Here is a 144,179-nt window from a genome sequence, read left to right as displayed (position 1 = left end):
AACATGATGCCAAAGTATTGTATAAATATCATACCCAGAACTGAATTGTTCCTGTTCTATGAAATAAAGAAATAAACCAATCTGATTACTTCTAGTTTTATAGAAAAGAGCTTACTAAAACTAATTTTAATTAGAAGAATTGGCATTTAATGCTAAGTTATTCTTTTTAATAGTTCTCTGCTATAACTATCTATGTGGTCATCCATCCAACAGATCTCAAGAAGAGGTCAAATCTATGTCATGTCCGGGAGAAAAGAAATCACTTAATTGTTTTTTTAGGTAATTGATTTTTAGGAAATAGATTCTATCATTCATTAATCAAAAAAATAGCAAGCCTATATAAGGATAGTTCAATATCAGATAAACTGTCCACATAGTAACAATATCTAATTTTTAAATGAAAAAAATATCACGTTAAAATTATTTTTGACAAAATTTAACATTATTCACAATCTGACTCACCATTATTCACATTCACAGTGAAAACAGTAAGAGAATAAGATTGTTTTTCTTCAACACAAAAACTATATATATGCAGGTAAGAGCTAATATAACACTGAAGGGAGAACCATTATAAATATTCTCACTAGAAACAGCTAAAAAAAGGGGGATCTGTTTATCATGTTGGTTCTTTTTGCTAATTCTAACACTTACAACAAGACAAGAAAAAATATGAGCAAGAATAAGACTGAAAATGAAGTGATCAAAACATTATTTTCAAATGACATGATATTATATTTTTAAAAATCGAACTGTCTCAACCAAAAAATTAATGAAGTTAAATGAGGTTTATGAGGTTGCAGGATTAACTCATCCAAATCACTGACATTCTTACCAGCATCAGATGGAAAAAAATCCTATTTACAATAACAGAAAATGATCAAATATTTGAGAATTAACCCACCTAAAAATACCCCAGAAATACAGAAAACCTATGTATATATAAGGACCTATATGAAACTATAATGACTACAGTAAAGAAAACCAAAAACATTAGAGCAACATTCACTGGCCGTGAGTGGGGTTGAATTAATGTTGTAAAAATAATTTCCAAAATTAATTTGCATGCTATCACAATAGCAGTCAATATACAAAGAGGCCTCATCATAGAACTAAATAAAATCATAAAAAATTTTATATGGACAACCATCAGGCAATATCAAGAGGCAAATTGACAAAAAGAAAAAAAACTGAGAAAAGTGGTCTTTCACTCTCAACCTTTAAAACATATTACAAAATGGTTATCATGAAGAAATAGAATAAGATATTTATCTCAATTGTGGTGGGAAGATTGTTGTTTTAATTAAGTAGATGTCATTATTAAAGACAAGTGTGCATGTTACTTTGACATTTCAATACTACAAAAAAATAACATTGGCAAAAAATGTGAAAGACAAATTGTTTTTGTAATTTGCAAGATAAAACAACATCTACAATAGATAAACGACTGTTAAAATTTATAAAGGTAATTCCCAGGTCACAATGGGAAAATGATCAGAATGGACAATTTTCAAAAGATTGAACACCAATGGTTAACAATAACTTGAAAAAATGTTCAACCTCATCTAAAGAGATTCAAATTAAAATAATTTCAAGGCACCATCTCACATCCATCAAACTGGCAAAAATAATTAAAAGCAATGAAATCGAATACTGGTAGGGCTGTGGTTACAGAGATGCATTCATTCATCACAAGTGGAGGTCTCTTTGGTAAGCAATCTGGCAATATACAATAAAAGTTACATAAATAATCATATCCTTTTACCTAATATGCCCATATCTGGCAATAAGCTCAAAGAACTTTATCCCAAATAACCAAAGAAGTGTTCAAAGATTACAAAACAGCACTATTTGTTGAGGCATAATGGTGCTGTGGACCAAGAGGTGGCCTTAAAGCCAGGAAGACCTGGGTATAAGGCTTACCTTTGACACACACTGGCTGTGCGCTTAACCTCTTAATGCTCTAGGAAATTCTATAAGACTTTAAATTGCCAAGAAAGCACTGATAGGAGTTTGCTAAGCTGACAGCTCTTTATATCAATGAAATCTCTTATTCTCTATTCCATTATTTGTAACTGCAAGAAAATTAAATGTCTAAAATAAGTGAATGATTATATAAAATATTTGGTAACTCATAAAAGAACACTACCAATGATGTAGCATTTGTAAAGCACTTAGTACAAGTGCCTGGCACATATCAGACACTTAATAAATGCTTATTTCCTTCCTACAATCCAATTATGATGTACAAGTATGAGAAATATAAAGCAATCGGAAAGAACCTTTATGGAATAACAAAGTGAAAAAAGCCAAGCCAGGAGAACAGAATACCCACTAACCACAATTATACAAGAGAAAAAGTGAATGGGAACTAATAGACAAAGAATCCTGATGGAGATATAAAAAGATTGAAAAATTGTGACCTTTTTATAAACAGAAATTAATTTATTTAAATGTAAATCACAGCAAAGAATGTATTTGATTGCATTGGTAATTAATGCTCAACAGGCAGTGAGACATTATAAAAGAAAATGAGATAGAACAGTAAGCCTGAATCTCTAACTCCGGAATAGGAATACGGGGAAAGAAATTTTCTTCCCAATGGACTCAAGTGGAGTGTTGTTATCCAGAGGTACCTAATTCACAAGACCCTGTGAAGGAGGTTGGGTAGGGTTATATGTCATTACCCCATCTTTCCTTAGTGGCACAGGGTCAGTTTATTAACCCTTACTTTTTTTTTTTTTTGCTTATCTGGACCATATTTAAAGCTCCTTAGAAAAGCATCAGCACCAGTGGCCAGAAGGGCCACCAGCTGCAAGACATTAATTTTTTTTTATTTTAAGAGCACTGAAGTACTCAAATGAAAACTCCAGGTGCCGAGGGGACCTCTTTGTTGGCTGTGGCTTCAGAGGGCAGGATACTGCATGATCCAGAGGCAAGTAAGAACCACAGCACTCATACCTTGGATGCTTTGAGAATGGAAAGGTTGCCCACCACCTAAGATAACCCGCTTTCTTAATCAATGTTGTGAAGCTCACTTGACTAGAACCTTAGAGAATCCCAATCTGTCCAATCCATATTAAAGAAAAGTAAAAGCTTCCTTTTAAAAGAAGCCTAATCCTGGTAGGTCAAATAACTTTGAAGGCAAAACTTCTTTTTAGACATTTCTTAAGCAAACAAAATTTTGGGGAATTAGCTAAGGAAGAATGCAAACCACAGTCAACAAGTTTACAATATAAAGGGCTTGGCATAAAATATTCAAAAACATCTCATCATAACTTCATGGTTTTAAAATGGTCCCACAGTTAAGAACTTCATCCCATTTATTAGAGAATATGAAATATTCTGCTTGCCAGATACAGCTCACTGCCTCTCCTTAACCTGGCATTCAAAGCCCTTCACAATTTGCTCCCAAACTATACTACCTGCTCTATTCCCTTTTGCACACTTTTTGCTGCTGCCAACCTGGGGCAACTCACTGTTCCTTAAATATGCCATATATTTTCCTGCCTCCATGTTTTAGAACACAGTGCTTCCTCACCTAAAATGCCCTTGGTCACCAGCTCCACATATCCACTTCCGGCTCATCCCTCAGGATACAGTTTCTCCAAGCTTCTTCCATAAAAAGTAACCTTTTCTTCCTCTGGATTCCCACAGCACTTTGTAGCTCTCACTGCACTTTCAAATAATACAATGTATAGTTATGTGAGCAGCATCTCCCTGGCTAGACTGTAAATTGTTTCCAAGGGATTGTGTCATATTCTTCTTCCCTGTATCTCTCAGGGAAATAAATGTTTGTTAATGAATGCTGAATAAGTGAAATGAGTAGCATTTAATTAATTAGCTAGCAGCCATCAAGTTGTTTACTATGTGCTCAGCACTGTGCAAGATATGGTCTAATTGGGAAAGTGGCTAATAATTATGAAATAATTAGTAAAGAGAAGAATTTTTTTCTGATCATCCTGCAATTTCATCAGAGTGAAGGAATACCTGGTGTGGCTTGATGGGAATTGATGGAAATGATCAAGATTTAAGTGACTCTCCTCTGATGCCACATATAAGATTTGAACCCAAATGTCTGGGTCCAAGGTCAAGCTCTTTATCCATTATACCCCAATGCTTCTCAAGAGCACCAGAAAGTATATATAGTAAGTGCTAAATTCTGTGAAGACCAAAAGTATTCTAAGAGTTTAGTGAAGAAGATAACTGATGAAGGCCAAAGTATTCAGGGAAGGTTTAATGAAGGGATTGTAACTTGAGCTAAGTTTTAAAGGATGAATAGGATTCAGAAGGCCCGTGGAAATCCAAGAAGGCATTCCAGGTGAGGGGCACAAAGTGGAAACACTGGTCTTGGAATCAAAAGTTCTAACTCTGACACTTACTAGCTGTATGATCCGGATGAATAACTTATCCTCTCTGAGCTTCTGGATTCCATTTTTTGGCTCTGCTACAAACTAGTAATGGGGGGTCAGACGTTGGTCCAAGACATTAAATCTTCCTGGGCCTCCTCATCTGTTATTATAGAGTAAATTTTCTCTAAGATCCTTTTTTGGCTCTAAAACTCTTTAAAAAATTTAAAGCAATGTAGCAAAAAATATCCTTTTAAGGTGTAAAACATAAATGCAACTAATTTTAAGAGATGATTCTGTGAGGTATATTCTCTACCTTAAGACCTGATCCATGAATCTGGGCTTTATCACCCTATAGGATACTCTGATGGAGCCCTGGGAAATAATTTGATTACTGCTGCCAACCATGTTGTTTTCTGTCATGTGACTGAGGAAGTTTCTTTTATGTACTGATTTTCAGTGAATAAATAACTTGGTTCCAGGAATTTTTTAAATTGAGGAGGAGGGAGGAACAGTGAGGGCAGGGAATGCTACATCCTGGCTCTATTTTGGTCTAAGAAACAAAGGAGTGAGTGAGTGGATAAAGGACACAGCCAAGCTGGAAAGGGAGTGGCTGGGTAAGGAAATACTTGCCCCATAAATACCAATGTGAAAAGTCCTAAAGAAGGGATCTTTTTATGGAAAAGGATAGTCATGTTAAAAGTTTCATATTTATAGTTCACCTCTAATTCCACAGATACTAAATCACTGAAATACTACTAAAATTGTAGAGTTCTTATTTAAATGGTTAAGGAAAAAAATAAGACTTCCTATCTACATTGCTTTCTTGCTATGTATGGCTACTGTAAAGACATGTTCCCATGCTAGGGAAATGTATTAGTATGAAAAAATACAAACTGAGAAAAAGACCTATTTGAAAGCGCCAATTCTCACTTTCAAATAATTTTTCACTTTATGGATTGATTTACTATAGGATTTCTTTAACAAACCATATATATAAGATGTGATTCAATTTTTATAATGTTCAATTTGCATATGACTTTTGACAGACCACCACTAAACACAATTCTCTTGAAGATAATATCTACTTATGAATTATATAGACAAATTCCCTTGCAATTATCTCATAGATAATGTCTCATCACAAGTGAATATACAAATGTTATACTTTCTGTTCAATTTTTTTCCACATACTTTTTCATACAGCACTTTTTCATGCAGCAAAACTACTGCAGAACTATAAAATCCTAAAATTAATTTCTTGGAGATCACAAATTGATGAGACTCTAAAGAGAAGGTATTCAATGAAGAAAATGTACAAAAAATAGTCTTGTAAATCAAATAGCTAATAATTTCTCTCTGGATAAGTTGGAAACAATATTATTCTGTAGGAAATTTTCAGGAGTTGTTGAAGTTCCTCACTGTTGGAGGAATCAAAGATCCCAAAGACCTTTTTGAGGGGATATGACAGGATGCTGTAGAAACTACAATTTGGTTAAGTTACATCCTTCCTGGAGAGCAATGTAACAGGGTGGCTAGGACCTTGGACCTTTAGTCAAGAAAACATAGGTTCATACCTAGTCTCTAGCACTTACTAGCAGTGTGATTGTGGTCAAATTATTTAAGTTCTCAGCATCAGGCAACTATCTATCTAAGACTAGAGGTTATAAGTAAGGTTGTAATCTGCCTCAGTGAAATGAATTCTCACACCATGTCGATCAAAAGTCCTTGACAAGATGTCCTAAAGACATTCTGCATGTTCAGAAATATTCTGATGCTGCCACTTGGATATAGTAACTAATGTCCATAACAAAGTTATATACATTCTACCAATAATCACTACTTTGGAAACTTACTTTCTGATCCACATCTGTTTTGGAGCACTGTTGACCACCTCTTTTCCAAGAATATCTATATTTTAGTAGTGGGTAAATAACAAAGACCAATTTGGCAAGAAGCAGCAAGATGGCCCCAGGAAGCACTAATGAGAAGGTATTTTCTCTTCGTGGTGTCTTCATGACACTTGTTGCAAGTCAGGACACTGATGAAAATGGTGAAGCTCTGAGTTAACCTCTGTGCTTCCATAAACTCAGCTGGGGCTGTGGTGATAAATGATAATAGAACAGACCTGAGGAAGTTCAAGTTAACCCCAAGGGGATTAATCTGGGACCCAGCTGTGGGTCCTTTGGGCAAGAAAGATATAAAAATAATTTTAGGATTTTCATGGAGAAACGCTTAGAACCGAGGGAACTTCCTTTTTGACTGCTTTTAACTTTCTTTCAGGCCACTTTTACCTGCCTTTCCCTTCCTGGTCTACTTTTAGCTGCCCCGTGGATCATTTTGATCTGAGGGTTGTTAGATATGTTTTCATTAACAGAATTAATTATCTGAACCACCAAGCTCTGAGTGGTCTATTGAGGCAGAGGTGGAAAACCATGACCTGTGTAACACTAATCTCTCCTAGTTCTCCTCCAACCTGTCGGACCATTGTTTCTGTTTCTTTTACTAGCTCATAATCTGTATCACATCCCCTGACTTTGAGAATAATCCCAGTACTCTGTACCAGGCCCACCTCTTTCTCTACTCTCACTTGGTGATATCATTAGCTCCCATGGGTCATCAGCTCCATGCAGATGACTCACAGATCTGTATCTCCAGATGCAGTCTCTCCCCTGAGTTTCAGTCAAACATCACTAACTGACTGAGACATTTCAAATCAGATATCCTAAAGGCATCTCAAACAGAACTCATTACCTTTCCTCACAAACACCCTTATCTTTAAACTTTCCTATTTCTGTCAAAGGCACCACCATAATTCCAGTCTTACAACTTCAGCATTATCTTTACGTCCTCACTCTTCTTCAAACGAACAAGATGAAATCACAATAAAGCCAAAAGCAATTTTTAAAAAATTATCAAACCCTACTATACACAGATATGGGGTACCAGAACTGAAATTACAAATGGAAAAGAGAAATACCTCCAAAAAATAAAATCTTAACTCCTAACCTGGGAAAGACAAAGCACAGGAGGAAAACTACAGATGAATATCATTAATGAATATCAAATTCAAAAATTTAACTGGTGGGAGAACTGGAAAGCAGTCTGTCAGAAATTATACTTAAGTTAACATCTTTCACCCTATTCCACAATACATTTCAAATGGCTATGTGGCCATATTAAAGATCATACCATAAAGAAATTGAAAAAGAAGCAGATCCTATACCTTTCACAACTATGGGTAGGAGATATATTCTTAACTGAACAAGAGACAGAGGCAATTACAAAAGATAAAATAGATAACTTTGATTACAGGATACTGTCAATCTTCTGTACAAAATTAATTCACCTAAGATAAGAAAGGAAATGATCAAATGGGAAAAATTCTTTGCAACAAAACTCTCTGGTAAAGGTTTGGTATGCGAGATATATAAACAATAGCTATAAATGTATCATATATACATATTATGTATAATTATATAATGTATCACATACACATGTTATATATAATTAATATATGTATTAATACACATATATTAATGCAAATATATGTATATACACATGTATAATCCATTCCCCAACAGATAAGTGGTTAAAAGATATGAACAAAGAGTTGGTTCTCAAATGAATAACTGCAAACTATTAACAACTATATGAAAGGACACTCCAAATCACTAAACATAAGAGAAATGCAAATAAAAAACAACTTTATAAGGTTTCACCTCACACCCTACAAAATGGCAAAGATGACCAAAGATGGAAATAGTCAATGTTGGAGGTGTTGTGGGAAGACAGGAACACTAATATGTCGTTGGTGCACCTGCGAATCAGTACAACCATTTTGGAAAGCAATTTGGAACTAAACAAATAAAGTAACTAAAACATCCACACCATTTGACCCAAGAAATTCCTAATTAGACTTATACTCCAAGGAGTCCATTGATAAGAAGAAAGTCCCTATCTACACCAAAATATTTATAGTGGCACTTTTTGTGATAGAAAATTAAGGAGGAGGGGACAAACCCATGAAATGGTGAATGGCTAAACAAATTGTGGCACATTAATATAAAATATTATTGTGTTATCAAAAATGATGAGTATGATGAATCAAGAGAAGCATAGAAAGATCTGCATGAACTGATGTAGTGTGAAGTAAGCAGTGCCAAGAAAACAATATACAAAGTGGCTACAATAATATAAACAGAAAAACCACAAAATGATCAAAAGTGAATGCTGCAAAATTACCAAAATCAAGATTGGCTTCAGAGAAGAAATATGAGGAAAACACCACTACCCCATCCCTTCGCAGAAGTACAGGTCTATAGGTATAACTCACGTACTTTCAGATTTTTTTCTATCAGTTTTATGAATTTTCTTTTTTTTCTTTAAAAATAGTATTTGTAATGTAGAATGGCACTCTGGAACAGGGGATGGGGAGAGAAATTGGGAAAAGTTTTTGATAATGTTTAAATAAAGATATCAATAAAAATTTATTCTAAAAAAATGATGTTGTTCAAGCAACATCTTATGTACAAAGTCCTTCTTGAGTCCTCCAATTCCTAGTGCCCTTGCTCCCAAACTACTTTGTATCTATTTTGCGTTTATTCTGTATGTATATTTTTGGCGTATGCTATTTATACGTTCACGTTTACTTCCCCAATAGAATGGGAGATCCTTGAGAGCAGGTGTTGCCTGCCACAGTGACTGACACATGCTTAGTAGGCACATCATCAATTCCCCTTGATTGACTGAACTAGTTTGTGTTTATGGGAAGAAGTAAGGAAGCTGACAATAGGAAAAAAAAAACTGGGGATGGTACAGGGAGGGAATATACATATGCACACTTTTAAAGCATGTCTGAGGGCCTTCTCCCTCCAGAAACCAGGTATTTCACTATGGACAAAAACAACTCTGTGACCACAGTTTATAAAACTGAAGCACAATGGAGAACAAAGGGAAGATTAGGGCCCACTGTATAATGTATAATTATAAAAGTTTTTTACAGAGCAGTTCAGGACAGAAAATAAGGCATGCTGTAATACTGAGTCAGGATAAGTAATTACAAATACATCTGTATCTGGCATATAGTAGCTACTCAATAACTCTTTGTTGAAAGATTATTACCTCAAGTCTGTCCCTACTCCAGTCCATCATCCCCATTCAGCTATCAAAATGATCTTCCTAAAACACAGTCTAATCATGTGACCCACACCACACCCTATTCAATAAACTCCAGTGGATCCCTATGGCTCCCTATCACCTCCAAGAACAAATATAAAATCCTTTGGCATTTAAAGCCCTTCATAAATTGCCTCCTACCTCTACCTAGTCTTCTTACATTTTACTCCCAACCACTAGTATGTGACCCAGTGACACTGACCTCCTTGCTGTTCCTCAGTTTCCCAATTCTGGCTTTTCCTCATGTCTGGAATGTTCCCCCTCCTCATCCCTACTTTTTGGGGGTCTTCCTTCAAGTCCCTGATAAAATTCTGCTTTCTACAAGAAGCCTTAATGCTACTGCCTTCCTTCTATTAATTATCTCTAATTTAACCTGTAATTTAACCTGTACAGAGTTGTTTTCATGTTGTCTCCCCTATCATACTGTGAGCTTCTTGAGAGCAGGGACTGTTTTTTGCCCTTCTTTGTATCCCGAGCACTTAGCACAGTGCCTGACACATTTTTCTTAATAAGTGCTTACTAACTGTGTAAATGGGAGGGTGTCTAGTAAAACAACCAATACCCTTGATATAAAATATGAGTCCGACAACAATATCTTGCAAATATATCGCCTAAAGACTGAATCAGTCTATGTCCTAGGCATTGTGCCATTACATATCAACTAATCATTTAATACACAAAGTCCTGAAGACCATCAAAGATAAGCTCACAGATCAGAGAACCTGAGTCAGATGGGATCTCAGACTAACGTCTGCATCTAGTCACATGTCTAGTTCAGACACATAGAATGCTCCCCACTGAGACTTCAACTGAGTAGGAAAAATTGACAGGAAAATCAACATGATAATTTTCATCCAATGAACATATCTAGTATGTGGCACTGTAAAAAATGAATGACCTACAAACTGAACAGATCCTAAAGAAATTAATATAGGATCTTTGGAGGCTTAGTCACTTCAAGTGCTACCCCACTACCCCCAAGAGAGGAACAAAAGTCACCCATCTGAATTGAAATAGGTTTCTATCAGTAGCACAGGGTATGTGGTTATTACATATACCACCTTGCATTTAGGTAGTACCTTTAATTTATATCATTCTCATAATCCTGTGAAGCTGGTAAGAACGGTATTATTCTCATGTGACGGCTGAGAATACTGAGGTACAGTGGCTGAAGAACTCGCCCAAAGTCACATTACGAGTTAAAAGTTACAACCATCTTCTGCATCTCAGCACCAGGTTTTTTCTTCTCAACTACCATAAATCAGTTCAATGTCCAAATGCAAAATAAACCCAGGGTATTTGTCCATAAAGAACAAGTAATCCAAAGCCTGAATGCTTTGTAAGGCTTATATTAAATGACAGGGCACTTTTTGTCTTTTCATAGTTTTTTTTTTTAAACCATTTAAAACCACCACTGATGTAGACAACTCTATATACGACATACAGTGGAGAGAAAAGAAATTATAAAACACTAATGGAAAAGGAAGTTAAATATTTATATAAAAAGTAGGCTAATGGTAAATATGTTGCAGGAGTCGAGAGTAAGGATAAATGCAGAACTGGATGGAGGTAGAAGGTAACAGTCTGAACTAGTAAAGGCTTCCAGTCACTGGGAATAGTGAGTGAGGAATAGGGGAGAGAGGAATGATGATGACGGATGACAGAGAGACTGAAGAACTATTCAACTTGTACAATTATTTTGTAGCTATTTGTCCTCCCAAGGAGGAGGATTTTCACAGTGGGAAGAGGTTTTGTTTTTTGTTTTTTTAAGTGCTAACAAAACCCAAGGTGAGGAGACTTTGAGGATACCTAGATGCCCTCAATAAGTTTGTTACCAACCCTGGATGGACTCCATTTCATTGTGTCAAAACAACTTGCCGTGACCACTGAAGTAGTGCTGCTCGTTTTTGAGCAATTATGGAAAAATGACATAGGACTGAAAAGAGATGCGTTTTGTTATGAACTTGAAAGACAAAAAAAAAAGGTAGGTTCTTTTTCAAACTACAAGACAGTAAGTCTGACTTCAATTCCTAGAAAAATTCTACCACATATTATATAAAATCGCAGTTTGTTTCTTCGTTTCAGGATCCCTTGTACTTTTAAAAATTACTGGTCTCCAAAGACTTTTTTGTTTATGTGAATTTTATTTATCAATCTTTACAATACTAGAAATTAAAAATTCTTAGTATTATCATAAAAATAGTTTTGATCTTAAGGTCCCCTGAAAAGGTCTCAGAGATCCCAAGGGACCTTAGACCTTTAACTGCTGATTTAAAATATGGTTTGTAATGATCACTGTGTTTTAGCATGGTTAAAGCAAAAATAAACTATGTCAGACCAATCTCATTTCCTTTTCTAATAGAGTTAGCGTACTAGACAGGCTGATGAGGAAAGGTCATAGACATAGTTTGCCTGTATGTTAGGAAGGTGTTTGGTAAAGTTCTCACATCTTTTTTTTTTTTGCAGGGGGGGAAGGCAGGGCAATTGGGGTTAAGTGACTTGCCCAAGGTCACACAGCTAGTAAGTGTGTCAAGTGTCTGAGGCTAGATTTGAACTCAGGTTCTCCTGACTTCAGGGCCAGTGCTCTATCCACTGCACCACCTAGCTGCCCCACCTAGCTGCCCCAAGTTCTCACACCTTTATGAACAACATGAAAAATGTATACTGAAAATATAGTACAGTGAATTTGGATGTGGTTAAATGGTAGAATTGTCAAAATAGTAATTAATGGATCCATAACAACCTGTAGAGAGATTTCTTTTCTCTTCTCTCCTCTTCTCTTGAGTCTTAAGTCTCACTATCTCATCTAGGCTGGGAGTACAGAGCTGATCCCACTCTCATTTCTGACCTAGGCACCTCCTCACGCCTTAGACAACCTGGTACCCTGCCCCGCCCCACTCCTGCCACTCCCCAGGGCTTACCATATTAATATCAACCTTAGCAAGAACACCAGACTGGCCTAGCCCACTGCAGCTCAAAACTCCATTTGCCTCAGTCTCCCCAGTAGTAAGGATTACAGGCATGCACTACCAGACCCATCTTTGAAGGAGACTCAGATTTATTTCGTTCTGTCCACTATTTTCATCAATGACCTGAGGCACAGATGTTTATTAGGCATCGTATCAAGGCATATTTATCAAATATTCAGATGACACAAAGCTAGGAAGTTTTAATTAACACACTGGATAGCAGAAATAAAATCTCCAAAGCTCTCAATAGCTAGTATGCTTGGTCAAATTTAATAAGAGGTTTAAAAAAGTCAACTGCCCAAGTACAGGATGGAAGAGGGTATCTAAATATTAGTTTATGTGAATTAAAACTTGACTTGTGGCATATTATGGCATACACCTATTTCCCTTGCTACTATAGAGACTGAGGCTGGTGGATAACTTGAACTAGGGAACTCTGAGTTGCAGTGGGTTATGCTGATGAGGTTTCTCACTATCTGGCACCAATATGGTAAGACCCTAGGAGGAGGGATAGGGGAAGGACTGGACTGCTTAAGGAAGGGCAAGTAGCTCGGGTCAGAAAAACAGAGTAGGTCAAATCTTCTGTGCTGATTAGCAATGGGACTGGCACCATGAGTAGCCCTGCATTTCCAGCCTGGGTGAGATGGGGAGATCCAGTCTCAAAGAAGAAAAAGAAAAAAAAACTGGGGGAGGGGGTTGAGTGGACTGAGTGCAAGTTTAATGAGTCAGTAATGTAAAGTAGAAGCCAAAAAAGACAACCGAAAAAAACCCCCAAAACAAAACACTACCAACTAATGAGATTTTGGGATGCATTGATAGAAAGTGTCCAGAACAAGGGAGGTTGTACTCCTACTGTACTCAGCTCTTGTCAGAACACATCTGTGTTCAATTCTTGGAGCCAGATTTTAGGTAGGACATTGACAAGCTGGAGTATATTCAAAGGAGGATGATTCAGACAGTGAAATAATTGGGAGGGAAATGCCATACAAGGATTAGTTCAAGGAACTGGGAGCATCTGAGCTGAAAAAGAAGACATAGGAGGATGTGGAAGTTGTTTTCAAGTGTCTGAATGACTGTCTTGTGGAAGATAGATTAGACTACTTTTACTTGAATCTAGAGTGCTGGTTCTCCTCCCTCCTGTCCAACCACTCCCTCTTGGTCTCCTCTGATGAATGATTATCATCTATGGTCTGCCCTCTATCTCTGGGTACACCCCAGAGCTCTGTCCTGAACCCTCGCCATTCCTCAACTATACCCTCACCGTTAGTGATCTCATCAGCTCCCATGGATTCAATGACCATTTATGTGCATGTGACTCCCAGGTCCAAATAAGCAGCCCCACTATCTCTACTGAGCTCTAATTCTATATGAAACAATTGCCTATTTAATATTTCCAGCTTGAGGACACATAAGCATCTCAATTTCAACATGTCCAAAACAGAACTCATTATCTTCCCACCCAACCAGGACTTACTCCTTCTTTAACTTCTCAGTTTCTATTGAAGATATCCTTCTAGTCAACCAAGTCCACAACCTCAGAGCCATCCTCAACTTTTCACTCCATTATCTTTTATATCTAATCAGTTGCTAAGTCTCATCAATTCTGCCTCCACACTGTCTCTTCCACTTGTCCCCATATCTCAACTCTCACAGGATCACTACCCTGGTTCAGACCTTCAGCACCTCCAGTCTGGTCTATTGCAACAGCTTCCCAATTGGACTCGCAGATTCCAATCTCCCCCCAAATCCTCCTTCAATCTACCTTCCAAAATAATGTTTCTAAAGCATAAGCCTAACTACTTCACTCAACTGCTCAAAAATCCTCAGTGGCTCCCTATTATCTCTAGATTAAGATGCCAACTGCTCAGTTGAGCATTTAAAACTCTTCACAATTCAGCAGCAGACTACCTTTCTCTGGGCTTATTGAACATTAGTCCTTTTCATACGCTCTACATTCCAGCCAAACTAGCTTGCCCACTGTTTCCTGAAGTCAGCATGCCACCTTCTAGTACTGTACCTGTGCATGCCTGGAATGCACTCCCTATTCACTTCCATTTCAGAATTCTTAACTTCTTTCAAGGCCAAGCTGTGGTACCCCTTTTATCCGTTAGTGCCTGTTCGCGCCTCTTCAAATGATCACGTATAGACTTCTCTGTTCATATGTTGCACCTTCCCAATAAATTTGAAAGGTAGTCACTAAATAAATTCTTTTGGGATTCAATTGGAACAATGTGTAGTTCATGAAAAAGCTCAACAATTCAAGCTACCTGAAATAAGAACAGACTACCTGGGGAGACAGTAAGTTGTCCAGCATAGCAGGTTTTCAAACAAAAGCAGGATGACATCGTGTCAAGAACTTTTTTTTTGAGGGGGAAAGGCAGGGCAATTGGGGTTAACTGACTTGCCCAAGGTCACACTGCTAGTACATGTGTCATGTGCCTGAGGCTGCATTTGAACTCAGGTCCTCCTGACTCCAGGGCCGGTGCTCTACTCACTGCACCACCTAGCTGCCCCACCATGTCAAGAATATTGTAGAGGGGATTCCTACTTAGTCCTATATTGACCGTCTAAGGTCTCTTCCATCTCTGTGATTCTCTGAGAATATGTCATGATTGGAAAGGTGCTGCAAATGCCATGGAATCTCTGTTTTAGGAAATATGTAAGCCAAAACACAACCAAGTGTGTTTTGGCCATTTATTATTTGTTAATCTTACATGAATATTGTTTAGTCCTCAACTCTTCATTAGGAAATGAACATAGTGTTTTGTTTTTTACTAAAATAAAAAACAGTTGTATATAGAAGCAGCTAGGTTGCGCAGTGGATAAGGTGCTCTGCCTAGAGTCAGGAAGATCTAAATTCAAATCCAACCTTAGATTCTTACTAACTGTAATCTTAGACAAGTCACTTAACTTCTGCCTCAGTTTCCTTATCTGCAAAGTAGAGATAATAACAGCACCTGCCTCCTAGGGTTCCTGTTGGAGTATCAAATGAGATACTTGTAAATCCTGACATTTGTTGTTTTTTGGTCATGTCCAACTCTTCGAGATCCCATGGACCATATTGTTCATGGGTTTTTTTTGGCAAAGATACTGGAGTGGTTTGCCATTTCCTTCTCCAGAGGACTGAGCTAAACAGAGGTTAAGTGACTTGCCCAGCTTCACACAGCTAGTAAGTGTCTAAGGCATAATTTGAATGAGGTCTCCCTGACTGCAGTCTCAGAGCTCTATCCCCTGAGCAACCTAGCTGCCTTATATAGTAAGAGCTTAATAAATGCTTGTTCTCTTCTCTCATATCTTTTTTTTGCCTAACCTTCCACCTTCAATTTTTTTACATGTTTTTTAAAGGAGAGAAAAGATGCACTACTTTTCCAGATTTAAAAAAAAATTAAAGGTGGTTGCTTACGTTTATCATACACATAAAAAGAAACAACTAATTTGAAACAATCTTTTGGAAAATTCTGTTCATCCTTCACCACTGTGGTAAGTTCCCCTCTTTTGTATCCATATTCCTTTGTGAAGTCCAGTTTTATACCACTTAAGCAATGAAACATTCAATACTTATTTTAAAAAATACTCAATATACTTGATTTAAAAAACTGTGCTACAAATACTCAATTTATGTGTTTAGTCAGTTCATTGCATTCACCTACATTCCTCTTAACAAACTCTACTGATGTATTCTAGTAGTTAATATTATTCATAATATTGACACATTTTTATCAATCTTTCTTCTTCCTCATACCCTTATGATCTCAATAAGAAATTATCACAGGGATTTGTCTAAATATTACTCAAAATGACTAAATAATATTTTTGTTTTATAGAATCACAGGGATTTATTCTAAAGATAATTTCTCCCCTGGTCTTGGATACTTCTATAGTTACTTTAAACATTTTATGGATTCTATAACTTTTTCATGGAGAAAAAGGTAATCATGCCTTACTAATTTTTCGCTAATCAACAGAAATTCTTCCAAGGTGGATAATAACACCTAGCAATTAGCGCTTTACATATGTACTTATGACTGAGAGACTTTGGACAAGTCATTTAACCTCTATAGCCCTCAGTTTCTTCATTTGTAAAATGAGGAGGGCAGGGTAGATAACTCTAGTGTCCCCTTCAGTATTAAATTTTATGATTCTGTAAATATTTTTGCAATCCTTTTGTCCACAACATATATACATATTTGACTAGATGCCTACTTTCACTCTTGGTATTCTTCTTAAACTATTTAAGTCACAGAATCATCATAGAGCTGAAAGAGACCTTAAAGACTGTCTACTCCTAACCCTCAATTTAAAGATGAAAAAATTAGAGCCCAGAAGGATACTTACTCAAGATCGTGACCAGGTAGTAGGTAGCAAAAACCAGTCTAGAACCCAGTTCTCCTAATTCCCAGTCTGGCAAATAGACTAAATGTCCAAAGCCTTATTTTCAGAACCATATTTTAAACATTATATATTGCTAACAGTGTTCAGCATATCTCTTCTCCAATGTCTTAAAATGTGCCTTCTGCTGGGTGATATAAATTACATTTCTTAACCTCTAATTCGTGAGACTTCAAATGCCCCCTCGAAAAAAGGAAACCAAAATAAACAAATCCTTCACATTTTTTCTTTCTAAAGTGCACAATTACCCAATATCCTTAATTAAAGCATCTAGTTAAGCCACTATGAAGCCTATATAGTAGGCAAATAATAAATATTCATAAGATACAGACAATGCTGAGCTGAGCACTTAGATTTGATTCCAGGTTAAATACTAACCTACTGAAAAGGAAAAGCAGTGAGGAAGAACAAGGAAAGGTTAATTACATTTCTGTCTTTCTACTGAAAAACTGTTCTACTAATATTCAATGTGGAAACATTTTGTACCTTTCCATCTCTTGCTCTGGGGACAGTAACCCATTCAACTTCCCTATGACTCTCCTAACCAAAATTCCCCCTGGCCACTACTTCACTACATGTGTTGTCTCAGTCTGTTAGAATGTAGTAAACTCTTTGAAGGCAGGGACTTTCTAGTTTTTGTATTTTTATCACCCAGGGCTTAGCTCTGTGTTTGGAACATAGTAAGTGCTTAATAAATACTTTTTCATTCATTCATTCCTTCATTCATTCATTGTAAAGGACAACTCTCAACACTTACATAAGGCCATATTACAATTTGGAGTTGATATCTATGAGTTGTAACAGTCTCCCTCCTCATTTTTGTATCTGATACAACAGTTAAAAATAAACAAACAAAAAACCCCCTGTGTTCTTCCGTGGGTGGTACCATGGTACAGGGGGGAAGGGTCCTAGCTCTGAAGTCAGAGAACCTACGTTCCAAACCCAGTAAGTTCACACTTACTTGACTGTATCATCTTGGACAAACTGCTTGATTTTCTCTACCTCTGCTCTAAATCTATGATTGTATATACATGTATGTATTTTTCCAATGGGAAAAGGTGGGTAGCATTTAACCATTGCTGAATGTTTTAAGTCCAAAACTGAATGTCTAAATTTTAAAATGCATGCATTCAAAAAACAAATTTCTAGAGGAATCACAGACAAGAAAAGCCAGGAGAGAGGGCCATGGTCAGCCATGCAATAGCATATAAAGACCAATGGAACCCAAAAGATTTTTTGATGCCAAACTGTTCTCTATGTAAAAAAAAAGTTAAAGGGTAGGTATTTGCTTCTCTTCCCACTTAGAAAAACAGCAGAAGTTTATCTTCGTGATTTATCTCTTTGCCTCTGGAAGAAAAAAAAAACACAAAACCTCTGAACCCCATAAAACCAAAAGCAGGGAATTAAGTAAAAGAAATGGTTTTAATCAAGTAGTTTCCCAAGAATCCATGGCCTGAGATGGAGGCGGCTGCTCAAGGAGCCGGTCGCCTTTGGGCACATCATTGGATTCTGTTCAGCAGCAAAACCTCACGCACTGGAAGAATATGGGTATATTTTTTTTTAACGGAGCTTAAAAGACAGGGTGCGAGGCTGCGATTCATTCTTTCAACCGCCCCCCGTCCCGTCCCACGCCCGCACCCCAGATGTAAACTGAACCAGCCCATTATCCCCATCTTAGGTCGGTTCCAGCTAGTGTCACTTCTCAAAATCTGTGTCACAGCCGGCTGTCAACATGGTCCCTTTGTGTCTCACTCATACAGCTAATGGTCTACAACCTCTCACGCAAAATGGAAACTCTAGTGGGGACAGACAGCGCATATATGCTTTTGGGCAACGCAAAGACATTTAACATGGAGTTGAGAAAAAACAAACAAATGGTAGGTTATGCATGGACGCACTCCAACCCTGACCCCTACTCTCCCAGCCTCAACTTCAACAGAATCTCTCACCCGGTCTCCAACTCCTCCTCCTCATCCTTCTCCTCCCCGCATCTAATGCAGGGCTCCCTCTTTGCTCTACCTGTGATTGACCTCCAAGCTGCGCCCAGGCTCAGGGTCAGTCCGCTTTCTCTCCCTCCCCACGCTGCAGCTCCAGAGGTCCGGAGGACAAGTCTCAGGTGGAGCCCAGCCACCCTTACATTTCCTTTGCAAGTCCCCCTGCTACTCCTCTAGGGTCAGCTCCCCAGCCACCCCTACATTTCCTTTGCAAGTTCCCCCGCTACTCCTCTAGGGTCAGCTCCCCGCGACCGGCCTCCCGCCCAGCTCGGCGCCGGGAGAGGGGCAAAGCCTGGAGCGCACTGAGGGTGGGCGGTGTCCGCCTTGAGCTCCCACTGGCCCCCGGGGTCCAGCGCCAAGCTCACAAAGGCAGTTCGATCCCAGGATCCCAGAGCGCGTTCCAGGGACCCCAGCTGACAGGCCCTGGCCTCTGGGGATGGGCAGAGGCGGGCTCCCCTTGGGGGGGGAAGTTTTTGCAAAAGGGGAGTGCATTCATTGAGGGGGCACCTTCTCGGAGGAGGGAGAGTGGGAGACAGGGCTGCGTTTAAGTCAGGGAAGATAGGGAGTCAGAGGCTTACACACTTACACACACACACACACACACACACACGTCTGCTACCTTTGTACGACCGAAAGACACACGCAGGAACCGGAGCCTGTGCGACCGAAAGACACACGCAGGAACCGGAGCCTGGGGGGTGGCCACAGCTAGCTAGTCCGATGGGCTGGCTCGGATCAGGGAGGTCCTGGGCTCACCCCGCTCCTCCCTCCTCTGCTCTTGTCCCCCTCCCCACGGTCCTCCTCCCCCCGCGCTCCATCCCAGAACCTTGGTACCCTCTTACCTTGCGTGGCAGGCTGGCGAGGCGGAGAGGACAAGGGACTGGCCCTTTTCCCCGACCCGGGCTGGTCTCCCCACCCCACCCCCAATCCTTGTCCTCTAGCTCCAGCTGCCTCCGCTCCTCCACTTTTTTTTTTTTTCCTGTGCTAGCGCCGCCCGCGGCTAGCTCTTCTCTGGCCGACTGGCTCCCACACTCTGTCCCCCTGGGGCGGAGCGAGGCGGCTGCCGAGGCAGCATGGGGGCGGATTCCGCAGGTGCCGCCCCTCCCGTTTTGACAGACCTGGAACCCCAGCCTGCCCGCCCGCCCCCTGCCCTCACGTTGCTCTGGCTCCCTAGTGCACTATGGCCCCAGCGACCCTGTGGGTGGCCTACGCAGCCCCACTCTGCCCGCTTGAAGACATGGTGGCTCCCATTTGCACCCCCCCCCCATAAATATCCAGGAGTGCTCCTCCCCCACCCCCAAGGAGTACCCTATTCTGCTTGAACCTCCAAATAAATTTAATTTTCCACGGCAAGAATAAGCCCGCAGGAAGGCACACCCACACCCAGCTCCGCAACCACCGGAGTAGCACCTCGTGCAAAAGAACAGAAATAGCCTCTCTTAGCCCGACCCCGAACGCACATCAACTCCCGCCACACATAGCGATTTCATTCACTGGGGAGCGGCTAGAGCGCGCTGAGCATGAACTCGGCCTGGGCCACAGGGAGGCCAAGGGTGGCCGGCCTTTGGGGGAGCACGGGTCGATGGAAAGAAGAGGACCAAAAAAAAAAGTCACACACACCAACGGGAGAGACATCCCACCCGGAGTTGCGGCTTGCTCCCAGTCCCTCCCCCTATTAGCACGCCCACCCTCCCGCCAGCCTGTCCTGGTCACAGCCACTGCCTTTTTGCCAAAGCTTCCCCTGCGCCCTGCAAAGGGTAAAGGCGCAGCTCCGCCTGCAAAGCAGCCATGTCGGGGGGGGGGGGGGGCGGGGGGGGCAGGGAGACGCGAGCTGCCGAGAGAAAAGTTTTCTTGAGATGCCATTGCTACACATACTTAGAGTTCAGCAGGATTTGGGGGGCCGGATGGTGAAACACGGACACTCTTGGCTGTAGTTCTTTCCTTAATTATTTAAGTTGTGTAGAGAAATCCGCAGACGTTTCTGGAATCCCTGTCTTCCCGCTATGTGCCTTCGAGGAAATGAATGGCCCGGCTCCCAGAGCCCTTAGCAGGGCAGAGTGGTGGAGGAGTCTGAAGCTAGGAAAGTTGTTCTATTTTTAGTGCCCTTGGGGCAAATACAGTTCCGTGCCCTCTGTCACCGCGTTCTGGTCAAAGAAACCGCGGCAATGCTGGCGCCTGGTGCACTCTCAGGGTTTCAGTGAACTTTCACAGCCCCATTTGCTGTTAATTATAATGCAAACACCGGCGTGAATTGGACGATTCACAGATACTAAATTCTGTTGTGGTTTTTTTTAAAGAAGGAATGCATTCGTCCCATAGCTCTCTCTTCTCTACCCACTGCACTTTCCTTTTCCTTGCCTCCTTTCTCTCTCTTCCATCTCTCTCTGTCTCTGTCTCTCTCTCTCTCTCTCTGATGGATCTAGCTTTATATCTCTAGCTCTTTTTCTGTATTTGTGTCTCTGTTTCTCAGCCCCCTTCCCCACACCCATCTTCTTTATCCTATGCATAGAAGAAGGGTATTTGTCCAGGAGCTCTTTGGCTGCCCTGTGAAACCTATGGAACTCTTCTCAGAATAAGGCTTTTAAATACAGTTTCTGTAAGGACTAATTTTTCCCCCATCCATGTTCATCGGACCCCCTGAAGTCTAAACTATTGAAGGGGTTGGTGGACTCCAGGGTAAGAACCTCCTCCCAGGGAGGAAATAAATAGGAAATAAAGGTAGAAAAGGTAAGGCAGGTGTAGCTAGTATGTATAGCCAGAATAAGTCATATGCCTCTGATTTTTATGCTCTGAAACCTCTTCTCTAGATTTAAACCTACAGTCAGATGCCATCAAACAAATAGTTCTTCAGTTTGTTGTGGGAATTAGGAGCTGAGGTCTGAAATGTTTTATAACTAGATCTGAAATTGTAAGGTCACTGTCTGGCCTTTAAAAACATAAAAGATATGTCCTATAAACCAAATGATGTAAATTATCTACAGAATAGCCAAAACTATTGAGTACAAGGTTATATTTGGGGCGGGGGGGGGGGGGGACAAAATTGTTTTAAAAATTGAAGGCATGTGAAAAGGCAAATGGTCAAAACTTAGGAGCACTTCTACAAATTTGTAAATATAAGCTAGGCTACCAAGGGACTAAATTGTTTATCAGCCTTTAAATATAAAATCAGTCTTTCATAGCTTTCATACAGGTAAAAATTGAAAAGAGATCTTACATTTTACCTATTTTTACACTTAAACAGCTAGGAAAATTGTATATAAACTACAATGTCTTTTTTAAAATATTCATTCAAAACAACTACACTGGAATAAGACTTCTGTTCTCACCAAGTAATCTCATTCCCTAACTTCTACATGATATCAATCTTTTAAGTATTTATTGAGGGCCAGTATTGTGCCATGTCTTAACTCCCAACTACATTGGAAACTCCTTGAGATCAGAGATTTCATCTTATACTTCTCTGGATTCACATAGTCTCTGGATTTCCATATATGCTCATTCAATTAATAAATCAATAAGAATTTGTCATTGCTGTGTGATAGGCACTGACCAAAACACTGGCAATATACAGAGAGGTAAAAACAGTCCCTGTACTTAAGAAGGTTATATTTTAATGAGAGAGACATATATAAAAGTAGGGGTACAAGATATGCACAAATTAGATGGAAGATAACCTTTGAGGGGAAGGCTTTAGAAGTTGGGGGAAGTGGGAAGGAATAAGTTGATGCTTGAGCTGAATATTAAAGGAAGTTATGGATTCTAAGAGAAATAGTGAAGAATTCAAGATGGCACCTAGTTTGTGAGCCTGGGGGATTGAGAGGATGGTGGTGCCCTCTATAGCAATAGGCAAGTTTCAAAGTGGGGAGGATTTGGGGGAAAAGATGACTTCAGTTTTGAAGTTTGAAGTGGAGTTTAAGATGTCTACAAGCATACAGTTCCAGATATCTAATAGGCACCTGGAGACACTGGAGATCAGGAAGGACATTAAGGCTGGATAAGCAGATTTAAGAATCAACAACACAGAAATGATAGTTGAATCCATGGGAGAAGATGTCAGCAAGTGAAATACTATAGAGGGAAAAGAGAAGAGGTCCCAGGACAGAGCATTCTGGGATGTCTATGGTTAGTAGTTGTGACCTGGATAAAGATCTAGCAAAGGAACTTGAGAAAGAGTGGTTAATAGGTAGAAGGAAAATCAGGAGAGATTAATGTCCCAAAAGCCTAGAAAGAGTATTGAGAATAAGAGGGTGATCAGAGTATCAAAGGCTGCAGAGAAGTAAAAAAGGATAAGGATTGAAAAAAGACTATTGTATTTGGCAATTAAGAGATCATCGATACCTTTGGAGAGAAGCAGTTTTGGTGGAATGATGAGGTTGGAAGACTTAAGAAGAGACTGTTGGAAGAGAGTTAAGAAGAAAGCAGAGGCAGCTAAGGTAGGCAGCCTTCTAAAGGAGTTTAGCCACAAGGGACAGAAAAGATATGGTATAGTAGTGAGGATAGATAATCAACTGAGGGTTTTTTGAGGATGGGGGAGATATGGTAGCCAGGGAAAAAAGAGAGGTAAAGACATTTTCCTTAAAAAGGGGTTGCTCTTCTTGGCTTATCTTCTTTGACTTTTTCTTCCTTGATAGTCCCTTCCTTCCCCCGCTCTTCAAAGGAATCAGGGAAAAAATCAGAAGTCTCTGGTCATATATGTCTACTAGTAAGGGGTCAGAGCATGGGCTCCTTTCCATCTCCTGGCTTGAGGTGGCCTCTATAATTCTAGAGGGCAAGTCCTTCAGCATTGAGCCAGAGCACATACGACCCACCAAAAGGGGTCAGGGCACAAACCCATCCTCACACATGTTCCAAGGAAGAGCTCCTATAGGCCCATCCCTATATATACTATGTGGCATGACTCCCAAGGGCCTCAGAACAGTAAAATCAGAGAGCTCCTCTTACTATCCTTGTTATATGTATATAATCTTTCCACAACAGAATGCAAACTCCTTGACGATGAACACCATTTAATTTTTGTCTTTGTGTCTTCAATACATGCTACAATGCCTAACACATACTAGGTATTTAATAAATGCTTGTTGATTATTTGATTGACTCATGTTGGACTGGATGACCTCTGAAGTTTCTTCTAACGCTGAGATTCTATGAGTCACAGAATAACAGAATTTGAGAACTGGAAAGGACCATTGCCCATCTATCTAGTCCAATCCATATATGAAAAGAATTCACACTATAACATACCCAACAATTGTTATCTTATTTTAAAATAATTTTTTCATCTAAAAATAAAACATCAAGAAAAATAAATAATAAAATTAACATAAAAGTAAGGGACAAGCTCATATCTAAAACTTTGCATATGTTATCTTTAACATTTCAACAAAGCAGAACCAAACAAATTAGAAAACAAGAATACAAAAAAGGTACTTACTCTGTGTCACTTTCCAATGCCACCTGAAATTCCATTACTTTTGACTTTGTTTTGTCTTTTATATTAGTTGTAGTTAATGTGTATGCTTTTTTGGATTCTACTTATTTTATTTTGCACTCCATCATATAGCTCCTTCCATTTTTCTTTGGAATCTTCATATTTGTCTTTTATGGTGACATAAAATTCCATTCCATTAATTTATAATAATTTATTCTGCCATTTACATAACACATATGTGTTCAACCATCAAGCATATAGAAGAGCATAGATTTAGAAATGGAAGAAATGTGAGAGAACATAAATCAATGAGCATTTATTAAGTTCCTACCATGTAACACATGCTGTGCTTGGTATTGGGGATGTAAACATAAGATGTAAACAGATCTTGCCCTCAGGAAGCTTCTAGTACAGTCTATGGTGTTGGGGACAGAGGAGAGTATGGACATTTTTTACATGTATCCTATCCACTACAGCAGCTATTCCAAACTTTTATTACTCTCTTGTAACACTTCCTAGTCAGAAGATGATCTTGACTTTACATATATTAAAGCCATGTAATTTAAGGTTCTTTTTTTCGTTTGTTTGTTTTTTGAGAGGGGAAGGCAGGGCAATTGGGGTTAAGTGACTTGCCCAGCTAGTGTGTCAAGTGTCTGAGGCTGGATTTGAACTCAGGTCCTCCTGACTCCAGGGCTCACTGCACCACCTAGCTGCCCCTTAAGGTTCTTTTAAATCCCTTCTTCCACGTGCCAAAATTTGTCTTTACCTTTGCTCACTTTCTATTCCTTCCTTCTTGCCACAGAGGATATGTCTTTCCTTGCCAATCCATTAACCTTTGATCCTACAACTATGATATTATGATTCTTCCAACTCTAAATTTATGATCTTACCATTTTCTGTTGAATGTTTATGATAAGTCAAACTCAAGAATTGAGTGAAATTGAACTTATATCTTTATCCTAAAGTCTATACATGTCTCCTTCTGACTTTTTTACTCTGCAGAGTGGATCTTCCAAACATTTTCATCCCTCTTCAAACCTCTCATGCCTCCCTCTCCCCCTACTCGCTCAGGTAAGAACTTTGCCTTATATTTCACACAAAAAATTGAAGTCATTCATTGTGAACTCTTTCTCCCCTCTTCCTCGTCTCTTATAACTTTCAGCTACTTTTCCCTCCTGTCTCATATGATGAAGTGACCTTACCAAGACTAATCCTTTTATTTGTTTAAGTGATCCCATTCCATCTTGTCTCCTTCAACAGATTGCCTCCTCTGTTATCCCCACTCTTTCACTTATTTTCAGTCTCTACTGGTTCATTTTCCACTGCCTACAAACATGCCCATGTCGCCCTTATCCTGAAAAAAAAAAATCCTTACTTAATCCTTCCATTCCTGCTAAGTATTGTCCTCTATCTCTTCTGCCCTTTGTAGCTAGCTAAACTCCTTGAAAAGACTGACCACAATGAGTGCCTCCACTTTCCCTACACTCATTCTCTTCTTAACCCCTTAAAATCTGGCTTCCTACTCTATTATTCCATTGAATCTTGTAACAACAACGTGGCTAGCAGCTGCTGTTGAGGTGTAAGACCCATCAAGACCAGCAACAAGAGCTGCTGGTGTAGGTTCTTTGATCTGCTTTTCTAAGGAACACAACTTTAAGGGGTTAACAATCTCACTTTAATCACACATACAAATATCATTCACTTAGTTCGGGGGAAAGCTAGCACCCTGAACTCCAGAGAAATACAAATAGAAATTACAAACAGAAAATACAACAGCTCAAATGACCATATTCAACAGACAGGCTTCTTATCTGTCTGACCAAATCACAATAGTTACCAGAAAAGTATCAACTTCTAGGTTAAGCCGGGGAGCTCAACAACAGCTACCCAGAGTCTCCACAACAACACTCTTCCAGTGAGTGAGAGCTCCAAAGGCAAAACACCAACTTCTGAGTTTATATACCCTGTTCGGGGGAAAGGGCATCACAATATGTGACTTGAACCCATGTAAACTAAGCTTTCCTTTGAGGTAAGCAGGTCATCCTGATTTAATCAAAGAAACAAATGCCAGTCTCATCAAGGGCACTTGATTAAATAAGTACTCCAAAAGAGAAAACAGTAAAAAGTCCCACCTTAATTACTGATACAAATCTGCTTCCTCCAAAGTTACTAATGATCTCCTAGTTGCCAGATCCAATGGTGTTTTCTCAGTCCTCATTCCCCTTGACCTCTCTGTAGCCTGTAACATGTTAATTAGTCTCTCCTCTTTTATCTTCTCTTCTCTCTAAGCTTTCAAAACACCATTTTCTTCTGGTTCTCCTCTCTGACTGCTCCTTCTAAGTGTTCCTTTGCTGGATCCTTCTCTAGGTCTCTAATTGTAGGGTAGTCGAACCTTAGGATTTGGTCCCTGGCCCTCTTCTCTTCTCTCTCTATACTACTTTATTTGGTGATCTCATCAGCTCCTGTGGATTTAATTACTGTCTCTAATTTGATGATTCTCAAATCTACCTTTCCTGCTCCAATCTCACATCTCCAACTGCTTTTCAGATATCTGGAATTAGGTGTCCCACAGATATCTTACACTCAATATGTCCAAAACTGAACCCATTATCTTTCCCCCTAAACCCTCCCCTGCTTCTACCTTCCATATTACTGTAGAGGACAACACCATCCTTCCAGTCCCTCAGGCTCACAACAATCCGTTCATCCTGGATTCCTCACTATCTCTTACCTGTATATCCAAGCTATTACCAAGGCCTACTGATTTGGCCTTTGTAATAACTCTTGAATACTCCCTCTTCTCTCCTCTGACACTGCCATCACTATAAAGCAGGCCCTTCTCATCACCTCATGCCTTAATTACTGCCATAACCTGATGATGGGTCTGTCTGCCTCATGCTTCTCCTCGCTCCAATCCATCCTTTATTCAACCACTAAAATGACTTTCCTAAAGCACAGGTCTGATCGTGTCAACTGCCTTCTCATAAATTCCAATGGCTTCCTATTGCCTCCAGGAGCAAATACAAAATGCTCTGTTTGGAATTCAGAGCCCTTCATGACCTAGCCCCCTCCTACTTTTTCAGTCTTCTAACACCTTTACTCCCCAACATGTACTCTTCAATCCAGTGACACTAGCCTCCTGATTATGCCATGAACAAAACACTCTATCTTTTGGCTCCGGGTGTTATCTCTGGTCTAATCCCGGTCCTGGAACACTCTACCTCCTCAACTCAACTCTTGACCCCCCTGGCTTCCTTTAAGTACTAACTTCTATAGGAGGCCTTTTCCCAACTACTGTCAATTCTAGTGCTTTCCCTCTTTTAATTATTATATATATATATGCATATGTATATATAGTTTACTTTGTATTTATTTGTCTGTGTGTTGTCTCCCCCTGTAGATTGTAAACTCTTTGAGACCAGGGACTGTCTTTTGCCTCTTTTTATATGTATAGCTTTTAGCACAGTACCTAGCACATAGTAGGTGCTTAATAAATGTTTGTAATTGATTGATTGATTCCTTTTTCAGTTAACATCACTCTCATTTTCCCAGGCACCCAGGATAGGGAACTTGGTATCACCCTTTATTTTTTTTCCTCTCTGTCATAACCCATTAGTTATCAAGTCCATTCTAGAGTACAAGTATTGGTTTTATATTGATTGAGGGAAGAATAGGAAAGAGGACAAAAGATTGACTCCTCCATACTACTGCCAATTGTAGCCCACATTCACTTGAACCCATTGTCACGGGTTTTTATTCACTTGGGAAATGTTTTCAGGCAGTTTTCTAAGATAACGCAGATATAAAGAGAAACATTAAGAAAAATGCATATTGAGGAAGAAAATTGTTGCATATGTGAGGATGCCAAATTGAAGTATTAGTGTAAAAAGAGGGCCTCAAACCCTTGCTGATGTTGTTTCTTTTTGTCACTCTTTGGAAATAATCTGAAGGGAAATACTAAGACACATAGAAAAAGGCTGTATCTTTATAAGACTTTGAAGTCATGTTGCTTTTGGAAAAGATGCACCTGAGACAAGACTTGGAATAGAATTGCAAGGCAAGAGAATAAACATAAATGCTTAACAAAGATGGGGATGTGCCTAGAGTTTCCTGGAAAAAAGATTGGAGGTTTTAGTGTACTATGAACTTAATGAGAGTTGAAAATATGAAATGGCAGCTAAGAAAGCTAAAGCAATCTTAGGCTATTACTAAACAGTGTCCAGGACTTGGTAATAAATCTCACTGTACTCTCCCTCTGGTCAGAACACATTCAGAATATTATGTTCAGTGCTGGGCAGTACATTGTAGGGAGGACATTGATAAGACGACTAGGATGGTGAAGGACCTCAAGTTCATGTCATTGAAGGAACTTGGGATGTTTATTTAACCTGGATACTGTGAGAGGGAAAGAGATGGGGAATCAGTGAAGGGATGATAGCTGTCCTCAAATATTTGAAGGGCTGTCACATGGAAAAGGGATTAGATTTGTTTTGCTTGGTCCCAGAAGACATAAGTAGGAGCCATGGGTGAAAGCTGCAAATAGGTAAATTTAGGTTCAATGAAAAGAAAAACTTCCTAATAATTAGAGCTATTCAAAAGTGAAATGGCTACTCTAGGAGGTATTGGGTTCCTCCTTTACTAGAGAGCTTGTACAAAGGTTTGAAGACCACTTTTCAAGTGTATTGTATAGGGGATTCTTGATCAGGGAGGGGTTGATCTAGGTGGCTTTTGAGGTTTCTTCCACCTCTGAGATTCTGTTATTGTATAATTTATTTATTCATTCGTTCAATAAATATTTAGCAAGCATTTACAACATAATGTGCACTATGCAATGCCCTGGGGGAGACACAAATAAAAATTAGACAAGATCTCTGCCTCATAAGAGTTACATATACACTCATAAAGATAATAACAGTTAGAATATGGTTGGTGCATTATAGATGGACAGAGCAGACTGAAGAAAGAATAAGGGAAGGGGAATAAGTATTTATTAATCTTGCCTGCCATTTATTAGCACCTATGTGCCAGGCACTATGTTAAGCCCTTTACAGATATGCTAATTAAGGAAGAAATTTCTTTTTAATAAAGCTTTCGTCCAAAAGACTCATGATAGAGAATGTTATCCACATCCAGAGAAAGAACTATGGATTCTGAATGCAGATCGAAGCATACTATTTTCTCTTTTGTTTGATTTTTTCTCTCGTGATCTTTCCTTTTTGTTCTGATTCTTCTTTCACAACATGACTAATGTGGGAATATGTTTAATAAGATTGTACATGTATAGCCTATATCAGATTGCTTGCCATCTTGAGGAGAGGAGGAAGAAAGGGAAGAAAAAAATTAGAACTCTAAATCTTATAAAAGTGAATGTTGAAAACTATATGTGTAACTGGAAAAAAATAAAATACTATTAAGTGGGGAGAAAATAAACTAATGCCATAAAGAAAGTCTAAGTGATAAGTAAAGGGAAATGAGAGATTTGTATGGGTGCTAGTATGGAAAATAGAAATATATTTATCTAATCAGGAAGATATTAGGTAAGCATACAAGCCTTGATGGTCTAAGAGTTTATTGGTATGTAATCATAGTTATCTTCCAAAACTAGCATTTTTATAGTGCTTCAAGGTTTTCAAATTGCTTTACATAAATTATCTCATATTATCCTCACAACAACCTTGGTGGGTAAGTGCTGTTATTATCCTCATTTTACAGATAAGAAAACTGAGGCAGAGAGAGGTTAAGTAATTTGCCTAAAGTCACATAGCTAATGAGTGTCTGAGGCTGGAGTTAAACATAGATCTTCCTGAGACCAAGTTCAGTGCTCTATTCACTATGTCACCTAGCTGCCTATTTGGAAATAAAACCATATTATATCAACCTGTTATTCTGGTATATCAATAGTTAATGGGGGGGGGTGCGGTTTACAAGAAATATGTGATTAATAAATATTTGCTGAATTGAATGTTGTGTGCAACTAGAAGCCAAACATAAAGTATGATTTCTTTTATCATGTTTGGACAAACTTAGTGTTATAATTTGGAGGTTCAGGAAGGAATTGCAAAGCTCTCTTTGAACTTAGTCAGCAGGAGATAGAGAATAATGATCACAGCCGTCACTAGGAATTTTTGTAACTAGTGCAAGCACACAAACCATACTGGGGCAAACAGCTTGAAAGGCACCATCAATTAGAGAGAGAAAGGGCAAACCTCCATGGAGAAAAACAGAGAGACCCCATGATGCTACTAAAGAGGCTGGTGACATCCCACACCTCCCAAGCTCTAGGAAGAGGGCCAGTTTATAGCTTCCTATTTAAACCAAACTTAGCACTGAGTTATCAAGAATGATCAATGGTTTCTTCACATTTGGCCTCCAAGGAACTTGATTATTTGGAGGGAACGGGGAGGTGAGGAGGATGAAAGTAGAGTGGTAGCCCTTACAGCAAACAGTATTATTTTGGGGGAAGAGCTAAAAGAAGGCTTGAACACTGCGCCCCACCCCTACCAAAAAAAACCCTCTTAAAGCATCATGTAAGAGCTGGAAGGGACCTTAGTCTTCATCTAGTACAACTCTTTGATTTTGCAAAGGAGGAAACTCAGTCCCCAGAGAAAACTGACTTGCCCAAGGTCACATTTGAAGGCTCATTAAACTCTTACTGAATTAGCTGAGTTGGACTTCCAAGTCTTGTATATCTGCCCTGGAGCTGAATATTCTTTTAAATGTTGTCTTCTAATTAGATGGTAAGCTCTTTGAGAGCAAGAACTGTCTTACCTTTTCTTTTTGTATCTCCAACACTAAGTGTAGTGCTTAGCATACAGTAAGTATGTATTTAATAATCCCTTTTCATTCCTTCATTCATTCACTCAAAGGGAGCCCAAATCTCATAGATTGTTACCTCTAGGACTAAATGTAAAAACTTCTGTTTGATGTTTAAAGTCTTCATAATCTGTGCCCCCCTCCCCAATCTTCTTATACCTCACCCCCCTCACATATATGTAAACCAGTAACATTGTCCTCTTGGCTGTTCCTCAAACAAGATACTCTATTTCTTGACTCTGGTCATTTTCCCTGGCCTATCCCCAAGCTTGGAATTCTCTCCTTCCTCATCTCAACCTTCTAGCTTTCCTGGCTTTTTTTAAGTCCCAGGTAAAATCCTACAGGAAGCCCTTCCCAAGTCCCCTTAATACTATTGCCTTCTCTCTGTTGATTGTTTCTAATTTATCATATATATACATATATATGTATTTATACATGCTTTTTTTGGCCTTTGTGTTCCCAGCATTTAGCACAGTACTTGATACATAGTAGGTGCTTAATAAATGCACGTTGACTGACTATTAGCACTGGAAAGCACCTTAGAGACCACATTGTCCAACTCCCAAATTTTGCAGAGGAAGAAACAAAAACCTAGAGTTAGTGTCAGAGCACAGACCAAGACCTGGCTGACGACTCTCATTCCAGCACTATTTCAGCCATGTTGTTGAAATGTACATTTCCTTCTGGTTATGGGGGCACTTCCATAGCAATGATCCTTGGTGCCATGACAGTATAAACAGGGAAAAGATTCCCTCAGTTCTTCTAGGTACCCCCTGGCCCCACAATCACCACTCCCTATAGCTCATCCCTGGAAAAGTTTAAGCAGCTTGGGAGGGCAAAGCTTAGAGGTAAACAAAAATCCTGGGATGGCAGACACAGAGGTATTCCCAGGAAGTTATGGTCCTCTAGCTGGAATTCAGGAGCTGACTCTGGCACAGATTTTTCTCTGCCTGAAGTGCACACTCAGATCACTGCCCTTGTCCCTTCCCCAGACTTGTCTCCCACTCCAAAAGAACACACCACCCAAGCCAACTGTAAACTGTAGGGGAGGTAAAATGTTTTCCCATCCTGCCACTGGCCTTCAAATTATCCTCCTTCTTAGTCATCAAGAAGGACCACTGGCTGTCTGAACTGAGGTAACTAGCTAGTATTTGATCCTTTCTGTGCTCTATGCCGGAACCAGGCAGAGCTGAATCCTTTCAAGGCCTTTCCAAATCTTCTCCTTGGGGGGATAGTTTAGCACATAAGCTTTTCTTCAGTCACTACTCTCTCCTCCCTATCCCCTATCTCTCTTAAGATTTATTCAGGAAAAAATGAAAAAAATTTAAAAAAAGATTTAATCAGCTACACTATTATTATAATTAGCTCTCTATTAGCCCTAGGGACAATATAGTAGCCCTTTCTTTATTTTGTGTAGTTTATAACAATATAACAACAATAGCTCAGAGCCCCCAGTTGGAAAAATTCAGCCAGAGATTTGACTCTGTCCTAATTTAACCTTTGGCCTCTTATGTTTAAGGCCAAAATGAAGATACAGAAAATATTTAGGTAAAAGAAAGAGAGCAGAGTATATTACAGTATCTGTAATTGGATGGGCAGGAAAAATTGAGGGAAAACATTTTTTTAAAGGAAAAAGTTCCTTTTGATTACTGAAATGACAAATACAAATAATAATAACATTAGTCAACCCTTTTATAGGATTTTACAGGTTACAAAACACCTTCCCTTGGAAGAAAATCTTTGCAACCAGTGTCTCTGATAAAGGCCTCATATCTAAAATATACAGAGAACTGAGCCAAATTTATAGGAATACAAGTCATTCCCCAATTGAGAAATGGTCAAAGGATATGAACAGGCAGTTTTCAGAGGAAGAAATTAAAGATATCTATAGGCATATGAAAAACTGCTGTAAATCACTATTGATTAGAGAAATGCAAATCAAAACAACTCTTAGGTACCACATCTCTCCTGTCAGATTGGCTAACATGACAAAACAGGAAAATGATAAATGCTGGAGAGGATGTGGGAAAATTGGAACACTATTACATCGTTGGTGGAATTGTGAACTGATCCAGCCATTCTGGAGAGCAATTTGGAACTATGCCCAAAATGCTATACAAATATGCATACCCTTTGACATAGCAATACCACTTCTAGGGCGGTATCCCAAAGAGGTCACACAAGTGGGAAAGGGACCCATATGTACAAAAATGTTTATAGCAGCTCTTTTTGTGGTAGCAAAGAATTGGAAATCAAGGGGATGCCCATCAACTGGGGAAGGCTGAACAAGTTGTGGTATATGAATGTAACGGAATACTATTGTGCTATAAGTAATGGGGATGATACAGACCTCATAATAACCTGGAAAGACCTACATGATATGATGCTGAGTGAGAGGAGCAGAACCAGGAGAACATTGTACACAACCACAGATATATTGATTAGTGTTGACTGACTTTGATAGACTTGGCTCTTCTCAGCAATACAAGGTACAAAGACAACTCCAAAGGACTCACGATGGAAAGAGCTATCTACATCTGAGAAAGAATTATGGCGTCTGAATGCAGATTGAGGCAGACTATTTGCTCTCTTTTTTTTCTCTTTTTTTTTCGGTTTTGTTTCTTCTTTCTCATGATTCATTCCATTGGTCCTAATTCTTCTTTACAACTTGACTATTGTCTAAATAAGTTTAATGCGAAGGTATCTGTAGAAGATATAACGGGTTCCATGACATCTTGGGGAAGAGTGGGGAGGGGAGGGAAGGGAAGAAAATCTGGAACTCAAAAACATGCAGAACTGAGTGTTGTAAACTAAAAATAAAAAATCTTAATTAAAAAAAACAAAAAAAGCAAAAAAAAAAAACCCAAACACCTTCCCTGCAGTTACCCATGGAGGTAGGTATTATTATCCCCTTTTAATGAACAGATGAGGAACCTGAAGCATAAAGAGGTCATATAACTGAGTGCCAGAGCCTGATTTTGAGTCCTAGAGCCTGATTTTGAGTCCTAGCCTCCTACCTCCCCCCTATCTTCAGAATAAAATCCAGATGTCTTGGCCTGGTATAGCACCCACATTGGCTATCTCTCCAACTCCTGCCCATACTGGTGGGCTACGCCCCCAGAAGGTGGTTGAATACTATCCCCCTTAGACTTCAAAGGATAATTATCAGGAACAGGGGTTTCTAACCCTATCACTAGTCCCAATATATGCACACATCTGATAAACTAGGAGTAAATTCTTTTTTTTTTGTTTTGTTTTTTGGAGGGGGGAGGGGCAGGCAATTGGGGTTAAGTGACTTGCCCAAGGTCACACAGCTAGTACATGTCAAGTATCTGAGGCTGGATTTGACCTCAGGTCCTCCTGACTCCAGGGCTGGTGCTCTATTCACTGTGCCTCCTAGCTGCCCCTAAGAGTAAGTCCTTAATGAATTTCAAAGGGTTATTGGAAAAAAAAAAGAAATGATACAACATAGGAAACATATTGTGATTAGTTGATGATTTCAAATCACAGTTTTTTATGCCATGTATAAAAACAGTAAGCTAGTTGAGAGCCAGTCAATCAAGTGAGAATGTAGGTGTGTGTATTTGTACACACGCATGTATATCTGTACATGTCCACACGTGTACAAGCATATGTGTACACACAGGGGTACATACATACCTGTACAATACACATATATGTCTAGTAACCAGCAGCCTTTCTCTCTCTCTCTCTCTCTCTCTCCCCCCCCCCCCCGCCCTCCACCACACACACACACACACACACACACACACACACACACACACATGCACACACATATTTCCAGTAACTAGCAGGTATGAGTTTCCCCTTTGCTACACAGGGTTCCTTCACATGTGCCTTAGTGCCATTTAAGTATAGTTGAGGCCCACTCTTTTCAGGGATATTGTGTATACAAGGGGAGAATATGCTCTTGGTTTGGGGGGATTATTTCTATAACAACTATCTTTGCCTTAAATATATGATCTTATGATCCTATTCCTTGGAGAGATTGGGCCCCAACTTAGAGTTAAATGGTACTGAGGCACATGTGTGGCAAAGGAGAAGCTCATAGTCCCTAGTTAATGAAAGCCCTTTTCTCCCTTCAGGGAGTCCTTATGAAGTTGTCCTTAGATGTAGCCCTCTGCTGAGCTCCTAGGGTCAGTGCCCTAGTAGGATTCTAAGGCTGAGTTTCACTGGCACGTCTAATTGGTACTTAGTGTGTCTCTCAGCTCTCAATACAGATGCTGTCATTAGCTATTGCTGCTCCAGAAATTCTAATGGAACTTTCAAAGCTTGAAAAGTCATAATGTGGTCAATTTTGTCTATGAATGTGTGGTTGCCTATTCTCAGGACCCTTTTCTATTTGCCCTCGGCATGTTTCTCTGCTCCCAGCTGGATGTATTGTCTTCTGTTAGTCAATGTACCATGGTCAATAAGGTAGAGGGAGGGAAAAGAGAGAGGGAGGTATTATCTACTCTCCCCAAGGGCAATTCTCTCTCGGAGGTCTGGAATCTCTAGCTCTCAGATTTGGAGTCTTTTCCTCCTTGACTGACTGTCTCTGAACTAGTTAACTGTTTTTATACGCGGCACAAAAATACTGTGATTTGAAATCATTAACTAATCACAATATATTTCCTGTGTGGCATCACCTCTTTTTATTCAATAACCTCGAGCCCCCATGATCCTTTGAAATTGATTAAGGACTTATTCCTAGTTTACTTTTGATTGACTGGTTGATTTAATTGAGATGTCAAGGCCTTCTGTGATTAGTTGGGTCCACCTCCATCCTTATGGAGAAAAGGAAGGAAGGGAAGAAGGAAGGAAGGGAGGAAGGGAGGAAGAAAGGAAGGAAGGAAAGAAGGGAGGGAGGAGGAAGGGAGAAAGGAAGGAAGGGAGGGGGAAAGGAGAAAGGGAGGAAAGGAGGAAGAGAGAAAGTAAGGAAGGGAGGGGGAAGGGAGAAAGGGAGGAAAGAAGGGAAGAAGGAAGGAAAGATGGAAGAAAGGGAGGGAAGGAAGAATATACTTGACAAGAGGTTCTCCAATCTTTATTTGAAGACTTACAGCGACACAGAACCCACTACCTTCTGAGACAGCACATTTTATTTCTGGATAGCTCTAGTTAGGAGGATTTTTTTTTTCTTTACACCAAAGCCTAAATCTGCTTCTCAGTAACTTCTACTGATTGCTCCTAGTTATGTCCTCTGGATCCCAGCAGAATGGGTGGGAATTCCTGTTCTTCACAATAGCCCTTCAAATACTTGAAGATAGTTCTAGAATCTTATAGTTTGATCAACCAGAGTCAGGGACTCCTCCAGTACTAGTGATCTGATTGATGCCCTTCACAGTTTGCCAGGAGGCTATTTCACAGAGGGAACTAACTGCGAATTTCTAAAGCTCTGCAGGATGAGATACTCCAAGGAAGAGGATACTCCACCTTTGCAGGGTGCAGCTTTTCTAACTCTGTCTTCCTGTTTGAGTTTGTGTACTTTATGATGGGATAAAGATTCAGACATGAGTCCAATCGGGCTAATAATGTAATGGAAAGAGCTAAGATGTAGGGAGAAAAAAGCAAACAAAACAAACAAAAAAACCATGGTTCTAGTCCTGACTTTGCCACTTACTTTTACCATGGTCATGTCATTTCCTCTCTTTGGGCCACAATTTTCCATCTACAAAATGAGGACTCAGGATTCTAGATGATCATTAAGGGATCTTTCAACACTTTAATTCTGAGTCTTTACTTATAAGTCCTGTCTTTGTGTTTCTGGGAGAGTGGGGACATCTAAGAGTCCATAGTACCCTGTGTGTGACATCCCACTCCCACCTTGTCTTTAACATTGAATAAAAATAGTGGGAAAGAAATTTGCCTTCCATTGAAAGAACTAATAGAAAGATATGACTTAATTCACACCTGCCTTTTCAACTCTTACTTTTTGAATCATTTCTTCTAGGGAGCTCTTCCTTCCCAATGAGACAGAATATAAAAATGTAATTCTTTAAGCCCTGTCACCTTTTCAAAAAGGGAGCCCCATTTGCATTTAATACAGTTTGTCAAAAAAAACATCTCTTAAGTGCTTACTATGTGAAGGCACTGTGCTAAGCACCAGGGATACAAAGAGAGGCAAAAAAAAAAGACAGTCCCTGTTCTTTCAGGAACATAACCATAGCACAACCCCTCAAGTCACTGGAAAAGTTCCCTAAGTTTTTATACCTCCTGGTATGGAAAGAATTAAGGTTGCAATCCTTATCAGTGCTCCCTGAAGACTCCTACTGCTAACTGTAATGGCAAATTCCATTTGCCACACCTGTTCACCGCATTGCTAAACTTTGAGACTACTATACTAATGGTAGTAAGAAAAGATAAATAACAGTGTGAGTGAGGAAAGAAGAAGGGAAAAAAACATGAAAGTAGATATCCAAACTAAAAAAGCATAGTTTTCTGCCTTGTTTTTTGTTGTTTTCTTTTTGGTGGGGGGAGGGCAGAGGGGAGAAGGGTAGGTAGACAAATAAAGCAAATCACAGTGCATATGTATAATATAGTGTAGAAAGATTTCTGTCCAATAATGTCTAATTTTTAAAGAATTGGTCAGTTAGTCAATAAACATTTATTAAAGGTGGGGATACAAAGCAAGCTCAAAAGATAGTTCTTATTCTCAAGGAGAACACAGTCTAAAGGGATAATCTTAAATTATCTGGAATATTGCCTCAAAGCCAGATGAAAGTGTTAATAGGTCCATGTTACCTTTTAAGACATGTATGTATGTACGCATACACACATTACACACAATCCAGTACCAATTTCTTGTGGCATGAAAAGGTATGATTAATGTTTTTCTTATTATTCCATGAGACTCTAAATATGTTTTTGGTAGTTAATATTAAAATAACTGGGATTTATAATGTCACAGGAAGACAGAAGGCTAAAATACAGAAGTTCTAAAAGCCCAACTCTTCTTTCCCAGAGTCCTCAGGACCTTGTAGTGCCCACCTATCTACATTCTCCCTCCATCACCTCTGCTACCAGTTTTCCAGCTCTCGCTCTTTCCCAGAGCTACCTTCTTTTTCTTAACTTTTATGGGGGCATAGGGAGGAGAGGATCTTGAGGCATAAGGCACAGGGATGGTGTTCTTTAGATCAAAGCAGAGAAGAAGTATTACTCCTTGGGAAAAAATGGTAGTACCATCTCAACTGGTAGCACCCAGGCAAAGACCAGGCTGTCCCACTCTAGTTACAGCTCTGCTACTCCTCAACGGCAACCTTCTGTTCTAGCCACATACAGCTTTACAATTTCCTCTCTAGCAATCATACTCAGTGCCCAGTTCCAAGCCTCTGTTATGTTTTTCTCTCTGACTGAAATAACTTCTTCTTTCTCTTCTTTTTCTGCTAATCCTACCTCTCCTTCATGGTTCAGATCAAGTGCCACCTCCTGAATAAATCCTCCCCTGACATATCTAACGTACATGAATAAACCCAGCTTCTCCACCTAAAGTAATTTTGGCCTGTCTCTGCTTTAGGTTTTTATTTAATTGTGTCATCTGTATATTCCTTATCTCCCCAAATAGAATGTCAACACTTAAAGGAAAGAACCAAGTTTTTAATTTCTTTTGTATCCTTCTCCTAAATATATGGTACATGAGCAATAAATGCATAAAGGAAGTAGCAGAAAGGGATAAGTCAGAGTATCAGGAAAGGAGTTAGTTCTTAAATATACCAATGTAGGTTCCACCCAGTCCCAGCTTTTAGAGTTAGTATCTTCCTCTGAAGTCTTATCTAGGGCTGCAGAGCTACTTTAGGCTGCCCTTGGTCGACAATCACACTAAAAGATCCTGCCAACATTCTCAAGAGTTAACAATGGATCTCCTCACATCGGGAAGATGGGAAACTCAGGGAAAAGACATGTCCCAAGTCTAGCTAAGCAACCCTATATTCTAACCAGTCTTATGTGGTGGTAAATTAGAAACCTGACTACCTTACACTTGATTTGTGATACATATATGCAGGCTGAGTCTGGAGTCAGGAAGACACTTATTAGCTATGTGATCCTGGGCAAGTCATATGACCACCCCTTACCTCAATTTTCTCATCTGTAAAATGGGGATAGTAATAGCATCTCTCTTTCTCCCTCCCTCAAATGAGATAATAATTACAATTGTAATAATTTATAGCACAGTGCCTGGCACATAGCGTTATAAATGTTAGCTAGTATTATTAACATTAAGAATGATTAGGTAAAGTTATCAGAAAAGCTGTGAATTGTCTTCTGATCCATTGACAATCCATGAAATAGCACTCCCTAAAGCAAAGCTGATTCTAGAACCCTGCAGGTTCTAATACTTTTTTCTTGGCAGGAATCTCTAAGTGGGATGATGATAGAATATTAGAAACTCTTCACCCCTTTCATTGCTGTGCCTTTCTTGCCCCAGCATTTACCCACTGAACATTCACCTGGCTCAGCACTGTGTTCAACTGGGTGAAGGTACAGAGGAAGCATTAAAGGCATGATCCTTGCCCTCAAAGAACTAGACATGGAATTTGGGGAGACGAACATGAAACAGCCATACTTGACAATGCTGAATGATTCATTGCAGACAAAGTAAAAGAGGAGTTCGGAAAAAGAATGAGATTGTGGGACTGTTTAGTCAGAGGAAGTTTCATGGAGGAAATGAGTCTTCAGTCTTAAAAGGTAGCTAGGACTTGAATAGGTAGATGGAAAGAAACAGGGTATTCTAGATAAGAGAAATAACATTAACTCTTCTAACCACTATGATGTCATTGAGCAGGTTACTTCTTCAGTGTACAGGGAGATTCAGTTCTAGTTCCATTTATACCACTACTTACATGATATGAATGGGCAGCTAGGTGGTGCAGTGGACAGAATGCTGGGCCTGGAGTCAGTAAGACCTGAGTTCAAATTAAGCCACAGATACTTCCTAGCTCCGTGACCCTGGTAAGTCACTTAACTCTGTCTTGGTTTTCTCATCTATAAGATGAGCTAGAGAAGAAAATGGCAAGCCACTCCAGAATCTTTGCCAAAAAAACCCCAAATGTAGTCATGAGGAGCTGGACATGATTGAAACAACAAATGTGTTATCAACCAGGTCTCAGACTTTGGGCTTCACTTTGCTTATCTGCAAAATTAGCAGAGATTGATCTTTATGCTAGGTGATCTTGGTTTTTTCCCAGTTCTAAAAGTCTCTGATTCCATTCAATTTCATTTTTATTCCATTTTCATTATCAAATGGAATATTTGAGAATAGTGGTATATTGATCAAATGAAATAATATTTGTAAAAAGCACTTAGTAGAGTGCCTGCCACATAGTAGATGCTATATAAATTCTCATTCCCTTCCCTTCTTTTCCTCATTAAATAACATTTATCAAGCTCCTCTTGTGTGCAGAGCACTAAATGAGTTGCTGAAGGAGAAACAGATTTTAGATAGTATGAGGTTCCTGCCTTCATGGAGTTTGTGGAATATGCCTCACTTAAATCTAATTCATTTGCAAGTCATGACCTCACCTTCCTGATGTCATGGTCCTCTTCAAGAACAAAGGACAAGAAGAGCTTAGAAGCAGAATATGAAACAGAGACACAAATAATTAAAATACAAAGTTGTATCAGGGAAGTGTAAGCAACGTGCTATGCTATGTCAATGAAGGCTAAGGGCAGGAGGGACCAGGGGAGATTTTGTGGAGGCTGTGGCATTAAAGTTTGGTTTTAAAAGATAGGTAGAAATTCAACAAAGGAGGAGAAAAAGAGTACAGAACATTCCAAACATAAAGAACATTACGAGAAAAGGCATGCTATTTTTTCACCTTCTTTATCTTTCTTGCTTTAAAAAAAATTTTGCAACATAGCTAATGTGGAAATGTTTTGCATGACTTCATATGTATAATGAGTATTGTTTTTCTTGCCTTTTCAATGGATGGGGAAAGTAGGGGAGGGAAAGAATTTGGAATTGAAAATTAAAATAAAAATACTTCTAAAAAAAGACAAATAATTTTGATAGTCTTATGAACTCTATTAAACACAATGATCAACCAGAATTCCAAAAGACTCATGATGAAACATGCCACCAGCTTCCAGATAGAGAAGTGATGACTTCAGAGCACAGATGGAGAAATACATTTTTGGACATGTCCAGAATGGGAATTTATTTGCTTGATTTCTCAGTGGGGAGGGGGATAACAGGGGAAGATTAGAAAGAAGGCATATCTTCATGAATATAAATTAAAATTTAATTTTAAAAATGAATAAAGTCAAGAAAGTGGATCAGTGTAGCATTCATATGGAGGATGACAAATAATCCAGTTTAACCGAAACATAGAACGTGTAGAAGGAAGTAATATGAAATAAGACCGAAGCACAGCTTGGTGCCAGAGTGGGGAGGGCATTGAATTAAGCTAGAATTTTAGTGGCCTGAAGATGAATGGACCTACTAAAAGAGCTTTTTGATTGCTCAGTATCTAGCACACAGTTTATATCCTCCAAAGAATCATGAGAGAACAATAATAATATTATTCATCACTATGTCTAGCAAGCAGATTACTAAAAAGAAGTAAAGTATAATCCATCTATGGGTGTAGTAAAAGAGACAAATTGAACCCCCTACCTTCCCTGCCTGCCCTGCATTGCCTTAATCTTGGGATAATGTCAGATGTGTTCCCCAAATTAGGAGCAACAACACTAGGTCTTTTTTATCATCTAGAAAACATTATTGCTAGAGAGGAGCTGCTGAAGGAGATGATTATACATTTCTCTGGGATTTGGGCCACAAGTGACACTTGTATTGATGTGAAATTGTGTTTGTCCCTTATTTTTGAAGAGGACTACGACATCAGGGTAATGATGACATGACTTGCAGTTGACTTTGAGTGAGGGAGGGCTGTGCCAGGTCACCAGCCTCACTTTCTCCTCCAAAGCCATCTGGATCCAGTGACCAGATATTCATCAGGATGACTGGAAATGACCCAGGATGCAATGGGAGACCCTGGCCCTTTTAGGCTCAGGCCTTTTCCTTTATTCACTTAGAGAGGGGTAATGCCTATTCAGTGAATAGGAAATGACTTTGACAGAAGGTAGTCACTATACTCATCTGTGGCACAGTCAAATTTTACCTAAATCAGAAACAGAAGATCAGGAAGCCTAGGAATTCAGCCTTATCTCTGTGCCAGCATGAGTTCTCTTCAATTAATGAACCCATTTGGTCCTTGAAAAACTTCCCTGAAGTTTGGCTATTTAGGAACCTTTCCAAGCACTGTGTTTTCTACACTTTGCAGATTGTATTTCTGTTCTAGGCTTTGTCCCCAAGTTTCTGCTTAAACTTGAAAGTAGGACCATTGTTGGTTTTCTTCTCACTTTTTCTCTGTTGAGAATTATTTTAGCTATAGCTTTAATTGGCTGATGCACGAAGAAAGGAAGCCAAGTAAATCATACTGATTTATAGTTTGAGGGAAAAAAGACCCAACCAGTTCACTAGCATTGGAACATGCTGACCTTGAATACATGTGTACTTGATGTGTTCATATTTCCTCATTATTTTATGATATTTATTTCATTTCAATAGACTTTTTTGGGTATGATTGTTTTTCAAATAAATAATGCCTTCAAGAAAATGAAGTTATTTTCCATTGCCATGTCATTACCATTAGCAAATTATTTTGGAAGAAATCAGGAAACACTGATAAGTTGACAAAAAGCTATTATGTTGGGCTTTTGCAATAGGCTTCTAATTGGTGTCTGATCTAAGACTCTGCTATCTTAAAACCCCCCAATACATCAGTTCCAAATTCACCTTCCTCCTCCAAGCCTTTGCTCAGTGTTCCTGCTGCCTTCAGTTCCCGCACCCCTAGCCATCCTTCCCCTGTTAAATTTCTATTCCATTTTAAAGCACAAATTCTGCTTCCTTCATGAAACCTTACCTGAAGCCCGACAGTAATAACTTTCTCCTTCAAACTTCAAGTAGCATTTTATTTTGCAGCTCTCATAAACTTACTTTGTTGAGTTGCATTTCCACAATATCTTTCCTATCTGCTACCTTCTCTCTGCTTATGTGGCCACCACCCTAATCCAGGCCCTCAAAACACCCCTTATCTGGGCTGTTACAATGGCTTCCTATTTAGTCTCTCTACCTTCGGTCTCTCCACTCTCCAATCCATCCTCCACACAGCTGACAAAATACTTTTTCTAACACACAGGCAAGAACACATCATTTCCCTGCTCAGAAAACTAGCAGCAATAAAGCACTGATTGCCTCTCACATAAAATATAGACTCTCTATTTGGCATTTAAAGTGCTTCACAATCTTGCTTTTCCAGACTTATTACAAATTACCCTTCTTCATACGTACACTTCATACACTCTACCTTTCAGCAAAACTGACCATATGTCAATCTATCTGCTTACCTTTGCACAGGTTTACCTCAGTGTCTGGAATGTACTCCCCGTCCATGTCTACCTTTTACAATCCCTACCTTCCTTCAAAATTCAACTTATGTAAGTACCACTTCCTGTGTGAAACCTCTCTTGATCCCTACCAGCTGTTAGTGTTCCCTAGTAATTACTTTGTGTTTATATGCATCCATTTTGCATTTATTTATATGTGTCCATGCTGTTTTCCTTAATAGAATGTAGACCTCTTGAGGGCACAGTCTGTTTTGTTTTTGTCTTAGAGTCCTAAGTGGATAGTTCAGTGCCTGACACATAGTCAACACTTAATAAATGCTTGTCGATTGATTATTATTTAATATTTTGATTAGAATTTTCTGTGTTTTTGTCTTATCTCCTTACTAAATTTGTGAGCTCTACAAGGAAAGGAAACATCTTATTTAAACTGCATGTCTCTCTCAATATCTAGCACAGTATACTACACAGATTAATCACTTAATAAATATTGAATGACTGGATAGATAGATGGATGAATACCATTTTCATTATATAGCAGGGTTTTATGGTCTACCACATTCATGTGTGGCCTATATGGTGTGGTCACCTTTTGGCCTACTACTTGACTCATCACCATGTTCATTCCTATCATCCAGAGATCTAAGGAAATATATTGGATATGTTTAGATATTTCCTTATCATTAATATAGTCTTTAATTCCTTTTTAATTATCAAAATGGCAAAATCTTTCTCATTAATTAAACAATTGACTCTGTTTTCACTCCAGTTTATCAAATGTTTACGTATTTAATAAATTGGAGAAACCTCTTTTCCCATGAGCATTTGCTTATCTCTCTCTCTCTCTCTCTCTCTCTCTTTCTTTTTCTCTTTCTGTCTCTCTGTATGTAGACATATATAAATATAGATATCTGTGTCTCTCTCTCTCTCTACATCATATACATATCACATATCATCATATATATTTGATATACAACAAACGCATACACACAAATATATGTATGTATACATATGTATCAGGAGGGCAGAGTTTATAATCTCAAAGAGGATCATAAACATGTCTGAAAGGTTCGGAACCGCCGGATATAAGAAACTCTCAAAGTAGAAGGCAGAAGAATCAAAACATTTATTTAGGCTCCACAGTAACCAACCCATGAACCAGAAGCCCCATTTTGATATGTTGATCAAAATCTTCCAGGCCCAATAAGTACGCCTTGCAAGAGTAACCAGGAGGCTACAGAGAAGCATGATTGCGTAAAGCAAAATCATGCTTCCCCCTCGATGGTAATAAGATTACCCACTGGCCTGAAGTCTTTGTTCAGCTTCCTCCCGTAGATCAGCTCTGCTACTGGCAGCTCCTGCCTCAGCTGTGTCTGTGTCTGTAACTGAAGCTGCAACTGAAACTGACGATGTAACGGTCGCTGTAACTGACGATGTAACTGTCGCTGGCTCCAACCGAAAAAGGAAAGAGAATCTTCAAGCTGTCCTCTCCCCTCTTATAGGGTTTTTGACATCATCAAGCTCCGCCCAAATGACCAGGGCCGATTGGTTCCTGAGTTGGCTCCTCCCCCTAGGGTAGACCAGGTTCTGGAGCTAACACCTCCCCTCAGCCAGCCCCATGACTCATCACACAGGAAGTTCTGGTCCTGCCCCGGAAGAGCAAGCCACAGTGTCCAGAGGCTCAATGAGGTAAGCTGAGTCATTCAAAGAAAACAAAGGCCATTCTGGCTACACTCCACCCCTTGTTATAGGATACATAATCTAATCAGCCATGTATCCTAGAACATACATTGTGATCCAATTACAAAGGAAACTAAAACATATCATTCATTATAAAGCAAAACATATCATTTGGTGACATTCCTAAATATTGGTTTACGATTCAAATGTGATCCACCCCTAGGTCCCAGCAAGATAATCTCTTCAATCAATCATCCCCAAAATAATTATTAATAATTCAAATGTCCACCCCTAAATCCTTGTATCCATTACATAGGATCAATAATATCATAACAATAAAACAACACAGCAAGGATAACACAAAATAAGTAAACAGAACACTATCATCATTTCCACCCCCCTTGAACGATTGGGGCTCAAAATCTTGGGGTGAGGGGTGAAGGTCTCATTTTCCATAGCTTCTTCATGCTGAAATTGGATGTAGAGATGGCCCTGCCCCCAAAAAGTCCCATTCCAGAGGTCATTTCTTTAACGAGCTGGCAGGAATTCCAAGAATGCTACATGCTTAGGCAGTCACCGGAAAGTGCAGGGTGCTTAAGCCTGAAGGAAACAAAACTAGCAACAAGGTTAGCCAAAACAAAGGACAAAAAGAATAGTCTGTGAATCTATTATTATAACCTATTCACGGTAAAATATATGGTTCAGGGGTACGATTTGGTAATTATTTTCCCCTGAATAAACAACTGTTACAGTGTTGTCCTTCCCATGGGCTATAACTTCTGCAGCCTTTGGAATATCATCTGGCTTCCGTTTTACCCATACCTTAGCTCCTGACTTTATTCTATCAATGGAGCAAGACCCTTTTGCCCCTCTAGTAGTTATTTTGGGAGGAGGGTCAGTTTTCACAAAGGGTATTTTTTCACAGGGGATAATAATGACTTGAACCATCCTATCATTTCTACAAAATTGTACAGGTTTTTTACCCATATTCTGGAGTGTCACAACAATTTCTTTTTGATAATTAGAATCTATCACTCCAGCCAATACATGTATTCCTTGAGCCGCTAATCCTGGTTTAGGTAATATCCGTCCAAGATGATTCTTGGGGATTCTCATACATACTCCAGTAGGGGTTTTTCTTATCTCTTTCCTATTTAACCTAAAATTCTCTATACAATGTAAATCATATCCTGCTGAACCAGGTGTTCCTGGACTTGGTAGTGGGACATCTTCCCTCACAGTCCAAAATTCAATGTTTTGGATCTCACATGTTTGCTGTTCTCTGATCTGCAGATTTGGGGTCATCATTCTGGCTAGAGGTGTACTCCCCCCTAAGGGCCTATTATTCAAATTACGTAAGGCAATAGACAAATTATCCTTCCAATGTCGATATGAATTATTTGAGCTTAATTTTCTCAGCTGTTCTTTCAACAATCCATTCATTCTTTCAATTAGCCCAGATGCTTGTGGGTAATATGGAATATGATATATCCATTCTATATTATTCAACACACAATATCTTTTCACTTCTTTGCCCTTGAAATGTGACCCATTGTCACTTTGAATCTGCATTGGGGTTCCATAATATAAACTTACAATATCTAGAGTTTTACAGGTGTTTTTCTGAGTTGCGTCTTTATAAGGACAAGCCACTAGTACACCTGAATAGGTGTCAACACACGTACATACATATTTACATCCTTTATCCTGGGGTAGTGGGCCAATATAATCTATCTGCCAAATTTGGGCTGGAACTTTTCCCCTTGCTATTTCTCCAGTAACTATCCTAGGAAGAGTTCGTTCTTTTTCTAATTGGCATATACAACACTCCTCTGTTATTTGTTTTAACAACGCATGAGAAATACTGATACCTCGATCCTGTGCCCATCGATGGGTGGCCTGGACCCCTAAATGGCCGGCAGTCTGGTGGACCCATCTTGCTAAGGCTGGGTCATCAGTTGGAGTCGGAGTAGGGACAATACATTCAGTAGCAATCTTTGCTAGTCGATCCGCATGTGCATTGTACTCACGTTCTGGTGTGGTCAGGGTTGCATGAGCATCAACATGAAAAACTGACAGATCTGTAACCAAAGACATGTCCCATATATTTTCCCATAACTCTTTACCCCAAACTTGTTTGCCATGAATCTCCCAATTCTGATTCCTCCATATAGGCATCCATGTAGCTAATCCATTAGCTACCGCCCACGAGTCAGTAAATATATGACACTGTCCTCCTTTCTCTGCTCTGATGGCCTGATGCACTGCCATCAGTTCAGCATATTGGCTACTTCCACCTATCCCAGAACTTTCCAGAGTTCTCCTTGTACAGGGGTTATAGGCTACTGCTTTCCAATGTCTCTTCTGTCCTAAATATTTTGCTGTCCCATCAGTAAACCAAGCATGTTTCTTCTGTTCTTCATTTAGTCCGTCATATCCATTATTCCATTTCACTAAGGATGGTACCATCTGTTGCTTAGATTCAAGGGGCTTTTCATTGCTCTCAGTATCAATGTTCGCCACAGATTCATGTAGAGCAGAAACTCCATTTTTGCCTGCTCTGGACCTATTCTGAATATACCACTTCCATTTGATTATGCTTGCCTCTTGTGCATGTCCAATTCTGTGAGAAGCTGGGGTACTCATTACCCAAGTCATAATTGGAATTCCAGGCCTTAATACCACTTCATGACCCAGAGTTAGTTGCTCAGTTTCTACTAAAGCCCAATATGCAGCTAACAGCTGCTTCTCAAAAGGTGTATATTGCACTCCAGATGAGGGCAGTTTCCTTGACCAAAAGCCTAAAGGTACACTTCGGCTTTGTTGTTTTTGCCACAGACTCCAATTTGCATAGTCATCTTGTACAGTCACTTGTAACTCCACTGGCCCATTTTGCATAGGCCATAAGTCTAGAGCTAATTGAATAGCAGCCTTTGCTTCCTCAAAAGCTCTACTTTGTTCAAGTCCCCAGTCAAATTCATATTTCTTTCTGGTGACTTTATACAAGGGTTTTAAAATCTGTCCCAAATGTGGGATGTGGTGTCTCCAATAACCAAACAGCCCTATGAACTTTTGGGCCTCTTTCTTATTGGTAGGGGTGGGAAAATCCTGGATTTTTCGTCGAGCTTGTGGGAGAATTTCTCGCAGTCCTCTATTCCACTGTATCCCCAAGAATTTTACAGTTTGAGCTGGCCCTTGAACCTTTGCGGGGTTGATTTCCCATCCTTTGCTTTTCATATGGTCAATTAATAATGCTAAACTCTCCTCCACCTCCTTTATATTCTTTCCCTGTATCATGATGTCATCTATGTAATGTGTAAGCTGTACACCAGGTAACTTTAATTCATCCAAATGTTCAGCTACAATCCTGTGGCAAATAGTTGGGCTATGAATATATCCTTGCGGCAGGCGTGTAAATGTATACTGTCGGCCTTGCCAAGTAAAAGCAAACTGATTCCATTGCTTGGGGTCTATTGGGATCGTAAAGAAGGCATTGGCCAAATCAATAACTGCATACCAAGTCCCTTCACGTTTTTGTATTCTCTCTATTAAAGTAACCGTGTCTGGGACAGCAGCATACAAGGGAGGAGTCACTTTGTTCAGCTGTCTATAATCTACTGTCATCCTCCATGTTCCATCTGACTTTCGGACTGGCCAGACAGGGTTGTTCCATTGAGTAGTTGTAGGGACTAACACTCCTGCCTCAACACATTCTCTTATAGTGTTGGCAATTTCATCTTGCCCACCTGGCACACGATATTGCCTCAAAGTAATTATTTTAGAAGGTTCGGGCAAAGTGATTGGATCCATCTTGATTTTCCCCACTAAGACTGCATTAATGCCCATCTTCCTCACAGCAAATTGGTATTTCCCTTCGGGTAAATTTAAGGTCATACCCTTCAATATGTCTATTCCAATGATATATTCGGGAATAGGCACAATAACCACACTATATTCTTTCTTGGGCAACTGTCCAATTTTCATCATCAATTTAACTTGTCTGGCTGATATTTCAGTCCCTCCTAGTCCTGTGATGGTAATAGGAGTTCCATGGCTGAACTTGTCTGGATTTCCATAAATAAGGGTGGCCTCGGCCCCAGTATCTATTAATGCCTCAGTTACCGTACTTGACCCATTTTTCCAATATATGGTCAAGTTAATGTGAGGTCTACAATCCAGCCTGTGTATTTCCTTAATTTGGGCTGGGGCCTGGCCTGTTCCCTAGTATTCCCTTTCATGTGATTCACTTGGGTATGAAGGTTCAACATCTGTAGCATTTGCAGGAGCAGTTCTGATTTCCCTATCTCTCCTGTTATCAAGGCCTTTATCTCTGTACATTCTATATAATTCATTGGTTGGAATTCCATCTATCATTTCAAAACCTACCCCTGCTCTCAATAAAGCAGTAAACATTTCTTTCCTTGTTACTCTCCTTTGGCGCCAAGTTTGCTGGTTATTCACCCTTCTCTCTCGAGGAGATCTATCCCCTCCCCAGTCACCTAAGTCATGTAACTGTAAAATCTTATTTATCACTGTTGTAAGACGGCTCCCTACTTCTCCAAGTAATAAATTCAAAATTAGTTGTTTATAAGCAGGGGGAGCTGTCTTAATTATTAAATTCCTATGAGGCAGTTCCATTGAATCATTGTAATATTTGTCTGCAGTTCCTGTCATAATGGCAGTCTTCATTACCTCCTCCTTTAGTCTCATGATACAATCTCTAAGTGAATACCAGGGTCTGTGCTCAGTGGGCCACATAGAATCAGTAGCATATCTCTTATTGCATCCCACAGCGGCTAATGCCAACAGAGTAGTCCTGCTATCACCATCTCCTTGCTGATGATGTTCCCTAAAAGCTTGTTGAACTAGAGGATCATGGCTGATACCTATGAATCTCATGCAGTCTGTCCCATCTACTGATATTCCACCGGCCCCTTGATCACTGAGTCTTACCATCCAAGATATCAATGGTTCTCCTATTCTTTGGCTGAATCTACTCAAAATATCTGTGACCTCTTGCGGTGAGAAATCTTCCTGAATTTCCCTTGTAACTGAATCTTCACCTCGGGTTTCTGTCTTCCTCCTTTGTATGGGTCGAGCCCTTGTCTGATCATTTAACCATCTCCTATTCTCTGTGTGAGGCACATCCTGAACCCCAGTAGTGTTTTGTGCCTCAGCCCCTAACATTGTCTCATTCTCTCCCCACTCACTTCCTCTGCCACCATGGCTAGGACGAAGCAGGCAGTCAGGCTCTTTTTGGGCTGGGTTGAAATGCACTCTGGGCTTTTTTGGTCTCCTGTTGCTCTTAGCCACATTAATAGAAAAGTTCTCATTTGAGTCAGTTTGGTCTCCTGCTATCTGAGATTCCTCTTCTTCCTGTGGGGTAGGAGTGCCCCCATGTCTTTCACTTAATCTCAATCTTTCGTATACTAGCCGGTAGGCTGATAACACTATCCAGCTTTGCCTAGATAGTGATGCCCCTGACTGAATCCCAACTTCTCGTAAACACTTTTCCAAATCCCTAGGATCTCCTCTCCGTAGCCTTGGTTCCCAGTTTTCACAGGGTCCAGCTTTTTTAGCCAATTCTTTTGCTAGGGAGGAATAAAATGGATCCTCCCATCCTGGGATATTCATCTCTTCCTCTGGAATTGTTCTGCTTCTAAATAGAGATCTTATACCTAGCGATCCTGTTCGTGACGCCAAATGTATCAGGAGGGCAGAGTTTATAATCTCAAAGAGGATCATAAACATGTCTGAAAGGTTCGGAACCGCCGGATATAAGAAACTCTCAAAGTAGAAGGCAGAAGAATCAAAACATTTATTTAGGCTCCACAGTAACCAACCCATGAACCAGAAGCCCCATTTTGATATGTTGATCAAAATCTTCCAGGCCCAATAAGTACGCCTTGCAAGAGTAACCAGGAGGCTACAGAGAAGCATGATTGCGTAAAGCAAAATCATGCTTCCCCCTCGATGGTAATAAGATTACCCACTGGCCTGAAGTCTTTGTTCAGCTTCCTCCCGTAGATCAGCTCTGCTACTGGCAGCTCCTGCCTCAGCTGTGTCTGTGTCTGTAACTGAAGCTGCAACTGAAACTGACGATGTAACGGTCGCTGTAACTGACGATGTAACTGTCGCTGGCTCCAACCGAAAAAGGAAAGAGAATCTTCAAGCTGTCCTCTCCCCTCTTATAGGGTTTTTGACATCATCAAGCTCCGCCCAAATGACCAGGGCCGATTGGTTCCTGAGTTGGCTCCTCCCCCTAGGGTAGACCAGGTTCTGGAGCTAACACCTCCCCTCAGCCAGCCCCATGACTCATCACACAGGAAGTTCTGGTCCTGCCCCGGAAGAGCAAGCCACAGTGTCCAGAGGCTCAATGAGGTAAGCTGAGTCATTCAAAGAAAACAAAGGCCATTCTGGCTACAACATATTATATACATGTATATATATTCCTAATCTCCTAGCCTTAAATAATGTCAAAGTTATTTGCTATATAAGTTATTAACAATATGACAAATAGTAACACAAAGACATAAATGATTACTTGCAATGTTTTAGCGGAGAAAAAGATCACAGTCATGTTTAACCATCACTGTTACTCTTACTTTCTCTTCCTTCTGAAACTCAGTCCCATCATTCACGTGTCAAGATTGTTGCCAAAGTTTCTCAAGATTCCTCTTTTTTTTAATTCACAAGATACAAACAGTTCTGCGAGGAAATAAATTTTTTCCATCTTCTTCCTCTCTGTCATCTCATAGCTTTTTCCAATCTCTCATTGTTAGCAGCTTCTCCCAAATGTCAATTAAAATAAATCTGTTTACAGATGACAGTTAAAACTTAGATAACCTTTAAAAACTCTTCATTCTCATGGACTCCTCACAACTCAAAGGTAAAGCACATTTTTTCCCATTGACTTCTTAAGAAATAACAGTAAAATGGTCACTGGTCGAGATTCCAAAGCCTCGCAAAGCTATAGTGAAAACATCTATAATCTCTGTGGGAGAGGTTATTGATACTTAAATCAAAATTACATTATATATCTATCACAGATACAATAAACACTAATCATCTATCATATCAAAGTCATACTCTTTATGCTTGGCATTCGAGGTCTTCCATATTTTGACTAGACTCTATCTAACAAATCTTGCCTCCTGCTGTTTCTTCAATCCTATTCTTCCACTCTATGCAGGGTTATTTCCTTACTACCCTTTAAATGCCTTGCCCATTTTCGCTTACATGCCTTTATATTTACCATGTGCCTGCCCTGTTCTTCTTCTAAATCCTGCCCATCCTTCAAGGCTCACTTCATGGCCCATGTTCTCTTTAGCACCTTCCCCAAGAACTTAAGTCCTCTGAACTTTCTCTACTCTGAGTTTTTGTACTACTATACCATCAAATTCAAGATTTTATCATATATTGTCTTATATTATTCACTCCTGGAGCATCATATCCCATAGTACTGTTCCTCAACATAATCCACAGTAACTCAAAAGAGATCGTCTTAGCCATTCATAGAGGAAAAACCAAATAGATGAAAAATGCCTGTTGCCTATACTGTGACATTTAGGTGAATTGACAATCCACTGAATTAGTCCATTGGTAGTGTATAAAGCACTGGGCTTGGAGTCAGGAAGATCTGAATTCAAATCCAGCCTCAGACATTAACTAGCTGTGTGACCCCGGACAAGTCACTTAACCTCTGTTTGCCTCACTTTTCTCAACTGCAAAATGGGGAATGATAATAGCACCTACCTTCCAGGATTGTTGTAAGGATCAAACGAGATAATATTTATAAAGTGCTTAGCACAGTGCCTGGCACATATTAGGCTCTGTATAAAATGCTAGCTATGAGCTATTATTATTTTTATATTTTAGACAGGCACCGCTAATGAAAAATAAGCTAGATCCAGGATTGAATATGAGAAGAGCAGACTGGCTCACATTTGGAAAATGGTGCAGCATTTTCAATAGTCTCAAGTTGCTACCTGACGCAAAAACTAAATTTTTTAAACACCGTAACCAATTTGTGATGCTATACGACTGCAATTCATGGGACGCCACGATTTCTGAAGGACCACACTTGTGTGTGACTCAGGGAACAAAGGGATGATATACTGTGGGCATAAGAAAGCTACTACACATTACTAGTGATAATTGGTGTACATGAATAGACATAAGGGATATCATCTAGGAAATGTATGATCAGAAAAAAGAAATAATTTGGTCAATTATAAATAGGGATCAGTGACAGGTGACCAAACTGAGTGTTGGGCAGCTAGGTGGCAAAGTGGATAGAGTGCCAGGCCTGGAGTCAGGAAGAGTCCTCTTTGTGAGTTCTAATTAGGCATCCAACACTTACTTGGGCAAGTGACTTAAACCTGTTTGCCTCTGTTTTGTCATTTGTAAAATGAGTTGGAGAAGGAAATGGCAAACCAGTCCAGTATTTTTGCCAAGAAAACCCCAAAAGGGGTCATAGAGAGCTGCACATGAATGAAATGACTGAACGACAACAACAATTATCTGGGTGTTGCTCTGAAAAGTCCCAGAAGAAGACCTTCAGAGCATTTATGGGAGGACAAGGGCAAAACCCCAAATGAAAAGGCATGGATGGATGGTGATCTACACCACTGGAGGGAGTACACATCAATGAGATTACAGATTAATTAAAATGAAGAAGTTAGTATTGTTCATTTCATGGTGTTAATCGTGTCTCCCCAACTAAATTATAAGCTGTTTGAGAACAGATCACGTCATATACTTCTCTTGGTTCTCTCTACAGAAGTCAGAATGATGCTAAGCATGTAAGTCATAGCTTTATTTGTATGAATATAGCAAAAACATATTTGAGGTAATTGTGGTAGGTTAAAGGAAGGAAGGAAACAAGCATTTATGAAGCGCCTAACATATGTCAGGTACTGTGCTAATTGCTTTACAAATATTATCTCATCTCATCCTCATAACAACCTTGCATAGTAATTTCTATTATTATCCCCATTTTATAGTTGAGGAAACTGAGCTTAAGTGACTTGCCCAGGGTCACACAGCTAATAAGTAGCTAAGGCAAGATTTGAACTTGGGTCTTCCTCAGGCTCAGTGCCCTATCTACTGTGCTACAAGCTTCTTTGAACTTCAAAGTTTCTCTGTAGCTCTGGTCTTTTCATCAGAAATGCCTAGAAGTCCTTGATTTCATTAAAATCCATATTTTTTTTTGCCCTGTAGAATTATACTTAATTTTATTGGGTAAGCTTTTCTTGTCTGTAAACCTATACCCTTTGCCTTCTGGAATATTATATGTCAAGCTCTCTGCTCCTCTATAGGGGTAGCTGCTAAATGGTAGGTGACCTTGACTATGGCTCCTCCATACTTGAATTCTTTCTCTCTGAATGCTTGCAACACTTTTTTCTTTGATCTGGAAACTTTGGATGTTAACTAGGATGTTCCTTACAGTTTTCATTTGGAGATTTCTTTGATCAGGAGGCAAGTGGATTCTTTCTTTTTCCACTTTGCCCTTTGTTTCAAAGAAATCTAAGCAGTTTTCCTTTATCATCTCTTGAAATGGGATATCTAGGCTCTTTTTTTGGCCATAGTTTTCAGGTAGCCCAATGATACTTAAATTGTCTCTCCACAATCTATTTTCCAAGTCAGTTGTTTTTGCTATGAGATATCTTATAATTTTTTAAACTTTGTTTTATTATTTCTTGTCTCATGGAGTCATTAGCTTCTATTTAATACTTTCTCATTTTCAGGGAATTTGTTTCTTGTGCAAGGTTTTGTACCTCTTGATGCGAGCTGTTAATTTTCTTTCCAAGTCTTTCTTCCATAGCTCTTATTTCTTTTCCCATCCTGCCTCCACCCAGTGCTTTCATTTGATTTTTGAAATCATTTTTAGATCCTTAGAAAAATTCTTTCTTCATCTCTCCCCAGAATTCTAGCTGAACTTGTGTCCAAACTGTGATTTTCTTTGAGTCTTTATTTGTAGATATTTTGGATCCATTTTCTTTTTCTGGGTTTATGTTTTGAGCATCCCTATCACCATAATAGCTCTTTCTGGTTGAATTCTTTTTTTATTTTGCTCTTTGTTTCAGCCTACTTCCTAACTTTGGACTTTATGTTAGAGGTATGCGTAGAGCAATTCTGGGGGAAATATCTGGGCTGAGCTTTTGTTCTTGGGTCCTTCACCTGCTTTCTTGGGGTATTGAATATTGTGTAATTCCAAGGTTTCAGCAGCCCACACTGGGGTCCTGCAAGTCTTCAGTGCTAGGGTAAAATCTCTACCCCCATTATATGAGTTCTTCAACTTCCTAAGTCATATTTAAGTCTGTGCAACATTCTTGTGGGCTTGCTCCTAGTTCAAAATTCCAACAGACTCTGCTGAACTCATCTACTATCAGCCATCTGGAAAGCTCTGCAAGTCAAAAGGACATAGCTGCAGGCTTCCCTTTTGGTCTGAGATCCCTGCCCTGGTTATTTTACTGCAGGCTTCAGGCTGGGCTAGAGGCTAGAACTGAGACCCCACTCAGCTCCTGGGATCTGAGCAATCCAGCTACATTTGCTTCTGACCTTGTTCTTTGTTTACTACAGCATAAAACTCCTGAAGGCACCTTATCCTAAACTGCCTCCACTCAGTGCAGATCCCTACTTCAGCCTGCCTTAGATTTGTGACCTAGATTTGGATAATGAATGAAGGAGATGTCAGTGTGATACCTATCCCCAAAGTCTCCACAAGGCCAGGGACTTCTTTTTGGATCTGGGACCTCATCTTTCCTAGTGCACAGCTTCTGTCCACTTTCAGTTCCTGAATACTGGAATGCTTAGTATGGCATTATCGTGTTGAAACTCTGTCCCCAGTGTCCATAGACCTCAATGTCTCCCTATTCTGAGCTGGGCTAGAAATCTGATTGATCTATTGTGATTTTTTTTCTTGGATTTCCCCCAGGATTCAGGCTGGTGCATTTTCAATGTCTCTGTGGAGGAGTTGTGTTGGGGAACTTGGCTGTACTTTTCTCTCTGCTACTCTGCCATTTTGGCTCCCTATGTAGTATCTTAATAATAAAATAAAAGCAATGATTTAAATTTTTAATTCTTATCTGGAGCTCTGTTTTCTATCTGTTTCCAATATGTTTTAATTTTGCCAAGTGGCAGTCATCAGTGAAAAGCAAAATCCTGTATGAACATTGTGTCATAGTATTGAGAACACACAGAAACTAATTTTCATCATTTTCGTGAAGTATATATAGACTTTGCTTAAAAGTTTCAATTCCCTCTCCTCATTTGGTAGCCTTTCATTTCAATAGAGTATGTCATATTTGCCATGATGCAAGGATCTTTGTATAATAAATCAAGAGATATGCTAGAGCCAGCTCCAATCTCACAAGTATCATTTGTTAAATTTTGTCTATGTGAGCATTTACACCTCAGAAACTGAAAGATGCTACAAATCAGGAACTGATTTATTATTATGATTTTTTATTTCTAGATTTAAGAAGGCAATAGAGAAAATGTTAATAATGCAAGCGTGGGAGGTGGAACCAAGATGGCAGATTACAGTCAGCAACCCAGCTGAAGTCTCCCAATATTCCCCTCCAAACAACTTTAAAGTAACTCCTCAAATAAAATTTTGGAGCCAATAAAAGGTCAGAGTGAGACATTCTTCCAACCTAAGACAACTTAGGAGATCAGTAGGAGAGGTCTGTGACTCTGGGGTGACGAGAGTGGGTACCAGCCTGAAGCCCACAAAGCAGCAGCACCAGTAGTGCGTCCTGGATGTGGCCATGGCTGCAGTGGCAGCGGCGGCAGCAGTGGGCTTTGGCGGTGGCTACAATAGTGGCAGCAACAGTAGCTTTGAGAACTCTCATCTCAGAGATGGTAAGAAGGTGGTGAGAAAGATTACAGGGGACCTTTTGCTGGCACTGGGTGTAACTGGCACTGATTGGAAATGCTATTGCCCATGTTCTGAGTTGGAGTTCCAGGGTGGAGAGGAGCACTTGTAGTTAGTCACAAAGGAGCAGGGACCCTGGTCGCAGTTCCAGGGCAGAAAAGAATGCTAATACTTATGGCTGCAGAAGAGCAGAGGACGTAATCACAGTTCCAGGGCCAAGAGGAGCACTATCACTTATGGCTTCAGGGGAACAGGGGCTCTCCATGGGTAAAAACCAGAGTGAAGACCAGGAGAGCAATGACCACACCTCCTCCCAGATCATACCATCTTGGAAGCACTGAAAACTTTCATACCCCTAGAACTAGCTCTGAAAACAGCAGCACAAAAAAGTCTGAAGCTTAGGACATTGCCTTCCCACCCCTAGGTGAGCAGAGCCCAACTTTAACATAAAGTTCAAAGTCAAGAAATAAGCTGGGAAAATGAACAAAAACAACAAAAAATAACTTGACCACAAAAACTACTACAGTGGCAGGAAAGACCAAGACATGAACTCAGAAGACAACAATGTGAAAACAGCTACAAGCCAAGCTTGTAAAGAAAATGCTAATTGGAGCCAAGCCCAACAAGAATTCCTAGAAGCATTAAAGAAAGAGATGAGTGGTAGAAGAAAAATTGGGGAAAGAAATGAGGTAATGCAAAAATATTATGAAAAGAAAATTAACTTGGTAAAAGAGGCACAAAAATACTGAAGAAAATAACATCTTAAAAAACAAAATTTGCCTAATGCTAAGAGAAGCACAAAAATCCACTGAGAAAAGAATTGGGAATAGGAATGGTACGAGCTCACCCATAAAATGAAAGAGGATACCAGAATGAAATTAGAAACCAGAATCCTACAATATATTGTTACAAGAGACACACTTAAAACAGAAGGGCATTTACAGAGTTAAAATAAAGAGCTGGAGCAAAATCTATTATGCTTCAGCTGAAGTAAAAAAGGCAAGGGTAACAATCATGATCTCAGACAAAACAAAAGCTAAAACACACCTAATTAAAGGAGATAACCAGGGAAACTGAGTTTTTCTAAAAGGTAGACAATGAAGTAAGCAAAAATTTTTACAGTAAGTTTCTCTGATAAAGACTTCATTTCTCAGCTATATAGGTAACTGAGTCAAATTTATAAAAATAAGAGTCACTCCCCAACTGATAAATGGTTTAAAGGATATGAACAGGCAATTTTCAGAAGAAGAAATCAAAGCTATCATAGTCATATGAAAAAAGGCTCTAAACTTCCTATTGATTAGAGAAATGCAAACTAAAACAACTCTGAGGTACCACCTCACTCCTCTTAGAAATGACATATGCTGGAGGAGATGAGAAAAATACGTATAAAAAAACCTGTTGCTGGACTTGTGAACTGGTCCAACCTTTCTGGAGAACAATTTGGAATTATCCTCAAAGGGTTATCAAACTGTGCATACCCTTTGACCTAGAAATATCACTAGTAGGTCTGTACCCCAAAGAGGTCAAAGAGAAAGGAAAAGGACCTATGTGTACAAAAATATTTATAGAAGTTCTTTTTGTGGTGGCAAAGAATTGGAAATTGAAGGGATATTCATTAATTAAGGGATGACTGAACAAGTTGTGGTATATGATTGCAATGGAATACTATTGTGCTATAAGAAATGATGAGCAGGATGCTCTTAGAAAAACCCAGAAAGACTTACATGAACTGATTCAAGATAAAGTGAGCAGAACCAGGAGAACAGTGTACATAGTAACAGCAATACTGTATAATGATCAACTGTGAATGACTTAGCTATTCTCAGTAATACAATGGCCCAAGACAATTCTGAAGGACTTATGATAAAAAATAATATCCACCTTCAGAGAAAGAATTGGTGGAATCTGAATGTAGATCAAACATAGCATTTTAACTTTATTTTTGTGAGGTTTTTTTGGTCTGTGTTTTCTTTTCTGTGATTTCTTTCACAGCATGACTAATATGGAAATATGTTTTGCCTGACTGCACATGCATAACCTATATCAAATTGCTTGCCTTCTCAGTGAGAGGGCAGGATGGAGAGAGAGAGAGGGAATATGGAACTCAAAATTTTAAAATCAAATGTTAAAAATTGTTTATACATGTAATTGGAAAAAATAAAGTATTTAGACTTTTTTTAAAAAGAGAAGACAAAGGGATTAGTTTCAGAAAAAACATGGCAAGACATATACAAACTGATGCAAACTGAAGTAAGATGAACCAGAAATCATTGTGTAAGTAATAGCAATGTTGTAATGATGACCTGAGTTTGAATCTGGTCTCAGACATTTAATAGCTGTGTGACTCTAGGCAAGTCACTTAACCTCTGCTTGCCTCAATTTCCACATCTGTAAAAAGGGTATAATAATAGCATCTACCTTTCAGAGTTATTGTGAGGACCAAATGAAGTGATAATTGTAAATTGATGAACACATGGCCTGGCACATAGTAAATACTATATAAATGCTTATTATTATTACTATTTTTAAAAATTAATTTATTTTTAGCTTCCAACATTCACTTCCATAAGATTTTGAGTTTCAAATTTTCTCCCCCTACATCTCTTCCCCCCTCTCTAAGACAGTGTGCAATTTGATATAGGCAATTATAATTGCTATTAATAATATCAAAGTTTGGCTAGGAAAAAAGAAAGCATGTTTTTTTGGTCTTAGCCTCACTGGAATCCAGCCCATATCACTGGTATTTCCCTCATCACTTAAAGCAGTTCTACCTTAGTTTGGAGTAATCATTTTTACCTAAACTCTGAGAGCAACTTCTAAGTTTCTAGAATTTCAATCAAAAGATAGAACCAGAGGAAGTCCTTTTGTCACATTTTGCAATGGTCATATTCTGCTTAAATAAAATCACCATATTCTCTTTGCTGTGACATCCTGGCTGTACACATGCTGAAGCAAGTTTCTACTTTGAGAATGATAGTTTTCCACCAACATCATGATGACAGGTCTCATTTCTATAGTGTTTTAAGTTTTTTCAAAGCACTTTCTACACAACAATCCCATGAGACAAGTGGGATAAATATAATTATACTTAATATGCAAATAAGGAAACAGAGTCACAGAGAAGTTGATAGATTTGCCCAGGGTCATGCAACTTGTAATCATTAGAGTCAGAATTTGAAATCACGGCTGCTTCAGTTACACAATACTGTCAACATCGTGATTTTCCAATTGTCTTTAGGAGCAGCTAGGCGGTGTAGTAGATAGAGAATCAGGCCTGGAGTCAGGAAGACCTGAGTTCAAATTCGGCCTCAGACACTTACTGGCTGTATAACCCTGGACAAGTCACTTAACTTCTGTTTGCCTCAGTTTCCTCAACTATAAAATGGGAATAATAAAAGCACCTATCTCCCAGGGTTGGGAGGACTCAAAGGAGATAGCAATTGTAAAGTACTTATCACATGTTGGCACACGGTAGGAGCTAAATAAATGTTAGGTGTTATTATCATTCTTATTATTGTGCTGTGCAACTGATAAGCCCAATAGTTGTGGGAAGACGTGTTAACTGATGCAGACCAAAGTGCCTAGAACCAGGAGAGCAACTTACGTAAAGATCACGATAAGGTAAAGAACAACAACTCTGAACGACAGCAGAGTTCTGATTGATGCTGTTAACAAGTCTTGATTTCGGAAGCCTGACACTGAAATCGACCCCTCACGTTTCAGCAGAGAGGTGGTAGACTGCAGCTGCAAAATGAGACCTGTGATGTCTGATACGTCATAAGGATAATGATTTGGTTTGTTTCTGTTGTAACTTCATTGCTACCCAGGAGGGTTCTCTTTACTGGGTGTTCGTTGGGAAATGATATTAAAAGTGTCAACAAAACACTTATTTTTAAAAAATAAACCTAATGTGTAAAGTTCCTTGAGGCCAGAGATTTCCTTTTTTTCTTTATATTCCCAACATCCAGCATAATGCTTTGTATATAGTAGATGCTTAATGAAAATATATTAGAATGAATTTAATAGAATCTAGTCCAATTCACACCTGACTTTTAGTTCTTTTTGAACAATTTTCAGTTTTTTTGTAAAACCTTTACTTTTCCTATCGTTTACACATGTTTTCTCCTGAATATGTCAAAAATCTGTTTCGGTCAAGGCTGAAAAATTTCGAGTTTGGATAATAGTCATGTTTTGATTCATTCTACAATTTCCTGTTTGTTATTGTAGAAATCTAGAATTGCACCTTGGGACCTCTTAATTAAAATATCTAAAAACATGAGTATTCTATGTCCTTGGCTTTCTGTTTCATTCACCAACACCCGTCCTCCCTTTAGGACAGTAGATCAGACTTGCTACATCTTCTCCTTATGGTTCTAGTGGCAACCCTGAGGGGTCAGGAGGTATCTTTCTTTTTTTTTTTTGTAAAATTTTAAATGTAATTTTCATATCACAGTTATCTTTTTCATTGAGGATATGTCAGAACACACAAAAAATTTCAATGGGCAATCTACTGTCATATATATGTATACACTCCTGCTGAGCTCAAGCAATATTTGTAGAGTAATACAAGGGTGTACTGCTAAACATTTAACAAGGGAGAGGGGGAGGGAGAAATATATGCACATACACTTTTAAGATTAATCTACATCATTAACAGTTAAGTCTAGGCAATCTTGATAAAGCAATAAATACTTATTTGTAGCAATTGATAATTTCTGAGGTTATAAATGCTCACAATGAAAATTTAGCAATGGGCTCTGGGAAATAGGTTAGAGATGGCTCCATTACACCCCTGCCCCTCCCTCTTAGAATCTTTAGTGCTTTCAACTCATGCTATTTCCTACAGGAAGTCTTTCCTGAAGCTTCTAAGTTGTTAATGTTTTCTCCCTACTCAAATTATATTTATTTTTCTGTTTAAATGTTTTTTTTTTCCTAATTATTTATTTATTTAATATTTTTAGTTTTCAGTACTGATTTCCACAAGGGTTTGAATTACAGATTTTCTCCCCATTTCTACCCTCCCCCCCCACTCCAAGATGGCACATACTCTGATTGCCCCGTTCCCCAGTCAGCCCTCCCTTCTGTCACACCACTCCGCCCCATTGCCTTTTCCCTTACTTTCTTATAGGGCAAGACAGATTTCTATGCCCCATTGCCTGTATATCTTATTTCTTAGTTGCATGTAAGAAAATTTTTTTGAACATCTGCTTTTAAAACTTTGAGTTCCAACTTCTCTCCCCTCTTCCCTCCCTACCCACCCTCCCTAAGAAGACAAGCAACTCAACATAGGCCACATGTGTATCATTATGCAAAACCCTTCCACAATACTCATGTTGTGAAAGACTAACTATATTTTGCTCCTTCCTATCCTATCCCCCTTTATTCAATTTTCCTCCTTGACCCTGTCCCTTTTCAAAAGTGTTTGCTTTTGATTACCTCCTCCCCCTATCTGCCCTCCCTTCTATTGTCCCCCCCCCCACCTTCTATCTCCTTCCTCCTTCTTTCCTGTGGGGTAAGATACCCAACTGAGTGTGTATGTTATTCCCTCCTCAGGTCAAATCCGATGAGAGCAAGATTCACTCATTCCCCCTCACCTGCCCCCTCTTCCCTTCCAACAGAACTGCTTTTTCTTGCCACTTTTATGTGAGAGAATTTACCCCATTCTGTCTCTCCCTTTCTACCTCTCTCAATATATTCCTTTCTCATCCCTTAATTTGATTTTATTTTTTTAGATATCATCCCTTCATATTTAACTCACCCCGTGCCCTCTGTCTGTCTGTCTGTCTGTCTGTCTCTCTCTCTCTCTACATATATATATATAGGTGTGTGTGTGTGTATGTATGTGTGTATATTCCCTTCAGGTAACCTAATACTGAGGTCTCATGAATTATACACATCATCTTTCCATGTAGGAATGTAAACAAAACAGTTCAACTTTAGTAAGTCCCTTATGATTTCTCTTTCTTGATTACCTTTTCATGTTTCTCTTGATTCTTGTGTTTGAAAGTCAAATTTTCTATTCAGCTCTGGTGTTTTCACTGAGAAAGCTTGAAAGTCCTCTATTTTATTGAAAATTCATATTTTGCCTTGGCGCATGATACTCAGTTTTGCTGGGTAGGTGATTCTTGGTTTTATACTAGCTCCATTGACCTCTGGAATATCATATTCCAAGCCCTTTGATCCCTTAATGTAGAAGCTGCTAGATCTTGTATTATCCTGATTGTGTTTCTACAATACTCAAAATGTTTCTTTCTGGCTGCTTGCAGTATTTTCTCCTTGACCTGGGAGCTCTGGAATTTGGCAACAATATTCCTAGGAGTTTTCTTTTTGGGATCTTTTTTAGGAGATGATCAGTGGATTCTTTCAATTTCTATTTTACCCTCTAGAATATCGGGGAAGTTTTCCTTGATAATTTCTTGAAAGATGATATCTAGCCTCTTTTTTTGATCTGGCTTTCAGGTAGTCCAATAATTTTTAAATTATCTCTCCTGGATCTATTTTCCAGGTCAGTGGTTTTTCCAACGAGATTTTTCACATTGTCTTCCATTTTTTCATTCCTTTAGTTCTGTTTTATAATATCTTGATTTCTCCTAAAGTCACTAGCTTCCACTTGCTGCAATCTAATTTTTAAGGTAGTATTTTGTTCAGTGGTCTTCTGGACCTCCTTTTCCATTTGGCTAATTCTGCCTTTCAAAGCATTCTTCTCCTCACTGGCTTTTTGGAGCTCTTTTGCCATTTTAATTAGTCTATTTTTTAGGTGTTGTTTTCTTCAGTATTTTTTGGGTCTCCTTTAGCAAGTCATTGACTTGTTTTTCATGGTTTTCTTGCATCACTCTCATTTTTCTTCTCAATTTTTCCTCTACTTCTCTTATTTACTTTTCCAAATCTTTTTTGAGCTCTTTCATGGCCTGGGACCAGTTCATGTTTTTCTTGGAGGCTTTTGATGTAGGCTCTTTGACTTTGTTGACTTTTTCTGGCTGTATGTTTTGGTCTTCTTTGTCACCGAAGAAAGATTTCAAAGTCTGAGTCTGAATCTGAGAATGTTTTAGCTGCCTGGCCATGTTCCCAGCCAACTACTTGACCCTTGAGCTTTTCGTCTGGGTATGACTGCTTGTAGAGTAGGGAGTACTTTGTCCTAAGCTTGAGGGGCTATGCTGTTGTTTTCAGAGCTATTTCTACACAGCAAGCTCTGACACAGCAGTGCTCCTCCTCCCAAGAACTGCCAACCCAGACTGGACTCAGATCCAAGCAGGCTCTGCACTGATGCTCTGATCTACCACTTAATTCCTCCCACCAGATGGGCCTGGGGCCAGAAGCAACTGCAGCTGTAGCTCTGTAAGCAGCCTCAGAGCTGCACCACCTCCACTGCCCCTGGGGTGGTGGCCAACTGTGAACTCCTTTCACTCTGCAAATTCCTTTCACTCTGCTCCTGCAGTTTTTCCCACTAACCTTCTCTGTTTTCTTTGGTGTTTGTGGGTTGAGAAGTCTGGTAACTGCCACAGCTCACTGATTCAGGGTGCTACGGCCTGTTTCGCCTGGCTCCCAGTCTGGCTGGTCCAGGTGTGGCCCACGCTGGGCTCTGCTCCACTCTGCTCTGCTCCCAGCACGGTGCAATAGACCTTACCCAGCGACCATCCAGGCTGTCCTGGGCTGGAGCCCTGCTTCCCTCTGCTATTTCGTGGGTTCTGCAGTTCTAGAATTTGTTCAGAGCCATTTTGTATAGGTGTTTAGAGGCTCCTGAGGGAGAGCTTTAGGCAAGTCCCTGCTTTCTAGCTGCCATCTTGGCTCTGTTTAGGAGGTATCTTTCTAATACTAACTGCTCGAATAGAAGCACCAATGTGCTTACTGCCATGATTGCCAATTGATACAAATGTACTTACTGCCATGATTGCCAGTTTCTACAAATGTCAGTCAGACTAAACCTTTAGAGAAGGGATCTTATTAAGGTGTTATAGTAAGAACAGTTGGTTTCCAGAACTGTGGAACCTGCAGCCTCAAGGCCACATGTGGCCTTCTAGGTCCTTGAGTGTGACCTTTTGACTGAACAAATCCCTTTATTAAGAAAATTTGTTCTATGAAGTTTAGATTCAGTCAAAGGGCCACACTTGAGGACCTAGAGGGCCACATGTGGCCTCAGGACCACAGGTTCCCCACCCCTAGTAAACAGTCTCTTCAAAAGTCTAAGAGACATATTACTGTGCTATAAGAAAAGATGAGCAAGCTGATTTCAGAAAAATGTAGAGAGACATATATGAACTGATGCAAAGTGAAGTGAGCAGAACCAGGAGAACATTGCACACAGTAACAGCAATACCATATGATGATCAACTGTGAATGACTTAGCTATTCTCATCAATATAATGATCCAAGACAATTCCAAAGGACTTGTGTTGAAAAATGCTATTCACCTCCAGAGAAAGAATTGATGGAGTCTGAATGCAGAATGAAGCACACAGTTTTTCACTTTCTCTGTTTTTTGTGTATTTTCCCATTGGGTCTGTGTCTTTTTTTCACAACATAGTTAATGTGGTAATTTGTTTTGCACGATTTAACATGTATAATATATCAAATTACTTACCATCTCAGGATGAGGAGAAGTGAGGGAAGAAAAAGAGAGAAAATTTGGAACTCAAAATTTTTATAAAGTGAATGTTAAAAATTGCCTTTGCATGTAACCAGAGAAAAAAATAAAATATAATTTTTTAGAAGTCTATGAGACATTCTCTCATAAGTACATCCAGAGTCCAGGGGAAAGTGGATTCAAGCTTACAGCAATGTGGCAAAGGATAACTAATAGATCCTGGAAGTCCCTTTGCTGGAATCCCCAAGATGTTCACCTTAGGTATGGTATAGGGTTTGTTTGGTTTTTTTCCTTGTTGGGCTCTTTGCAGAGCCTTGACTATGTATCTAGTCTTTTCAGGCTTCAATCTAGGTGTCATCCTTGACTCTTCACTCTCTATCATCCCCTGTATCCAATAAATTGCCACTGCCTGTTGATTTTACCTTTGTAATATTTCTCGCATACTCTCCCTTCCCTTCTGACATTGCTATCACCTCATTATTTCATGCCTAGACTACTACAATAGCCTTATGACTGATCTCCCTGCCTCAAGTCTCTCTCTACTCCAGTCCACCCTCCACTCAGCTGCCAACGTGATCTTCCTAAAGCATGGGTCTGACCAGATCACTGCCTGCCCTGTTCAATAAGCTCCAGTGCTGCCCCATTACTCCCAGGATCAAAGCAAGGCCCCTCCTACTTTTCTAGTCTTTTTATATATTACTCCATTCTCTGCAATCCACTGACACTGGTCTTCTTGCAGTTGCTTGCACTTCATCACCCAACTCTGCATTTCCACTAGTTCTGCTCCATGCCTGGAATTCTCTCCCTTCTTATCTCTGCTGCTTGGCTTTCCTGGCTTTAAGTCTACTAAAATTTTTCCTTCTGCAAGAAGGTCTTTCCCAACACCCCCCCCCCCACCTTAGCGCTAGTGCCTTCCCTCTGAAATTATCTCTAGCTTATCTTGTATGTATATTTTTCGTACATAGTTGTTTGCAAGTTGTCTCTTCCATTAGACTGTGAAATCCTTGAAGGCAGGGACTGTTTTTGCCTTTCTTTGTATCCCCAGAACTTACCCCAGTGCCTGATACATAATAGGCTCTTAATAAATGCATGTCGACTCACCTGGGCTTGTCATCTGATGTAGACAGAGTCATCAGCGGTTCCAGGGACACTGCTATGACACTTTGGGAAGGTGGGAAATCCTCCAGAACTCAAGTTCACAAGGTCCTCCTCCAGGAAAGAAGACAAGGGAGGGAAACAGAATGAGGTCTGCGACTTTGCTTCTCCCTCCTAACTCCCAGTCAATTCCTTCTTAAGGGATTAGGTAGAATATTTTCCCCTTTCAGCTTTCTCAAACCTCCCAGGCTCTAAAAAATCTCCTTGGTTTTATAAAAACCCCATACAGCATTACCAAATTTTCTCAGTTAATCTGAACATTCTTCCTTTGCTGACCAAAGTCTTTTTCTGCACTTAGTCTAAGCCAGGACTAATTGATTGAATGAGATATGTTCTCCCCTAGTTAAGGTATCAAGGTAAAGCATGTTGTCACTTACTTTAAACAGGGTTGGGTGACTTCAGTGATTTATTCAGCAACTTCCCACTGCCATTCTTTTTTTCTAATTTATTTATTTTTAATTTTCAACATTCGCTTTTATAAGATTTTGAGTTCCAAATTTCCCCCCTTCCCCCTTAACCCCTCTTCAAAACAGCATGCAATCTGATATAGGCTATCATGTACAATCATATTAAACATATTTCCATATTAGTCATGTTGTCAAAGAAGAATCAGAGCAGAAGGGAAAAACAAGGAGAATGAAAAAAAGAGAGAGAAAATAGTATGCTTCAATCTGTATACAGACTCTATAGTTCTTTCTCTGAATGTGATTAGCATTTTCCATCGTGAGTCTTTTAGAATTGTCTTAGATCATTGCATTGCCGAGAAGAGCTAAGACTAACAAAGTCGGTCATTGCACAATGTTGCTATTACTGTGTACAATGTTCTGGCTCTGCTCACTTCCCTCGGCATCAGTTCATGCAGGTCTTTCCAGGTTTTTCTGAAATCTACCTCCTCACCATTTCTTATGAAACAATAGTATTCCACTACATTCATATACCACACCTTGTTTAGCCATTCCCCAATTGATGGGCATATCCTCAATTTCCAATTCTTTACCACCATAAAAAGAGCTGCTATAAATATTTTTGTACATGTGGGTCCTTTCCCCATTTTTATGATCTCTTTCCACCATCATTCTTATAAGAGCAATTCATGTTTATAGCATCATAGGATTGAGAATTGGAGGGGGCTTTAGATATTGTATAATTCAACTCCCTCTTTTTTTAACCAATGAGAAAACAGACCAAGAGAAGTTAAATAACTTGCCCAGGGTCACACAGGAAATTTGTAGCAAAGTCAGGATCAGGACTAAGGTTCTCTGGTTCTAAATACAATGTTCTTTCTAATCCTTAATTTTTTTTCTGTCCATCCCAAGATTGCTACTTAAAACCAGGGTGGTGGCCAAACAGCTCCTTTCCTGGAATTAATAGTGATATCCCAATGCCATTATTGTGTGTATCCATCCATTTATTCCTGCTCCTGAGACACCATCTTCTTATGACTGGGTCCAACACAAAACCCTTGCCCAAGCCTATACATTGACTCCACTTCTACCTATCACCTCCTCAGTGGCTTGAACCTCATGACTATGCTTGCATTCTCTTCTCAACTTGAATCTCTGAACACCCTAATCTACTTAATCTCTAAATAACAACATTCAACAAACATCACTGAGTTTCTACTGTGTAAAAGGCATAATCTTATGCACTGAAGGGGCTAAAGATACTTATGTTCTACAATTTGTCCTGACACCTTATGCTCTAACCTTGACTTTCCCCTCTAGACTGAAGGTAACTGCATAGACCCTTTCTATATGCATGGACTGCCAACTATGACTTCTATCCTATACGCTCCTAGGTATGGTTTGTCTGTTAGCCTAGCCTGGCTTCCAGTCTTGGTCCACCTTGTTTTGCAGTTGTTCATATGTTAATGCTGACATTGTTACAGGCTCATGTGAAGCATCAGTAATCAAAGAAAAATCAAGAACACTTCCTTTGAAGTCATTAAGATTCTTTGGAATGGATTATTACAATAGGATATTCTTGCAGTGCCTTTGCATTTGTCTTATTACATACCACCTTTTTTTCCTAATGATGAAATTGCTATAAACCTTTAGAATAAATGAGAGCTAGTCTCATTTCTAAGCATGAAATATCATTTCAGAGATAATTTCATAAAAGAAAATATCAGACCGATATATGATATCATTTTAATTCCTCCAATATTCAATATTTTAAGGACTTGTGATTTTATCAGTGTGGAAATATTTTTTCTGCTGATACAAACTACCACCCCTGTATAATTTAGTATTTGCTGAATCACGGAATCTCAGATTTGAAAAGGACCTCAGAGACCCATGTCTGAACAAGGTTTCACTCTAGAAAATTATTGAGAATACAAATGGAGGAATACATAAGCCTAATTATCATAACTTTAAATATAAATGGATTAAATAATCCAATAAAATGAAATAGGGTGGCAGACTGGATAAGAAAACAAAATCCTACAATGTACTGCTTACAAGAAGCACATCTAAAAAGCAAAGACATATCTATAACAAAAATGAGAGACTAGAATAAAATTTATATGCATCGGGTGAATAAAGCAAACAAACAAGCAAACAAAACAAACCAGGAGTTGCAATATGCTATCAGGCAAGCAAAAAGAAAAAGATAAACAAGAAAATTAACTTATGCTGAAAAAAACTTTACACAATATGCCAAAATCAATATTAAACTTATATGCTCCAAAGGCCATCGCATCTAAACATAAAAGAAAAATAAATGAATTGCAAGAAGACATAGATATAACACAATAATAATAAGAGACTTTAATGTTACTCTCTCAGTTTTAGACAAATCTAACAGAAAAGTCAACAAAAGGGAAAACATAGAATTAAACAAATTGATGGAGAAATTAGTCTAAAGGACATATGGTGTCTTCTGTATGGGACCACTAAAGAATATACACAATACTCAGCACTCCATGGAACTATTACAAAAATTATCCAGCACACAAAGGTAGCACAAATAAATGTAAAAAAGCAGAAATACAAAATACATTCTCTAGAGATCACAATGCATTCATCAGTTCAGGGAGCCCACAAAAAAAGATATACACTTAAATGGAGACAATAGTGAAGTCCTAAATAATAAGTGGATTATAAAACAAATTGTAGGAACAATTAATACTTAAGTGAAAAACATTGATAATGATGAAATAATATACCAAAATTAATTTCCATTGTACAACTAAAGTGTTCTTTAAAGTAAAAAGCATATCCCTAAAAACATACATTAACAAAATAGAAAAAGAAAAGATTAATAAACTGAAAGTACATTTAAAAATTTTGAAACTCAACAAATAAACAAACCCCAAATAAGCACAAATGAAGAAATATTGAAAATTAGAGGATAAATAAATAAATTGGAACCCACCCCTACTATAAACAAAACTAAAGGCTAGTTCTTTGAAAAGATTAATAATATTTATAATAACAAATAATGAATAAAATGAAGAAACCCTTAGCCAATCTGATTTAAAAGGAAAGGAAAGGAAATCAAGTCAATAAAATAACAAGTGAACAGGTGAAACTCCAACAAAACCAGAAGAAATAGGAATTATTAAAACCTACTATATGGCATATGCCAACAAAATTGAGACCATAAGAGAAAGAGGACTACTTTCAAAAACATAAACTGTCTAAATTAACAGAACATAAAATGGAGATCTTAAATAATTTATTCTCAGCAAAGGAAATAGACAAAATGAAGAGATATAGGTTAGACAGTGAGATAGATTCAGACTGACTGAAACTGCAAGAGCAGTCAATGTCAACCTGGACAGAGATCTTTAATTGATTGACCCAGGGATTCAGTCATCCTTTGACTCTGTTCTGTTCAGTAATTTCTAATCAATGGTTTGAATGAAGGCATTGATGGTAGGAATAGCTAACTACTGGGTGACAAAGTCAGGATTCAAAAAGATCTTGAGAGTTAAGAACAATGGACCAAATCTAGTAAGATAAAATTGAATAGGGATACATGTGAAGTCCTACACTTGAGCTCAAAAGAATGAACTTCATAAAGACAAGGTTGGGGAGATGTGGCTAGGTAACAGTTTGTTTAAAAAAGACATGGGGATTCTGGTGGGTGGGCTACAAGCTCAATATAGGTCAATAGTATGTCAAGGTAGGCAAAAAAGCAAATGCAATCTTAAACTGTGTAAAGAGAGTCATAGTGTTTAGAGATAGAGAGATAATCTTCCTATTGTGTTTTCTACCCTGATCAGGCCACATCTGGAACATACTGTGTTTAATTCTAGGTGCCGCATTAACAAACTGAAGTCTTTCTAGAGGAGGGTAACCAGTATGGTGAACTTTTCTTATACAGAAGAGGGATTAGACTTGTTCTATTTGGCCTCAGAAGACAAAACTAACTAGTAGTTATGGGAAGAAGTGGCAAACAGATAAATTTAGGCTGTAAGTAATGAAAATTTTCCTAATAATAATTAGTTATCCAAAAATAAGATGCCCTGCTTGGAAGGTTATAAGTTTCCCTGATTAGAGGTCTTCAAGGAGCAAATAAGTGATTTCTTTTGGGGAATGTTGCAAAGAGAATTCCCATTCAGGTATCTGGTGAAATAGATTCAATTTAATTCAAAATGTTTTTATTAAGCACCTCCTATGTGCTAGGTGCTGGGAATACAAAGGAAAAAAAAAAGCAAACAGTCCCTGCCCTCAGGGAGAACAATAATAAATAAAACTGATAAACATTTAGCCAACCTGATTAAAAAGAAGAGAATAGAAAGTCAAACATTATACTGGGGGAGGGGGACAAAAAAGGTAAACACATAATAATAATCATAATAAATATACAAGTAGACACAAACCTAGCAATTTTGCCTTCTGCAATGACTCTTGAACATACCCCCTTCTCTCTTCTGACATTGCTACCACTCTAGCGCAGGCCTTCATCACCTAAAAACTGGATTATTGCAATAGCCTGCTGGTGGGTCTGCCTGCCACAAGTCTCTCCCCACTCCAGCTCATCCTTCACTTAGAGATCTTCCAAAAGCTCAGGTCTCACCAAGTCATTCACCCTATTAGATGAACTCCAGTGGCTCTCTATTACTTCCAAGATCAAATATAAAATCTTTTGACACCTAAAGCGCTTCATAACCTGTCCTTCTCTGCCTTTCCAGTCTTCTTACACCTTACATCTCCCTCCTTTTCCACCCTCATGTATTCTGTTTTCCAGCAACATGGATCTGTGTTCCACAAACAAGACACTCCATATTCCTACTCCAAGCATTTCCTTTGGCTGTTTCCCATGCCTTCTCTTTCCTCATCTCTGCTTCTAGGTTTCCCTGGCTTCCTTCAAGGCCCAACTAAAATCTCATTCTCTATAAGAAGCTTTTCCCAATGTGTCTTCATGCTAGTGTCTTCCCTCTGTTGATTAGTTCCAATTTATCTTGTATGTATCTTGTTTGTACATAGTTATTAGCATGTTGCCTCCCCAATTAGATTGTGAGCTCCTTGAGAGCATGAACTGTCTTTCTTTTGCCTTTCTTTGTATCCTCAGGGCTTGGCATAGTGCCCAGTACGTAGAAGGCAATTAGTGACTGGCATATTATTGGTGACTGACTGGCTTACTGAAGGAGAAGAAACTAAGACTTGAGAGATCAAGAAAGACACTGCAGGGGGCATTTTGGCTGGGTCTCAAAAGAATCTAAGAGGCAGTATCAAGAAGGAAGTATATTCCAGTCATGGGTGACAGCTTGCAGAAGGATATAGGGACACAAGAGGCAGAATGCCTCAAATTGCTTCTGAGGCCCATTCCATCTCTGAAATTCTATGATTTTGTGAAGTCAGAGGAAATCTGTATAAAGAAAAAAGACCAGTAATCTAAAGTTCCATTTTGGTTGTGATCATCTGTTATCTCATAAGAAAAATAGAGGAAATAGAAACATCCACTTTCCTTACAAAAGAAGATGGTGGAGGACAAATGACCATCCTATACAACACAGTCATCATAAACTGCAAAAGTATACCACATATTCGTTAAGCAGATACACAATTGGTTGGGTTTTATAGTTTAAAATTTAACAGTGGTTCGTTGTAGACTTGCAGGACAGGAGGGTGACAGGGAAATATGTGATGTTACACAGAAATGTCATGATTACCATTTTTAACATTTTCGTGAAAAAGTTATTTGAGAGCCTGATAATAATTGCTAGCATTAACATAGTCTCTACTATTTGCCAAGCACTATGCTAAGCTTTTTACAATTATTATCTCATTTAATCCTCACAACAACCCTGGGAGGTAGGTGCTATTTCATTTACATTTACATTCCATTTTACAGATGAGGAAACTGAGGCAGACTGAAGTTATGTGATTTGCCCAGGATCATATAGCTAGAGAATGTCTGAGGCTGAACTTGGGTATTCTTGACTTGATCCCAGCACTCTGTCTACTATGCCATCTACCTGACCCTATTTTAGCCCTTTACCCACCCTCACGCCACCCTTTTTAAGTCCTTTATTCAATTTATAACTAACAGAAAGTGACAAATAGCGGCAGAAGAGAAAATTTAAAAAAATCAGCATTTTGGAGAATAGGAGTAGCCTTTAAATAATCTTGATTTGTTGATGAAGTTGTCAGAAGCAAACAGAATGGGCCCAAGAGGGACAGGTGCCAGGGACCATGTTTGCAGGCAGGAATGTAAGACAGATGATTTCTCTATGATCACTGTAGAAAAAGTCCCAGAGTCTGTGGTGCATCTCTAGTTAAATAAGGGTCAGCCAATATTTACATAGAGCTTTAATGTTTGTAAAATGTTTTTAGAGGCATCACTATATCATTTGTTCTCACAACAACCCTGCGGGGTAGGTCCTATTATTATCCCCATGTTGCAGATGGGGAAACTGGAGCTGAGAAATGGTCGCGCAGGTAATAAGTGTCTGAGGCAAGTTTTGAACTCTAATCTTTCTGACCCCAAGTCCAGTGCTCTATTCACTATTCCACCTCGCTGGGAATCCGGATCCTATTATACTAAGAACTGGGTTGAATTTTATTAGGGGAACCTCTCAGTTCCCAATAGAGTAGAGGTTATGACCTCTCTGACTAAATCTCCAAGTGACCAAGGGTCTAACCGGGGCTTTCTAACTAGGGAATCCTGAATACAATCAAGCAAAACTCAAACCTTCCTTTTCAGTGTGGGTGATATTTCCAGAATCCCATAACATTTCTTAGTGGTATGAGGGCAGACTGGGCCATCTACATCAGGTCAGATCCAAAGCATGATTTGTTTACAAACCTTTATCAGTTTACCTGCCTTTTCAGAGGGATAATGGTAAAGTGGAGAGTGCTTTGGGCCTGGCATCAGGAAAATCTACATTCAAATCCTACCTTAAATGAGGATTGTAGAATAATGTATGTAAAATGCTTTGCAGATCTTAAATCACTTCATGTGTCAGGTATTATCATTTGGTTTTCACAAACAGAATTGTCTTTTATCATTGCTATTATTTGTTTCAAAAGCTGAACAGCTTTAGATGCCAAAGTTCTTTTCAGGTAGCTTTAGATATTTAAGTTCTGTTTTCTTTCTTTCTTTCTTTCTTTTTTTTAAAGTGTTAATGTAGTGAGACTACTGTGTGTCTTCTCTGCATGTTCCGAACTCCTGCTGGCTTCCATTTGGTCAAAATTACTTACATGTGGCTTGTGATGATTTTCAAGTAAAACGTTAGAGAGTGACAAATCACGAGCTTTAAGAAATGAACCTCTACATTTTATTTTTAGTCTACCAACATTTATTTATTGATTCCTTGCTCCATTAAATGTCAATCTAAAGAAGATTCTTATATACGGCATAGCAAAATTAACAATTTTTGTAAAAGCAAGGACTTTTAAATCATAGGGTATATATTCTAGTATTTTTGCCAAGAAAAGCCCTAAAGGGGGTTGTGAAAAGTCAAACACACCTGAAAATGACTTAACAACAATGAAGAAAAATAAAGATATGAGGGGTTTGGGATCATTTGTGATTTTATAAAAAATAAAATAGAATACGATACAGGGGAAGTGTTCTCATTTAAGAAAATCTTCTGGATTACCTGAAAGTAAAGACTCATAGGAGTCTTTGTGAATACACTGGCTACTTACTATCTATACTATCTTTTCTTATACAGGTCCGGGTTCCGTCATTGTTTTTTTCATCACCATGATACAGTCTCACTCCTCTATACCTCAAAACACCTTCAACTTTGAAGCAGAGGTTCTTAACCTGGGGTCCTTAAACTTGTATTTTTAAATACATGTATGTTTTGATATCTATACTTTAAAATCATTGCTTTCCTTTGCAATGCTATATATTTTATTTTATGTATTAAAAAAATAATCTTTTAAGAAGGGTTCATTGTCTTCATGAGTGTGCTAAAAGGGGCTATGATGTAAAAAAAGGTTAAAAAACCCTGCTTTAGAAGAATTCTCATTTTAAAGAAGTGTCATACTGAGACATGAAAATCATTGAAAGAAAATAGCAATGAACAAAAAACCAGTTACTATCAGAATATTTAGTTGGTGACCGAGATTAAACTATTAAAATTCATGTTTGCATGAATTTTAACAGTTTAACATATTATATTAACACATGTATAATATGTATGATATACTTGGCTATGAGTATAAATGAAATCATCCACAGGATTTATATGTTCCTATCTATTTTCTTTCTAAAGCATCTTGAATACTCTCTCCTCCAACCTACTAGATATTTAGTTTTTAACGGGAAAAAAATAAAGAGAAAATGGGTTGGGGGAGGGTGTGACTTGAAAGAGTGAAAATTTAAGATAAAAAAATAAAGCAGCAAAGAAGAGAGAGGTATAGGACAGAAGAGAAGGACAACTTTCATGAGTTTTGGCTAAACCTGATTTTTTTTCCTTTTTCTTGCTTTTCTTTCTTTTTTTTTTAAAGAAGAAATGATAGAGTGAAGAGTATGGGGGAGGGGCAGGATTCACCAGGCCTCCATTTCAAAGAGGAAACAGGATTTTAATCCCAGGACTTGGGAATCTATATAGGCCAGCATCTGCCACTATAATTACAAAAGGTGTCATCTGACCAGCCTCATGCTGCAATGTTAAGCTAGTGGTGTGAAGCCACACAAAATTTTACTTTCTTAGCATCCTTTAAATAGGTGTTACTTCCCTTAGCAGCACTGCTGTGCTTGGTCAGAAGAGAAGAGGAGAACTTAAAAAATTCTCCTTCACTTGCTTTTTAGTAGTGTTCTATCATTTTTAAGCCTGTACAATTTCTCCTAAATTCTCTCTAAATTCCTTTCCAGGCCTATGTTTTTGAGTATTCTTTTTCTTGTTTAGGGAGCTTGTGGTAGGGTTTTCATGAATTATTGTCATTAGAGACATCATCTAGCCAAAGTTAGAAGTTTTTAAACTAGATGCTATGGTTAGAATCCCAGGGTTGAAATTCTAAATGTGGGCTGTGTTCCCAGTCAGTATAAAATGCTTCCTCTTCTAAACCCTAATCTACTTAGTCCTCAGATACTCTTTCAATTATGATTGGAAAAAAATGACACTTTTTAGAACCACAAAATTGGAGAGAGAAACATTAATTTGTGATACTCCCAAAAGATCACTGAGGATGAATTTTAATTACAGGTATTTGTGGTTTTGACCTCAGCTTAAATGGAACATTTTTCCCCCCAGTTCTAATAAACCTTTATTGACTTTTGACTGAGCACATTAAGCCAAAAGGCTCACAGAATAATGGAAGTTGAGATGGAAGATCTCTGAATGGAATAATGGATTCATTATTGCTAACAGTACAAACATACATTCACTTTACCACCTACCAATGTAGCATTTCTTTGGACTTTAACATCTGATCCACTTAACATATGGTATTCTATCCTTTAGCTTTACACTGTGCCAGGAGGGGTCATAGAATGTTATTTCCAAAGCTCAATCCATGAGACTAAACTTTACAATTTTTCCTGGTAGTGTGGGCTGAAGACTGACAGACCTCTGGTTTGCTCCTGCTCTTACTTGGCAGGGTATGTGATCTTCAGGAGTTTACTTAGCCTCCTCTCTGTCTCAGTACACATGTAGAAAAGGACAAGAGCATATACCAAGAGCACAGTTTAATGAAGTCTCTCAGTATGCACAGATAATGGGCAATGGCTACTCGTCCTTTTGGTACTAGAAAAGATTTCTAATCACCCTCTCCATTTAATTTTGAGGGATTTTTCTGGGGGGGGATTAAGATGAAATTTCAAAATCTATTAGCAATACTTTCTAAATTTGTCTTGGAAAAAAATTTTCTCTCATATGTTTTGGCTTAACCATGTTTCTGCATTTGTTCTTCTACATCAACAGGAAATGCCAATGGTTCTATCTCTTTATCCTGTTTTTAAGTCCCTTTGATTTTTGTAGCTTTATTTTAACATGAAATATTCTCTAATAACAGTGGTTCTCAAAGCATGATCCATGGATCCCTGCAGGTCCCTGAGACCCTTTTAGGGGTCTGTGAAGTCAAAACTATTTTTAAACGAACATGAAGATGTTATTTGCCTATTAAGAGACTCTTCTATTTTCCAACTACATATTGGTATGAGGCAGATTTTCTTCACAGTCTTCCACCAAAACATCACAAGAGATTGAGAGCAAATAAAAGAATCCAGCTCCCTTCAATTAAGCCAGACCTTAAAGAGATTTGTGGAAATATTCAGCATCACCCTTCTTGCTATATATTTTTTTGCTTTGGAAATACTGTTATTTTTTTCATAAAAATGTTGTGTAATGGGTTTATTATAGTTACTTTTAATGAATTTGTAAATAATTATCATTGTAAATAATATATAATGTTGTAAATAAATATTATTGTTACTTTTAATGAATTAGTAAATAAATGTTTTAAAATTTTATCAGTTTTCATTTCTAAAAAGGTAAATATCAGTAGATGTAACTCACATAAACAAAAACTCCTTGGGGTCCTCAATGATTTTTAAGAGTGTAAAGGGGTCTTGAGACAAAAAAAAATCATATGAGAATTGCTGTCCTACTCCATTCATTCATTCATTCATTAACTTGTTCATTCATCTAATGTCTAGTGAGGGCCTACCTCATGAAAGGCACTGGGCTAGGTGCTATGGGACTCACACAGAATGGCAGGGTCCCTACCTTTATAGAGTTTGCAGCCTTGTAAAGGAGTTGACCTGCTACAATCATACAAGGTGGGATGTGAAAGTGCAATCAGATAAGTACAGAGACCTAGTGCTACTTCAGAAAAGGGAGAGATTCCTTCCAGCTGGGAGGATGTGGCCAGGACTTGTAAATATCATTTTGAATAAACATCTATGTGAATCTTTTTGGGGGGGGGAGGGCAATTGGGGTTAAGTGACTTGCCCAAGGTCACACAGCTAGTATATGTGTCAAGTGTCTGAGGCCGAATTTGAACTCAGGTCCTCCTGACTCCAGGGCCAGTGCTCTACTCACCACGCCACCTAGCTGCCCCTATGTGAATCTTTAAAAGGAAAATAAATACCTAAGATGTACAAGTACTTTTGTCTTGACCTCTTACCTCATCTACTAAGCCTAAAAAAAATTTGAAAGGAATTTGTTCACAATTTTGAAGTAAAACTTGTAAAATATGAATGATCTTCATTTTGGCAAAGACATGGAGGCATATATATCTCTATCATCTATCTATCTATCTATCTATCTATCTATCTATCTATCTATCTATCTATTGGGACTAGCTCAAACCTAATGTTCCTTTTAGTGCTCAGGGATATGGAGGACAATGTCTAGAATAAGAATTTGGAGGACAAGGAAAAATTCAAGTTGATAGGTGCCCTTTATTCCAATCTTATTTAGTTTTCACTTTCTGGATTCCAAAGACAATAAGAAAAAAAAAAAAACCCTACCTCAGTCTCAGCCCAGAGATTAATTGACTGGATGAAGATTAAAAAGAATGTTCAGGAAAATAGAATGGGTTAGCTTGACCCATGCCCGGTATAATTGATGGATTGGATTACCCATTTTAGGAGAAATAATAAAATATTGATGTCTCTGGCTTAATCAGTATAAATAAGTCCTATTAAAGTTTAGTCTGGTTATAAAAGTGTTCTTCAAAGAAGAGAAGTACAAATAGGAAAGAATGCTATGTAGTTAAAAACAGGACATTCAAAATTTGCGTGTATGTTAACACCAATTATTTGCAGATGATCTGTTTGGTTAGTATAACACAGAGTACTACCACCACAAGAAAATTCTTTGGAGACTCAGTGTTCTTTCCCCAACATAAATAATCTACATCTGGAACTCCTGATAAATTGAAATCCAGTTAAGCAAAAAAGATTGTCAGTGGTATCCTTCTGAAATAAAAGGGAAGGAATGACCTATTTTCTTGAGAGACTATGAACTCAGTGGGGGTTTGATCTTTCCCAGCATTCTCTGAGCTAAATAGAGAAGAAGAGTTTTCTGTTGAAGGACCTAGTTCCCAAAGTATGGAATGGAATTCTCTAAGGATCAGTAGGGAATAGGTTAGAATTAAGTTAATCCCTTCCCATTATAGTTTGGGAGTTACCAAGTTAGAACAAGTGTGCTGATGAATATCTCCACAGGACTGAACTTGGTGGGGAATTCAGGATTTTGCCCTTAGAATAGAAAGAAATGGAAATTTCTTGTTTCTGGATAAATTTACTTGCTCAAAAATCTCACACAGAAAGTGACATTAATAGATGGTTTCTTGATGGGAAAAATGTGACTGTCATCCTTCCTTCCTCAAAATCAAAAAGTCCCTTATACAAAATAGAGTCAATTTTCTTACATGAGTGAAAAATGGCTTACTGTTACAGCTTTCACCATTTGCTACGATAAACACTGGCTAGATCAGTGATACACTGATATCAATAATTGATTGATGATTGATTGAAGTTCTAAATATTCTTCAAGACTAATCATAAAATGATTTTAAAATTTTCCATAAAAATGGAAAGAAAAGTAAATTGCATTAGGAATGCTTGTGGTTAAGAAATTTAAAAGCTTTCCATTTTTATACTTAAAAGCAGTTTAGAAAATGAAATATCACTGTTGGTCTTAATCCATACATTAATCTGTCAACTAGAATTTAAGCTCCTACTTTGTGCCAAGCACTGTGCTAATGGCTGGGGATACAAAGAAAAGCAAAAATCAGTCCCTGATCCACAATCTAAAGAGGAAGACAATTGTTTCTCAGACAACTTAATATTTGTAGAAGCTTATATAGTTGGTTACGAAAGAGCATAAATGCAGGTAGCTGTGGTTCATTTTAAGGAGATATGAATGCAACTCCTTTATAGAGATTGTTTAAAACAAAAAACAGAATCGGTCAAAATCAATACCAAATATTTAGAAATGATTTTTCCAAGTTCCATTGCTTTTTTTCAAATAATACACTTAAGAATCTGATTTTTATTAGCAAATTTAAATAAATAGAGGGCACTCTTTGTAAAGTATGGGCGTCAAGTAGAGGACAGATAGATTATTGAAGCAAGCACACTTTATAAATGCAGTGGGGAAATGCAGATAAAAAAACAATTATTATATGGGGCTTTCAAAAATTACAAGGTTTCTTTCATTCCATGTTAGAATCTCATAGTTTGAATATAAGTTGAACAAAACAGTGTGTAGCTTTAAAACATAAAAAGAATACCATATATGCAAACTTATACATAACCAGAAGTTATTTAAATTAAGTACCGCTACAGAAGTGGTGTTTCCTTGCTTAAATGAAATCTAACAGTGACACCTAGTGCCCATCAAGATTGTATGTGGGTTTAGTCTCACCACGGGTTTCTCTATCCAAACAATCCTAAATTGAGGATTAAACTTATTTAGGAGATGATACTACGGGAAAAGAAGGAAGAAAATGTATTTCCTTCATATTTGAATTGTGATTCACTAAGACCCACTGCCCTTTATGAAACTGCCTTTTAAGATGTTAGGGGAAAAAGGACTCATGATTAAAAATGCTATCTACTTCCAGAGAAAGAACTGATGAAGTCTGAATGCAGATCAAAGCATAATATTTTTCCCTTTTTTTTCCTTGTCCTTTTTTTTGGTCTGTGTTTTCTTTCACAACATGACTAATATGGGAATATATTTTGCATGATTGCACAAGTATAACCCATATCAAATTGTTTGCCGACTCAGGGAGGGGCGTGGGGTAAAGGGAGAGAATGTGGAACTCAAAATTTTTTTTTAATGAATGCTAAAAACTGTACATGCAATTGGGAAAAAATAAAATGTTATTTAAAAAAAAGTGTTATGGAAAAAGCAACGGACTTGGAGTAAAAAGAACAGAGTTCTAGACCTGACTATTAGGAGTACTTCCTACCTGTGCTGTGACCTTAGGCCAGTGATATAATTATGATGAGCCTCAATATCCTCATTTGTAAAATAGGCAAAATAATATTTGTACCACCTGTTTCACAACGTTATCATGATTATATTGTGTTTGTGCATAGTTGGGTTTGCTTGTTATCTCCACCTTTAGATTGTGAGGTATTTGAGGACAACGACTGTCTTTTGCCTTTTTTTTTTATCCCCAGCATTTAGCATAGTTAATGCATGCTTATTGATTGGATTATAGACTGCCTGACCATGAAGAGTAAATTAGATGACACAAAGAAATGGCTTTGTAATAGTACATCTCCACATATGCTGTCTTTGCTAAGAAATGCTTTTAAAAGCCTAAGAAGAAGCAAACTTTGTTCTGTTTGTCATTAGACATTTATTAAATGACATACACTAAAACCAGGGGTTTTAAAACCTAGGATCCACAAGGAGTGAGGGAAAAAATTGCATCTTTATTTCAATATAATTGGTTTCCTTTGTAATCCTATGAATTCTGCTTTATGTATTTAAAAACATTATTTTGAGAAAGGATCCACAATTTTCACCAGATTGTGGGGGTCCATAACTCAAAAAAGTTAAAGAACCTTCCATTAAACAGAAACTATATGTGTACTTTTTTAAATCTAATTGAAGAAGGAAAATAATAAGTATTTTGTAATTTTCGTCCCCCCAAATATAGTGGCATTTCCACTTATCTCACATAGCTGTGACTATAATCAAGACAGATTATGAAGAACAAGTCAAGTTGCTACTCAAATTAATGGAAAACTCAGACAAAAATTAAAGCACACTTTAATGGAAGCTGGCTACCTAATAAGAAGGAAACAAGACATTTTGTTATATCCTTGTGTTGATAAGTGTAAAATTGGGATAGCATTCTATTCAAAATATTTTTGTTTTGTCTTTTGCAAGCTACAGGGTGGAGAAAGAGAGCTGCCTTCTCCACTTGTGCATTGGAATATGCACCTTAAAAAACAAAATAGGCCAATTGGCAAAAGCACAAGAATACACTGGAGAGAAGAACTCCTTAAAAAGTAAAATTGGCCAAATGGAAAGGGATGTGCAAAAGCTCACTAAAGAAAATAATTCCTTAAAAATTAGAATTGGGCAAACGGAAGCTAATGACTCCATGAGACATTAAAACAAACAATAAAACAAAATCAAAAGATTGAAAAAATTGGAGAAAATATGAAATATCTCATTGAAAAAGAAAATGACCTGGAACATAGATCAAGGAGAAATAATTTAAAAATTGTTGAACTACCTGAAAGCCATGATCAAAAAAAGAGCCTAGACATTATATTTCAAGAAATTATCGCAGAAAACTGCCTTGATATTCTAGAACCAGAGAGTAAAATAGAAATTGAAAGAATCCACTTATCACCTCCTGAAAGAGATCCCAAAATGAAAACTCCAGAAATATTAGAGCTCCCAAGAAAATATTGCAAGCAGCAAGAAAGAAACAATTCAAATGTCATGGAGCCACAGTCAGGATAATACAAGATATAGCAGCTTTTATCTTAAAGGACTGGAGGGCTTAGAATATGATATTCTGGAGGGCAAAGGAGTTAGTATTACAACTAAGAATTACCTACCCAGCAAAACTGAGTATAATCCTTCAGGGGGAAAAGTGGCATTTAATGAAATTGAAGACTTTCAAGATTTCCTGATGAAGAGACCAGAGCTGAAAAGAAAATTTAACTTTCAAATACAAGACTCAAGAGAAGTATAAAAAGGTAAACAGGAAAGAGAAATCATAAGGGATTCAATAAAGTTAAACTATTTACATTCCTACATGGGAAAATGATAGTTGTAATTTTTAAGAACTTTATCATTATTAGAGCATTTAGAAGGAGTATACATAGAGGGCACAGGTGTGAGTTGACTATGATGGGATGATATCTAAAAACCTAAGTTAAGGGGTGAGAAAAAGGGATACACTGGAAGAAAGGGGAAGGATAGAATGGTAGAATGGGGTAAATTACCTCACATAAAAAGAGATGCAAAAGAGCTTTTACAATGGAGGGGAAAATAGGGGGTGAGGGTGGTGGGCAATGCTTGAACTTTACTCTCCCTGGAATTGACTCAAAGAGGGAATAACATACACACTCATTTGGGTACAAAAATCTATCTTACCCTACAGCAAAGTAGGAAGAGAGGGAGATAAGAAAAGAAAAAAGACTGATAGAAGGGAGGGTGAACTGGGGTTGGTGGCATTCAGAAGTAAAACAATTTGGGGCAGCAACAGGCTAAAAGGAGAGAGAGAGAGACAGAGAGAGAGAGACAGAGACAGAGAGACAGAGAGAGACAGAGAGAGAGAGAAAGAGAGAGAGAGAAGGAAGAGAAGCATGGGGAAAACAGGATGGAGGGAAATATGCAGTAATAATAACTGTGAAAAAATTTTACATCAAGTTTCTCTGATAAAAACCTAATTTCTCAAATATATAGAGAACATAGTCAAATTTATAAGAATACAAGTCATTCCCCAGTTGATAAATGGTCGAAGTATATGAACAAAAGTTTTCAGATGAAGAAATCAAAGCTATCTATAGTCATATGAAAAAATGCTCTTAATCACCATTGATTAAAGAAGTACGAATTATAACAACTCAGAGGTACCACTTCACACCTATCAGATTGGCTAATATGACAGGAAAATGGCAAATGTTATTGGGGATGTGGGAAAATTGGGACATTAAAGCACTGTTCGTGGAGTTGTAAACTGATGCAACCATTCTGGAGAACAATTTGGAATGAGGCTCAAAGAGCTTTCAAACAGTGCATACTCTTTGATGCAGTAATACCACTACTAGGTCTGTGCCCCAAAGAGATTTTTTTAAAAAAAAAAAAGGAAAAGGACCTATATGTACAAAAATATTTATAGCAAGCAGCTCTTCTTGTGATGGCAAAGAACTGGAAATTAAGGAAATGCCCACCAATTGGGAATGGCTGACCAAGTTGTGGTATATGATTATGATGGAATACTATCGTGCTATAAGAAATGATGAGCAGGATGATTTTAGAAAATCCTGTAAAGACTTACATGAACTGATACAAAATGAAGTGAGCAGAACCAGGAGAACATTGTACACAGTAACAGCAATATTGCATGATGAACAACTATGAATGAGTTAGCTATTCTCAGCAATACAATGATCTAAGACAATTCTAAAGGACTTATGATGAAAAATGCTATCCATCTCTAAAGAACTGATTCTGAATGCAGGTCAAAGCAACCTTTTTAAAAATAACTAGATTGCAATTAAGTTCTCCTTGTTCTTAGTTATCTCTGTACAATATTCCCTACTGTCCCTAGCATGACACCTGTGCACTATACTCAAAACCTAAATATTAGTTGATATTCCGAGGATGCCACCTATGGCCCATTCACCAGCGTACCAAGATTTGGGACCAACCTCCATCTTTCTAGGAACTAATCTGGGATAATCTAATCCACCTTTGTCGAATTGAGCTAAATAGTCTACAAGTCAACAAGAATATACTAAGTGCCTGCTATGTACCAGGCATTGTGCTAAGCATAAGGTATACAAAAAAGGCAAAAGACAGTCTTTGCTCTCAAGGAGCTCGTATTCTAAATCAGGGGGACAACATGCAAACTGCTATATACAATCAAGACATGTACAGGATAAATTGGAGCTAATATAAGAGGAAAGGCATTTGGGAAAGGCTTCTTACAGAATGTACAACTTTAACTGAGACTGAAGTCAGAAGGTGGAAATGAGGAAGGAGACAATTCCAGGCATAAGGAACAATTAGTGAAAATGCAGAGTCTGGAAATTGAGGTTTGAGGAACTCCAGGGAAGAATGTCACTGGATCAAAGAATATGTGAGTGGAGTATGGGGGAATAAGATGTAAGGAAGGCTTTAAAAGTCAAACAGAGGATTGTCTATTTCATCTTGGAGATAATATGGAGTCATTGCAGTTTATTGAATACAGGAGTGATATGGTCAGACCTGTTCTTTAGGAAGTTCATTTTGAAGGATGGACTGAAGTGGAGACAGAGTTGAGGCAGAGGCTGTTGTACTAGTCCAGGCATGAGGGCCTTCACCAGGGTGGTGGCAGTGTCAGAGAAGAGAGAGGGGTAGGTATAGGTATGACAGATGCTACGAAGGTAGAATTGACAAGGCTTGGTAACAGATTGGATGTGGGGTAGGAGGAGTGAGAAAAAAGTCGAGGATGACATCTACAGAGTGGATCTAGAGTACAGGAGGAATAGGAGAGTTTGGAAGAGTGGAGGATAGACAGAAAAACAAACTGCTAAACTGCTAGCCTCCTCTGCTAGTGTGCAGTCAATGCCAGATAAGTTTTATGGTTCTCAGCTGAATTTTAGAGTCTCATCGTAATCTGAAATACAATTTATGTAGTTTATCATAGATATAGCTAGTGTGGGTCCATGTATGCCTGTCAGAGAATTAGATCTCATAGAAAATGAGAGTCTTATTCAAAGGGAAATTCAAGAATTTATTGGAAGGAAGAAAGGAAGAGAGGAAAGAAGAAAAGAAGGGAGGGATAGAAGGAAGGGAGGGGGAGGGAAGAAGGAAGGAAGAAGGAAAGGAGGAAGGAAGAAAAGAGAGGAATGAAAGAAGGAAGAGATGAAAGAAAGAAGGAGGGAGGAAAAGAAGGAAGAAAGGGAGGGAGCAGGGAGGAAGGGAAGAAGAAAGGAAGGAAAGAAGGGAGGAAGAAGGGGAAGGAGGGAGAAAGTAAGGGAGAGAGGGAATAAAGAAGGAAAAAAGCATTTATTATGTTCCTACCTATGTGCCAGGCTAGGCACTGGGAGTATAAGTATAAAAACCAGTATAGCTAACTATATATCCATTCTCCAATATTGAATTGTAAGAATCATGAAACTCTTGCTGTTCACTGCATTCCAAGAGATCTGCCACAGCCCCATCCTGGGCTAGCCTAGCTAGACCAGAATATCAGCAGCAGCAACAGCTGAGTCTTGTTTGGATGCTCCCCTTCATGCTGCAAAGCAAATGTATCCCTATGTGCCCAAGTATTATGAGAGCATTATTTATTAGGCACAAAGATGCATAGAGGGTTAGGCACTGATTATTCTCTGCTTCAGTTCCTTGCAAGAATAAAGAATAGAAAGCCAGACCAGATGAATGAGTAAGGGTTATTTTTTTTTCTTTTGAACACTGATGCACATTCAGTGCCAATGTTATGTCTATGAAACGTGTTCCTAGGACATTCCACTGACTCTGTCTTCCTGATAATGAAATCTTTGGATGTTGATTTGGACTGTTGATCCACCACAAGTACTGTGTGTCCTTAGTCACTAAGGGGCCACCTTTCAGTCAAAATGTGTATCTCTGTAAAATACTTGAGAATGAGTCCTTGGCCACATACCCTGTCTGCCTGGAATCTCATGTCCTGCCAACTGCCATTAGGTAAAGGCCTCCATTTCCCCATGCATCATTCTGAGGTTTCCCCTTAGATTTTACCAAGCATGGGGATCAGAGCTGTTTGCTTTCCCTCATTTGCAGACCACAATGATTGATGTTTGTTTCCTGTGCATACAGATGGGCAGAGAGCAGAAGTAAGCCCAGAGAGAACAATGGAAAAGAAAATGCAGGTATGAATTGGCCCTTGACATGGGTGATTTGTTGGGGGCTGGGCACTGGAGGTGACAGGGAATGGCTATTTGTATATACAGACTGCATTCTTGTTACCAGTTTTGTTTGAAATGCTTTGGGGAAAAGACTAAAGACCATCCCCATCCCCAAACTGTGGGATGATGACTAGCTACAGATGTGGTATTAAAACTATTTCAGTGGTCTAAAGAAAATGCTTCTAGTTATGTTATACTCATACCTTGGTTCAACAGGAGATTCGTTTTCAACTCAATCCAAGCCGACTTAACAGACCACAAAGATAAATTTTAACTTAAAAAAAATAAAAGCAAAACATTTTTTTCACATTTCAAAAATAATTTGAAAATTAACTAGCAACGGTAATAGTGACAATACCTGGAAAAGGTTCTGTCTGGCTGACTTTGTCTTTTATTTGTTCTCTCCTGGTGGTTTCTAAAATAATGAGCTCATTGAGGTCCCTTCACTTGAATCAGATACAAATGAAATAAACTTCATGGCCTAAAATGAAGTGAGGAACCACTTAAAAAATAACCAAGAAAATCCATAAAGAGCCCCCTCCAACACATGAGCCTCCTCTTCATACTAGAGATTTTAAAATGTGTCTCTAAGCTTTGAATGGGTTTTGAGATCACTGTGAAATATTTCAGCCCAAGGGTATTTCTTGAGGGATGTGACCCCCGCTTGCTTACTTTATGGGCCATATATGATGTTTCATTGTATTTTTTGTTTTAAATTTAGCTATTTTTACTTAATAAAAATCTATTTTCTTTCCCTGCAAGTGCTAACATGGATAAATCAGGAGGGGACCTTAGGGTCTTTCGTAGTGGGGGTGGTATTTATTTTGTAACACCCAGATTATCTGAGGAGAACTGCAGATCTTTGTAAGTTGTGAAGGAGAGATAATGTGGGTCTCCACCATCAGAGATCAGTAATATTAAAGTGATCCATATCCAAAGAGGGGCAACACCAATCGAATAATCCACTGAGTCATGAGGAAATGGCATAAACTAGAGGGGCAGTAGATTTCATGAGAATATGACTGCCAATAAGGAGAAAGACTTGCTGGATGAGCATCTATTTGAAATGGATATAACTTTGATTATATAATCCTGTGTTTCTTCATAAAATTTATAATCTGTCTAATAGGAAAAATAGAATGTTATATTTTGTTGTTCTTGAGTGAGCCAGAGGTCAAGCTCGATTATCACCTACCCATTGTCAGCTCCAGAAACGTTTGAATGAAGCTGGACCTCTGGGACAGCCTCTCACTCTCCTGGATGATTTAGGGAACTTTCCTCCTTAGATATCTCCATGGCCTACCTGCAGAAGGATGCCCAGGCAGCACCTTAGTTCCCTTCGTTCATTCAATAAACATTTATTAAGCAACTGTTATGTGCTAGGCATTATGGTACCTGTCTTCCTAGACAAGAGAGAACGCATTCCAGTGAAGGAGGGAATCACTGCTCCTGAAGGGCCACAGGGGAATTTACCTGGGGAGGTGGGGTGGGATGCTCCAATGTGTGGGGGAGAGGCGGGGATGCCATCTGATCCCCATTCCAACTTGGGACCTCTATAGTGGCAGGGTCTGAGCTCCTAAGGAAGGAAGGCAGAGCCACAAGGACAATGAAGGGAAAGCGCCACCTACTGCCCATTTACTAGTGTCACGGAGTTGGGGACTAACCCTCCATCTCTGTAGGAGGTAATCTGGGGTAGCCTAATTCATCTTTTAGTATCCTACGGACTAGGATGGACCCCCTGGCCATGTTGATCAAGCATGACCCTCCATCTTCTGAAATGATGGAGAAAGAAAGGCAATCAGGGGCTAGCTACACATTTCACCTTGACATTAGAAGAAAAAGCAACATTCTGAGTGAGTGAGTGAGTGAGTGAGAAGGGAGGCCTGAGGAAGGATTTATGAGGAAGAGGGGGCATGAATAGGCCAAAGGAAAAAGCAATTTAACCAACAGCTTTTAGGCCAAATGACTTAATAATAATAGCTCCTGTTTATGCTGTGCTCTAATGTTTACAAAATGCATTCCTCACAACAACCCTGGAGGTAGGTTCAATTAAATTCAATAAAAATTTACTAAGCTTGTACTACGTGCCAGGCATTGAGGTACAAGTATCTTTTTTTTTTTTTTGCAGGGGGGAAGGCAGGGCAATTGGGGTTAAGTGACTTGCCCAAGGTCACACAGCTAGTAAATGTGTCAAGTGTCTGAGGCCGGATTTGAACTCAGGTACTCCTGACTCCAGGGCCGGTGCTCTACTCACTGTGCCACCTAGCTGCCCTGAGGTACAAGTATCTTGATGCCCCATTTTACAGATGAAGAAACAGACTCAGATTGACTCAAGGTTACTCAGCTAGTAAGTGTCAGAGCTGATATTTGAACCCAGTGCATTCTAGCTCTAAGGCCAATGGTCTTTTTGACTAACATGATGAGATACCCTAGCCTTGATCCTGTTGTACTTGTCTGGCTGCTACATCAAACCCTGGTGTTCTCGTTAGCTTTTTCACCTCCCTTATCTCTCATATACAAATCAATTCTCTAATTCTGTCTTCCCAAATCCATCCTTCTCCTTCCTCTATTGCCACCACTACCAGAGCTTGGTAAGTAAGGGATTGTGGGCTACTGTAGTCAGTCTTCCAAGTGATCTCACCTCCACTGTGTTCCCATTCTGATCTATCTTTCACACTGCAAACTGAATATGTGTGTTTATGTATGCATGTATACATACATACATATGTAATATATATGTGTTTTTAATGCAGATAACTAGTCATGTTATTGTGCTCAAAAATCTTTGGCGCTTCCTAATAAGGGTCATACTCTTCTACCTGGCATTCACAAACTTGCATAATTTGGCACCACTCTCCAGTCTCATCTCAAATAAAGCACATCTAAGCACCCCAGCCAAACAAGACTACTCTTTGTCCCTGTGTTCTCCAGGCTCTGTGCTTTTACTCATATTATTCCATATCCCTGGAATGCCCTCTCCCCCCCTCACTTGTTAAATTTCTAATCATTCCTTTAAAACCCAATTCAAATGCCACCTCTTCCATGAAGCCTTCATAGAGGTAGCTGAGTTCACATGCGACCACAGAAACTTACTAGCTATGTGACCTTGCAAGTGATCTAACCTCTGTTTGCCTCAGTTTCCTCAACTGTAAAATGGGGAAAATAATAGCACCTACTTCATAGGGTTGTTGGAAGGATCAAATGAGCTAATATTCATAAAAAAACACTTAGCACACTTATAGTGGCTCTTTTTGTGGTGGCCAAGAACTGGACATTGAGGCGATGTCCATCAATTGGGGAATGGCTGAACAAGTCGTGGTATATGAAGGTAATGGAATGCTGTGCTATAAGAAATGATGAACAGGCAGACTTCAGAAAAACCTGGAAAGACTTATATGAACTGATGCTGAGTGAAGTGAGCGGAACCAGGAGAACATTGTACACAGTAACAGTCAGAGTTTGTGATGAGTGACTTTGATAGACTTAGCTCTTCTCAGCAATGCAAAGACCTAAAACAATTTCAAAAGACTCATGATGGAAAATGCCATCCACATCCCAAGAAAGAAATATGGAGCCTGAATGTAGATTGAAGTAGACAATTTTCTTTTTTTTGTTTTGTTTTGTTTTGCTTTTCTTTCTCATGGCTCCTCCCATTCATTCTAACTCTTCTATACAACATGACTAATGTGAAAATATGTTTAATAGGAATATATATTTAGAGCCTATATCAGATTGCCTGCAGTCTTGAGGAGGGGGAGAGGAAGGAGGAATAAATTTAAAATTTATAGAAGTGAATTTTGGAAACTAGAAATAAATAAACTTATTATATAAAAAAGCACTTAGCACAGTGCCTGGCATAAAGCAGGCTCTAGAGAAATGCTTATTCCCTTCCCAGATCCTCCCCAATGGGGAACAATCTTCCTCCTTGACACTCCCATAACATTTTGCTTTAAAGTTATCCAAAGCATTTATCATTTGTTAGATTTATTTTTGCTTTTGTTTTATCCCCTTACTAGACTGTAAGTTCCATGAGGGCAAGGACTGCATCTAAACTTTGTACATCTCTCAGTGCCTGACAGAGATCAGAATTGTTTCTTTTTTAAGTGGTGATGGTAATGAAAGCTCATTTCAATAAGTTCATTATTCTGGGAAAGAAGAGTCAGCTTTTTTGTTGTTTTGTTTTGTTTTCAGAAAATGGTGTTCCAGAGGAATGTCACTGAAGAGCATAAGTTTAAGGATGGAGAGGGAAAGGGGCAGAAAAGGGAGAAGAAGAAGGGAGGAAGAAAAGGCACTGATTTCTTCTCCAGTCATATCTGACTCTCTTTTGGGTACCTTTATTTCTCTTCAGAAGATATTAAATCTGAGATGCTGTGGTGGGATTATATTATATCCAAGCATTATAATTAGATATTCACATTTCAGTAGTTCTAACGGCCATGCTCCTTCATTTATTCCCAGGCATCTCTCTATCTTTTGTCCAGTGAAACCAGAGACCCCTACTCAAGTCCTCTTCTGGTACCTCAGTGTGGTGTGGAGGTGACTCTGGATTCTTGATTGGTTTGCTATGTTGGCAGAATGCAAGCTTGGGTATGTACTTCCAAACTGAAAAGCTTGCAGGTTTAGACCTGGTGATGGACCATGAGTCTGATGTTTGAGAACCAGCCTAGTTATTAAACTGGTCATAGATGATGTGTATTCTGTCTGGTCAACTTTAAAAACTATCAGTCTGATAATCTGTGCTACACACCTCATGACAGAGATATAATGGACACAGAATGAGACATACCTTTTTGGATATGAACAGTGTGGAAATTTGTTCTGCTTTGTGGTGGGTTTTTTCCATTTTATTTTATTTTTCAATTAACATTTATTTTTCTCTCCCTTTCAGGTCTGCCAATTTAAAAGAAAAATAAACTCATGTAACACATACGTGTTACAGAGTAATAATTGCTACAACGGTTTTGTTTTTCTTTTTGTAACAAATATTTGTTACAAGAGTAGTTGCTCAATAACCTAGCAGCCATGATAAGGTAGGCTGAATTATCCACCAAATCTTGCTGTCCCTCATAAACTAACATGACAAATCCCCATACAACAAATGCAAACCCCAAAATATTATTTAAATTGTTTTCTTTTATGAACTTAATAAACATTAACATTCTAATGTACAAAAAAGAGTGGAAAAGAGGATTGCATATGAAACTGTAAAATATTTATGTGCAGTTTGTTTTTTAAAAGTATTAAATTTAACAAAAACTGCCTTGTTTATATGTCCCTTTCTGAAATTCCTTTTGCTCTTCTATGTATTTTTTTTGGTGTTCTATTGATGTGTCTTTTTTTCTGTTATTTTTGCTCATTATGACTACCCACCAACTCCCTCTCCGCATAAAAGTCTTCCCTTGTAGCAAGTAAATATAGTTGTAAAAACAAACTACAATGTCCCTGAATGTAAATATATATATATATATGTGTGTGTGTATATGTGTGTGTGTGTGTGTGTGTGTGTGTGTGTATCTCATGCTGCAGCTTAAGTCCATCATCTATCTTGTCAAGAAGTAGGAAGTATGCTTCACCATTAGTCTTCTGAAATCATGATTGACATTGATCAGAGTTCTGATACCTTTAGAAGTTGTTTTCCTTTATATTGTTGTGGTGATTGTTCTAGTCACTTCTCTCTTTATGAGTTCATACAGATCTTCCCAGGCTTCTCTGAATCCATCATAGCCATCATCCCTTCTGGTACAATAATAATGTATTATATTTACATAGAAAAAAATTGTAGTTATTCTCCAGTTGATGGGCATTCATCCAAAAATATTCTTGAGAATTTAACAAATGAACTATATTGGAATGAGAGCATTATCACAGACAGAATTACCACAGACATCACATTGATCCATAAATATTTTTAAGTATAATGCTTAAAATTTATGTCAACATATTGAATGTTTATAATCTTCAACCCATATAGATGAAAAGCTTTCAAAATGTAGAAAACTAATATAAGAAATCAAATAAGAAATCAAAACCAGGCAGGGGCAGGATGAGGTATATATTATCCCCATCATTCTCTTTTCTATTAAAGTTTCCCCAAAGATGCTTTTGGTGATCTTATAAAAAATGAGTTCACATCCTCATGAATTTTATACAATTACAAATGGCAATTGTTTTATCCACTTGAGCTATAGTTCACCGGAGGCAGTTAGGAGTCCAGTGTATAGTGTACTAGACCTGGAATGAGGAGGACCTGAGTTCAAATTATTAGCTGTGTGACCCTGGGCAAGTCACTTAACTTCTATCTATATCTGTTTCCTCATTTGCAAAATGGGAATAATACTAGAATGGATGTTGTAAGGATCAAATGCGGTAATGTTTGTAAAGTGTTTAGCACAATTCCTGGCACATAGTAGGTGCTATGTAGGTCCTAGTTATTATTATTATTATCATAATATTAAATATAAAATAATAGCAGAATATCAACTTGTCCTGGGAATATTTCTACATTAACATCAAGAAAGAATGAGATAAAAATAACTAAAATTGTTATATACAATATAGGTTTGCAAAGTGTTTCATGTACATTAGCTCATTTGCTCCTTGTAACAACCTTGTGAAGTAGGTGAATTTTTTATCCCTATTTTACATAGGAGGAAATTGAGCCTCAAAGAAGTTGTCACTTGCTTAAGCCAGTTAACTCATAAGTACTTAAGGTAAGATTTGAAGCCAGTTCTTCCTGACTGAAAGTACTGCATTTTATCCTCAAGGTAGTAGGTTCCCCCTCAGAGGAGGTCTGAATAACCACTCACGTAGTATGTTGGAGAAGCCATTTTCTTGTAGATTGGACTAGCTGGTTTTTGAGGTGCCTTCTACCTCCAGAATCCAATGATTCTCTAGTAGTCAACTCTTCCACTAGGTGTACATATATCTTTATTTTTTAAATAAATGTCTGCCACCTTTTGTATGGAGACTTCATTAATTCTTCAATAACACATAGTACTTTGGTCCTCTTTTGGCCACATTCTAATTTGGATTACAATCTTCTGTGTTTCAGAAAAAAGTTTGGAACTATTAAAATAGAAGTTTGCAATTTCTAAATTAAATTAATGTAACTCCCTCCCCCAAAAGAATATAATATAAAAATAAATTTGTCCCATTTTAAAAGATTTTTAGAAAAGATTTCATCACCTCACTTGGTATCCCATTGCTTTTTAATAAGAAAGTAAAGTGATAAATGTTTATCTATTAGAAAAATTTAGTGCATTCTGATCTGAAATATTCTCAACTCTGGACAACATGAAGTGGAAGGTGGGGAACTGAGTGTTGGTGTTTAATGCACAGATTGTATAGAATTTCTGGAGGGAATCCAATATTCTCTGCTATTCTTTTCTGAAAACCAATTTCAAAACTATTTCAAGGATTAAAAAGATTTTTTTTTCAATCTGGGGAAAGTTGCATGACTCTATAACCCTAGATGGGAATAATCAGAGATGTTACGTGATTGTCTTTGGTTTCCATGAAAGTAAAAATCATACTTTACTTTGTGTCCAACAGAGGCAGCTACATACAGCTCAGTGGATGCAGTGCTGGGCCTGGAGTTAGTAAGACTCATCTTCCTAAGTTCAAATCTGGCGTTGGACACTTATCAGCTCTGTGACCCTGGGCAAGGCACTTAACCTTTGTTTAACACTTGAGAAGGAAATGGCAAGCCAGTCTAGTATCTTTGCCAACAAAACTCCATGGACAGTATGGCCCACAAGGTCATGAAGAGTTGGACAAGGCTGAGCAACAACATTTATTATTTACTATCTTACTAGTAGTAGTACTACTACTCCATTACTAATAGTAATTTATATTACTATTTAGCTTGATATTAAAACTTTCTGAACTGCAACACTACTAGATTTGACAAAATGTAGTTTGTGGCTCTTTAGGTTGAAGAAGGATATGACATCAATCCAAATCCATCAGTACAGACTGGAATGGTGCTAAAAAGCCACCTGACCACAAATTTTACTATGCTTGAAAATCCTGCCACTAGATTCACTCTTTGGAGTGAAAATTCTATTTATAGGAAAACACTTTGAAAATACACATGCCCACAGTATAGGCAATATCTATGTAGCAGATAATGGCCGCTATCACATTAACATAGATTTGATTGTTAGCTCCTAGCAGAGAGCAAGGTTCATAGGAGACAGGACATATCTAAGTTTTGATGTGGAGGAGGGGTAGAGAAAAGCAAAAACTTAGCTTGTTTTCAGAAAAAGGCAGACTCGGTAAAGCATTGTAGCCAGAGAAAAGTGTGCATGGGGAGATATCCAGATAATCATCCACATCCTTAAGAAACTGGACATTTGAAATAGTTGAAGTACGTGTGAAGAAGAGAGTCAGGTTGGGAAGCAGAGAAGGCCCCAAAGAGAAAGGTGACAACAACCAACCATACCACACTAGCTTCATTTTTTGCCTAGGGCTGGCTCTGCAAAACTCAAAATTTCAAAGCTGGAAGGGACATTAGATATCATGTAGTTCGACCCTCTCTATAGATAAATGATAAACTGGGATTACAGAGAAATTCAGCGATTTGTCCAAGCTTATGAAACCACAGAGAGCTAGGACCCAGATCTTCCCTAGGTGTGCTGGAACTAGCTCATTCAACTCAGAAGTTGATTGTTAAATTTTAACAATTAAATTGTTAAATTTTCAGTATAATGCTAAAATCAGGGCTTGATTTACTGTTTTGTTGATTCTCTAGACTTAAGAAAGTGACAGAGTAATGTTAATAATGTAGATTAAATGTAGAAGTGTGGGCACGTTTTTTGGGGGAGAGCCAGCTGTTAAAAACATTTACTAGCACACCTCTGCTTCTAACACACTTAAATAGTTCCTAGTTTTGTGATCTTTCCATCTGTCTGTTTCTTAGGCTTGCTGATCCCTTAGACTTTGTTCAATTATTGACTCCCAGACAACCATGCATGTAAATGTATATGTTCTTTCTGGGTAGCCATCAAATAGCAGCAGGACCCAAGCAGCAATATTATCTCTCCTTTTCTTTCTCTTGAAAACACTTGTTGATCACTTTAAAAAATTTTTTAAACATTTTTATTTTAAGTTTTGAGTTCCAAATTCTATCTCTCCCTCCCCTCTCCTTCCCTGGGAGGATAAGCAACTGGATAGAGGTTATACATGTGCAATTATGTAAAACATTTCCATATTAGTCATTTTGTATAAGAAGACTCAAATAAAAGAAAAAATAAATGAAAGAAAGAAAGTGAAAAATAGCATGCTTCAGTCTATATTCAAATAATATCAGTTCTTTCTCTGGAGGCAGATAGTATACTTCATCATTAGTCCTTTGAGATTGTCATTCATAGTTCATCTGACAATATTGCTGTTATTAAGTACAATGTTTTCCTGGTTCTGTTCACTTCACTATGCCTCAGTTCATGTAAGTCTTTTCAGGTTTTTTGGAAATCATCCTGCTTGTCATTTCTTATAGCACAATAATTCTCCATTACAATCATTTACCACAGTTTGTTTAGCCCTTCCCCAATTGATGGGCATCCCTTCAATTTCCAATTCTTAGCCACTACAAAAAGAGCTGCTATAAATATTTTTGTACAAATAGGTCCTTTTCCTTTTTGGGATGTCTTTGGGATATGGACCTAGCAGGGCTATTGCTGGATCAAAAGCTATTCACAGTTTTATAGACCTTTGGGCATAGTTTCAAATTACTCTCCACAATGGTTGGATCAGTTTACAACCCCACCAACAGAACATTAGCGTCCTAGTTTTCCCACATCCCCTCTAACATCCAACATTTTCCTTTTTCATCATATTAGCCAATCTGATAAGTGTGAGGTAGTACCTGAGTTGTTTTAATTTATGTTTCAATAGTGATTTAAAGCATTTTTCGTATGACTATAGATAGCTTTGATTTCCTTGTCTGAAAACTGCCTATTCGTATCCTTTGACCGTTTATCAATTGGGGAATGCTTGTATTTTTATAAATTTGACTCAGTTCTCTATATATTTGAGAAATCAGGCCTTTATCAGAGATACTTGTTACAAAAAAATTTTCCCTAGTTTTCTGCTTTTCCTTATAATTTTGATTGCATTGGTTTTGTTTGTGCAAAACTTTTAAATTTTATATAATCAAAATTATCTGTTTTATATCTTGTAATGCTCTCTATGTCTTCTTGGGTCCTAAATTCTTCCCTTATCCTTAAATCTGACAGATAAATTTCCATGCTTTCTTAATTTGCTTATGGTATTGATCACGTTTTTAAAGTGTGAGCTTTGTTCATATGTATTTCCTTTGCTCATCAGAGTATTTCTTTCCAACTTAATTTTTGCTCTCATACTACAGGACTCAACTAACTCTCTCAGGGTTCTAGGGTGTAACCTCGGCGTTAGGAGGTTATACCTTTAATACTCGCAACTGTGGCTCCTGAGCTCCTTTTGCTGTGTTTCTGTTTGAACAAATCAGCCAAGATGAAGAATGGATGAATGATAAAGCATTTATTAGATGTTTACTATGTTCCAGGCACTGACTTAGCACTTGGGATAGAAATACAAGCAAGCAATATAGGCCCTGCCTTCAAGAGGCATTCTAGTGGGTGAAGATAATATAAAAAAGGGAGCTAGAAAACTGGTAGGTAGGAGCAGGTAGGCTTTCAGATGCATGATTTTGAAACAGCAGGAAAGTGACAAAAGTCCCAAGATAAATCAAAAGCTCACCTCCCGGGGGGAAGAGTCCAAGGTGTGAGTGGGAGGGAAATGAGGATAGCCTGACTGCAGGCAATGACACCATTAACTCTTAATCAGTAACATTTACTAAGTGGAAGATAAAGCAAGAATAACCAAAACATTCCACCCCATAAAACTGGGACCATTCTCCCACCAATGCACACAGCATGTTTAAGGGAAATTAGGGAAAAAAATAAAACTTAGAAAAGAGAGGCAAATGAGTAGAAGACACATATTCCTGAGGTAACCCATGGCACTAGACTCTGGACCTTGGTGTCTTTTGTCTCTCTCAGGGATAGTTTGTACGATTCACTCAAAAGTGAGGGCACTCTTCTGCTGGATGCTACTCTCAGGATACTCTTCTGGACCACTGATGCAATGTTAAGTTCTTTCTGGAAACTGCAATCCCTAGGCTTGGGATCTGCAGAGATTTTCTGGATCTCCTCCCTTGGCTGGCCTCTGAGAGGTTTCCATCTCTCAGGTAGCACGTGGCAGAGTTAGCTCTGAAATCTGCTCCCATCCATGCCTCCCCAGGTGTATCTATTGACCTCTAAGCTCAGGGCCACTTAAGAGTTCAGCTCTTCCCTGAGACTCCAGGTCTCCTTACTTAGCACCTCGTCTGGCAGTCCAGGCTCTGAGACATGTTCTCACACCTCACTAAAGATCTTCCTCTGTTCCAGCTTTGAGGAGTCTCCTCAGATCTACTTATGTCGTTCAAATGCAAATTATATTCTGGAAAGTAGGATGATTCAGCCATTTTTATCCTGAGTAAAAATATCTTTTCTCTGTGAGATAGTTTTAAGTGCTTCTCTAATAACTGCCCTTGTTTTTCCCCCTTTTTATTAAGAAAATTGTCCATATTGTAAAGGGATAGTAAACATCATGGAGATTTTATTTGAGAAAAGAATCTGATTTGCTGGGCATGGCTAGTACCAAATAACATTACAAAGTCTGAAACTGAATATATTTTAACACACAGGAAATGACACATTATTAATAAGGGAATTATTACTGACTCAGTTGCCTGTAGAATCAAACCATCAACTTGTCAGAGCAAAACCAAAAATTTATACATATCTAAAGGAAAGAATAAAAATGAGAAAAAGATATGTCATGCAATTTAAAAAAAATCTAATCTAGACTAATTTAAAGTCTATTGATGGGAACAATTTGAAGTGGATGGTAAAAAAAAAAAGCTGATGATAATTCTTTCATGATAAAGTTAAATCAATTGCCATAACAAGGAGACCAAAAGAGTCTTTGCAAATTGCTTTAGTAAACATTTGACTCATAAAGCAGAAGGCTATGACAATCAGTGGTTTAGAATTTAAATTCATTTATCAAATCTTATGAAGAAGGATGATAAAAGATTATAAGCAGTATTACCTCATTAAACATAAATAAGCAGTGGAGGGTAAAACTCATAAAAAAAAGAAAAGCTTGGCAAGTGACCAAACAAAGCAAAATCATCCCAAAGGAATTTAAGGATGAAAATGAATTTTTATAACATACTTTTTCACTATCATGGGCTGTGGAACCGCAGCATTTAGACTCTTCTATCACAATTCCAGATGTGCTCATAGAGGAAATGTACTCACAGAAGGAAATAAAGATGGGGAAAGCAACTAAACTAGACCAAGGACAAACAAATGAAGTCCCTGTTAATAGTGACAATTTTGATGAGACGTATTCTCAAGGTAACTAAAGGAGAAAAAGCATCAAAAGGTTTGGAAAACATCACAGAACTTATAAATATTTTTAAAAAGGCAGGGAGAAGGAACCAAGAGAATATCAGTAACTACTGAAGTCTTCCTGACTCCAGGTCTAGTGCTCTATCCACTAGCTGCCCGCTAGACTGTGCTGGCCTAAAGTACTCAACATTGTCAGTGAGGAGGATCAGTTTGAGTTTTGAGTCACAGAGGCATTCCCTACAGATCGTGAAGTCTTCCAAATGTTCCTGTTTGCAGATGACATTGTGTTGACTGCATCAAAGAGCTTCTTATATCAGATATACTCAATCAATAAATCAGTAATATTTATGAAGTACCCACTACATGCCAGGTGCTATGCTAAGCTCTAGGGAGACAAATAAGAAAAAGAAAGATAGCACTTGACCTCAAGGAGCTTGCAATCTAATGAGAGAGACAACATGCAAACATATATATATATAAATATACATACAAAGCAAGTTATAAACATGATAAATTGGATATAATTAATAGGGGGAGGCACTAGAATTAAGAGGGGTTGGCAAAAGGTAATTTTGTTTGGCTTAATTATTTACATGGGGAAAGATCAAGTAGATGAAGAATACCTATGGTCTAGACTATGACATGAAGTTAGATGAAATACATGTAGAGCTTGTCCATAAGAATATGTATATATTCTTACTGCAATTTCGGGACAGACATTGCAAATGGACGATGAACTGGGCCTGGGCATGAATAAGAAGAGAGTAATCTGAATCACCTTTAAGAAATTACAAAGTTCTTTTAATGACCCCAAACTTATCCCTGAAAAGGGAAGGGCAAAGGGAATAAGTATTTGTTAATTATTTACTATCCTCCAGGCCTTGTGCTAAGCTTTTCACAAATATTATTTTACTTGATCATTACACCAACACTGTAGGAGAGGGGCTATTACTATCTCCATTTTACAGGTGAGGAAACTGAGGCAGACAGAAGTTAAGTGATTTTCCTAGGTCACATAGCTAGCAAGAGTCTGAGGCCAGATTTGAATTCAGATCTATCCTGAATCGAGGCCTCCTGTTCTATCTACTACACTACCTATCTGCCCCAAAACAAAGACCTATCTTTTTTTATACGAAATTCCTCTGATGTCATGCAACTATAAAGCATGGAACAAGACAGCCTCTGGAAACTTGAAATTAAGCATCATTCAAGGATCATTGGAGAGGCTCATGGTAGGTACAAGCAAGCTACCACTTATCACAAACAAAGAACTATGAAGCAAAAGTCATGCTGTCAAAGAAATGTATGGGGAAAAGGAAAAACGAACAATAATAAGACCAAGGAATGATCAATGGATAGTCTACAGGCTCCATTGGTACCTTTATGATGTCAAGAGAAAATGAAGAAGACCCAACCCTCCTCCCCTTCCTTGAACTTTGAGTGGTGAAGCTATGGGAGGACATAGATAAAAGGCAAACAGGAGGGGCAGATATGGATGGTTTGCAATCTGTACTACCAGAGGGAATAACCACGTTGAAGAGATGACAGATTTTTTGAGTATTTCGAGTAGTATTACTATATTTATGTGTATATATATATGTACATACATGTGCTTAAGGATATATGTATGTATGTATACATACACTGCTAACTTGTGTTAAAAGAAGATATATTTATGAAGTCAGAGGGGAATTACCCCAAAGATTTGTAGTGTGAAAGAATATCCTATCCTTTTCCCAAAGGCTTTTAATATCCTTTGCTTCTTACAAGCATTCCAAATTTAGATGATTTATCTTATATCATCATGTCTAGAGGTTGCCTTCTGAGCATTCAGATGTGAATCATGTGAGTGCTCTGTGGTTAGATGACTATCACAGGGAATGTTTGATGTGAAAGTTTTTATGATGCTTCTAGGAGATGGGCTGATAGAGTTGATAGAGCACCATTCCACCCAGGCCTCTACTCCAATAAATGAAAACAAGAATGTCTGTGCCTAATACACACCAGGCACACACATTCCAACAGCCTTTTGTGTGAATATAATGGACTAGCACTGCTGAATTATATTTGCTGTGCGAGGTTTAATTATATCCTAGACACAAAGATGTATTGCAGACATTTATCACCCAGGGTGGGAATAGGGAGAAAAGATGTTCTATTGTGTAATTATCATAATTTCAAGAATGTGTTAATCTACTGGAGGATATTGTTCTACAAGACATACTTCATATATGATAAAGCATATTCTCCCTTTGAATTAGATCAGTAAATCACAGAATGTCAGAGTTGGAAGGAATCTCTAGTCCAACCCACAACCAAGCAGGACCCTTTCCTGAAGCATTCTTGACAAGTGATCATCCAGTCTCTTTGATTGATGAGTCCCAGTGAGAGGAACTCATTACTTTTCAAGGCAGCTCATTCCAATTCGATCAGTAACCACTAATTGAACATATGTGTCTCCAGCACAGTGTCTAGACACTCTAAAGGATACAAAAAAAGATTGTCCTTGCCCTTAAGGAGTTCACATTCAATTGAAGAAAAATAAGATTAATGTGCTTAAAATAATCAGAGGGTAATACAAAACAGTATATGATCAAATGCAAATTTGTGTGACAAAATATACAGAGTTCAGATAAGAGAGAGATTAATTTGGTTAAAAGGGTCAGGAAGGGCAGAGGTGAGTTTCGAGTTTGGTCTTCAAGGATCAGTAGAATTTGGTGGGAATGGAGCAAGGAGGGCATTCCAAGATGGCAGACATAGCCAAAGGACATGTAGGGTACACTGAGGTAACCTGGAGTATAGAGCCTATGTTGGGAAATAATCTTGGCTAGAATAACTTGAAGCCTAAATATAGGTGACCAAGAAAATTATTAATTACCATTATATGAACTTATAAACACCAATAGATATGAACATTTCCTTTTAGCTTCTAAGGATATAAGGATTTTCTTTCAGCTATTAAAACCTACAACTGAACTAAGACTTTTGGGATACCCTTACAAAGAATAAAAAAAGAGGATTTTATATGACCCAGGTTTTTTTACAGTATATTTTAAATTGATTACTTTAGTTCCAACATTGTCCTACTTCTCTGTGTCCCTTTCTGAACTTCCTTCTATTCTCTTTCAAGAGCTTTTATTTGTTATGCTATCACTACTTCCCCACTCCTCCAAAAAGCTCTCACTACCCCCCCACCACCAAGCCCTCTCTTATAATCAATATAATTATATAATCGAAGATCTTTTCTCCCTTCCCCCACCCTGAGTGATAAATATCTATAATACACCTTTGTGTCTAGGATATTTCTTTGGGGTTAAACACTAGCCACGTCTGAAAATGTTTGTCTCTTTCTGTACCTCTGGTTCATCCATCACCATTCTTCCAAGAGTTCAGAAGCATGTTTGGCTATTGCTTCTTTAGTCCATAGTTCTTTAGTCTTTCTTCACAGTTGTCCTTTACAACATTGAGGTCATTGTCTCATTGGACAATTAGTGGTGGCTTCAATCCCTCTTCACTTTGGGCATACAGCTATTCCCTCTTTAGACTCTATCATTTGGGTTATTTCTGTATTGTGAAAGACTCTTAGGATCTCTAGAGGTTGCTGGTACAAATAGGAAGAATTTACTTGTGTGTTCCTTACTGGTTTCCTATTACAATTTATGACTGTGGGTTCAGGGCCACCTACACCCAAGCAGGCTGTATAAAGCATGGCAGAAAGTAAACAGCCTCTGCCCTAAGATCAAAGGTCACCAATTTTGCTCTCTGCTGCTGTTCTTACTAACTCTGCACAATCCTGTCAGACTATGAACCCTGCCCTTATACATATAGCTTCTGCTTTAACTAACTTCTGTGAACTTGACTTTTTGCCTGACCAAACCTATGGTTTCCTTCCTTTAGTATCTGATTTCCTTAGTTTTAGCCACTTGCCTGTCTAGACTTGGGATAACTATGTAAGTTATTTTACAATGGGATCAGAATTTTAGAGTTGAAAAGGACCTTTGCCATATCTAACTTAACCTCTTTATTCCCTCAGATGAGGAAACTGAGTCCCGGAAATGGGAAGTGACCTACTCAAATTCAAACAAAGTTAGTAGCCAACCTAGGCTTTTTGATTCCAGACGCAGTTACTTTTGCATTGTAATATTCTGCATTTTGACCACCTTCTTGCAAGCCACCATGTCACTGGGATCAGGGACCATGACTTGGAGATTATAACCCTGTCATCCCCAGAATATCTGTCTTGGGCAAATTCAGTCTGTCATCTGTGGTGGTATTGGGAATGGTAGAGGGGGTGAGGAAGAGAAGTTTTTTCTTATTTGTGCATTGAATTTGGAAAATATATACCAGCACTGAATGAGATTGAACTAAGACTCCGTTAATGTGACTTGGAAGCAATTTGGGTCTTTAGATTGGTTCTTTATGTTACCACAAAGCAAGGCTTGAAGGACAATATATCTAGGGTAAAGCATAGGTCACATTGAATGGAAGGTCCAAGTCAGTGACCGTTAGCCAATGATAAGAAAAGAGAGAACTCTAGAGGACAGGGGCATGTCACTTTTTTTTTAGGCTAATAATGCAGCTGATAATTTTTTTGTTTTAAATTTAACTTTATTTTTACTTAATAAAAATCTACTTTCTTTCCCTGCAAGTGCTGACACTAGATGAATCAGGAGGAAACCTTAGGGTCTTTTTTGGGGGGGTGTTTATTTTGTAACACCCAGGTTATCTGAGGAGAATTGCAGATCTTTGTAAGTTGTGAAAGATAGATAATGTGGGTCTCTACCATCAGAGATCAGTAATATTAAAGTGACTCACATGCAAAGAGGGACAACACCAACCAAGTAACCCACTGAGTCATGAGGAAGTGGCATAAACTAGAGGGGCAGTAGATTTCATGAGAATATTACTGCCAATGAGGAGAAAGACTTACTGGCTGAGCATCTATTTGAAATGGTTATAACTTTGATTATATAATCCTATGTTCCTTCATAAAATTTACAATCTGTCTAATAGGAAAAAATAGAATGTTGTATTTTTCTATTGTTCAGTTGTTTTTTAGTTGTGTCTGTCTCTTCATGACCCCATTTGGGGTTTTCTTGGCAGAGATACTGGAGTGGTTTGTCATTTCCTTCTCCAGCTCATTTTACAGATGAGGAAACTGAGGCAAACAGGATTAAGTGACTTGTCCAGGGTCACACAGCTAGTAAGTGTCTGAGGCCACACTGGAACTCATGAAACTGAGTTTTTGTGACTTCAGGCCTGGCACTCCTGACACAGCACCACCAATTTTGGATTTAGAGGGATCTTAGAGACCTTCCTAAGAATAATAATAATAGCTAACATTTATAGTGCTCACTATATGCCTGGTGCTTTACAATTATTCTCTCATTTGATCCTTACAGCAACTCTGGGAAGAAAGTTTCGTGTTGTCCCAATCCTGATCACTGGCTCTGTCCCAGAGCTTGGAGTGACTTAGCAATACAGGAATACTATACCCTGGGAATTCTCCTCTGAACCTCAATAGCATTGTCTCCATCTCTTTCATGGCATTTTTACATTCTGTCATATACTAACATTATTTATGCATTTGATGGAGGGTCTGAAGAACCCCTGTCACTTATGGAGTGCTATCTGAGGTAGCCTGTGCACTTCAATGACCCTTACATAGTAAGCAGGGCAAATTTCATGATGCTGTGGTAGGCAGGAGACAATTTCTGAGAGCAACGAACTACTACACCTCTGTCCCAAACTCTGAAAAAGTACCCCTCCAAAATGTAGTGCATTCCCCCTTGGGGCACTCCAGACAAGTACATGGATCCTTCCCCCAACACACACACACACACACACACTTCAGAGTATGTGACATATCTTTTGCCTACTTCTGGCTAGGTATATTACTGTGTTGAGTCCCTCCATCAGTTACTGATCCAGAAAAGATGATGACTTGAAGTGCCAGACTGAAGTAGAAGTAAAGATAGCTTCCAGCTTGTTGGGAAGTTAACATCAAGAAGATAAGATTTAACTCCATTTGGGGATGGAGGAAAGAGTCCTTCCCTGCCCAAGAGACAGAGTGAAGCCAGAACTCTCTGGGGCCTCAATCTGCACTGGAATGCGGATTCTCCCGTTAGAATGTATACACTCTTTAAGGGCAGAGACTGTCTTTTAACTTTCTTTGTATCCCCTTCCCCAATCCTTACTTAGCAAAGTAAGGCAAAAGACAATTCTTGCCCTCAGGGAGTATACATTCTAATGGAAATTTATGCCAGTTCTTTATGCCCACCATGGATCTTTCTATTGCTTTTTGAGTTAGCTGTAATTTTTATTTTTTTGAGATTGTGGCATTCAGTGATTCATAGTATCAAAGCATCACCAGGACTATATTGGTTTTAAAGAGATTAGTTTTTGCAACAGCATTCAATCAATCAATAAACATTTGCTAAGTGCCTATTATGCACCAGGCACTGTGCCTAGCTCTGGGACACTGTGCTGCACTTTCAAAGTTATTGCCAAGGCTGTGATATCACCTTTGCAATATCTTTGGAATATGCCCCCATCTCCCTTTGACACTGCCACCACTCTGGTTCAGGCTCTCATCACCTCACCCTGAACTATTGCAATAATCTGCTGGTAGGTCTGCCTGCCTCAAGTCTCTCCTTACTCCAATCCATCCTCCAATCAGTCACAAGGTGATTGTCCTAAAACACAGGTCCAGTCACATTACCACAAGTTATACAATAATTGCTGATCTGCTTTGATAGAGAGAGTTTCCTCAAAGGAAATCACCTAAAACAATGAAATCACAAGTCATGATTTAAGTAAAACAAAACAAAAAGACAAAGAGGGAGCACAGTAGACTGCCTAGAGCACTGACATGGCATCAGGAAGATCTGGGTTCAAATTTTATATGAGATACTTAATATCTGTGACATGGCACAGGCAAGCCAGCAACCTCTCAGCCTTAGTTTTCTCATTAGTAAAAGGAGACCAATAGTATCTCACTTCTGGCTTGTTGTGAGGATCAGATGACACAATGTGGATTATTTAAAGGGGTGTGTATAGGGGTATGTGTATACATATACATATGTATGCATGTGCATACATATGTGTATCAGTTTGAGGTTCCCTGAGTACTTTGATCTACTATACAGATCTAGTGATAGTCACACACATATAATGAGATAATATTAAAGCACTTTGGCACCAATAAATGATGTATATGTATATATACATGTACGTATATATATAGGCACACATAAGTATATATGTTGTTTTAAGATTCACAAAGTGCTTCAGTATGTATTATCATATCAATGGGGAGATTTTATATAATCTAAAATATAGATCTACTAAAAGTTATATGCACATTGTGTGTGTGTGTGTGTGTGTGTGTGTGTGTGTGTGTGTGTATACAGCAATAGAACCTAAGTTCTTTGTGGACAGAGACTTTTGTTTTTGTATCCCCAGGATGTAACCCCTAGTGCCTAATGTAGTACAGTGTCTGGTAAATAACTGATAAAGGCCAGGATATGTATACACATATGTATATATGTGTGTATGTATGTGTGTGTATACAGTTATCCCTTCCACATCATGACTTTCCCCATCGCAGTTTCAACATATTGCAGGTCAATATAAGAAATCAAATGGGGAGTTTTGCAGAAGCCCCAGAGGACATGTGAAGGCCAACAGACAACACAGAAAAAGTTTAGAAAGTCAGAAATGTATAAAATATATGTATAGTATAATAGCAATCCAAATTTTACAATAAGGTACTGTAAACACCTATATATATATGTATATGCACATACATATATATAGTGTATGTGACTATCAGTAGATCTATATATTGTAAGTTATATAATATAATAATATGTATCTTTATTATAGACGATATAAAATCTCCCCATTGATGACACAGGTCTCTATTGAGGTCTAGGGGTTCTACAAGACTATGCCAATGAAATATGAGCTCTGTTAGGTCTTACACTGCCTGGCTTTGACTTACAACCCTGCCCCGTCCCCCTTCCCCCATCAGTGACCAACTATGTGTCATTTGAGGACCAGCCTAGTTAAGCATGGAGCCATTGGTTGCTCTAAGTGATGTTTCCACTAAATCAACTCCATGAAACATGGTGTTTGTAACATGAATTAGAGTGAATGTCAATGGTAACTGTTTCTCTTTGGAACAGCAACCCTGAGAGTCTTCCCTTCCCAGCCTGATTTTTTTTTTCTTTTTTCCAATTAAAGGGGCCATCTCTAGACACACTTCTTAAAGAGGCCTATTCTTTGAATGGGCATTCCCTCACTCTAAATGAGTACATGAAAAGGCCTTAGCCTAAAAGGACTAAGGTCTCCCATTGCATCCTGGGTCATCTCCAATCATCCTGGTGAATATCAGGCCACTGGACCCAGATGACTCTGGAGGAGAAAGTGAGGCTGGTGACCTTGCACAGCCCTCCTTCACTCAAATCAAAATCAACTGCAAGTCATGTCATCATTTCCCTGATGTCATGGTCCTCTGAAAATGAAGGACAAATACAGTAGGAGTAACCACACCAGTGAAATCATGGCACTTTCAAAGTATCATAGACTAGGTAGTACCTTTCCTCTGCTGATTACTTTTTGATTTACCTTGTCTATAGCTTGTTAGTATATAGTTGTTTGTATCTTGTCTCCTGCATTAGACTGTGAGCTTCTGGTGGGAAAGGACTGTCATTTGCCTTTCTTTGTGTCCTTGGTGCTTAGGATAGTGCCTTAACCTGTGGGCTCTTAAAAGTGCTTACTGACTGACAGGCTGATAAGATTTATCTTAAACTCACCAGTTTAGCCCCTTCCCACCAAACTTCTTACCCAAAAAGCCATCACAAATAGTAGTGAGTAAACCCACTTATCTAAACAAAACAATAAACTTGGGGCAGTTACAAAGATTAGAATAGACAAAAAATGCACAAAAGCAATTGAGCTTTCCAGCAGGGAGCAAGATAAGCTCAAGCAGAGAGAAGGTCTGATCTCACCCTCCAAGAAGGAAGGCAAGCTGGAATCAGGGATATGTTGAAGAGCTGGCTTCCCCCATGTACAGTTTCTCTTTCCACTGGTCTCTGAGGAATCTCTGGAACCACCTTAGTGAGTCTCATAAGTGCATCCACAGCATTGAGCTCAACAATCTCTCCACCATGGAGAGACTCCAGGGAGGCATGCCTCCCTCTACATATGCAGCAGAATATAAACCATCCCTCATCCTCTCCAGGCTCGGGTGGAAGCTGGGTTACATACGTAATAAATCTATTTGTGTACTCTATGAATTCCTCACTACAACATAAGTTCGTTGAAGACAAGAATGGTTTTAGTTTTGTTTTTGTATCCTTGGCATCTAGCAGAGCGCCCATGCCCATTGTTGTTGTTGTTCAGTTGTCCAGTCTAGTTGTGTCTGATTCTAAGTGACACCATGGACATTGTCCACTGAGTTTTCTTGGCAAAGATACTGGAGCGGTTTGCCATTCCCTTCCCCAGTGTGTTCCCATTTTACAGGTCCAAGGTCACATAGCTAGTAGGTGTTTGAGGCTGGATTTGAATTCAGATCTTCCTGACTCCAGGGCTAGTGCTCTATCCATTGCACCACCTAGCTACCAAATATGCCCATAGCAGCGTCTTAATAACTATTTAGTTGATTTAGGTTTAATTGAATTAAATCAAACTGAACTAAATCAAATTTAATAGAAGAACAAGATGCCATGGGTAAGCTACAATGTGTTCTGGTAGAGGAAATATCTATAACTATGAGATCATAGACTCATCAAAGTTTTAAAACACCATTCATACCAACTGAGAGGCAGATAATTGGCAGTGGCCAATAGAGAATTGGGCCTGGAGTCAGAAGGACCTGAAATCAAATTTAGCTTCAGACATTTACTAGCTGTCTGACCCTGAGAAAGTCACTTAATCTCTATTTGCCTCAGTTTCTTCAAATGTAAAATGGGGATAAGACTAGCACCTACCTTGCAGGCTTATTGTGAGGCCCAAATGAGATAATAATTGTAAAAAATGCACAGTACAGTGCCTGGCACATAGTAGGCACCATAAAAATGCTTATCCCCTCCCCTTCTTCACCAGACCCCACATATCTTTAGTCACCCTCCTTGTGTTTTCAAAATTAGCTTGTATTCTAAACTAGTGTTGTCCTTGGCTGTCATGTCATTCCATTTGGAAGGGTTAAATTTTCTGGTTGATGGACTTTCTTGTTTGTCATGGCAACTGCTCTTCATTCTCCTCCAAACGACCGTAAAAAAACAAAAAAAAAAAACAAAACAAAACAACACCTCAAATCAAATTTTGGAGTGGCACAGTCAACAAAAGGTCAGGATGAGACATTTTTTTTCAGCCTAAGAAAACTTAAGAGGTTGGCAAGAGAAGTCTGAGACACTGAGGTAGAAGCCAGTTCAGAGCCCACACATGTAGTAGCAGCAACAGCAGCAGCTTTGGGAGCTTTCAGCTTTGAGACTGTAAAGGGGTTGGACGGCTGGTCTGAAAGAAATTATAGGAGATGCTTTGCTGGCACTGGGTACAGCTGATTCTGATTGGCAACTCCATTACCCATATGCAGTTCAGGGTTGTAGTTCCAAGATGGAGAGGCAGGTTGCTGGTGAGTCACAAGGGAGTAGGTTCTGGTCATAGTTCCAAAGCAAAGAGGAGCATTAATGCTTGCAGTTACAAAGGAAGAGGGGCCCTTTCTGGATAAAGACCAGAGTACAGACCAGGAGATCAGTGATTATACCTCTTCCAGTATCATGCCACCTTGGAAGCACCAAAAACTTGCAGACCCCCAGAACTAGCTTTGAAAACAGCAGCACAAAAAAGCCTGAAGCTTGAGATAGTGCCTCCCCACCCCCAGGTGAGGAGAGCCCAACTTTAACATAAAGTTCAAAGTAAAAAAAAAAAAAAGACTGGGGAAGTGGGCAAAAAAAAAAAAAAGAATTTGACCAAAAAAAATAAAACCCTACTACAGTGACAGGAAAGACCAAGACATAAACTCAGAAGATAATAATGTGAAAATAGCTACCAAAAAATCTCAAAGAAAAATGTTAATTGCCAATTAGCTAAATACCATTTCCAACAAGAATTCCTAGAAGAGTTAAAGAAAGTGATAAAAGTAGAAGAGGAAAAATTGGGAAAAGAAATGAGAGTGATGCAAGAAAATTATGAAAAGAGATTTAATAGCTTGGTAAAAGAGGCACAAAAATAATTGAAAATAATATGCGAAAAAACAGAATTGGCCAAATGATGCAAGAAGCACAATAATCCACTGAAGAAAAAAAAAACTCCTTAAAAAGCAGAATCGGCCAAATGGAAAAATTGGTACAAAAGTTCACTGAAGAAAAGAAGTCCTTAAAAATTAGAATTGGGCAAGTGGAAGCTAATGATTCTATGAGACATCAAGAAACAATAAAGTCAAAAGAATGAAGAATAGAAGAAAATATGAAATATCTCATTGGAAAAATAACTGATCTGAAAAATAAATTGAGGAGAGATAATTTTAAAATTATTGGACTATCTGAAAGTCATGATCAAAGCAAGAGCCTAGACATCATATTTCAAGAAATTATCAAGAAAAATTGCCCTGCTACTCTAGAACGAGAGGGTAAAATAGAAATTGATCACTTCTTGAAAGAGATCCCAAAATGAAAACTCCCAAGAATATTAGAGCCAAATTCCAGAGCTTCCAGATTAAAAAGAAAAATGCTCTAAGCATCCAAAAAGAAACAATTCAAATGTTATGGAGCCACAGTCAGGATAACACAAGATTTAGCAGCTTCCACCTTAAAGTATTGGCTGACTTAGAATATGATGTTCTGGAGGGCAAAGGAGCTAGAATTACAACCAAGAATTATCTGCCTAGCAAAAATGGAGTATAATCCTTTGGGGAAAAATAGACATTCAATGAAATAGGGGATTTTCAAGCATTCCTGATGAAAAGACCAGAGTTAAATGGAAAAAATGACATTCAAACACAAGACTCAAGTGAAGCATAAAAAGGTAAACATGGAAGAGTAATCATAAGGTTAAACTGTTTATATTCCTATATGGGAAGATGATACATATGTTAGTTGTTGTTTCAGTTTGTTTTTCAGGTGTTCATTTGTATATGACTCTTCATGACCTCTTTTGGGTTTTTCTTAGCAAAGATACTGGAGTATCTTCTCTAGCTTATTTTGCAGATGAGGAAACTTGGGCAAACAGGGTTGAGCAACTCGGCCAGGGCCACACAATTAGTTAAGTGTCTGAAACCAGATTTAAACTCAGGAAGATGAATCTTCCTGACTCCAGGCCTGGCACTCTATCTACTGTGCCACCTAGTTGTCCTATGAGATATGTAACTCCTAAGAAATTTATCATTATTAGGGCAATTAAAAGGAGTATACATAGACGGAGGGCATGGGTGTGAGTCGATTATGTTGGAATGGTTCCCCAAAAAATGAAAGGGTGAGAAAGAAGGTTGCACTGGGAAAGGGAATAAAGGAGATATAGAATAGGGAAATCTTTATCACATAAAAGAGGTGTGCAAGGAAGAACTTTTACAATAGAAAAATGAAGAGGGGTGGTAGCCAGCAATACTTGAACCTCACTCTTACTGGAATTGGTTCAAAGAAGGAAGAATATACATACACACTCAATTGTGAATAGTAATGTGACTTACCCAAAAGGAGAGGAAGGGAAAAAGAGAAAGGGAGGGATGATGTTAAAAGGGAGGGCAGATTAAAGGGGGCAGTGGTTAGAAGCAAAATAGACTTTTGAGGAGACACAAGATAAAAAAGAGAGGAAGAAATAGAAGAAAATGGGATGGATGGAAATACACTGTTAGTAATCATAACTGTGAATGTGAATAGGATGAACTCACTCATAAAAGAGAAGCAGACAGCAGAATGGATTAGAAACCAGAATCCAACAATGTGCTATTTATGAGAAACACACTTGAAACAGAAAGACACAGACACAGAGTTAAAATAAAGGGCTGGAACAGTCTAATATGCTTTAGCTAAAGTGAAAAAGGCAGGGGCAGCAATCATTATCTTAAAGCAAAAGTAAAAAATAGACCTAATTAAAAGAGATAATCAAGGAAACTACATTATGCTAAAAGGTAATGAATGAAGTAATATCAAATCAATGAAGTAACATAAAAAATTTTTACAGCAAGTTTCTCTGATAAAGACCTCATTTCTCAAATATATGCCGAGTATAGAATTGATTCAAATTTATAAAAATAAGAGCTATTCCCCAATTAATAAATGGTCAAAAGATATACAGAGGCCATTTTCAGAAGAAGAAATCAAAGCTATCTATTAGGCATATGAAATAATGCTCTAAATCACTCTTGATTAGAGAAGTACAAATTAAAACAACTCACACCTTGCCTACAGGGCTCATAACTGGGTCTCGGATCAATCCATCTTGGGACAAAATTAACCCAAACCTCCCCAGTTATGCACCACCACCTCCTTACTCAAAATAGTGTTATGAGAGTATATTATACACACACACACACACACACACACACATGCACACACACACACGTATATATACATACATACACACACATATATGTTAAATCTTATTCCTCTCCAAGTCCACCAGTATTCTGGCCCATAACACATTCTCATACTCTCAAGGATACCCTCAATGTATGTATGTATCTTACTCTCATGTAAAACTTTATGTAGATGGGAATAGGCAGACAGGTTAGTAATTACTGATATTTTCCATTGCCTTTTGTTGTTGTTATAGCAAGGTCTATCCCCTCCCCCATCATGCCTTTGGCATCTTCTCCTTCAGAGACCTTGAGAATTAATCCTTTAGTGCTCCTAAAATTGTGTTGCTTCCAATCTAACCTCCTTGTGCATGGTTTTATTTTCATCCAGTTTTTGCCATATATAATTTCTTCAGGGCCACTTCTTTCTCACGCAACAGCCTATCTGTGACTCAATGTGGTGGCTCCACTGTCCTTGGTGATAAAAGTTTGTTATAAAAATCCTAATTTTTTTGTTGTTCAAAAAAAACCCAACTCACACCTGTCAGAATTAAAACCTCACACTTATTAGAGATGAAAAGTGCTGGAGAGGATGAGGGAAAAATAGGTACACCAATGAACTGCTGGTGGAGTTGTGTACTGGTCAAATCATTCTGGAGAACAATTTCAAACTATACCTGAAGAGCTATAAAACTTTGACCCAGTAATAACACTACTAGGTCTATATCCCCCCAAAAAATCAAAGGAAAAGGAAAAGGACCTATATGTACACAAATATTTATATAAGATCTTTTGGTGGTGGCAAAAAAAAGGGTAATCAAGGAGATGGTCATCGATTGGAGAATGGCTGAGAAGTTGTGGAATATGATTTTAATGGAGTTCTATTGTGCTATAAGAAACGATGAGGTGGGTGGTTTCAGGAAAAAGATGGCAAGGACCACGTGAACTGATGCAAAGTTAAGTAAGAAGAACCAGGAGATCACCATGTACAGTAACAGCAATGTTGTAATGATCATCTGTGAAAGACTCGGCTGCTCTGATCAACATAATGATCCGAGACAATTCCAAAAGACTCATTATGAAAAAATACTATCCACCTCCAGAGAGAGAGAGAGAACTGATGAACTCTGAGTGCAAATTGAAGTATAATTTTCTCATTTTTAAATTTTTTCTTTCATCTTTTGAAATATGGCTAAAGGAAATATGTTTTGCATGATTTCAGTTTTTAATGGATATCATTTTGCTTGCCTCCTCAGTGAGTGTGGGAGGCTGTGGGAAGGAGGGAGAAAATTTGGAACCCAAAATTTAAAAATAAAAGGATGTTTAAAATAAATAATAAATTAAAAATTTTAAAATATTATTCCTTGAAAGGACTTGTAAATCAATTGCCCTGTGGCTCCACTCACTATTCCTATGACTTTTGAGTCCAAAACATCCCTCCCTGGCCATCACTCTCCTAAATAGCATCTAACAAATGTTTTTCATTCCTCTAACTTGTAATATGCTATTTGCTTTGACTTTTGCACTAACTAATCAGTAATGTGACTACATATAGACTGATTCTGAAATTATCCCCATATTGAGAAGCAGTAATTTCCTTTTTCACTTAAGTAATTTAATTTCACTTTTTCTCTTACAGCTAACTTCATTTTTTTTTTTACATTATGTGGTATTTACCACATCTAGTACTTTCTAATTCTCTACTTTAAGAGGAATTATTTTTACCTTTTGTTTTTTATATACCATTTATATATCATTATGCACTCCAATGTAATTCTCTTGTGTAATAAAAATAGACAATCTTTTGGGCAGAGTACCTGCAGGATCATCCAGAAAGATGAGTCAGCTATGGAGAAAGAGATGTCTGTACATCAAGGGAAGGACTTTGAGCTGTCTGATGTGTTCTATTTCTCCAAGAAGGGATTTGAAGCCATTGTAGAAAATGAAGTGACTCAGAGATTCTCCTCAGTGTCTTGGAATCTTCTCACAAGAACAAATATTAACTTCTAGTATATCAGCCACTGGTGTGGGTGCTGGGAGTTATAGGGTGATACTGTTTTCCCTCTTCTTCTCTTTACTTTGGCTTTCTTTGGAATTAGTTTGCTGGTTATAGAAACTACTGCAGTTGGGCAGCTTCCAAATAGCAGTATAAAGAACTAGCTGAGTGAACTGGTCCACCTGACTTGCTACAGGATCTGTGCCAGATCCCTGTCTGGTACCATTCATTACCATAGCAAGCAGTACCCACCACAGACAGAAGGCATTTGCGTTGCCAACCATACTTCCCCAATAGATGTTCTGATCTTGACCACTGATGGATGCTATGCCATGATTGGTCAGGTTCATGGTAGACTGATGGGAGTCATTCAGAGGGCCACAGTTAAGGCTTGTCCACATGTGTGGTTTGAATGTTCAGAAATGAATGACTGACATGCGGTGACCAAAAGACTGAGAGAACACATTGCTGATAAGAAGAAATTGCCCATTTTAATCTTTCCTGAAGGAACTTGTATAAACAACATCTCAGTCATGATGTTTAAAAAGGGAAGTTTTGAAATAGGAGGAACCACATATCCAGTTGCAATAAAGTATAACTTTCAGTTTGGTGATGCATTATAGAACAGTAGTAAGTACAGCATGGTGAAATACTTGCTTCAAATAATGATCATCTGGGCCATAGTCTGTGACGTGTGGTACCTGGCCCCAATGACCAGAGAGGTAAATGAAGATGCAGTACAGTTTGCAAATAGGATTAAGTCTGCTCTTGCCTTGCAAGGAGGATTGACTGAGCTTCCTTGGGATGGAGGTCTAAAGAAAGCTAAAGTCAAAGATATGTCCAAGGAGGAGTAGCAGAAGAACTACAGCAAGATGATGGTTGGATATGGGTCTACAAACACAGATTCTGATTAAGTACAAAAATGAAATCAGCCAGTTTTCTGTGCCAGCGGCAGAACGTAGAAATGGATTTTTCATTATAACCTAATTCCACTGAATTATATGGTAGTTTACTGGAATGAAATAGATTTCCACCATTTTAAAATGAAAAGGATTAAAATGGTCCCTCTTGAATAATTAATATTGGACTGAAATGCTTATGTAGTAAATCTTGAAAAGGATGCTTTCTAAGGTTTCTTGGAGCTCCTTATTTATAATAATTCCAGAAGGATAGCCAGACTTCACTTTCTGACTAGCTTTGCTTTTTCCCTGTCCTTGCCATCCCCAGAAATCAAAAACAAATAAAAATACTTATTAGGTACAGTTCCTCTGGTGTCCTGACAGACTTGAATTCTATCATCCCAAATTTGAAGATGGAATACTTGGGGGTTTTTAGGAAACAAGCTTTTGGCTGTACGATGCCATGAAAGTCCATATTTTGGGTTAGAAGCAGAAATGTTATTTGTGGACCTTCTCTCATGACATGTATCCAACATGGAAAAGTGAATTGAATCTAAGAGTGCATATTGAAATAAAGCACCTTACCAGTAATCTACTATCATCTTTCATACCTATACTGTCTTTTAGTGTTCTCAGACCTTCTTTTGTCTGCCATTAGTTTGACATATAGTTTTTTTCATAGACAAACCTTCACACACTAAAATCAGGAAAATTAAGTCACATTGCATATCTTTAACAGAAGCATGAATGTAGAAACATGTGGCACCATGCCATTGGGTGGGTATATTTTTCTTGCTCTTAGAGTTAAAAAAAGTAAAATAACTTCAAAAAGCTGAGCCTTAAAAAAGAGTAAAAGGGAAACACACAGCACATGCAATGTTTGTTAGCAACCTGATGCAATTCTTAAACACAATCAAAAGTATTATCTATTATTTTCTGATGTAAAGAATGTTAAAACTATCATATTGTAAACACCACAAAAATAAATTCTATATTTCTAAAAAAAAAGAAAAATAGATAAGCAAAACTAACAGACACATCGACTTCATCTGATATCATATACACTGTAGTTCCCTACCTCTTTCACTGAGAAAAATGAAATCTAACTCTTCTTGATGGAAGTATTCATAATGTATTGGCATATAGTAATCACTTAATGAATGATTTTCTTTCATTTTTCTCCTAACATGTTATTGCTTTTGACTCTTGACTACCATGAAATGATGTTATATTTTGCCTTTAGTTTCACAGAAACACAGAATCTCAGAAGCAGAAGGGGTTCAGAAGTGATCTTGCACAACCAATGTATAAGCAGGATTCCTTTCTCCAATATACTAGATACTCTCTGTTTAAAGATTCTTGCTCATTGGGAATCTACCACCTCCTTGGTCAGCTCATCTGCTTTGGGATAGTTTTCATTTTTAGGAAGATTTTCCTTATATCAAATCCAAACTTACCTCCACGCAACTTCCATAGATTGTTCCTCATTCTGAATTCTGGGGCATAACAGAACAAGTTTCATCTCTCTCCTACATGACTACTTTCGAACACCTATCATATGTCTCCTAAGTCTTCTCTTATTTACTTTAATATCCCCAGATCATCTCCTCAACAAATTCTGTTATTGTTCAGTCCTGAGTCTTCTTAGTACCCTGGTTGCCTTTCTCTGGATCCCTTCCAATTTGTCCAGGCATCCAGTGAAGATTTGGTGTTTGGTTTTAGTTCACTGGTATGGCCACCTGTGCTAAGATCCTGTTGCAGGGATGAATTAATTCAGAGTTTACATGACATCACTAATCACCAGGTAGTGTACTATTTGAACTTCAGCTTCCTGGCTGCACGTGTGCAGGGTGACTAACTTTTCATCAGGTCTCAATAGCCTTTTTCACCATTAGAGGGAGCACAAAGGCTGAAAAAGTTAGATTTCTTTGCCTTCCTCCACACTGGTATCTCAATATTTTTGCTCTTTCTATTTTGTCAAAATGGCATTAAACTCAAAACTTTCACCCCTTTTCAAGGTTATCATACCCCAAATTCCAGTCTAGGAGATGAAATATTAGTAAAATATTAAAATACAGAAATCATCTTGATTCTAGTCTCCACTCCTCCAAACATGAAGCAAATGGAGTACTGCAGTTTTAGAATACATAGAATTAAGGGGACCAGGGAAACAAAATTTTTTATACCTCTTCAGAAAGAGGTACCAATATCTATATCTACTTTATCTTCCTTTTTCCTCTCTGATCATTTATGCAGTTGGGAGTAGACTTCCTATACAACTTGAGGTTCATAGAGAATCATGGGAGAAGAAGGTTATTTACTCCCTCCCTTAAGAATGAAAGAATGTGCACAAAACAACTATCTCTGGCAGACTAATTCAAACAATAGCAGGATTCCTAGTTCCTTTAATTCTCTACAAACTCTGGATTGTATATGATTGCAGCATGATGTCTTACCATTACCAATGGTAACAAGTGCTAGCCCCTCACCTCTCCTTTCCTCCCCCCAGCTGCTGGTGGACATGGATACTCAACCACAAACCAGTGGAATGGGTCCATGTCATGGCAAACTTCTTCTATGAGAAAAGTAACCAATTATAATCCTTCCAAGAAGATGCATCTTGTGGGAGTAATCTGTCATCCTGCCCACTGATGGTAGGGAATGGCTACCGCACTATTTACAGGAGTGGGCCTGGGCCAGGCTTGAGTTACAGCAATGGCTCCATGTTTGCTTAGGGACATAGTAGTCATCTCAACCCCTTCCCTGACATTTCATCTTTCTGTTTGAACTCCTTCTTTGTAGCTGGTGGTATGGAAAGCTTGGCCATTGCAGCAGCTATAGATGGGTCATTTTTCTTTCCTCATACAGGGTATCAGCACCCCAGGGACAGACATGGCGATAAGGCTGGTGATGCACTATGACCCATCTGCAACATAACAGACAATGAAGAAGTACTTTGGTTTTTTCTTGACCAGGGGTGTGCTTTACAACATGCACTTTCTGGTGGGCAAAAGGATGAGCTTACAGTCTTGCCACAAGCCTTTCAAACCAACGGCACCATTGCCATTTGTCCTGCCACTGTGGCCTCAGGACCATTGAGCGTTTCCATTTACCCTGCAGCTGGCCCTCTTATATGAGTTGCCTTCTTCAATTAGAACATGATTTCTTTGAGAGGAAGGATTGTCTGAATTTTCTATTTGCATATCCAGGGCTTGGTACATAGTTAGCATATAAATGCTTCTTTATTCCTGCATTAATTCATTCTTCTTAACTGCTTCACTAAGCACTGCTTGTCTCTCAACCCAAGATTTTCCAATGCTAGAGTTTATAAAACACAGCCAGTGTCCCTTTTATTCTGTCCTCTCACTCACAGAGGTTAGTTCTACCTCAAGATAGCTCTATTTTTGGTAAGAAAAAAACAAAACAAAAAACCTCAGAATCTACCATGACTTGCTCCCCATTTTTATTTCCTGGAACTCAAGAGAAATTTTAAAGGCCGAGACAGTAAATAAAATTCTCTCACTTTTGCATTTCAATGTCCTTCCTAAAATGAAGTGTACAGATCTGAACACAAATACTCCAGATGTATTGAAGAGGACAGAATACAATTAGACTAACATTTCCTTTCTAAATATTATTGTCTTTCTTAATGCAGCCTAAGATGACATAAATTTACCTGGATATTGTAGCATACTGTTGCATATATATGTATACACACATACATGTATGTGTGTATGTTTCACATACATATATGTATGTGTGTACATGTGTGTATATACATATATGTACACACATATACATGTGTATGCATATATGTATATGTATGTATGTAATATATGTATATGAGTTTACCATCGGCAAATTGTTAAGTATATAAACCACCCATGCTTTCATCCAAGTCATTGAAAAAATTCTTGAACAGCACAGAACAAAAGACAGATCTCTCTTGTATTCCACAAGGAACCTGTGTCCATCAAGCCATTAATGATTGCTTTTTAGTCTAATTATTCAATTGGTTCTCACATGTCCTCAGATAGGCACATAATTCTATGTCAGACCAGTACTCCAAACTTGGGCATCTCATTTGAATTCCACTTGGTATAACCTTCAGAAACTCAGAGCTACCTTCATAATACAATAAGGCATCAGGGTAGGATTTCTGGGGAGGGTATACTTTTAGTTCATGCTTCATGATCCACTCAGACACACAGAGAAATGAGAAAAATTTCTTTTACCAGTAGATCAGAACCAGAGCCAAACATATGGCTTCATTACTCAATTCTAGCTCTTAACTTATTTAGTGAACTCAATTTGACTTTGGGTTCTCACTTTTTCATAGACTGGAAAAGATGACATAATAAAGTTGTAGTGAATTTCTAGAGAAAGAATATCTTTCTGTCCTCGGAACTCAGTGCAGTACCTGGAATATAGTAAGTATTTAATAAATGCTTGTTGAATTGAATTGAGTATAATTAACTAAGTGCTCATACTAATTAACAAGCTGGAGCAAATGGCTGAAAAAAAATGTCCCTATAACCAAAGATGATTATTTTTATAGCAAATTGTCATGTTGTATAAATGTATCATCATGACTATGAAAACATAGGCTTTTAGAATGAACTCCGAGGCTCAGGGAAACCATTTCCTACCTCCAATCAAAATTCAATTCACTTAATATTTATTATATGTCTACTATGTGCCAGACACTGTGCTAAGCACTGGGGACACAAATAAGCAAAAGAGACAGCTCCTGCCCTCAAGGGGAGAACTAATGGAGGAACTCAACACACAAAAGGAAGCTGACCCAATTAAATAGCAAATTAGAAATACTGAAAATCAAAGGAGAGATTAATAAAACTGAAATTTAGAAAACTTTTGAACTAATAAATAAAACTAAGAGCTGGTTTTATGAAAAAAAACAATAAAATTGATAAATCTTTGGTCAATTTGATTAAAAAAAGAAAGAAGAAAACCAAATTATCAGTACCAAAAATGAAAAGGGTGAATTCACCTCCAATGAAGAGAAAATTAAAACAATAATTAGGAATTATTTTGCCCAATTGGATGCCCATAAATTTGACAATCTTAGGGAAATGGATGAATATTTACAAAAATATAAACTGCCCAGATTAACAGAAGAGGAAGTAAAATACTTAAATAACCCCATCTCAGAAAAGGAAATTGAACAAGCCATCAATCAACTCCCTAGGAAAAAATCTCCAGGGTCAGATGGATTTACATGTGAATTCTATCAAACATTTAAAGAAAATTAATTCTAATACTTTATAGACTATTTGGGAAAATAGGAGAAGGAGTCCTACCAAATTCTTTTTATGACACAAATATAATACTAATACCTAAACCAAGAAGAGTAAAAACAGAGAAAGAAGATTATACACCAATTTTCCCAATGAATACAGATGCAAAATTTTTAAATAAAATATTACCAAAAAGGTTACAGCAAATCATGAAAATAATACACTATGACCAGGTAGGATTTATTCCAGGAATGCAAAGCTGGTTGAATATTAGGAAAACTATCAGCATGATTGATCACATCAACAGCAAAACTAGCAGAAATCATATGACCATCTCAAAAGATGAAGAAAAAGCTTTTTTTCTTCTTTTTTTATTATTTTTTATTTTTAGTTGATAACACTTGGTTCTACATAATTTTGAGTTCCAGATTTTCTTCCCTCCCTCCCCAAGATGGCATGAAATCCCATACAACTTCCATGTATAACTTTGCATTGAATTAATTTACACACTAGTCAAGTTCTGGAGAAGAATTATGACCAATGGAATGAATCATGAGAAAGATGAAACAGAACCAAAAAAAAAAAACAACCCAAAAACAAAAAGAGAGAAAAAAGGGGGTGGGGAAGGCAAGCATGAAGTGTGCCTCAATCTGCATTCATACTTCATAGTTCTTTCTCTGGATGTAGATAGTATTCTCCATCGTGAGTCCTTTGGAGTTGTCTTTGCACCCTGTGTTGCTGAGAAGAGCAAAGTCTGTCAGGGTTAGTCCTCACAGAACCCATATATCTGTGGTTATGTATAATGTTCTCCTGGCTCTGCTCCCCTCACTCAGCATTATGTCATGTAGGTTTTTCCAGGTTGTTATGAAGTCCATATCATCCCCATTTCTTATAGCACAATAGTATTCTGTTACCTTCATATACCACAATTTGTTCAGCCATTCCCCAATTGATGGGCATCCCTTTGATTTCCAATTCTTAGCTACCACAAAAAGAGCCACTATAAATACTTTTGTACATATGGGTCCTTTTCCCACTTGTGTGATCTCTTTGGGATACAACCCTAGAAGTGGTATTGCTGGGTCAAAGGATATGAACATTTTTATAGCCCTTTGGGCATAGTTCCAAATTGCTCTCCAAAATGGCTGGATCAGTTCACAACTCTACCAGCAATGTAACAATGTTCCAATTTTCCCACATCCTCTCCTGCATTTGTCATTTTCCTGTTTTGTTATTTTAGCCAATCTGACAGGAGAGATGTGGTATCTAAGAGTTGTTTTGATTTGCATTTCTCTAATCAGTAGTGATTTTGAGCATTTTTTCATATGCCTATAGATATCTTTAATTTCTTCCTCTGCAAACTGCCTGTTCATATCCTTTGACCATTTCTCAATTGGGGAATGACTTGTATACAACACCCATTCTTATTAAAAACACTAGAAAGCATAGGAATAAATGGAATCTTCCTTAAAATGATAAGCAGCATCTACCTAAAACCATCAGTAAGCGTTATATGTAATGGGGATAAGTTAGATGCGTTCCCGATAAGATCAGGGGCAAAACAAGGATGTCCATTATCACCCCATTATTCAATTTGGTACTGAATCGTTAGCTTTAGCAACAAGAGAACAAAAAGAAATTGAAGGAATTAGAATAGGTAAAGGAGAAACTAAGTTACCACTCTTTGCAGATGATATGATGATATATTTAGAGAATCTGAGAGAGTCAAGTAAAAAACTACTTGAAATAATAAATAACTTTTTTTTCCTTTTTTTTTTGGAAGGGGGAAGACAGGGCAATTGGGGTTAAGCGACTTGCCCAAAGTCACACAGCTAGTAAGTGTGTCAAGTGTCTGAGGCCAGATTTGAACTCAGGTTCTCCTGACTCCATGGCCAGTGCTCTACTCACAGTGCCATGTAGCTGCCCCAAATAATAAATAATATTAGCAAAGTTGCAAGATATAGAATAAACCCACATAAATCCTCGGCATTCCTACATATTTCTAACAAAGCCCAACAGCAAGAGATAGAAAGAGAAATTCCATTTAAAGTTACTGTAGACACTATGAAATATTTGCGAGTCTACCTGCCAAGACAATCCCAGGACCTATATCAACACAATTACAAAACACTTCGCACAAATAAAGTCAGATCTAAATAATTGGAAAAATAACAGTTGTTCATGGTTAGGCCAAGTTAATATAGTAAAAATGACAATTTTACCTAAATTAAATTACTTATGTAGTGCTATACCAATCAAACTACCAAAAAATTACTTTATAGAGCTAGAAAAAATAATAACAAAATTCATCTGGAAGAACAAAAGGTACAGAATAACTAGGGAATTAATGAAAAGAAATGCTAGGGAAGTGGCCTAGTCATACCAGATCTTAAACTGTATTATAAAGCAGCAATCATCAAAACTACTTGGTAGTGGCTAAGAAATAGAGTGGTGGATCAGTGGAATAGGTTAGGTACACGAGACATAGTAGTCAATGGCTATAGTAATCTACCATTTGATAAACCCAAAGAATCCAGCTTCTTGGATAAGAACTCACTATTTCACAAAAATTGCTGGGAAAACTGGAAAATAGTATGGCAGAAACTAGGCATAGACCAATATCTTACACCATATACCCAAATAAAGTCAAAATGAGGTCATAATTTAGATATAAAGTCTGATTGTATAATCTATTTGGGGGACCAAGGAATAGTTTACCTGTCAGATTTATGGAGAAAGGAAGAATTTATGACCAAACAAGAGATAGAGAGCACTACAAAGTGCAAAATGGATCATTTTGATCACATTAAATTTTAAAGGTTTTGTACAAACAAAGCCAATGTGGCCAAGGTTAGGAGGGAAGCAGAGAATTGGGAAAGAATTTTTACAACCAGTATCTCTGATAAAGGCTTCATTTCTAAAATATACAGGGAACTGAATCAAATTTATAAGAATACAAGTCATTCCCAAATTGATAAATGGTCAAAGGATATGAACAGGCAATTTTTAGAGGAAGAAATTAAAGATGTCTACAGTCATGTGAAAAAATGCTCTAAATCACTATTGATTAGAGGAATGAAAATCAAAATAACTCTTAAGCACCACATCTCACCTGTTAGATTGGCTAACATGACAAAACAGGAAAGTTATAAATGCTGGAGAAGATGTGTGAAAATTGGAACACTAATGCATTGTTGGTGGAATTGCTAGATCCAACCATTTTGGAGAGCAATTTGGAAATATGCTCACAGGGCTATGAAACTATGCATACCCTTTGCTCCAGCAATACAACTTCTGGGGCTGTATCCCAAAGGTATCATATAAATGGGAAAAGGACCCATATGTACAAAAATATTTATAGCAGCACTTTTTGTGGTGGCAAAGAATTGGAAATTGAGGGGATGCCTATGAATTGGGGAATGGCGGAATACGTTGTGATGTATGAATTTAATGGAATACTATTGTGCTATAAGAAATGAGGAGCAGACAGACTTCATAATAACCTGGAAAGACATATATGAACTTATGCTGAGTGAAGGGAGCAGAACCAGGAGAACATTGTACACAATTACAAACACATTGTACCTGTGATGACTAACTCTGATAGACTTAGCTCTTCTCAGCAATGCAAGGTTCTAAGACAACTCTACAACTCATGATGGAAAAAGTTATCCACATCCAGGAAAGAATTGTGGAGTCTGAATACAGATTGAAGCGAACTATTTGCTCTCTCTCTCTCTCTCTTTTTTCTTTCTTGTGGTTCATTCCATTGGTTATAATTCTTCTTTACAATTTGACTTTTGTGAAAACATGTTTAATGTGAAGGTATATGTGGAACCTGTATAGGATTACATGCTGTCTTGGGTGGGGAGGAGGGAGAAGAGGAGGAGAAATTTTGGAACTCAAAAACTTGTGGAACAGTATGTTGTAAACTGAAAATTAATAAATTTAAAAGGAAAAAATACTTTTTTAAAAAGGAAGCTGAGCATTTTGACTCCCCCTCTAAAGGAAAAGTTTGGTGCTTCACCCTCCAGCCCTCAACTCAGAGGGGAGAGGCAACTGAGGGTGAGTTGAGAAAGTGTAGAACACCCAAACCTGAGTCATTCGGAGATGATAAGATTTCAGATGATAAGCATATGGGGGCGAGGAGGAGGGCTTGTTGTTCCAGAGTCAAAGCCAAGCAGGACAAATGATAGAAAATGAAGATTAAGACCAACACTGAGTTAAACTGCATTTTAGAAGAAATTTTTGGATATTATAGAAACACAGGGTTGGAAGAAAACTCAGAGGTCATCTAGTTATCTAGCGTTGAAAGACCTCAAGTGAGAGGAAATCCACTACTTCCTGAGGCAACCCTTTTCACTTTTCAATAAGTCTAATTATTAGGAAGTTTGTCCTTATGTCCTTTATCTCTGGGCTGCTTCCACTCACTGCTCCTAGTTCTGTTCTCTGAAGCTAAGCAGAACAAATCTAATCTCTCTTCCACATGACAGCCATTCAAACACTTAAATATAGCAATCCTAGCCCCACTATGTCGTCTATTCCTCAAAATAACTACCCAAAGTTCTTTCAGCCAATCCTCACAAGGCATAATCTCAAGGGGCTTCACCGTTCTTTCAAACTCACTTATATGCTTTTCAGTTTATCAATGTCTTTCCTAAAATGTGGTGCCAAGAGTTGAACACAACACTCTAGAGTGCTTGAATGAGGATAGAGGGCAATCACTTCCCTATTTCTAGATATTATGCATGCCTTAATGTACTTTAAGATTACATGAGATTCCTGTTGTTGTAATTGCTGTATTATACCATTAACTCAACATAGGTTTGCCATACACTAAAACTCCCAAATCTTTTTCAGAAAAATTAGTTGTCTCACAAATAGGGGAACTGCGTCCCCCATTTTGTATTTGTGAAGTTGATTTTATCTATATTATCTTATATCAATCCTCATTAAATTTCCTATTATTAGATTTAGTCAATAATTCTAACCTGCCTTTTTGGAACCTGGCTCTGTTAGACATTTTGTTGGCTTTCTCCCCAGCTTTGTGTCACCTTTAAGTTTGATAATCATGCCATCTATGGCCTTTACTCAAGTTTTTGATAAAAATATAGCTATATTTCTTTAAGTATTACAGGGCCAAGCACAGATCCCTGGGGAACTCAAATAGAAATCTCTTTCCAAGTTGACGTGGAACCATAAATGGCTATTTTTTAGTTCCCTCCATACAACCAGTTCTCAATCAATCTAATTATACTACTCTTTAGCTCATATTTCTCCATCTTGTCCAAAAGAATAGAACAAGAGACATTGTCAAACTCTTTGGTTAAAAAAAAGTCTAAGAAAACTATATTCACAGCATTCCTGTTACCTATTGATCTAGTAGCCATGTCAAAAAAAAGAAAGGAAGGAAGGAAGAAGGAAAGAAAGAGAGAGTGAGAGAGAAGGAAAGGAGAAAGAAAGAAAGGAAGGAAGGAAGGAAGGAAGGAAGGAAGGAAGGAAGGAAGGAAGGAAGGAAGGAAGGAAGGAAGGAAAGAAGGAAGGGAGGAAGGGAAGGAGGGAAGGAGAGAGGGAGGAAGGAAGGAAGAAAGAAAGGAAGAAAGAAAGGAAGAAAGGGAATTTAGTTTGGTGTGTACTGTTCTTGATGAAACCATGCTAGCTTTTTATGATCATTGTTTCAATTGATAAACTAACTATACCTTTTAAAGTGCAATCTAGAATTTTGAAAATTCACTGGCCTATAGTATGAAGGCTCCATTCTCTTTTCCTTTTTAAAAAATATAACATTTTCCAATTTTGGGAAATGCTTCTCATTCTTCACAATCTTTCAAAGACTGATGACACTATCACCACTAAGGTCATCCACTTCATCCCAGGCCATTGTCTTGACTTATGTCTTGCCAGCAGACTTTGATAACTCTGGAGGAGAGAGTGAGGCTGATGACTTGGTGAAACTCTGCCTCATTTAAATCTGATTCATGCCCAAGTCAAGATATTACCTTAGTGATGTCACTGATCCTATTTGAGAATGAAAGACAAATAATAGTCTCTCGAAAAATGACTTTTCCCATCTTTCTTAGCTTAGTGGGTGTGATGCACCTTAAGGTGGCTTAAATTTGAGTTTCCCTGATTATTAGTGACTTTAAATATTTTTCAGATGATTGTTTTTTGAAGGGCAATATAATTTTAGATCCAGAGGTCCTGGGTTTGAATCCTGCCTCTATCACTATCTGCATTGTGTCTGTGGGCAAGTGACGAAACTTCTTTGGACCTCAATTTCTTCATCTGTAAAATAAGGTGAATGGATTAAATGACCTTTGATGTGCTTTCCAGTTCTAAATTTATGATTCTGTGATTGATGGTTTGTTATTTCTTTTGAAAGCTGTTCGTGTCTGTTAGCTATTTTTTCCATTAAGACTAGATAAGTGACACTTCTCCATAGATTTTAGAAATCATACTTTCATCACAAATAGTTAATGCAAAAGTGTTTTCCTAATCCAGGGCCGTCCAAAATACTACCCACCAGCCGTATGCAGCCTGCAGTGTGATTTTATGTGGCCCACCTGTGGGTTTTAATTTTCATGGGCGAAAAAAAATAATAATTTGCATGGAATATATATTAGATATTTAATTCCATCACTAATAAATAATCTCATTGGTGTTCATTTTCTCTGATGTTTTTAAGCAGTATTACGGATGGAACACATCCCTCGGAATTTTCAATCAATCTGTGGGATGTGTTCCATCTGTAAGATGCAGACTAGCCAGTGTGCACCTACCTTTATTCTGTTGTGTTGTCGCTTTGTTGTTTTGTGTTTGCTTTCATGCTTCGCGCCTTCACCTGTCGTATTGATGACGTGCGTTTCCCCACTTTCTATTGGTGTACTGTATTTTTTATTCTAGGTGCGGCCCTCGAATAATTATTTTATTTTAATGTGGCCCTAAGATAACCTAAGGTTGGACAGCCTTGTCCTAATCAATACCCTTTCTTCTGGTTTTAGCTGAATTTAGTATTTTATTTATGAAAAAGGTCTTCAATGTTACATGACTGAGATTGGTTATCCTGTCTCTTACGAACTCTTCTATCCTCAGTCTAGTTATGAATTCTTCTCTTTTTTACAACAATAACAATAGTGATCATTTATATAGCACCTTAAGGGTCGAAAAACACCTTATATGTGTGTGAACTGGTGAAAAATTGTTTGACTGATATAACCTCAGCCCCCCAGGATGCGGAACCTGGGCATTACCACCTCCCCTAACCTCTTACTGGATGGCACAGAGTTAAATTTCCTATATTTCTGTTCCTCATTCTTTGTTAGGCAATTTAGAAAATACCATGATTTCGCTGGTCCCAACTACACTATCTTCCCCTATTCATGTCAGTACAAACTCCGATTGTTGCTATGCTGGCTTTCTGTCTAAAACACTATATAAGTTTGAATTCTTAAGAGATGACCTTCAAAGGGAATGAAAGAACTATTACATAGCATCACATCTGGAATCTACCCTCAGCAATGGGGTCCACCCTCAAGACTTCCCTGTTAATATCTATTGTCCTCCCCTTGTGAAGAATGTGAAGAATAACAAAGTTTTGTTAATTGCTGTCCTTGTATGGTTCTGATGTTCATCACATGATCTCTTCTACACTACAATATGTTATCTCATTTGATCTTCAAAAATACTCAGAGAGGAAAATGCCATTTTATGAATGAAGAAATTGAGGCCAAGATAGGTTAGGTAACTTGTCCAGGTCACATAGGTAGTAAGTGTCTGAGGCAGAATTTGAACTCATCTTCCAGATATAACTTTGGAAGACATAATCTTCTATTCTCTTCTTTATAAAAATGATGTGATTTTTAAAAATACATTAATCATTTATCCATTTGAAGCTTAGTACAATAAATGGTATGAGGTACTGACCTAAACCTTATACATATATATATATACACATACATATATATGCATACATATAGTTTTGTTTTACAGCTTTCCCGGAAGTTCTTGTTTAAAAAAATAGTCCCTTTCTGAGTAGTTTATATTCTCTATCAATATGTCAACTAATAGTGACAATAGTGGGTAACTTTGCTTTACTCCAGATTTACTACAAAAGCATCCAGTATTTCTTACTAATAAAAAATGCCATCTCTTGGTTTTAGATAGATAGTTTGGATCATGTCAAGAATATGCCATTTATTCATATTATGTCCTTTTTGGTGTTTTTTAAAGCAAAAGAAGATTTTTTGGCAAATTTATTGATGAAAGATTTTATACATTGATATGATTATGTGATTATATACCTTTATAGTGTTCCTAATGTTGAACCAACCTTACGTTCTTGGTAGAAAAAACAACCTTGTCAATGTGAATAATCTTTTAAATGTATTGCTATAGTCATTTTGTCTATAATTTTACCTCTCTATTTATTAGCGTTATAGGTCTATGATTTACTTTTTTTCCTTCTGCTTGTTTCTTTTTTTTACATTTATGAACTCTTCTATCCTCAGTTGGTGATTTTACTGTATAATTTTCTCTCTCTTCTTTATCCCTTCTTGGGTTGGAAGTCAGGAATGTATTTGTATCATAGTAAACATAAGCTTTTTTCCCTCTATTTTGGACAGCATTTTATGTAACATAGTAGTAATTTGTTCTTTGAATGCTTCAGAGAATTCACAGAGTTTTTCATCAGTATTTCATAAATTATTTGCTTGATTTATCTTTCAGAGACTGGACTGTTTAGATCTCTTTTCTTTTTTTAAAGTTTGAGTATTTCATATTTTTGATAAATCTTCATCTACTCATTTGTTTTTATTTTGCTAGCATGTAATTGGCATTATTTTTGATAAGTCTTCATCTACTCATTTGTTTTTATTTTGCTAGCATATAATTGGTATTAGCATATGGTATTTTCTACATAGTATTTTCTGAGAATTTCATTTATTTCTTCTTTCACTGTTAATTTCTCTACCTCATTTTTGATCTTAGTATTCGGTTTTCCTTTCACTTTTAAAAATTAAATTACTCAATGGTTTATATATTTTATTGGCATTTTGGGAAAATCCAGATTTTTGTTTTACTGTCTTAATACTTCTTTTCAGTTTTGTATATCTCTTCTTATTTTCAAAATAACCATTTTTCTATTTGTTTCTGAATTATTAATTTTTGAAGTTTCTAGTTTTTTATATAATAAGCTCAACTTACTGGTATTTTCTACCTCTCTTTTGTTCAGTTGTACATTCTTTTCTTGACTTCCTAATAAAAAGTTTGTCTAGAAAAAAGCATAGGAGAAGGAAGAACACTTGACTGGATAAAGAGAAAAAACTTCGAAGGTGAATTGTAGAATTTTGTAATTGTAAAGAAGTACATAGATTAAACTTGAGAAAAAGAAATTCGTAAAGATTTATGGAGAAGCTGAAGGACAAGAACCAATAGAAACATAGTATTTTAGAGTTGGAAGGGAACTCAGCAATCACCTAGACCAATCCTTACTTAAAAGAAATACTTCTGATGATATACCTTACCCTTTGCTTGAAGACCTCCTAGGAAGGGGGAATCCATCATCTTTCAAGACATCCCATCCCACTTTTGGACTGCTGTCATTGTTAAGGACTTTCCTGTTATCAAATCTAAATTTAACTCTTTGCTCCATGTTCTGCCCGCTGAGAACAAATAGAGCATGTCTGATCTCTTTCCCATATCACAGCCCTTCAATATTTGGACAGCACATGCTCTGGAGCTACTCTTCTAAACTCCTCCAGAAGACTGGGTTTCCAGATGATGGCTGCTACTTTTCCCATTAGGGTTCTAATAGAATCTGAAGGGCTGGGGACATGTTTTCTAATGCTTTTGCTCATGAACCCCAGTAGTGTGTTTCCACATTGATGGTAGGTTGGTAGCAATTAATTGTTCAGACTTAATTAGCTTTTATAAAGGGGTTTTTATTATGATGGTATAGTAGCCCAAAACATCCCCCCAAAAGTCTGTGACAAACCCTCTCACCAATACATACAGAGTTCAGGGTAAAGTAGACACAAGCTCAGAGAATGAATGTTGTAAGATATCTTATAGTAAAAACAACTGATCTGGAAACAGATCAAGGAGGGATAATTTAAGTATCACTGGACTACCTGAAAGCTATAACCAAAAAAAAAAAGAGCCTAGACATCATATTTCAAGAAATATCTAGATCTCTTAGAACCAGAGGACAAAGTAGAAATATGAAGAATCTACTGACCCTCTCTCAAAATAAACCCCAAAATGAAAACTCCCAAGAACATTATAGCCAAAACCCAGAGTTTCCAGGTCAAAGAAAAAATACTGCAAGCAGCAGAAAGAAAGAATTCAAGTACTGAGAAGCCACAATCAGGATCACACATGATTTAGCAGTCATCATCATAAAGGAACAGATAATTTGGAATACTGTATTTCAGAAGGCAAAGGATATGGGCTTACAGCCATAATAACTTACCTAGCAAAACTAAGTATAATGCTACAGGAGGAAAATATGGATCTTTAAAGAAATAGACTTCCAAGTCTTCTGATGTAAAGGCAAGAGCTGCATAGAAATTTTGAAGTCCAAACACAGAAGTTAAGAGAAATATAAAAGATAAAGTATATAAACAATAACTATTGAGTAGATTGATACATCATTTCCAGGAATAATGGCAGAAGTGATTGGATCATGGTTTCCAGAACTGAAAGGGAAAGGGGTGGTACAGCAGGGCGGCTACACACTGGGATACTAGGCAGCAAGACTGCGGGTGAGGTTGTCAAGAAGGTTACTGAGGAGTTGGGAGTGAAATGAAGCTTGGACGGTCCCTTCCTGAATAATGAGTCAGATGAGTCAGACACCAATCAGGACAGGAGGACTCCAGAGTGGAAGCTCCAGAGAAAATACAAGAAAGGGAGACAATAGTAAAATCCTTGGCCTATAATTACTACACACAAATATACAAAGAATAGGTAATAAACAATATGGACTGGAAATCTTAATATAAGGAGACAGTTACAAGAAGGGTGTAAATGGCTTTTGAAGGAACACTGTAGGTGCTGGACAGCAGTTTTAAAAGTATTTCTTTCTGTATGCCATCAGCACAAATAAAATAGAATGTCACTGGTTTGCACTACAAGGATTAAAAAAATCTTCAGTTTTAATTTAAAATTACAGATTACTGTTTTCTTTTTCTTTTTAATGTTTCTTCTTGAGTCTTTTGTTTTATCAAATATTATATACTTTAATGTTTAAAGCAAAAAATACATTTTACAGACAGTAAAATTTTAAAAAGAAGTTTCCTACAGTGTCTTCTTGCTGCATATCACAGAAACCATGTGGAAGGAGAATCATGGCTAACCTCTAGTGAGTAGGCCTTATTTAAAAGAAACAGAATAGATTAAAAGGGTAGAATTTATATTATGAAGATATAGTCATATGAGGAAAATTTTGAACCAAGTTGAAGAAGGAATCTCTGTGGATGGTGAGATTCCCCAGGTGTTCTGATTTGTGGACAGCTTTGAAGTGGTTGTATCAAACCTTGGAATATTACAGAGCCTCCTAGAAGAGATCCATAACCATTCAAAAAGGAAAAGTGTTTGGCCTGACTGTTCATTTAGGAAAGTCCAAATGGGAGAAAATTGCTTTTATACAGATTATGACATGCTGTTGAATGGACAACCTATAGAGCTCATCCATCAACATATATCATGTGGGAACCAGCTTATACTGGTTTGTGAGAGCCGATTGTTAAATTATTAGCGTGCGCATTTTTACCTCAGAAATTGGCAAACATTACAGACCAGGGCTTCATGAATTATTGATTGCCTAGACTTAAGATGGAGAAAATGTTAATAATGTATATATGTCTACATGGATACATTTCAGCATAAGTAGACAAGAAGCTGGGCCCAGAACTAAAGAGAAAAATGGCCCAGATTGCCTTTAGGGAATTGCAAAGCTTCTTTAAAGATCCAAAGTTTCTCCTGCAAGCAAAGGTCCATTGCTTTAATAATAATATTTTACCAGAGTTGTTATAAGGTTATGAGACACGGAACACAACTGTCTCTGAAGAACTAAAAATTAATATAACACAAAGAGAAATAAAGAGGCACAATACTAGGTGTGAGAAGTCTGTTGCATATAAACTTTTGAAGAATAGCTGTAAAAGATATCATCAGGGAAAGGTATGATGTGAAGAAAAGATGGATTAGACACATTTGGAGGACAAGAGATGACAGGTAAACAGCCCAGGTACTCCACTGTTATCTTCACAATATCAGCAGTCGAAGAAGGACTTAAGCACATTGGATGGACCTCCTGTCATGAATTAATGAGAATACATGGCTAAGAGTCACAAAGGATGTATAGGCATGGATTGGGATCTTCACTGTTGAAGGGAACATTCAAATCTATGAGACAACAATTCAATTTTTAGAATTTTGAGTATTTGAATACAGATCACCTAGAGAGAGAGAGAAAATGGATGAGGTTTCATGAAATGAATCACAACAAATTAGGCAGAGAGCCACGATTTATTATTAATGGATGGCTCCAATTGTCTAGTCATCTACTTGAGTTTATTCTTTGCCAAGAGTATAGTAGTTAATAATTTTTTTACTTGCTTTAATGATTATTTTATCTCTAAAAATATAGAACAATCATGAGAATGAGAATGAGAAGGAATTCTACTTTGTATCTGATCCTTGCCAACAGGAAAAAAACTTCTTGCTAGGGTAGAAATGAGGGGAACCTTGAAGGAGATGAATATCCCATTTTAAAATCTATATAGGAATCGCTTCTTGGCCTTTTGACTAAAATCAAGTGTACGAGTACAGATTTTAAAAAGCTCAGATAAAAGATAGGTATGGTCACATGTGTAGTCAGTTCTGCTATAACTGGGTTTCGAAAACTTAAATTTGTTTCAACTTTGAGAATAATGCAAGTTTTGAATTTGCTTCTTCTTGATGTCTTCCTCAAGAAACAGCAAAAGAACTCAAAAAACTATGTCACTTCACAGTAACTCACGAGGTGCATTCTTTCCAATGCCCACTTCCACAAAACAAATTTCAGATCTCTGTCAAAGTAAAATCAAGGTAAAGGTAAATTTATTGTACATCTTCTGGTGCGGTAGAAGCTGTGAATGGAAAAAAAAACTAGTTAGCCCTCCCACCCCTTCACCCCATGGCCTCTGTCTAGAGGTCATGAGTTGCCTTCTGCCTAACTTGTTCCTATAGCCCAAAGAATAGGCAGTGTAGCAGCCAGAGGTTGTGGACATGGCCACTATTATGGTAGCATTTTATGTATTCATTTAACATGCATACAATTGTGTTATTTTTATTAGGTTCTTATATTTTTTTTTATATATCACTGATGAAATTTGTGCCCCTAACCCTATTTCTCCATCAGCTCTGTAGTTTTTATTGTGTAATTTTGCACAGCTGAGGGCTTTTTGGGAATGCATATGTCCATTATAGCAGAACTGCCTGTACCAAAATTCTCCAGGGAAACCTAACTCATGAGAGATGGAAAGCTCTCAAGAATGAAATTCTGAAGACACAGAGAAAAACAATTTTTACAGAGAAACAAAAAGAAAGTTGTTGGAAGAGAATGTACTAATGCAGATGCACAGGGAATTTGCCAAGCAACTAAGATTTTTTTTTTTGGAGGGGGGAAGGCAAGGCAATTGGGGTTAAGTGACTTGCCCAAGGTTACACAGCTGGTAAGTGTCAACTGTCTGAGGCTAGATTTGAACTGACTGCTCTATTTGCTGGCCACATAGCTGCCCCACAACTTAGATTTTTAAAAGACAATTAAGAAAGTGGAGCAAGATGGCAGCTGGAAAGCAGGAACTTGCTTCAGTTCTGCCCCCCAGGTCCCTCCAAAAACCTAGAAAAATGGCTCTGGACAACTTCTAGAGCTGCAGAACCCATGAAATAGCACAGGGAAGCAGGGCTCCAGCCCAGGACAGCCTGGATAGTCACTGGGTAAGGTCTATCCCATGGAGCTAGGAGCAGAGTCCAGCGTGGGCAGCAGCAGGACCAACCAGACCAGGAACCGGGCGGAACATGCCCTAGCGCCCTGAATCACTGAACTGTGGCAATTACCTGACTTCTCAACCCACAAACACCAAAGAAAACAGAGAAGGTTAGTGGGAAAAGCTGCTGGGGACAGAGTGATAGGAGTTCTGGGTTCGGCTGCCACCCACTGGGGGCAGCGGAGGTGGGGCAGCTACAGAACTACAGCTGCAGTTGCTTCTGGCCCCAAGCCCACCTGGTGGGAGGAATTAAGTGGCAGATCAGAGCAGCAGTGCAGAGCCTGCATAAGATCTGAGTCGTGGTCCAGGTTGGTGGTTCTTAGGGGAGGAGGAGCACTGCTGTGGCAGAGCTTGCTGTGTAGAAATAGCTCTGAAAACAACAGTGCAAGCCCTCAAGCTTGGGACAAAGTGGTTTCTACTCTACAAGCAGTCATACCCCGACAAAAAACTCAAGGATCAAGTAGTTGGCTGGGAACATAAACAGGCAGCAAAAATGGACTCAGATTCAGTTTCAGACTTTGGAATCTTTCTTTGGTGACAAAGAAGACCAAAACACACAGCCAGAAGAAGTCAACAAAGTCAAAGGGCCTACATTAAAAGCCTCCAAGAAAAACATGAACTGGTCTCAGGCCATGGAAGAGCTCAAAAAGGATTTGGAAAAGCAAGTTAGAGAAGTAGAGGAAAAATTGGGAAGAGAAATGAGAGTGATGCAAGAAAACCATGAAAAACAAGTCAATGACTTGCTAAAGCAGATTCAAAAAATGCTGAAGAAAATAACACCTTAAAAAATAGACTAACTCAAATGGCAAAAGAGCTCCAAAAAGCCAATGAGGAGAAGAATGCCTTGAAAGGCAGAATTAGCCAAATGGAAAAGGAGGTCCAAAAGACCACTGAAGAGAATACAACCTTAAAAATTAGACTGGAGCAAGTGGGAAAACTAGTGACTTGATGAGAAATCAAGATATTATAAAACAGAACAAAGGAATGAAAAAATGCAAGACAGGGCAGAGCCAAGATGGCGGCTGGAAAGCAGGGACTTGCTTGAGCTCCCTGCCAGGTCCCTCCAAAAACCTATAACAAATGGCTCTGAACAAATTCTAGAACTGCAGAACCCACAAAATAGCAGAGGGAAACAGGGCTCCAGCCCAGGACAGCCTGGATGGTCTCTGGGTAAGGTCTATTGTGCATGGAGCTGGGAGTGGAGCCGAGCAGAGAGGGAGGAATTAAGTGGCAGATCAGAGCAGGAGTGCAGAGCCTGCTTAAGATCTGAGTCCAATATGGGTTGGCGGTTCTTGAGGAAGGAGGAGTGCTGGTGTGGCAGAGCTGGCTGTACAGAAATAGATCTGAAAATGACAGCACATCCCCTCAAGCTTGGAACAAAGTACTCTTTACTCTACAAGCAGTCATACCCTGACAAAAAACTCAAGTCAAGTAAGTTGGCTGGGAACATGGCCAGGCAGCAAAAACAGACTGAGATTCAGTCTCAGACTTTGGAATCTTTCTTTGGTGACAAAGAAGACCAAAACATACAACCAGAAGAAGTCAACAAAGTACAAGAGCCTACATCAAAAGCCTCCAAGAAAAACATGAACTGGTCCCAGGCCATGGAAGAGCTCAAAAAGGATTTGGAAAAGCAAGTTAGAGAAGCAGAGGAAAAACTGGGAAGAGAAATGAGAATGATGCAAGAAAACCATGAAAAACAAGTCAATGACTTGCTAAAGGAGACCCAAAAAAATATGGAAAAAAATACTGAAGAAAACAACACCTTAAAAAATAAACTAACTCAAATAGCAAAAGAGCTCCAAAAAGCCAATGAGGAGAAGAAGGCCTTGAAAGGCAGAATTAGCCAAATGGAAAAGGAGGTCCAAAAGACCACTGAAGAAAATACTACCTTAAAAATTAGATTGCAGCAAGTGGAAGCTAGTGACTTTATGAGAAATCAGGATATTATAAAACAGAACCAAAGGAATGAAAAAATGGAAGACAATGTGAACTATCTCATTGGAAAAACCACTTATCTGGAAAATGGATCCAGGAGAGATAATTTAAAAATTGCTGGACTACCTGAAAGCCATGATCAAAAAAAGAGCCTAGATACCATCTTTCAAGAAATTATCAGAACTGCCATGATGTTCTAGAGCCAGAGGGTCAAATAGAAATTGAAAGAATCCACAGATGGCCTCCTCAAAAAGATCCCACGAAGAAAACTCCTAGGAATATTGTCACCAAATTGCAGAGCTCCCAGATCAAGGAGAAAATACTGCAAGCAGCCAGAAAGAAACAATTTGAGTATTGTGGAAACACAATCAGAATAACACAAGATCTAGCAGCTTCTACATTAAGGGATCGAAGGGCTTGGAATACGATATTCCAGAGGTCAGTGGAGTTAGGATTAAAACCAAGAATCATCTACCCAGCAATACTGAATATCATGCTCCAAGGCAAAATATGGATTTTCAATAAAATAGAGGACTTTCAAGCTTTCTCAGTGAAAACACCAGAGCTGAATAGAAAATTTGACTTTCAAACACAAGAATCAAGAGAAGCATGAAAAAGTAAACAAGAAAGAGAAATCATAAGGGACTTACTAAAGTTGAACTGTTTTGTTTAAATTCCTACATGGGAAGATGATGTGTATAATTTATGAGACCTCAATAGCATAGTAGCTGAAAGGAATATGCATATATATAGATATATACACATATGTGTGTATGTATATATATACATATGTATATGTGTGTGTATGTATATATGTATGTGTGTGTATGTGTATATATATATATATATATATATAGATAGATAGATAGATAGATAGAGGGCACAGGGTGAGTTGAATATGAAGGGAGGATATCTAAAAAAATAATACCAAATTAAGGGATGAGAGAGGAATATATTGAGAGAGGTAGAAAGGGAGAGATAGAATGGGGTAAATTATCTTGCATAAAAGTGGCGAGAAAAAGCAGTTCTGTAGGAAGGGAAGAGGGGGCAGCTGAGGGGGAATGAGTGAATCTTGCTCTCATTGGATTTGACCTAAGGAGGGAATACCATACACACTCAGTTGGGTATCTTACCCCACAGGAAAGAAGGAGGAAGAAGATAAGAAATGGGGGATGATAGAAGAGAGGGCAGACAGGAGGAGGAGGTAATCAAAAACAAACACTTTCAAAAAAGGACAGGGTCAAGGGAGAAAATTGGATAAAATGGAATAGGTTAGGAAGGAGCAAAATACAGTTAGTCTTTCACAACATGATTATTGTGGAAGGGTTTTACATAATGATATGCATGTGGATTATGTTGAATTGCTTGCCTTCTTAGGGAGGGTGGGTGGGGAGGGAAGAGGGGAGAGAATTTGGAACTCAAAGTTTTAAAAACAGTTGTTCAAAAACCAAAAATAAAAGTTTTTGCATGCAACTAGGAAATAAGACACATAGACAATGGGGCATAGAAATCTATCTTGCCCTACAAAAAAGTAAGGGAAAAGGGGATGGGGGGGAGTGAGGTGACAGAAGGGAGGGTTGACTGGGGAACGAGGCAGTCAGAATATATGCCATCTTGGGTGGGGGGAGGGTAGAAATGGGGAGAAAATTTTAATTCAAACTCTTGTGAAAATTAATGCTGAAAATTAAAAATATTAAATAAATAAATAATGATTAAAAAAAGAAAGCGGAGGTAAGGACAAAGGATGGCTCTCAAAGTGTGATGTAAAATAGGATTAGGGTTGCTAAAGCTTTGAAGGAACTGAGGTTGCTGAGGAAAACCAACAATGAAAAAAAGACTATGTTTTCATATTGGGGAAAAAAAGGATCTGAGAAGAGATCTTACTTTCTGGCTTGGATGAGTTGATGAATCCTGATGACAGAAAGAATACAGGACTGCTCAGTTTTTCTTTTGATTGTTTTCTCTGTCAAGGAGAACGATCTTTGTAATGGGAGGGACGGAATAGAAATGGCTTAGAAGAAGTTAATAACAGTATAAGTAAAGAAAGAGTATGAGAATGAGTCCTTGGCTATCTTTTATTTATTTTTTTCAAACTTTTTATTTTTATTGTATTTTATTTTGGAGGGGGGAAGGCAGGGCAATTGGGGTTAAGTGACTCGCCCAAGGTCACACAGCTAGTACATATGTCAAGTGTCCAGGGCCGGATTTGAACTCAGGTCCTCCTGACTCCAGGGCCGATGCTCTACTCACTGCGCCACCTAGCTGCCCCACCTGGTTATCTTTTAATGAGTTCAAATCACCTGGTCCAGAACTGGTAGATGTGACTGCTAATATTCTCTCTCCTTGCTTGGTAGCTTCTCCCTTTTCTGCAGCACTCTGTATGGAGCTTTCCAAGATAGAAATTTACAGCTTCTTGGCTAATTGGTGTCTCCTTAATCAGGGAAGGGAAACCATGATCTAGACCATGCTTCTTCCTATAAAATGGTGGAACCTCTTTTTCATGGATGAATGACCCTGTTATGAGTGACCAAACCCATTACTGTTCACACTAAATGAAGAAGAGTAGCAAGAGTCTGGCCTGACTAGGTTGTTGAGTCCTCTCTGGCTCACTGACCCTTTTCCTCCTCTGACTGTGGTCCAAATATCATCTCACCAGGGCTAGATACTTGTATTCTGGTTAAGTTGAAGATGTGTTCTGGCCCATTGGAATTCTGATTCTATTCCTGTCCCTCTCCCCTACTCTCTTGCCTGCATCCTCATGAGTATCTCAAGTTAAGTGCTTTGCTTGTATATTAGGTAAAATTTGCTTATAATAAATTGGTCAGCTCCCTCTTTTGTGGAAATCTCTAAGTTTCAAAAGAATAGCTGCAATAGACTTAGCTTCAATGGGTAAACACTGGATCATTACCTCACTTTTGTTTATCTTTCTTGAAATTCTTTTATGCTCTGCTTTTTCAGTTCAAAGACTAACTCTGGTTTCCTAAAAGGAAGGCTAGGAAGTCATGAATTCTTTTTTTTATTTAATATTTTTAGTTTTCAGCATTGATTTCCACAAGAGTTTGAATTACAAATTTTCTCCCCATTTCTACCCTCCCCCCACTCCAAGATGGCATATATTCTGACTGCCTCATTCCCCAGTCAACCCTCCCTTCTGTCACCCCACTCCCTTCCCCCATCCCCAGGAACTCCTTCCCTCTGTCCCCTCAGCTTTTCCCACTAACCTTCTGTGTTGTCTTTGGTGTTTGTGGGTTGAGAAGTCTGGTAACTGCCACAGCTCACTGATTCAGGGCACTAAGGCCTGTTCTGCCCAGCTCCCGGTCTGGTTGGTCCAGGCACAGCCCACGCTGGGCTCTGTTCCACTCTGCTCCCAGCACAGTGCGATAGAGCTTACCCAGCGACCATCCAGGCTGTCCTGGCTAGAGCCCTGCTTCCCTCTGCTATTCCGTGGGTTCTGCAGTTCTAGAATTTGTTCACAGCCATTTTTTATAGGTGTTTGGAGGGTCCTAGGGGAGAGCTTTAGGCAAGTCCCTGCTTTGCAGCTGCCATCTTGGCTCTGCCCCACCCCCCACTTAGAAGTCATGAATTCTGATAAAAGTTCACTTTTCCCTATGGAATTATGTTCAGTTTTGAAGAATAAGTTACCATTGAGTATAAGCCTTTTTCTTTTGCTAGTTGTTAATGCAATTTGGTGTCATTTTTCAATTTTTTTCCTTTCTTTTCTCACTGATGGTAAATAGTCCTAGATAAATCTACATGGAGCTCTTTGGTGTGTTTTCTGTATCTTCCTGATCACATTCAATATTTTCCCTTTGACTTAGAAGTTCTATTACATGGCAATAATATTTCTAGGTGAGTTAAATCTAAAGTTTCTCTCTGCTGGCAGATTTAATCAATCTTTACTTTATCCTTTATTTCCAATGTTTGGCCAATTTTCTTTCATGATTTCCTGCAATGTGGCACGCAAGTCTTTTGTTTTGTTGTGTTTTTCTGTGAAGTTAGTGATTAATAAACTGTGAGCTCTTTCTTCCAGGTAAATTTCTTTTTATTGTAGAAACCTTTTATGTTCTTATAATTTTGCTATCTTTCAACCTTGCTATAATAATTCTTGTTGCATAACTGCATTTTACTTCTCTCATCATTCTTTTTTTCCAACAATTTACTGCAGTATGTTTAAAATTCTAAGTTTTTCAACTTCTATTCTAAACCATCAATTATCCTTTTGAGTTTTTCCTTGAGAGCTTTAATTTTACTCCTCATCTTTTCTTAAAATTATTTTTATTAATCTTTCATCCCAATATAGAAGGTTTTATAGCCATTCTCTTCTCTATTCTTGTCAATCAACAACCAGTTGATTAATTAGAATTCTAGCAGTTATTAGAGAAATATTCTCTTATTTTTGGCATTCTTTTACTCCCTAGTATGTTTTCAATCTATTTTTATGAGCTTTTCTTTGTTTTCTACTTTATTCCATCTTTCTATAGGTTTTTCTATGGGGATTTCCCTACAAGGACTTCTTTCCTCTTTAGTAATATTTGGAGTATTTCTTGCTATTCTGAGGTGATAATGTTAACTAGGGTTAGACACAATATTTCATTCAATCATCTAATACTGAATTTGGGAATGACCAAATTAAAATACCATCTTTGAAGTCTATTAGCTGTGTAACCATGCCAAGCCACTTAATCTTTCTTGTTCTCATTTTTCTCATCTTTAAAATGAAAGTGTTACTGTTGGTAGAGTTGGGAATAGATTCAACTATTCTCTAGAGGAATTTGGAACTAGGCCCAAAAGGTTATAAAGCCCTGCATAACCTTTGACCTATCAATACCACTACTAGGCCTGTATCCCAAAAGAGATTAAAAAAAAAAACAAAAAAGAAAAGGACCTATGTGTACAAAAATATTTATAGCAGCTCTTTTCTGGGGGCAAAGAATTAGAAACTGAGGCAATGCCCATAAATTGGGGAAAGGTTGAACAAGTTGTGGTATGTGATTATGATGGAATACCATTTTACTAAAAGAAATGATGGGCAGGATGCTCCCAGGAAAACCTGGAAAGACTTGAATGGGCTGATGCAAAGTGACATGTATGGTGTACAAAGCAACAGCAATAACATATGGTGATCAGCTGTGAATGACAGCTATACTTGGCCATACAATAATCCAAGATAACTCTGAAGGACTTATGATGAAAAATGCTATTTATCCCCAGAAAAAGAACTGATGGTGTCTGAATATAGACTGAAGCATACTTTTTTAAACTTTATATATTTTTCTCGAGTTTTTGTCTATTTTTTTTACAACATGACTACTATTGATATGTTTTGCATGACTACACATGTATAACCTATATTGAATTGCTTGCCTTCTCAATGGGGAGGGGATGGTTTTAAAAAACAAATGTTAAAAATTGTTTTTACATGTAACTGGAAAAAATAAAATACAAAAAAAAAGAAAAGAAAAATGCTTGATAAAATAAAAGTGTTGGACCATCTAGATGGCTTCTAAGGACATTTCCAGACCTAAATATATTATGATATTTCTGTGTCTTTCTGTATATGACTGTTTAAAATCTACATTAGTGAGTGAACTTCCATATCTTCTTTTCCTTGTTGGAATTGCTTCTCTTTGTATCTTTAAGAACTGATTTTTGAAGACTCATGATGGAAAATGCTATCAATGTCCAGAGAAAGAACTATAGAGTTTGAATGCAGATGGAAGCATACTATTTTCTCTCTCTGTTTTTTCCTTGCTCATGGCTTTTCTTTTTTCTTTTATTGTACTTCTGCAGAATTCATCTCCAAAGTGAAATTAAAACCTAACCCTTTCTATATCTAGAAAACTGGCTCATTCCTAGGTCTCCAGTCAATCTGTGTTGCAGAGATTCACCCTAAACTAACATAAACCAGGCCCTCTACCAAGATTGAGCCTTTCTTTCCTTATCCTTTTCATTAGGTAGAGACAAAACTTTCTGATCTAGATAATTATCTCACTTAGGGTTGGTCATTCCCAAGACCTTGTTCTCTTGTTTAGCATGTAAACCAACTTGAACCAGAACAAAATGCAGGACAAGAGTTTCTACCTACATAGCCTTTATTAGACACATCTGTCAGCAGTAAAACCTCTTAGCTTTGGTGCTGTATTTTGGCCAGTGAAAAGGTTCACTGCCTGCTTGTACTCAAATCATGCTTCCATGCCAGGCTTGTTATTCGCGTCCTGAACTTCTCATTTATTTTCCTTTTTAATTCATGTAATGTGTAGTATTAAAGAAAAAAACCTGAGGAAAAGTTTACTGGAGACTTTCCTGGAGCAGGGATGATAAGGAAAAAGCAAACAAGTCCAGAACATTGTCCAAGGAAAGCTCTTATAATACACAAAAGTATTTAGGAGTTAACTGAAGGTTGGGGGTGGTGGTGAAGGGTCCTGAAGAAGATATAGTATAACAATGACAACAATACAAATAACTCACATTGCTGTATCACTTTAAGGTGTGCAAAGTGCTCACTTCACAATAATTTCATAGAGGTAGCTTGGTTCAGTGGAAAGAGAGATGGGTTTGGCATTAGAGGAAGGACCTTGGTGCAAATAATGGCTCTGGAACTATCTGTGTGACCTTGGGCAAGTCATTAACATCTTTGGGCTTTAGTTTCTCATCTGTAAATTGAAGGAGTTGAACTGGATTGAGGGTCCTAAGGTCTTTTCCAGCTCTAAATTTGTGCTCCTAAGGAAGAATAGGTTAGGTTTGTGCAGAAATGAATACTAGGGAAGTCACATACATTTGGTTAATATTTTGGTTCTTTTTTTAACTTATAGTAATTAAATATGTGTGTGCATATATAATGCCTTTAGTTGAATTCAAACAGTTAATTTGTTTTGATTTCAAGTCACCATCTCTTGTGGGCCTCAGTTTACCTCATCTGTCAAATGAGAGGTCGGACTAGATGATCTCTAAGGCTCTTGAGCTCTAAGACGTTTCTTTAGGCTTGAAGCAGATAACATGCATCTCCAATCACATACATAGCCACAGACCTAAAAAGTTATCTTCTGTTCAGCAGTTGGTGGCTAGAAGACAGTCTATTTCTGGAAAACTGACTAATGGAATATGATTTCTTAGGGAAATTATACACAATATTGACAAAAGCTATCCTTTCTTGAAAAACAGTGAATTTACCAAAATATACTTTCACTTATCTATGCCCCTTTCAACCAATAATTTCAGGGAGAGAGAGGAGATGGGACGAAGGGAGGGGAGGGGAGGAGAAGGGAGGGGAGGAGAAGAATGAGAAGGGGAGATAGGG

The 144,179-nt window shown here is 38.2% G+C and overlaps 1 pseudogene; it reads left to right on the top strand.

The window, feature by feature from the left end:
- The first annotated feature begins 56,973 nt into the window (after window positions 1–56,973).
- On the top strand, window positions 56,974–115,674 carry LOC118836402 (annotated as a pseudogene).
- Window positions 115,675–144,179: the final 28,505 nt, after the last annotated feature.

The sequence above is a fragment of the Trichosurus vulpecula genome, chromosome 1 (genome assembly GCF_011100635.1).
Source record: "Trichosurus vulpecula isolate mTriVul1 chromosome 1, mTriVul1.pri, whole genome shotgun sequence".
Lineage (NCBI taxonomy): Eukaryota > Metazoa > Chordata > Mammalia > Diprotodontia > Phalangeridae > Trichosurus > Trichosurus vulpecula.
The sequence above is the reverse complement of the archived record's forward strand: the minus strand, read 5'-3'. Positions and strand labels throughout refer to the sequence as shown.